Here is a 144,179-nt window from a genome sequence, read left to right as displayed (position 1 = left end):
TTTTTATGCGCGCCCGTATGATAAAGTTATCGTATATTGTTACCGCACAGTTGGTATCCAGTAAAAGTGTAACTGCGGTCACGGTCCACCGCTAGTACTCCTTGGTGGTGTTTTCAGTGTGTGTTTTGTTGACAATTTTTCGTGATTATAACAATTGTTGATAAATCTAATATGTAACTGTTAAAAAAGAAAATATCGCAGTCGTCTTAAACTTTCCCTCAACACATCCGACGGATACTTCGCCGCCGTCCGATGGCGTCATCGCAAGACGCTTGGTACCTGTCGCTGCTGGGGCTGGCAGAAAACTTCCGGACGTCAAATCGCATCAAGATGTGCATCCAGTGCTTACAGGCAGTGTTCAGTTTCAAACCTCCGCCAAGGGTCGAAGCCCGGACCCATCTGCAGCTGGGCAACATACTTCTCCAGTACACGAAGAACACGGACCTGGCTCGGACGCACCTCGAACAAGCGGTAATTCCGCTGCCGATCGGACATCGTCCCACCCCCCCACCCTTCGGGCCGACGACATACTTTATTCGATTTTTGCCTGTCTATAGTGGTTGCTGTCGCAGTCCATCAACGCGTTCGACGACGTCAAATTCGAGGCAGCCAGTGTCGTGGCCGAACTCTACCAGCAACAGAACCAATCGAATCTAGCCAAGCCCATTCTGCGGAAAGCCGTCGAACTGTCACAGCACAACATCTACTGGCACTGTAGACTTATATTTCAATTAGCCGTGAGTAAAAGCGCTCATGGCTGCCTCCGCAAATGCATATGAGACTTAACTGTTAACAGTTTTTTTATTGTTTATTTTTGTTATTGTTTTTTTAGCAAATACATGCAGTAGAAAAAGATTACGAATTGGCCAGCAGCTTACTTGGTGTTGGCGTCGATTATGCTCACATATCGTCAGCAGCTTATACCCGAGTACTTTTTCTACTTAGTAGATGCATGGTATGAGTTTTTTTTTGTTTAGCAGTTGTATATTGAAAATTGATGATCTGATTTTTAAAATTTTTTCTCCTTGTAACCAGTTACTGCTTATCGACAAAAAAATCACAGAAGTTTCTCCATTATTGACCCAAGCGGGATATTTAGTTGATAACTGGCAAGCTAGCCAATATCAAAAAGAATATTTAAAAGTTTTCTTTTTAGTGTTACAAGTAATGATTTTAATTTTATTAAACCTCTTTTGTGTAAGTACTTTTCATCTTAATCATTATTTTAAAGGTGTGTCATTATTTGATGGCTGGACAAGTAAAGAGTGTCAAACCATGTTTAAAACAATTACAACAAAGTATTCTGACAATCATGCAGCCTACTTGGCCCTCCGATGAAGGTTACTATTGACAATTTAATTAAATCCTTGTCTTTCTTCTTTAACTATTTACTCTTTTTTTTAAATTTATTTATTTTTAACTTAAAAATATTAAATTATAACAAAGTGTTTAATTACTTAAATAAATAAAGTTCTACTTATTTTATCTTGTTTAAAAGATAGCGTATGTTAAAAAACATGAAATTATTCAAATTTTATCCTATGGGACTAGTTTAAAATTTATCAGTAAAAACTAAATTCATCAAATTAAAAGCTTACTTTTTAAATGTTATAATAAATATAATACTTAAATCTACTTCATAATTCATTGTAATATACATCAGTGTATAATATATATTTGGTAATATAAGTAGTACATATATATATATTTAAATAAACTCCAATTTTTCTAATGTATAATATCTGTAGATAAAGTATAGCAATCACCCCTAGTTAATTTATTAATCTAAAAAAAGTTTACGAAGAATTAGTTAAGTTATTTTGCTTTAAAAACTATTTTATTAGTCAACTTTGTTCTTTTAAGTAGTTTTCTGTTCTCATTGTACTAAATTACAAACTCTAATCAAACTATATTAAACTCAAATAATACTTACATTCTTAAAAGTAAAATTCCAAATAAGATAACTTCATTCTTATATTGTAAAATAAAAATATTAATGTTGATTTTATAATTAAAAAAAAAAAAAAAATGTTGCAGTTGTTTGTGGATCTAACATGGGTGATATGTTCATATGGATGCCTAAAGAACAATTATATGTTGTAGTCTATTTAGTGACTGTAATGCATAGTATGCAGGCAGGGTACATGGACAAAGCACAAAAATACACTGATAAAGCTTTGGCTCAGATTGAAAAACTAAAAGGTAATTTTTGAGTTAAAAAAAATATATATTTATATTATTAATCAATAATTGTACTGCTTACATTCATAACAGCTGGTGACAACAAAACACCAATATTGTCAGTCTTCCAATTAATGTTACTTGAAAATATGGTTATGTGTCGACTAGTAACAGGAAATAAATCACAAGCATTACGTGAGATGTCTCAAGTCTGTAGTATTTGTCAGAGACATCCACGACTTTTAAACTCTCATCGTCCTCAACTTCATATGCTTATCGGCCTATATGCAATGAGTATGAATTGTATGGATGCTGCTGAAATGCAATTTACTACTTCTTTAAGGGTAGGTGTACTTTTTAGTAAAACATTTTATACAATACAATAATATAACATAATGAATGCAGTACATTTTTCTGCCACTGTCACAATATTTCACATGAAATAGTCGCATAAATTAAAATATCTAATATTTTTTTACTTAACATATTATATTCATAAAATTAAATTAATGATTATGAACAACAGATACTTCTTATCACCCATTCTCAATTTAATATTGTTTTTAAATATTTAAAATAAATATCTATTTTATTTTATATTTGTTCCAAAATGAGATTGAAAATTAAGCCAAAAGTAATTGGACTTTCATATAGTTGTACTCAAGATCCAATACAATCTAATATTAATTATTGAAACTTTAGTATTTAATGCTTATAAGTTTATAACAAGTCATTACAGTGGTTTTTTTCCAAGCATAAATTATATCCAATTTCAATAATTTTATTTTTCGTATCCAATGGTAACCCAATACAAACAAAAATATTTGTTTTTCGTGAGCTAACAAATGCGGCTACATATGAGTTGATTCTTAGGTCATTAAAAGGTATGTACGAGTTTATTCCCTGATCATGTTCTTTTTAGATTTTTCATATTTTGAAAATCATTCACTTTTTATTTATTGTAAAATTCTATATTTATTATTAATTAAAAAATTTAGTAGACAAAAATTATTAAAATTATTTAATGATTAGGTAAACAATTATTATTAAAAACATTTGGTAATTTGAAGTAAAAATGTATAACACATTTTTAAACATTGGTATCTGGTAATGAGATTTAGCAATATACCATGACATAACTTCTCTCAAAAATTTGTTTTCTTGGTTTTTCTTTGATTTTCTAGTCCCATTGCTAAAGCATTTTATATATGTTTCTAACTACACTTATAACAATAGGAAATCAACTCTTAATGACCTTTTAATCAACTCGTACATACCTAATAATGACTTGGGAATCAACTAATATATAAAATAGATCTTGGGAATCAACTCACATATTAGGAAAAATCCTTGTGTGATTCTTATTAAAAATGCAAAATAAAAAAAATTGGCTTCGAGGTAAATATCTTTGAATACAGAATAATGTACCAAATTCTGAACTTTTCCAGAATTTGTTATACACACACAAACATTACTTCTAATTAATAATATAGGCAAAACAAATAAAAGTAAAATAAAACATGTCTTGTATAAAAATATAATATAAATCTTATTTTACAGTTGTCACAAGAACGGGAATTGTGGACATTTGCAAACCTTAACTTAGCAATTGTATACTTAAGAGGTAAAAGAGATGTTGAACTAAATGCTCTTTTAGACCGTATAAATCCAGAAACTCTAACATCGCATTCGCATAGTCTCAGAGCTGCTGCATACTATGTTCAAGGTTTGCAATCATTTTTCCAAGCCCGCTATAATGAAGCAAAGTGAGTAAACCATTTAAACTCAAAACCAAATCTCCAAATATTATACTAGAAATAGCAATAGTTAACTAATATTTAATTTGAATTAAAATTTTAAAAATGTATTGTTCATATGAGTTATTAATGGCAAGCTTCTTTTTTTATCATATTCAATTAGTTACAATCTGTACTCATAACTCTTTGTTGATTAAAATCATTTTTAATTCCCATTCAAGAACTAAGTAATTAATGATTTCTTTTAAGTGTAAAATAATAATAATATAATATTGAATATCAATAAATATAAACAAGTGTTCAATAAAAATATTTATTAATTATTATTAACACTTTTTCTTAACTGATAAATGATAAATGTTATACATAAAACTCAATATGAAGTATTTCCTCTAATTTTCACTTTAATTCAAATGTTTGTGAATTGAAATGTATTAAAGCATGTATGTGTGTGTATATATGTATTCAAAATGTATTTAATATTTTATTGTTTAATATTGTTATCTAGGAGATACTTAAGAGAAACATTAAAAATGGCTAATGCAGAAGATTTAAACCGTCTGACGAGTTGTTCCTTAGTTTTGCTTGGCCATATATTTTTATCATTAGGCAATAGTAGAGAAAGTATGAATATGGTCACACCTGCTATGCAATTAGCTAGTAAAATTCCTGATGTCCACGTACAGCTATGGGCTTCAGCTATTCTTAAAGGTATTTTATCATTAAACATTTTTATATTTTAGTATTATTTTTATTTTTTTTTAATGTAATAATTTGAGTATTTCTAATTTTTTACAAATATGTTTAGATTTATATAGAATGTGCAATGATCCAGTTAGAGAAAATGAAGCACTGCAGATGCATTCAAACTTTTCACAAACATTACTTAAAGACCATTTTCAATCATCCGAAATGCCTGAACACGCCCTTATATCATGGACAGATGGACAATTTCCAATTCAATTGAAACCATTTGTATCACCACCTCAACATCATCATCATCTTCATTTACAACAACAACAACAACTACATATGCAACAACAAATGCATCTTCAACAGCAAAGTTTACATATGCAACAACAACACATGCAAATGCAATCTAAACAGCAAAATCCTGCAGCTCTTGGACTCCCTTCTTAGCACCTGCCATATACTATGCGATCAAAGCACAAACATTGTGCCATTGACATGTCTTCAAAAATGTCATTATAAAGGTATGTTAGTTAAATTTGTAATTATGCACACAAATGTTTTGTATTGTGTAAATAGCTTGAATGTGAAAATCTTATATAAAGGACCTTTATACTTAGAAATTATATTTTCGGTATATATGATTCATTAGTTTTAAGAATATTATATCAATGTATTTTTTTATTATTATTTATTAAATTAAAATGTTATACAGTAAGTGCACTGTACAGTATTCACGAGTACATTGAATAGAAAACAATTCCTTTCAAAATATTAATTCTAATAGTTAAACGAGTAACAGTATTTTTGTTTGATACCTATAATCCTTATATTACAAATAAAAACCGTGAAAGTTCATGCATCCTATAATTAATTTTTTTAATTATTTTTTTGTTTTGTGTAATTAGAGTTTTTTAATGTATTTTAAGGTTTTTAAAATAATTATTTGTGTATATATTATGTATATTTTTTTTTTTTTGGTAAAAGTGATTTTTGTCAAATGAATTTATATTGAAACCAAAATGTCGACAATGGTATTATACCCTATTATTTAAGTTTTAACTCAACTTCTGAGCTAAACTTTTAATAATCTTTCTTCCTGTAAGATAAACAGGTTGAAATATCTCATATTAATCACTGAGCAACGCTGGCTATACTAAATTATTAAGATGTCTGCTTACTATTACCATATATATATATATATATAATTTATAAATTTTAATACTTGTTATTATTATTTTTTATATTTATTATTCATTTAATTTCTTTTTTATTCAATGAACGTGTGTACATATATTATTTATTATAAAGTCAATAAAGCTTTAAGTTCATATAATTTGAAATCTAATGTTTGTATCTGTTTATGAAAATATTATGTATACATTAATTTTTTCACTGACAATACTAATGGAACCTATAAAACATCACCGTCAATACTTTTCAGCTATCATACAAATTTGTATGTTGATCGTACACTTTAACTCACCTAACTATTGCCTACTCTATTCGGAATATGAACAGGCTTCGGCGGCCTCCGGTTTACATCGGTGGCGGTCAGATGCTTCTTCCGCCAACGTTGGCGCACGAGGCAAAGTTTTGGAACAAAGCCACGTCCATGCACACAAGTCGGCCGCCGAAGCCTGTTCTTATTCCCGATAGTGTATAATAGTGACTATCATTGGACGTATAATAATATAATATTGAAACTTAGGTACTATAAAAATCAATTTCAAAACGTAGGTTCCTATATTTCCTATACGACTTATACGTACAAATATCACTGGTGTTTAATTTGAAAATGAATTAAAATTATTATATATGTATCGCATTATAGTTAATCACGAGTAGGTATAATATATTATATCATACGGTGACAGGAATTACAGGTTATAACACTAAACAACGGTGCATACGAGTTGCTTCCTTTATATAATTAAAATTTTGAGGATATATTAACACCTATTTTAATATACCTAACCGTGCATTATTTCAAAATGTTGATTTTAAAGCATTGAAATCGGTAAAAATAATTTTTTTTTTTATTACTGGTTACTATTGGTTTTTAATGAAAATTAGTTGTAATATTAAATAAGTGATGAATGTGCTAACACATAATAAGTCAGGTCATTATACCAACTATATAAAAACCACGAGATGACATAGGTACCTATTATATTGTATCTTATCCACCGTAGTAAAAAATAAAATTGATTTCACTTTGAAACTTAAGGGTTAGAAATTATCAACTTATGTACTGTATACAAATATAATATAAATTACGTATATAGTCAATAATATAACCTGACTGATAAACATATAGAGCCTGAATAATGATAGATCGAGGCTCGTAATTTACACGGTACGTACATTCGTACCACAAATTTAGTGTGCAATAGAAAGCATTTTACAAAAGTAGTGCTTGCACAATTTTTTTGAGATTCAAAATGGTCAATGAAAATGTCTAAAAGTTATGAACACCGTTAAACCGAATATTAAATAACAAATTGAACAAAGTTTGAATCATATTATAGAATTTTCATTTTTAACGGACAGCAAAGTGTACTACCTGACATATTATAATATATTAAAATAATTGTTTAAAGAGTATAGTTAAGCAATCGCCCACGACTCACCTTAGAATGTGTACATAGAATCGATGATGAATCACTACGTATATGAGTTGTGACAACGGTTCGGTGCTTTGGACAGTCCTGTGAGGTTTGAAGTATAGATCATTACTTTCGGACTATGACTGACGTAGTGACGTGCTTAATCTTAAGACTCGAGTAGTTAATATAGGTTAAAAGTCTAAAACACATCCAATAATATTAATAATAACCTATAGAAAATTCGTATAAAAGTCAGTGGCGCGCTTATTAGCTGTATGATGCGAAAACCCACAAAATGCCATGCCAATGTCGTTTAATAATCGTTCTTATTGTTATTTATTTAACGGTGTTATTATATTATTATATAATTTATTTCTCGGGTGTAAGAATAATAATATTAACGTGAGAAAAAAATCGTTTATTATCTGTAAGTATATTTATAAAAATTTATAAACACCTTAAATAATTATTATTTTGCGTAAGTAGGTATAAGGTAAAGGTATGTACACTTTATAGCATTTTATGATCGAAATAACTATAAGACAAAGAAACAGCCCCACAATTTGCAGACAATTGTCCATGGGGGTGGATTACACGGGTAACAGCAATAGTATAAATGTATAATATAATATTATGTATTAAATAATATTTTGTTATGTTATGAACCCAATTATTTTATATTTACCATTGTTAAAAATATCAGAAATAGGTAAGTATAGGTAATAGTATACGATATTAATACAAACTTACACGACTATAAAAGTAATAAAACAATAAGTCAAAAAAAATAGGAAGCAATATCTAGTAAATAAAACAAATATATGGTAATATAATGATAAAAAATTATTTAAGCTTATATTTTTTAGCCAATATTTTTTGTGGACATTCAATTTTTTTTTTTTGCTTTTTATTTGATTATCAATGAAAATTATTTTGTTTCTAATTTGGAATCGTCCATGTAGTTAGTATTAGAACTTTATAATATTAAAACTACAGTGTATTGGGCTCGTTCTTCAGATATCCTACTATAGGATGTGAATAATTAAGGTAACTATATATAAAATATTATAGGATTGCTTTTTATAACTATATAAACTATGATCAAACAATAACAATGAAAAAAAAAATAATGCTTTTCGAATTAATAATAAGTATTTACTTAAAGAATCGTCTTGTATAATCGAAAGGGCATGTCCTCAGTGGCACTGGACACAAACATCGAGAGAGCAAGACGCTTGCAGTAACAACACCAATAAACTGAGCTGATATGTCCAAGTTTATAGAAATATTCAAGTGTAATAGTTATAAATGATAATATTATAGTTATCATTCATGTCAGTAACAAAACTAAAATTTTTAAAAGGTCCATTATATTCCCTTTGATGTGGCAAACTTTACGCTATGTTCTTATAGGTACTAGAAGTCTCATTAGGTACTACAGAGTTACATGCCGAGTTACCTATCTTTTTTGCTATTGAATGCGAACATTGCGAATTATCAAAAAATAGTTTTAATCAATAATCTATTCATCTTATATTCGAGACTAAATAAAAATACTTTACAAATTATTTAATACGATCTTGGATAGACGAGGAACAGCATTCCCCCTCTTGGTTGCATAAATCGCTATCTGAGTTTGCATAATAGGTTTAGATGGGTACCTATACACATACATAATAATATATAGACTATAGATACTGCATGCCAGTGTAATCACTTCATCCGGACGATTCAATTGTGGTTTGAAAGTCAGTTGTTTTCGAGTTAGGTACCCAGTTGATATAATGAATAGGTATCCCATCCCAAGTCGCGAAACCACTTATATTTCCGTAACAAATTAAAATAATAATATTTTAAATCCGGTTTTGACAGTGATCTATAGTTACTATACCGATTTCATTAGGGAAAAATATTATTATGTCAATATAACTACTTCTCAGCTTTCGAAAATAAAAAAACCTGATTCTTTAATATATTCTTTACTAGATTTCTTACCCACCTATGGCTGCTTTGAAAATCTTTAATTCCTAATTAAATTTTTTTTTTTTATTTAAGTCAGATTAGTACCTATAGATAATCAGTATTTAGTACTGTAGGTGTTAGGTGCCCACCTCACGATTATAGTGTTATGATATAAAATCTGTAAGCCATACGCCCATACATAATGATAATTTCAAACATTCATAAAACTTTTTTCAGAGCAAACTGTAAATCCAATCGTTTATTATTAATGGAACTTTTAAATTCTCTTATATTCCGTACCTAATAAGTACGCTAATGGTCAATTTAGCATTCACACAAATAAACAAGCACAAAAAAAGATCAAGTTGGTATACAACTATAAAATAAAATATTTATCATGTATATCACGCTTCAGTTTATGAATTCATATTAAATTATTTATGAACAATTTTTTGAAATCTTTTATAATAATATAAAATACACAAAAGTATAAGTTCCCACGAACAACGTTTTTAAATTAAAACAAAATAATTAATACATCGTTAATTATCGTTTAAATAAGTAATTTTGTCCAAATTGGAATTTAAAATGTCTATAAAAAATAATTATCTTTATTCATTTTTTACATTTTATGGTTTCAGTAAGAACTACTTATAGTAAGAATCTTGTATTGTATTTTTAAAATGTTGATACAAAAATAAGTTTTTATGAAATTTAACTATAAAGTAGCTTGTATTTTTTTTAAAATTTTAATGAAATTCGTCAAAGTTAAAATTTTATTGTATATAAAAGGAATTCGAGTGCAGCTTAATATGTATTTTTAATATTTTTATGCTGATATAAAATAACTTTTATGAGATCTTTTGTATTAAAGTTTCAAGAATTTTGACCCAACAAATTAATTTTGACTTTTATCGATATTTATAGAAAAATAAAAACTAAAACAATCGAGAATTTCTCATTCCTATAAACTAATCCAAATTATAAAAATAATTTTAAATAAAATATCTCTTAAAAGTTAAAATACCAAAAAATTGGTTACATAATAAAAGAAATCTTAAGTCTGGAGTAGATATGCATTCCAGTATAAATATGGTATATTAAATACGTATAAATAATGGATACCTAATTCATAGTATTTTTACACAATTGACAATATACACACTTGAAGAATAAATTATAATTTAAACTCATAACATTATTAAACAAATTTCATGAATTAGTTATAAAATTAAATAGGAATGTCAAGTTATACGGATAGTATTTGTAATTAATGTCACCTAATATGGTATTTAAATAAGTATAAAACAAGAACAATATTCAATAGAAAGCCTTAAAGTATAAAAATTCGAAAAATATATTATATGGGTTATAAAAATAGTTTGAATCTGTGTTAAAATAAAAATCAAGTCTAAAAACGAAATAATTGAATTTTTATGACTTCGCGACGAATAGCAGCTAAATTCAATGTATAATTTTGAGTTTAAGACAATTTGATATTTCGTTCAAACGTTTAAAAAATAAGTATAAATGTATATTTTGTTTTATATCACTATAAAAAATACTTAGCCTTTAGTATTTTCCTGAAATGGTAGTTATAATTTTTGTAGTACTATTGGAATAGTAATATTTATAACTTATAAAGCTATAACCAACGGTAGAGGGAATACCTATTTTACCTTATACAGTAATACAATAAAATACGATATCAAGAAGCATAGAGTACGTTGAACACAATCATGTATAATCATGTATAATTTTTTATGTCGAATAATGACTCGTTGAAAATGCTTATAACGAACTGAACCTATAAATCTCTAAGCCATTATTAGGTACTTAATTTGACCAATTCTTAGTACTTTCCAAACACCAAATAATAGACGAATGTATAAATATTAGATAATTATATATAGTTATCTACCTATATAATATGTGTTACTTATTATTACACCTAAGTAGTCAGTTAAGATAGATATTTAAGAAACTAGAAAGTTATAAGGTTTTGCGAACCTAATACTGCACCTAATACTGCAATACAATAAAACATAATTACTTACATATCTAAGTTTAAGTATGATATAGTCAATATAGGGTATATGGGAATTTTGTTATACATGAAATAAGCCTTAACGGTACAAAACTGATATATCAGTTAGGTACTTCAAAATTTGTAGGACATAAGCACAAAACAAATAAAAAAGAAAAATTATTTGCACCAATAATAATATTTTGTATACGTATCTCAAAATGTTTTAAATTGTCAATAATCGATAAAATACAAAATTAATCATGGACGATAGTCACACGTGTAACTAAAATTTTGGCACTTTTTCTTCAACCAGGCCATGCGTTTGCGACTGCAAAAACGTGTGATTTTGACGAAGAAAATGACTACATATAATAATAGATGTCGATTAAATAGTTGCAGACGTTGCAGTATTTATGACTGTACATACAAATATAACTAATTAATACATTATAATACACGTAATATATCCGTGTTTATATAGCGATATGAATTTCGGTTAGCAGAGACTTTATCTAATACTCTAATAACATCATTATATTATAAATTATTGTGTTAAAATACTTTTTTGTTCAAATGTTTGAGTATAAAACAAATACGTTTTAAAAAACCTCATAATATGTGTAATATATAGGGCTCGGACTTAATAGCATAATAAGCAACAGAAGAGCACACACGGATGATTTAAAAATGCAAAAAAAGCATATTTACTTATTTATTTTTTGTTTTTTTTTTTAAAAAAAAAAAACAAAAACAAAAAAAAAAGCATGGCCAAAAATTAACATGAACTAGTTATATAAATGAATAATAAAATTCGAAAAATTAATTTAAATAAATAAAAAAAAATATTTACCATGTATTTCCATAGATTTGCAGTAGTGAAGCCTTATACTGTCCGACAGAATATTTGTATACATAGAAAACCAACTAGTGACTACATCCACTGAAGTTATCGGTGCATACTGCATACTGCATACGTACTAAAGATATATAATAACAACACTAAATCTTCATAATTCTGAAACGATCGATATCGATATTGTAGACATACTGACCGTATAGGTACTGAAGGCTATTATGTAGATCGATAATCTATATATTTAATCTATTTAATAAACAAGCTGATAACAAAAACAATAATAATTCAATATTCGTAATCTGGGTTTTTACATTAATTATTAATTTTTTTTTTTTTTATTACAATAGAATAATAAACATAAAAAATTCCACAGCTGGAATAATTTTTAAAAGAGCAAAAAAAGCATTTACATAAAAAATTTAATTTGGAACCAGAATGACGTGAAACGAATTTATGTATAAAAATTAGATCTCTATCTCGTATAAAAAAAAGAAGCATATGCTTTAAAATCCGAGCCCTAGTATAATGTAAAATAATATGTTTTCCTTAAAAAAACTTTCAGGCCGACTTTTCGTTCGCGTTTAGTCCGATGACCAATATAGACGATATAGTCATATAGGCGGCTAATTTTTTTTTTATAAATATCATAACTTTATAAAAATATGTTATTGACCTATTGACTATATTGTCTAAAAATGATATCTATGACATTTATTTATTATATAATAATCGTTTCTATTTATTGATATTATAACATTACGATATTGATCAAGAGCAAGTTTTTTAATTACCTATTCTTTAAAATTATGCACAACAATAATGGACTTAAAAAATAATTCGGTCCACATATCAAGGAAAACGCCATTGTTATTAATAATCGTATATATACGTATATAATATATAAGTTATATACATCGTCTCTATTTCGTCATTTCGCCAATAAGAATTATATTATAACACGCGTGCAATAATATTACTATTATACTGCAGGACCTGCTGCAGCTGATGTTATATAGATAGGTACGAACTGTATGGTGCGCACTATAAAAACAATTGTTATTTATTATATTGTTCATGTGCGGATGCGAAAACCAGCTGAATGGGTATATCAACCCGCATGGGACTTGGCCTCTGCAGAAACACTCCCATACCTATGTTTTCCATATACGTACTTAGAAGTTATAATATAGGTACTTCCCGGTGAACTAATCTCGAGCCGCCCATCTCGTACGAGTCGAGTTCAACAGACGTGAAACAAATGCAGAATTACATCACATTCATCGCGGGCATTGTGACGTGTGTACACATTTTGTATGTATCATTACGTACCTGCAGCAGCAGCAACGGCAGCACACACGTTAGGATATATTGTTATTCGGGTGTGCACTGTGGCAATGTGACCATTAGTCGGTTGTCTGGTGTAAGACATACCGCGACCGCGACGTTAAAGTCTCTATTCGTTCTATATATATATATATTTGTATATAATATGTACGGTACAATTTATCTGGAAGACGTACTCGTATACGTGCAGCGTATATAGTGTCTTGCTCAAACGCATTTCGTCACAATATTATTTAATTATCGTTCTCGAGCTCGTTTTGGATTGACAGTGTTTCGGCGCGGTATCTACCTGCGAAGTAAAATTCAATTATTATTATTATTATTATGAGCGATACGCGAGCTGCCGCTGTGATGTCTTTCCCGGGCTATTTAACGTCTTTGTTCTGCGTTTAGTATCACATAATATACACGGACAGTACTGCAGCGTATAATAATAATTAGCACCATTAAGAGGTAACAATAACCGCGATGTGTTATTATTGCATAAGAGAAGGTTGTGAATTTTTAATAATGCGTTGGCTCATTCTTTTTTTGTTTTTTGTTCGCTACTTGGTGTCTACATAAAAAGAAGCGATTGAATTTTATCAACATTTTGTTCTATGATGATACTATATTATATGTATAATAGAAACAGTCCAAAAACATTAATTAATTTACTCTTCGCACTTTGACAGATCCAAAATGTGTGTATATTTTATGCCTAGATGTTACTCCTTAATAAATTATTGTGTATATACTATATACACAATACACACGTTACAGCAGCTTTATATGGTATATTATGAACAGTGACCTGACAAAAGAGGTAATCGAGAAGCAGTGGCTTCTAAATTTATAAGAGTTGGTGAGTGGCCAATGTATAATAATCTAGTATTAGTAAGTATTTTAGTAATTATTATGATAGGTGGTTAAAAATACAGCAGTAAATGCCCGTATTGGGTTATTTACTCATATATAAATAAATTAGTAGAATAAATTAACCTCTGAACAATTTCAAGTTCATCATGCCACTTACGTGAAACAGTTCAGTAGTTGCAAATGTACCAAATACATTAGGTTTTATACCTACATTTATTAAACTAATCATAATAATACATATTATATTTAATACGATTAGTAAAAATGCATAAAAGTAGAATTTAATTTAATTATATTATATTTTATTAAAATTTTTGGACTGAAAAAAATATTCGTATAGTTCTTTTACTGACCCACATAATATAATATAAATAGTACCTGCAAGTGTATAAGTACAAATATATTTAGTCGAAACAAAATGTAATAAGGCACAGCATAAAGGAATGTAGCAAATCGCAAATTTAATGTGAACAAAAAATCGAAATTTCTAACTTGCACATTAACAGTGAACATTCATTATTATATCGTTTACTTAATCTATATTATACCTAATACAATATAAGAAAACACTATTCTGTCGTAGTTGACACGAATGCAATACAACGATCTGATGCGTCTGTGTAACAGACATAGTTCTACGGTTAAACGACCGTCTTCGTGTAGCTGTTATACTATTATGGCGAATTGTGAGGTTGCTTGTTTAATCGTAGACCACTAACGCGAACGAGTATTATGGTTGTAGGGCACTGAGAGGTCAGATAGGAAAATGAAAACCGCAGATAGTTTGTAGTATTTCAGGTGGAAAAAGTTGTAAACATTAAACATACTTTATTATTATTTACTACACATTTAAGTAGGTAGGTACAGGTAACTCTATAGTTTTGTAAGTTTTGTTGTAGATTTCTAAAATACATTTAAAAAAAAATAGTCATTATTTCATTAATGTCATGAGAAAATTTAATAATATATACATATATAATAATACTTCAAATTATTGATTTTTAAAAATGACGAATTTGTGTAAGCAACTGTGAGTCATAGAATTCATTTTATTGAAGTTTTATTTTTATGTTATGTTCAGCCTTTGTACATTTTTGAAACATTTACTGTTAATAATTGCAAGTCATATAATATACGATTGAAATTTAAACGTATGGTAAATTATTTCAAGTAATCATGTAATTGTTATTGTTTTATTTTCATGCTGTGTACAGACTTCGTGAGTTCTTTTTAAGATAGAATTTTTAACAATTTTATCATCTCGTAAAATATATATTTTCTTGGTTATTTTTATCCGTGATAATTTTTTACCAGTTTATTAACACCATACAAAATATTCGTTATTAATTACTAACAAATTATTTTCTCAATACAAAGTATCTGTGGTACCTATTCATATAAAATAATTCACATAATTCATAAAGTGTCCGTTTATCCAGTATATTATATGTGTTTATACGAGTACCTATAGTATGATTGTTTTCTTTATACTCGAGTTATTTTTCAATTATTAAATATTATATTAAAATATTATTACCAGTTGACCGGTTTTTGTGAAGGTTAAACAAGTAGGTAAGTGGGTGTTGTAATTTTTTAGTTATTTCAATTAGAAAATATAGAAACCTAACTTTATCATAACGAATGCATTACTAATGAAGAGGTACATTTATATTTATTATTTTCTATTATATTGCAGGTACTTACATACTATATTAACCTGAGCATTGATCATCATGGTGATAGTGATGATTTGTGATGATACATAGGCGATCGGTTATAGTATATAGGTACTTAATCATGCGTTCATAAATGATTAAAAATCAAAATATTATTCATTTATTAGTATAATAAATTAAATTGTTTTTTTTCGTGTTATATATTTTTGAGTGAAAGAATAAACGGAAAAACAAAATTATAGCAGTTTAATAAGCTGTCGACCTAAAACCTGATGCAGAACCTGCAATATCAACCTTATTATCTCTTAAGGATTTTTAAAAGACAACTTTCCTCAAGTAATTGCATTAAGATCGATTATTTATTAGTTTATATTGCAGGTATACTTATTTAGTTCGTACTATGTATAATTACTTCAAATTCAAAGTAAATTTATAAGTCCTGATTGAATCTAACTATAGCATCTTTAAAAAAAAACATATATTTGTAAAACGTATTAGATAATAATTATTCTATCACCTTGATTTTTCGAATGAAAAATAGAAATTACAAATATGACGTAATGTATATATCAATAGCTTAAATGCCGTTTAGTCTAGTAATTTTAATATTTATCTACGAGTATTATTATAAACGAGAAAAAATATAAGACTGATATTTAAATAAAACATTTATACCTACCTATTAACTTATTCAGATGTATTTCTTAAATTTGTTTCATTATAAGGTATAAACATAGAAAATAAAACACATAAAAATACATTATTTTTATACTTAATATAATCATATAAGGCATAACCAGAGCTCGATTACTGGTTTTTGGTATTTTTAATGCATTATAATTAATTATAATGCACTAAATATTTATGGCATATTTTTGATTATTGTGTCATTACGTGTTATTTTATTATATATTTATACGTTTATATTGCAAATTGAATCCATCCCGTTGTGAAAGCGCTTAAGACCAAAAACATACCATAATATTTGAATTTATCATCAGACAGCTGATGCGTTATGGTATTTAGTGAACGTACTTGTAAACATAATTATTTCACTTTCGCCGTACCCGTAGGTACTTAATTCCTAACCTAACTTTTATATTATACTCTCGTTCAAGGCGGCCAGTCGTGATGAACGAAATCGAATACATTGAACTTGACAGTTCATGATCACGAATTGTTTATATCGACCACAGTATATTAATCATATATGATGGTGCATTGTACCTATTTTTAATATCGTCGTCGTGGACCGCGATGGTAAAACCGCAATGATGTCCGTGTGAGACTGCTGAACACAACGACTTAATTTATTCGAATGTCTATTTAGTCTATTTGAAGCCGAAGTTAAATTATACATTAATGTTCAGCGATCTGTAGCCAAATTTGTTCCTATAATTTTTAATTTTATAGATAAATAAATATAATACATACCAACTGATGATTTTGTTTATGATGAACATTATTATTTTTTCTACAAAATTATAAATAATAAAACACAAAGACGTTCTAAAAATTACATTCGTTGTGATTATAATTTTTTTATTTTTACTTTTTCATACAGTAATATACATATTAATTTCATATTCTAAAGTAAAAAATTATTTGGATATAATGTATAAATCAAATTTTGGAAGAGTAGTTTAAGAATTATAGGTACCTATTTAAAATTATTTTATGATTTGTGTGGAGTGGCACAGGAGTATGCCCAAAATTTTGATCCACTATTCCATTGATTTATGATCAAAATCACTTTATTATATTTAATACAACATAGTAAATTTAGAAAATACTTACATTTAAATGTTTAAAAATATACATCCCAAATGTGTACCAATTAATCATGGATATTTTAATATATATTTTTTTTTTGTGTCGTTTGAAGTGAATATGATGTCTTTTGGTCTTTCAATTCGAATTTATCTGAAATTCGTAAGACTTTTTTTTAGATTAATTTCCGTTGTTATATTAATATCATTAGTCACTATGAAGAACCCGTGAAAAATATAATATAACTATTTAATTATATAGTTAATTATAATTTTGTTGTACATTAGGATATAGTAATGCCATGAGTTGCTATGGAGACACAATTCATTACTATTATGAACGTTTAAATAATATATAATTATTTCTTGTTAACTAATTATGTTTTTTGCAATCAAATAAATTGTCTTTGATTTTAATATTTTGTTTTAAACTCTTAAAATGTAAACATAATATATAAATCATAATTAGGTATATGATACATCATAAATTATTGATAAAGTTTAAATTTTATAAATAGTCAATTTATATTCTACTGTATTATATTGACCAATGTTTTGTTATAGGTTAATAAATAAGTTATTATGTATACTTATTTCATGAATACCTATGTATTGTGATCATCGGACACAAAAAATCGTTAAAACCAAGCGATAGTATGTACCTAGGTATCAAAATGAGAAAATTATGTTTAAAATAAATAACATAAAAATTAATACATATTTTTATAGAAAATTAATTTAATCATACATGTTTTACAGTGTACACAGTAAAAATATAATAATATTCGAATTACATATAAATTATAAAGCTAAGGCATTTCTCGACTGAAGAGTTCCTTTTTCCGATGTTTATTGATTTCAGAAAAAATTCTTATGTAGTTACGTTCCTATACATAATATACATAATATTATGCTTAACATTAATAATTATATAATCAAATTATATGATAATGATGTTACAATTAAATTCAATACACATACAATTTACAATGTCTTAATGCAAACATAATACATACATTATGTATTTTTATGACAGAGCAAACGGTTCACTTACCAAATAAATATTTAATAAGAAAAACATGTTTATATACAATTACAAAATAAAAATAATTAAATAAAATATGTTTTAAGTTGTATAAAATGAGTTTCATAAGTGAAACAGACAAAAGTAGACGCATTCGATAGGTTTATATAAATAAATGTTTGTTCAACGCATACACGTAACTAATAAATTATATAAATGTGACTAAAGTATAATAATATATATGTATAAAAATAATATGTACAAAATATTTTTTTCTAGACGTTGGCACAGATTTGTATCCCATTTGTATCTTTGGTTTTATGTGTAGACTCGGAGGCGAATGTAAGAGCAATAATTTTTTTATTATTATTTACTCTGTTCTTACTATACTCGATATTTACCGACGCCTGCTATAAGCAAGCATCTTCGTCTCACATATTCTTTTAATTATTATTATAACCTTAAGATACGCGTGTACATATTACATGATATTTAAAATGTATTTTATATTATTATAATATTCATGGCTCAGACACCAGATCGGTTATCTGTTTGTTCTTTTTGCTCTTCACGCACCTACCCTTATAGCATATTTCAGTCTCCATAGATACCTTGGTCGTGGTGGACGTGACCGGTGCGATAGGCAGTTCCGTGACCGCGGCTGCGGTGACGACGGTTGGATCCGTTGACTCTGTCTCAGCAACTAAATCAACTGTCGAATCTTCAGCTGCCGTAGACACCGTTGCGGTATCAGCCCGAGGTTCGTCACCACCACCACTGATGAATTTGGCCAGCATATCAGCCAAGTTCCGTTGGAATGCCTCGTCTTGTTCGTCGTCCGGATATTTGGCCACAGGTGGAGACGCTTCTGGAGTCTGAGTAGTTTCGGCCGGACGTTCTTCTTCCGTTGTCGTCATCACCACTTCTGCGTTATCAGAAACGGTAGTCATCGAAAATTGCTTTTGGCTATTGTCAGTTGTCACGGACGCGGTTATGGTTGTCGGTGCAACTGTGGTAGTAGTTGTGGTCGTAGATAGTTTTTCCGGAGCGGAAGTTGATGAGACTCCGAGCTCAGTGGTCGGTTTTGTCACTAAGTCATGAATGGCGTTCGCTGCAATGGGGCCTAAAGAGTTTTGTGACTCAGCTGTGTCCAGGTTGTCTTGTGGCTTCTTTACTCGTACCCTGACCCAATGGCCTCGACGGCCTGGTGTTTTCTTCTCAACGTTCGGGTCATGGGCTTTTTTGTCATTACTACTGTTGTGATAGTGTTTTTCCTTTGATAAGTCTTCGTCCGCTGGTGGTTCTCCACTACTAAACTTGCTGTCTGGACCGGAAGGCGCTTGCGTGTACCTTGTATCTAACTCGTAACCATGACTCTGCTGTACGGTTACTGGTTCATTCCAGAATGACGCGGCTTCTTCGATTTTCTTCTGTTCATCTTGTTGAACGGTCGGCTGTACTTCTTCTTGGAACTGTTGCACAGGAGCGGCTTCTGTAGTCGTCGTGGTTGTTGTAGTCGGTGTGGTGGTTGGTCTCCTGCTAGATCTCGATCGCACGAACTCTGATCTACTAGCTTGTGTCGTTCTAGACCTCAAAGGATTTCTCGTAGTTTCAATCGTTTCAGTAGTTGTCGTAGTTGTTACTGGGCGACGTCTTTTCAGAGGATTATACCTTTGGGTCGATGTTTCTGCTGTCTGCTCGGACACTTCTTCTGAAGCGCTTGAAGACTCGGTCGTGGGTCTTTTCGTCGTAGTTAATCTCTGCCTTGGCCTCAACTTCGTTCGTTCTTTGGGTTTTTCACTGGATTCAATGATATTTTGAGTACTTGGTACTTCAACTGGTACTTGGGTCGATGTCGACTGTAATTTATCGTAATACGACAAGCGCTGTCTAAGTTTTGGCGTGTCTGTGGGGGATAATGTCGCTACCGTCAGAGGTTCTTCAGATATGGTTTGTGGAGGATTGGATGCCGATTGAACTTGTTCCGTAGACGACTGTTGTTGATTTAAAAAGTTATTACCTACTTGGTACTGAGAAAGTGGTTGTACTTGTTGAAAGTTTTTATAAATCTGTTTTTCAGTAGAGCTAGAAATAAACTGTTGCTGATTTCTTTCTGGATTGTTTAGATCATTTAATGATTGAGGATTACTTGAAATTTGCTCTTGAGTAGTCTGAGTAGGATTATCTAAAAGTTGTTGATTATTTTCAAAGAACGGCTGTTGGCTTGGTTGTTGGTTATTGAAAAACTGTTGTTGTTCTTGCTGAGGCCACGAGTTGAGAGTGTCCAAATAGTTTTGTTGGTTTTGTGGAACTTGTTGATCTGCGAAAAATTGTTGTGACGGTATGTTATCAAACTGCTGCTGTTGCTGTGTATTGTCAAACTGCTGTTGCTGAATGTTATTAAACTGTTGTTGCTGTGAGCTTTCAAACTGTTGTTGCTGTGTGTTTTCAAACTGTTGTTTCTGTGTATTTTCAAACACAGGTGATTGTGTGGTTTCAAAAACTGTCTGTTGTTGTTCTACCGGTTTTCGTGAAAACTTCTGTCGAATGGACGTTGGTGTACTCTCCAAAAATTGTTGTTTATCGTTCACTGGAGTCGAAATTTCTGGCAACTTTTGTAATTCTGCAGGTGTTGTAAATTGATCTTTTTGCCGTTCGGTGATATCATTTAAGGGAGTAGTCGTGCTAAAACTAGTCAATGAACCCCTATGCAATGGTTTTCTTTGTCGATTTCGTTTTGGTGTAGTGGGTGTGACATCAGTGCTTGGTTGAGCTCTTTCGGTTCCTCGTTGAGTGGTGCTGGATACAGATGGTTGTAAAGAATTCACCTCAGTTGGCAATTGGGACGTGAGTTTGAATGGATTGAATTCAGTAGAAGAAGAAACAACTGGTGACTTGGAAGACACAACAACAGATCCTATATGTGGTGGTGGGAATGGGATTTTTGCGTAACCTGGTGGAGGTTTGAAATTAAGTGGAGCGACGAAAAATGGTAAACGATCGACCATTGAATCAATTTTAGTTATATCGAGAGACGACAAATAAGGCAATGCAAATTTAACATAACCTCTGGGTGCATCGAGATCGGATGGTCCGACGAACACTTTGGGTGAACGGTTACCAATTGTATCTAATACTGGTATAGTTTTTGCATCCTTAAGTATAGTTAGTACTTCGTTTATCTTGTTATCCAATCGTTTTTCCATATAAACAGAAAGTGGTGGTTGATGAGGTGGTGGATATGGCGTCGACGATGTTTGTATTACTTTTTCTGTCTGACTTGGTGAATTAAATGACAGTTGAGGTGCTAATGTCGAAGGTTGCGATAGTTGAACTTTTGGTTTTGATATTTGTTTTACTTCTTCAAATTTTGGTACAAAAGGTGCTTGTGGTTCTTGTTTAGGCCTCGTTTCTTGGAAATTAGGAACAACGTTTTGTTGAACTTCTGGTTTTGGCCTTAGAGACTCGAAATTAGGAGTGAATGTTTGTTGCGCTGTTACTTGCTGTGGAATTTCTTGGAAGTTTGGAACAAATTGCTGTTGAGGTTCTAATTTTGGTTCTTCAAACTTGGGTACGAATTGTGGCGGTGGTGGTAATTCTTGTCTTGGTCTATTTTCTTGGAAATTGGGAATAAATTGTGGTTGAGATTGTAATTTTGCTTCTTCAAATTTGGGAACGAACTGTGGCGGTGGTGGTAATTCTTGTCCCGGCCTAGTTTCTTGGAAATTAGGTACAAATTGTTGTTGTGGTTCTAATTTTGGTTCCTCAAATTTGGGAATGAATTGTGGTGGTGTTGATTGTTCTTGTCTCGGCCTTGTTGTTTCTTGAAAATTAGGAACAAACTGTTGTTGAGGTTCTAATTTTGGTTCTTCAAATTTGGGGACAAAATTGGTCGGTGGCAGTTCTTGCTTTAATCTTGTTTCTTGGAAATTAGGTTGGGCACCTTGTGGGCGTGGTTCTTGTCTAGGTCTTGTTTCTTCGAAATTTGATTGGAAATTTTGTGGTGGTGGCGGTGGTCCCTGTCTTGGACGATTTCCATCAAAGTTTGAAACGAAATTTTGGGTTGACTCTTGTCTAGATTCGTCACTATTGGGTGTAAACGTTTGTTGTCCTTGTGGTTTTACTTCTTTTGGTTTATCTTCGAAAGATGGCTTTTGGAATCTATTATCGTGAAATTGAAAAAAGTTGGAAGGTGGGTTTCTTGCATCTTCGACAAACTGAAATGATTGAGGACCGGCTGGCTGTTCGTTTTGAGGCAAAAACTCTGGACGTTGTTCCTTCAGTTGATTTTGGAAACTTGGTTTACCTTGTTCAAATAACTGTGATGGTGGTGGGAAACGGCCAGTATTCTGTTCAAATGACGGTGGTGGTGGAGGTGGTGCAAAACGATTGGATTGCTGTTCAAATTGTTGAGGAATTGGGAACTGTGGTTCAAACGGTTGCGGTGGTCTTTGGAATTTTAGTTTGCCAGTCTCGAACGGCGATTGCGTCTTAGTTTCAATTTGTGACTGTTGCGGTATCGGCCTATCGGCTTGCAACCTGGGTTTTTGCCTCTGTAGAGCTTCAATAGGAACGTACACGAGTTGAACTGACCCTTTGTTTTGTTGCTGAATGAATGGTGATTCAGGGAATGTCACTTTGTTTTCCTTTGGTACAGGTTGAATTTGTTGTTGGGGTAAGAACGTGAACTGTGGCTGGAAATTGGGTAGCCCTTGAAATCTACCTTGGAACGGGTTCTGTTGGCCAAAAAATGGTACCGGGAAGTGCACAGGTTGTGGTATTTTTGGTGGCTGTTGTTGGCTGAAGAACTGAGCTGACGTTGCCGCCGGTGTAGTGATTTCGTACGGTTCACCAGCCGGAGCTCGGTTGAAATTGTTTTGCTTAGTATTAAAATTAAATGCACGTCCGGATGGTGCGGCCGGTGGATTTAATAGACGTCCGACTTCATCAACACCACCTGCTTCGTCACTAGATTCCAAATTCTTTTGACACGACGGACATGCTGCCGTTATAGGTATCCAATCATCAACACGTTTTGCAGCAGTCTCAGGTCGACTCCATTTGTTTTGTGGTCGTACTGGTTCACTCAACAAGGCCGTGCAGAGAAGCACGACCAATCTCCACCCTTTCATGGTTTATTGGGACCTGTAAAAAATATTCATTATTTATTTTATTTGATTTAATAAATATTTAACATTATAATATCACTGCATTTAAATATGGTCCAAATAAATAAATATAAATAAAAATAATATTATCGAATCTGAGAATATCTGTATAATAGTTTGAAAATTACGTACACGCTAAACAAATTTTTTTAACTTCCTTTTTTAAAATAAGCAATAATTTAAATAATATAGAACAGATAAAAAAAATCTAATGGATTATGGCATTATCATCTAGATATATTCATTATTGATCACTTAGTTATCTATTACGCCACGGTGGTTGCGTAATAAATATTATATTATTAATGTCGATATATCACCTGAAACTGATCGTGCAGACATTTTATAATATGATAATTGTCACACCGGAACTATTTGGATTGCACTAATACGTATATCAGGTCACATTCAAATTAAATTATGAGTAAATTGTCCGAAACTTAAAATATAATATTATAAACATTTTTTCTGAGTTCTAGAAGGACACCGTCAAAGTCATTTTCAACACACATATTTCGAATCAATGACATGCTACAATGTACCTTTATGTATGACGTTTGCGTTATAAAACACGAGGTATGCGACGTTCAATATCTCGTAACAAAAACAAAACCAACACGCAGTTTACATCAATATTATTTTTTATTTATGACATAACACAGTTGAAAAATTGATTAATTTTTTTGTTCGGTGAAAAGTAAAAAAAAAAACTATTTCATTTTATAACATAAATCTACACGTTTAATCATGCGTACAATAAATAGCGTACCTGCTATGTATAAGTAGAGTAATAATTAATTTCACGGAGGATGTACTTATTATGGTTGTATCGTAAAAACATATATATATGTAGCATACGATTGTCATGCAAACAATTTAGGAAATACAACGAAAATCTTAAAGTTTTTGTCTTACTTGGGTTGTATACATTATATTATTATAAACGGTTATTCACTTTTAATTTTTTAAAAAAATATTCAACTGGTATATTGTACTTGTATAGTTGTATACACGTAGTCGTATGATGTTTCCAATCCGTCATAATCCCAAAATAAGTATAAGTAAGTTGGTTATTATCAAAGCTGGGAAAGTAAATATATTTTTGTAACTAGTAAAAATTAAATTATTCGATAAAGTAAATTAGTTCATTCAGATCAAAGTTAATTTTAAAATATAAATGAATTTGAGTAACTATAAGTTGAGTAACAAATGTTTAAAGTAATTATATTATAAGTTAAGTTAAAAATTACTTTTTCAGAAGTTATCCATTATCGGTAGGTATAATCTTGGTATAAGATAATAAATTAATAACGAACACTACTGCCACTTTTATGAATAGGTATTTTATTTTTAAACGGTTGTTCATCTTTAATTATCCAGAAATACATTCAACTGTACAATAGGTACACTCGTATGACGTTTCTAATTCGTTATAATTACAAAATAAGTGTCAGTCTGTCGGTTATTAATTGCAATATTATAAGATAAACGTATTTTAAACACGCGTGTATAGCACAGCACATAATTACGAGATACCTAATCCACGGTAGTCACTATCCCAGTACTTATACCTACATACCCGAGCAATGGTAACCAGCTGTAGTAGTAGTGTTAACTTAATGAACGCGAACCTAGTTTTATAATGAATTAATGAAAATAACTATTATCAAGAAATATTTCATACATGAGTGATGAGTGTCACAAGTACGAGTAAATTACATAAATTGTGCGTGATTTCGTACGTTATTTTTATAAAACAGTTGAATACATCGTTTATTGACTCACGATGGTCGATAAGAACTGTCGACTGTATAATAACATTAATGTGGTGCTTTTTATTTTGTTCGATTACGCGTATGCCCGTCCCAGGATAGAAAACGTCAGAAGTACGAGTGTTTGACATTGGATCACACCAATACATTATTTTGACATTAAAGCCATAGGTATAACGATTATGTCTGACCTCTGTGCACGCGTTTTTCTAGTTATTTGTTTTTCCACTTGAATTATATAATTATTTACTTGAGTAAGTACACCGAACGTTCGTATGGAATAAAGAAACGATGACACAAAAATGGTCGTAGCGTGCGTAGACGAAGAACAAATAACAGGCAATCATTTACAAATCCAAACTGGTAGGTTTTTACTGCAGTTTGAAAATCTCGATTAATATTTTTCCGTTCAACCACTTCTTTATGTTGTTTTTGTCGACCGATAGTTCTCGTATTAATCATTATTCATTAGTAATCACTACTTAAAGTTAGCTTAATGGACGGATTCGATAACTCGTTGGTGTAAATACATTTACGGTGACCGTGGCAAGTTATCCGGTAAAATATCTATTTATTTATATATATGTGTGTGTGTGTACAGAAAGAGAGAGAAAAAACGAAACTGTGCATAGACAAACGAACGTTTATCGCTTAATTTGAATATTAAATTTATATAATATACCTAAATGATGACAATCACTACAATTTTATATCGCAAATTTTCAAAGACGAAATGAACATAAAAACTCAATAATCACTAAAGTAATATATTATCTACTATGATATTATAATATTATATCGAAATGGTTCCTATAATTTAATAATTTATCTTTATATTCAGACGTTTTGCATTCAACGAACATTACTTTATAATAATTGATACGGACACTAGAAATGATTGGAAACTTTAAAATCTCAGAACGAAAAGAGAAATAAAAACGAAACCATTATAATACTATTATTATAGTCTTTGCAGGCAAAAGCGTGCATCGCGCGTACACGAATATTGTGCCGTTCTACATGTGCGCTGGAGTTGCAAAGACGATAATATGCAGTCGGGCAATTATATTATACACACCGTTTTTAATAATCGCTATTAAACGTAATTTTCAACTTTTTCAAAGTCAACAAACCGTATACCGCCGTCAGACGGTTCCTCATACTTCGTAAAATACCCGTCCCGGCGACGGCCACGCACTTGACCGCGCGCTCGTTCGCCAGGCGAAATCAGCATTTTATTATTATTATAATATTTTTACGGTCGGCGTGTGTGTCGCTCGTAGAAAGTGAACTTGTTGCGGCAGTCATATACGTACCGCCGACGGGGGGACGAGACGATATTTTAATTAAAATAATATATACGCCGTACGACAATAATATATTATAACGGTTGTAGAACGCACACGCGATACGTGATCGGCGGCCGCGGCTGCTTCCTGTCCGGCCGACTCTATTATGGCAACGCGTCGAGTTTTGTTGGCGAAAAAAAAAATTCGATTCGCGCGATTCGTTTACGACCGACCGGTCAAACGACGATATTCGCCGTGATACGGAGGAGAATGCGAACGAAAACGAAAGCGGTCTTCGTAGAATGGAATTCGAATAATAATAATAATAATAATGACATAGGTAGTAATGCGATCGCGCCTAACGCGCGTAGGTAGAGGCGTAGGTATATTGCGCAATCGACGATAGTTCCCGGATTTTGATCCGAGCCGGGTAAAACCGATACAGTAACGGGATCAGTCGTATAATTTCTTTTTTGGAAATCCGATCGTTCTTCTGTGGCTTTAACGCCGCGCACACATTTCCCCTATAAAATCGCGACATCCACTATATGTCCACGAGAATAATATTAATAATGACCATTGTCATCGTCATTACGCGTTAGGCTTAACGATTGTTTTTCGAAATATTATGCTTTAGTACTGTAATAATTATTAACGATTAGGTATGGGAGAAAATCGGCTGATCGAATACAAGGCATAGGTAATAATTCGTGTGTCCATTATTAGTGAACGCTAAGTTTAGGAATGTTGTTTGTTTAAACATCGCCGCTTAACTTTTGATAGTTATTATAATATTCTCTAAACGATTTCGAAACAATCATTGCGTTTAACGAATACGAGTCATTATAAATGTTGTTGAATCGTGAAAGAATTTACGTTTTAAAATAGTATTATAATTATCGCAATTATAATTTGGTTTGGAATGTTTGAACGATAAAATAATTTAATATAAAGTTTTTACTGGTTATAGTGTAAATATTTGCACTCGATGATTAAATTACATATTTAACGAAACGTAACAGTGAAATCTTTCGAATAAGTACTTGAAAAAGAATGGTTTGTTCTTTGGAACGCGGACACGATGTAAAGGCGTGGAAAGGAGTGTATGTGTATCACACTACGTAGGTAGTGTCTCAGTTTCCGAGTATTCAACGCGTTTTAAACTTTCTGACTTTAACGCCAGATTTCGATGGTTCAATGAGCAATTTATAATATTATATTTTATTCATCGCATAATGAAAGTTTGTTTTTATATACGCATCGTTAACCACAAAAGAAATCGAAACCAAATATTCAGGAAAACTATAAACATTAAAAATAACAAACATATCGTCTTACGATTGTTATATATAAATACATAATATACTTGAATGTACAACTTGAACTCACAATACAATAAGTATGTTCTATATTGGTTCAGCGTGTATACCTACAATAGCTAGTACAATGCAATGTTTATGTTCATATATAACGTTTTAAATATGTTTTTTTTTTAATATTTAAAAAACGTTTACAAAATCTTTGATCTTATTCGTTTCGGTTTTCACTAGACGGTAAAAAAAATCATTACAATAGTGTAGGTACCTACCTACTGAACAATAAATGGTCGAAATACGCTTATAAATTATAGGTATGTCTACTGCTCACTTCGTTGAATATTAAAAACATAAATTAGACCGCTCGTTACTGTGTATAAGCTTTAAATACATTTAAAATTTAAGAAAATGATTTTAATGCATAAGTCGAAACGCGATGACTACAATATATGATTATATCACACGCGCGTTTACATATATAGGAAAACTAATTTATCATAACAGAATATTCTCATCCGAACGGCGGCGTCCTTGTGCACCCATCGAGTGACAAATCACACTCATAATTTAGTGACACATAATCTGTATAATATAATATTATATAACTTTTCACGAGAAATTATATGGAAAATAAAATAATAGGTACGGCCTGATGCAGCTATTCCGCCGTGGGTACACTGTTGTAATTTCGCCTCCGCTCAAATGACTTAACGAAAAAACGGGCTGTATAGTGTATACATAAATCTACGTATTTATTCAGGAACAGAGTTTTTTCCTTTAAAACTATTTCCGGGACCAATATACCTTATATTATCTCGTTGACTCGAACAAATTAATTATTTATTTACGTTCTATATAATTAATTAATTAATTGGTATGCAGTACGCGATCGCATGATTATTGCATTATAAACTGTGCAGATATATTAGCAACAATAATGTTACCATTAAACGATGAGTCATTTCGTTTGAAAATTGTACACATTATTTTGCTTTAGTTGCAGTCATTTCAATGTATTTATGAATAAAATTTTGACAAGTTAGGTATTATTGTTGTTCACAGCTAATATCGTTTTAACATAAATAAATACTATCTATTAGTATATTTTGTATATTTCAACACCGCAGTCTATAGGAAAACTATTATTTCATTTATTGTGTATAAAATAAGCGATTGCAGGATAATATTTTAAATGTTAATTTTTAATTAAAAACTAAATAATAATATAATGTTTTCTCAGACCTCGATGTGTTGCAATGACAGATGATATTATCGATAGGTATATTCCTACAGTTTATTATTTTTTTTCACTAAAGAGATTTCTCGTCTACATGATCATGACAAAACCGATGAATAGAAATATTACTTTTATTTTTCCCAGCAAATCCTCGTTTATCATTTTATCAATTTTTGACATATCTAGTAGACGTTATAAAAGTATATCTATATATACACGGAAAAAAATAATAATCATTTCCGTCCAAATAGAATAGACGCGCGCTCGCGCACACCCGCTTTCATTATTATTGCTACTGCAGCAACAGCAGCAGCAGCAACTATATCCCGACGCAATGACTGGCCGTCCTCTAGAAATCTCGCCGACCTTCGAGTCAAAGCGAAAGTTTTCCATTTTCACGTTGACAGACGACGGTACCTAATGTATTTGTTTTCAATTAGGTGTTCATTTATTGTCGTGGTTTTTGGATATACTCAGCGTACCTATATTTATATAATGGTTATATGGATATATCGTCACAATGTAATTTTATACTCGCATTCAAATTTGTAGATAATATATATACCTACTGATCATTATCGTAAGTATCATTATCGCGGCCGACGTGAGTTTGGTACGAACGGCAATGCTCGAAAACTGATAGCTAATGCTACACAGGGCTGATATCGTGGCTTATACGTTTTATAATATAGTATAAAATATGTATTTTTGGTGCATTCGATGTACCTATATCTACGTATATAGTATAGTGAAAGCTGAGTGCGTTGAACCTGCAGCAGCATTTTACCTTCGTCCGATGAGAGCGATAATGAATAACTTGATGTTAATTCGTGTAATAAAATATATTACGGAATGCGCGTACGCCGTATGATTGTGTTTCTGACTATATTATTATGATCGCGCATCAGAAATTAGTGTCACGAAGACTAAAGGCGGTGACGATTATTCAGCGGCTGGGACATGACAAAAGTATTAAGTTATTAATTTTTTTTTCGAGTTTGTTTTCATGGTCATCGAAACTCATTCAATATTGAGTAAATATAGGTGTGCTGTATGAAATCGATATAGTTCTTTCAACTAATTCTGTACAATGCTTATTGATGCGCACAGCTACGTACCTACACTGCAATATGAAACGACATAACTTGTTGGTTTTTCTGTTTTTAGTTCATTCATCAATAATTAGTAAATAATTTATTCAAGAACACCACTATTGTTCGTAGTATTACACGTATGAGATGACGTAGTGACATAATATTATCAAACGTCACGTTAAAAATCGATGAGTTATATGATAATTAGATAAAAGTTTCAGTGTAAAATCATAGACCTAAGAAAATGTTGTACTATTTGTTTGAGTATTGAATCGAACAAATTTAGACAGAATTTAATTTATGATTATTGACAAATAATGAAATAAATATTAAATAATAAAATCATGCCTGTAAATACAAGTTCATTTAAGTCCAAAAATCTATCAGATAATGGTAACAGAAAATATACATTATTCAAACCCTGCAAACGTCTGAAATCCACGACAATTAGTGACGCCCACTATAGTAGGTACCTATGCTGACAAAGACTATCGGATTTTTATATATTTATATTGTATTTTCATTGATATGAATGTATCTAGTATAAGCAATGTGCCGTTAGTTAATGTATAAAAATTGAAATGAATTAATGATCCACAACGAATTTTCAGGGAAAAAAGGATCATGCGCGAGTTTGCAACATTGCAGTATCTATATTACATACATACACATTAAAATATAATAAACTATAAATCTACTTCTTATTAAATCGCCATGAAAAAAAAAGTATGAAATAAATCTAATGGAACAAATTAATTTTGAGTACAGGAATAATAATAGAATAGCTTATTTAATTTAATTACGGTTCATATAAACAGTAAATTATAGTATTACATATAGATAATATATTATTTGACCTTTAGATATATATTTTACATTTTACAGTCGATTTTGTTAGTATACAATTTTAGAAATTTCAGTACACTTTTAATACTTGATTTTTTGAAAGGTAATACCTATTCGTTATTCTTTTTTATGTATTATTATATTATAACTATGCATGTTGCACGTTTTGAAAATTTGTTTTATACTACGTAAATAGCAATTCATTGAAATAGTTAAATACAAAATTAACATTTATATTTGTGAGTTAAACAGCCATTATATGTAGGTATTTGTAGGGATATCTATTACATAATTATTATACTGTAACAATTCATACATTTGTACAAATATGTATAACTGCACGTGACCAAATGAAAATATTTTCATTCAAAATATTTATTATTTTAAAACAAATTAACTCTCAAACATAATATTCATACATATGTAAGCAATATACTTTATAATAAGAATCGTTATTGATACAAATATATTTCTTAGTAGTTGTAAAAGTCAAGCATAAATCTGAAGTCTAGACTACACGTGTCGAAATCGAGTAAAATGTAACAATATAATATATGTGTAATATGTATAAAACACTATAATATATAGTAACTTATGTCTCACTCTATATTGACTGATTTAAAAATTACGAAAATTTGTTCGATCAAGCTGAAGTTGATATATTATACAATAAATTATAAGTAGTATAGGCATTGATATAATAAGAATAATAGTGTTATATATTTATATATAATATATACAAAATAGTGTACCAAATTTAGTTCAAAGTAACTTTATTATTTTTAATCATTATTGTAAATCGTCAATTCATGTATTTTAAATTTTTGACACAATATAATAATATATTGACGTACTATAATCAATTAAAATTCTAAAATAGGTATAACTAATAACTATATTACATTAACATTAAACATAATATACTATAATAATATATATAATGATTCTGGTTATTTAATATTTTGTTATGTAAATATATAAAATATAATAGTTGGAATATTAGAGACGTCAAAATTAATTGAAAACGATTTAAAACTATTTTATTCGACAAGTGCACAGAACACGATCAACATAAAAAAAAACTCTATTATAAATAATAATAAAAATAATAATATTATAATCAATGGGCCTATAGTACAACACGATAGCGCCGGAACTTATAAACTGCGTGAAAGCAATAATGTTATTGACAAATGAAAATTTTCGATTAAAATACGCATCAAAGCGTTAATAAAAAATTGGAATTATGATTTCATATCCGTTGTTGGGCTCACCGATTATGAAATGATAAAGAAAAAATCATCTGCCGACCGAGTGATCGTATACGACTTGCGCAACATGCGAAGACATCGCAAATTTTTGTTTCCTTTTAAACGTCATTCGTCTCGGTCCTATCCGACTATCCAGTCCAGCGTATTGCGTTTATATATAGGAACATAATATATAGGTATACCTACAGTTTATGATTTCATTACAAAAACTACGTGTATCTACCTACGCGATATCAAAACACAATGTAAAAAACGTAGGTACATATGGATATGGTTATGTAAAGAAAAAAAAGTAATCCTGTCCCGCTGTGTGACCAAAACGTCAAAAACGGAAAAGGAATAAGAGAACACACGCATTGCAACAATGACCATAACTACGACGTGATATATCGCATAATCATGAACATACTTATTATTTCACACGTTAATTATATATATACATATATAATGTCCACTGATTATTGTTATATCATAACCATCGCTTTTAACGTCAAAGACGATAACTTACTATACGTAATCACATTCTTTGAATACTGTGAGTCGTAGACCGTAGTATATTATTTTTAAATAATGTGCGCATAATAGAGAAAAATAATAATATTATACTGTTATTTGTTCGATCTCAACAAGAGATTTTAACGCCCGCTTCGTTCTTAAAAATTATTTATCTGTAGTTGTTTTCGAATTAGTTCATTGCTACGAGTTTTCATGCATATATTTGGACTCTGCGAAAGGTCATGTGAATTTGTCTAATGTTTATATTATAAACTATAAGCTTCTGTATATTTAAGTATTAAACAAAACTACAATGGAAAACTATTTCACACGTTTTTAGGATTAAAGGCTGCACCCGGGTCAAGGTATAAGCGTGTTAAAAATAACAATGACAAAACCCCGGGGTCGTTATAAAAATTAAATATAATAAAATATAACCGTAAACAGTGTAAACTCACGTGACAAAAATGCGATCTTAAAAAGTGAGGTTAAATGAAATCAAACATTAAGTGATCTTTCACTATTTGAAATTATGAAAGATGCAAAACACATTATACAATAAAATAAAACACATTTTGAAAATTGTTGCATGTACATTGTGCAATGAACTTTATACAATAATTGTATAAATAAAAATATATAGTAATGTATATTATAATAGGGGTAGACTTACTAAGAAATCCAAGCAATATATAAAGTTTATATTAATATAGTTTCATATATAATAAGTTTAAAACTACTTTTAATTAGCTTTAAGTATACTTTGAATAAATTGTTATGAACCTAATAGACCTACTACAATAACATAAACATTTTCAAATATTTTAAACGCTTAAAAATACAGAATAAATGAAAATACATTATAGACAAAATCAAAATCTCCATGCATTCACATATATATAATAATATATAATGCTTTATAACCGAAATAATAAAATAAAATATTTCATTTGAGACACGTTATGAATACTAAGGGATGTAGGCGATATGGGTGTAATATACACAGGATGTAAAGAGTACACTTTAATATAGCGAATGTATAACGTATATAAGTATATAATTTATCCATCCTAAACATCTCTTAGCTGTGTTGTAGAAAATATACCTGTTCTCACTATATATTTAATTTTGAGGGTTGTAACAGCTGATTGTTGAAACATAAAACATTATGTACGAGTAGGTACGTAGTATTATATAAATATATATTATACTACAGTGAATACACAGCTACAAGTATACCTTTTTTTCTCGCTTTATAATAACAGAATCTGGGTTGTAGCAGAGAAAATAAATCGTCGGGGATCACTACATGCAATTGTTAACAGGTGGTAGGATGCATTATATAGATTAATATTTAATCCGGTCTGGCGGTCTGTAAGCGTTTCTATTATCATATAACTACTGAACCAGCCTGCTATAACATATACCGATATATACCTATATATAAAAACGTACCTACAACGAGAAAATAACAAAAATGTCGTTTCTTGTACGAGTGACCAACTTAAAACGTGTTCATATAGACATTTAAAATTGAGAAATGTATTCTATATAGTTGAGAAATAATCGTGCATTTTCAACCCCCTTCCCCAACATAACACCCTTACATGAAAAATTCAAGAATAGTGTATTTCCCGAAGCTTTATAGTATAGCATTTCAACTTTAATTAAGGTGATTATTTTATCATATAACATAAATTTATAAATTAACGTTCTTAAATGAAATTATATTTTTAACTATTTTGATCTCTATAATTTAATAAGTTATGTATAATAAAATACATTTTTAGTCTCATATATTCCGAAGCAAAATATATTTTTGAGTATTTTTACAAATAATTAATATAAAGTGTCGAAATAATATACGAGTAGTTAATAGTTAATTAGTTTGCAAGTATTTTTTTAAAGTTTAAATGACTAAAGTATGATCTAGAGAATATTTTTTTTCAAGACTTTATGTTGTTATGATGATTAATGAAAGAGAAAAAAAACAATATTTTTAAATACGTATGAATTTCAAGAGAAAATTACAGTTTTATGATACAAGATCGCACAATATTATTTGAACAAACTATACTATATATCGATGACTTTGAGTGTACAGTTTGCAGATTACTATCGATAGTCGAGTTAAATATTACGTCAAATCGCTCGTATATACGGTGTGCGTAGAAATAGTGAGATTTGTTCCGATGATGCATATTATAATATATAGATAATATTAATTATTTATCCTGTACAATTATACCTATGTATAGTTAAAATATAATCAAAATTACGAATACTCACGAAATACACTCGGGGCAGGTCTTCGATGACGGTCGTCGGGTGTATGTCTATACGCGGGCGCGTGCTTTGAAACGACAATATTATTATGACGTCGTTGTTTTTCGAATGGAAATTTTCTTATGCGGACGGATGACCGACGACGAACAACTCGCACGGCGGAAGTACGCGAGCGTATTGAGACGATTGCGCGCGGAATGACCGTCGCGGGACACGGGAGAACGCGTTTTGGAAGTGTTCGGCGGCAGTGGCGTCGGTGGTCGCGTCGCCCGTGTCGGTAGAGTCGGCGGGAAGAACGTCCGCCGGTGGGGTGGTGAGAGGTCCGCTCGGTGATCGGCCGCCGAAAGGAAAAGTGAAGAGACGCGACGGCTTCGGCGGCGGGTGTGAGCGCGCGTGTCGTTGGCATTGGTGGCACCAAGGTCGCGACGTCGTCGGCAGTAAACAACACGTTTTCCACCTGCTAAGGTATGGAAAAAAACCAGCCCTTTTTTCATGAAACACTATTTTAATACTTTTTTTTTTTTATAAATACTTACTCGATAACGCTGCCACCATCACTGCCATCGCCAGGAATTCTCGGCCAAGACGATTTAAATGTTATGTTGTTGTTGTTGTTGTTGAATAGTAGTTGAAATGTGGATGGCTAAATTTATGTACGCCTCAAGAGTTAAAAACGTTTCCACATGCTATAAATATCAATGACTCATATGATGGATTAAAGAAATAAATTGAAAATGTATACCAAATAATTAATAAATTCAAAATAAACACAGCATAAACACTAAAACGCGTATTGATATAATGATATATATATTTATAAGCTAAAATAACTAAATAAACATTGGATGTATTTCAAAAGTGCCTTATAAGTCCATAAAATTTTTTTAAAAACAATTAAAGTGTTATGTTCAAAATTCTCGAATATTTATAATAAATTTCTCAAAATATTTGAATTTAAATAGCAGCTAATTCCGAGTTAAACTCTATAATATTATGTATATTATCAAGTTAATATAAATTTGTTCACCTATTTCAAACAATAGTGATTTTATTGTTTCACAATTTTTTACAATACTTTACTGCAAAAAAAAAACTAGCCTAAAAACTTAAAAACGTCAAAATTGCATAAAAAAAATTCCGGCTGATTTAAACATTGTTTAAATCAAAATTGAGCTTATACGAGTCAACTAAATTTGGTATTTCCTATTGCTCAATTCGTGTTCCATACTGTTCGCTTGAAATAAAACCTGTGCTGTGTCTAGCGTCCTCTTCACTAAATTATGTAATAATGTCATACCATTTTTAAATTTATTACGATTTATTATTGTCATGGAATATGCATTGTCACTCACGATAACGTTTTTGGCAAGCTCTTCAGTGACGACGACGGTTTGAATATTTTTCATTCTCTATCACACTACCCTCCCCTCCCCTGCTATTATGTACTCACGTCCCCCGCAAAGTCATGTCGCACACGCTACATCGTGCGGCGTGGTGCCGATAACATTATTATTATATAGCATCGATTAAAATATAATAATATTACGAATAAAAATCAATACATATAGTGCACTTAATTCATCTGTACGACGACGATGGTGGTAACAACAATATTGTATTATTATAATGTCACGGCGGGCGCAACGTCCGCGATTGTCCCGCCTTCGAAAAAACATGATACTCGCGTGGGTCGTTTAATTATCGTGGGCAGGTGTATTGCATTGTATTATAGGACGGATCTATAATACGTCGTATTTTTATCGGCGGATTAGTCGGTTACGCCTTTATAATATAAAATCGCTAGGTATTGTATTTTGCGTTAGTATCGACATTAGGTATATTTTAATCACATTTTTATTGAAATTTCACTTTTTTTGCACCAGTAAATTTTGTTTTTTTTTTTTTTGGTCAACACGCGTAACATGAAGTATATAATATTATCATTCAAAACGTCGTCGTAATTCGTTGTTTTTTATTTATTACGAGCGAATTAATACGGAATGTATAATATAATTATTTTTATTATAACGTTACAATGTCTTACCGACAACAGTTACAGACACTTTTTCGACTAATAATTAATAGAAGGTCCTATATGTTGGTTTTTGATGACATTTTTTCGTAATTTCCTCCAAGCTTTAAATTTCAGCATATTTATATGCACCAAGTACACAACATCCGTTCGGTTTTAGATTTTTTTTATTTTACTTAACATATCAATGTCTCTAAAATAGATTGGTAAAAAATTATTAATATTATTGTTATTACAACTCATATTGAAGCGACCAATTTTCATTAAGTATAATAACATTGTTAAACCATACATTATGACTCTTTAAGATAAAGTATGTGCATAATGAGTGACACAAGTTTATTGTTTTAAACCATTTTCAGACTTGCAGTGATTTTCGAGTGGCCATGGGTATGAGTGTTGAAAGTGGGTAGTTGGTTTTTGGTTTTTATAATCAGTGTATCACCAACAATAAAACAAATATATGCCTCTTCAAGATTGAGTATGTTTTAAATCATTTTGACTATGAGTGGGCGCAGGGAGGTTAAAAGTTATGTTTATCCTGCACTTATTATAAAGATTAAATAGTAAGTGTTGTCCATATAACTACATAATATAAATAATTCTGTACCGCTATATATGTACTTTTCGTATGTGGTTTTGTTTCATACACGCAACAATCATTACAATCTGACTAAAACCGACAATTTTACGATCAAAACTAACAAGATTTATCATTAAAATAGTGTATAAAATCCAAAGATGGTACGATGAACTAGGTAAGCCATGTGTTATTTATTATACGTGTATACGAAATTATTACGAGAGGAAAAATATGTATAGGTACCTACTCTATAAATACATAATAACTACCAAGTAATATAATAATAGAGTCTATCAAATATCCAAAGTGTTGGTAATAATCCGACCTTGTAAACTGTTGCATATTATGAGAACTAATAATTTGAAGAAATCGATTTTTTTCGAAGTATAAGTACTCACGCCATGCCACGCTGCACCTGCAGTGACGTGATATAATGTAATACTGACTAATGTAAGTATAATAAATCGATAATATTATGGTAATATTAAAATTACCAATTATTTTATTATAATCGGTTGCAATTATGCAACTATTCAAGTAGGTATTTACGTTTTGTGCAGTGCATCTCAAACAAAATTATGTAAGTGTCGGGTTTTTATATTATATTATGAATTATGGATATTTTTACGTTTTTCTCATTAATATACATTTTAATAGTTCTCAGCTGATGGTTTAAATAAATTGTAAATACACTTAATTTCCATAGTTTTAATCAAACCCGTGTATCTTTAACCGTACACATACCACATACAAGTAATTACTACAATTATTAACTCCAGAAGAAGAGAAATCGAGATCTGTTACGTTGTGTAATGAAAAACCGGCGTCTTGGAAATGTTAACTCCATATAGAATGAAAAATTGTAATCAATATGGCGTTATAACATATTTAAATAAACTGTTGGATCTTTTAAAAAAATATTTTGTATACGTGCAACATCATGCACTGGCTTTCAAGACTATAATATTAGGGGAGAAAACAGGTTTAACCCTCGTCAAGACCAACCGGGAAAACTTGTATGGGGCATTTTTGTATTTAATATTTTAATCGACTGAAATGTGATTAGGTATATACCATAATATAAAAAAAGGTTAAATGATTTATTAACTGAACATAATTTAACAGAACATTTTCTACTTTTAAGTATCTAATAAATATATAAAAATATTTAGCTTGAAACTTATTTAAAAAAAAACATCTTAGAAATTTCGAGTAACTTCTAGAATAATTAACGTTTTAATAGTTACGATGTAAGTTAGTATCTTAAACTAAACTATAAAAATTGACTTATACAAATATAAGAATTAAACGATCATATTTTAGTAAAGTTAAGGACAATTGAAATAAATATTATATATTTATGTGACTACGTCATCACGATTGGTTTCATTAAATTATTATGACATATCCAGAACAAGGAGGGAGAGATGAATCGAAGAAAATGCAGACAGACTGCTAAGATATTATTAATGGATACATTATTACTTTTATAATAATTCATATTTATATAATCGACTATGAGCCGGATATACTTTGCAAGTGGTGGGATAACCTAACCTAACATATAATATTATAGTCATCGTTTCAACGTTTCAGAAGGCCACATTGTCGATGGACCGGTACGTTAAAACCATGTTATTATATTAAAATTTGAAAGCTGCAATTATGAATCATTGTATTATTTTACATTGAACTAATTTAGTGATAAATTTAGTTTTTGGTTTATATTTACTGAAAAATAAATTATAAGACCTAAACTATGTTAAAGATTGATTATGTACCTATTCATATTTTTAAAAAATCATTCACACTATATTATCTTTAAAGCATACTACAAATGTTTTACAATACATAGGTAATGGAAAGAAGTACATTTAGAATTTCCCACATTTCTATTAAATGAATTAAAAAAAAAAAATAATTTAAATCCAGATTAATTAAAATAATTTGTACCTAAAATTTATACGAGTATAATAAACAGATAAATAAATAAATAAATAATCAATTAAAATAAATATGCTACATTTATAATATTAATAGCTTATAATTTACTGTTTAAAACTATATTATCTGCATATATAATATGTGTACTAAAACTCGTTTTCTGACATTATGAAGAAAAACGTATTTTCAAATTCAACAAATCGTAAATTTTTATTTAAATATTTTAGATTTATTGGTATATTAATAATTATTTAAGTCCAATAAACAGAAAATTCTCTACGAAAGTGGTTCAACATCAACATTCTATACTCGATAAATTGTAGAACAACTTTTACATTCATATATTTTATATATTATGTACTGGAGAAATTATAAATAAATTAACAACATTACTTATCATCGTTATTATTTACGACGAAGTATAAAAATGACTAGGAGATTTAGGTAACCGAAGATCCTCATTACCCAGTCGATATCAGTATGAAATATTTTACGCACAGCTAAGTCCTAACGTAAGGGGATGATCTATGAGACATAAGAAGTAGTTTTTATTTTTTGCAGTTTACAGTATTTCCAGGACCATGATAATTGTTCCTGTTATACCGATAAACATAAAATGTTATTGTCAACAATGAAAAATAGTGAAGTTATTGTGACAAAGCTGAAAGCCTCTCTGATTCAAAGGTCGTAAATTACGTTCCTACTTGGTATTGTTTCAAAATACAATGGAAAAAATATATTATACGTGCGTGTCTAAAAAATTGCAATGGTAAAAAACGATTGAATTATATCGATAAAATCACGGTGTATTTACTCATATTTGGATGCATTTTTTAAAAAGTGCTTCAATATAAAACACACTATATGTATGTTTTATGATTTATATTTATGATTGTTCCCGTACATTTTTTTACGTATAACATACCTAGGATAAATTAATAAATCTTATATTAACGTATTTGTTTCTAGTAATACTACAGTTATATAATTATACATCGTAATACGATATTATCGCAGCTACAGTAGGTATGCGATGATTTTATCAATAACTAGATCATGATTTAGTACTAACAGACTAAAAAACAGTTTTCACATTCTAATTATTCTATTTTAGACTGTAATAAACGTGAATTTATTATTTAACACGTATTGATCAATTAATTAATGAGTAGGTACATTCAAATTTCTAACGGTACACACACTTTCCTCATAACCACCTCAGTTCGTGAACATACTTTCCATCTCGACTTCTTACAGATAAACAAACTACTATTTGACATTTACAAATAGAAAACATCGCAGTGGGATTATAATAATAATATATATGATCTTCTCGTTTAATGCGTTTTGGTAGCAAATTAAAAATTAAATATAAGAGAAAAATAAATTTCAATATTGTTTAACGATTTGCGTATTTATGATTCTGCTGTGTATATGACGTATGCATTCCATAGTTATGACTGTCGAGGTATCCCGAAATACAATTGAATTATTTAACACTTTTATAACTGATAAATTGTATTTGGTTATTTTTATACGGTAGGTATCACAATATAATACATAATATAAGGCATATCGATCGTTTTTTTTTCGAGTAAGCTGATAAAATTCTTAACTCGAATCATCTAACCAACGAGACAATTCGTCACTTTTGAATGCAAAATAAAAAAAAATAACACAATATACTCTTATTATTATTATTACTTATACGATCCGGCTTTGTGTAAAACCAATCGGATCTACAATAGTCGAGTGTTCAATACTTCTGTATAATATGATATTATTAATATTCCAATTTCTCAATGGAAAATTAATCAATTGTGGAAAATGATAAAGGTAGCTTATGAGGAGGACCCATGATTTATTTATTATTATTATTGTTAAAAATTGCTATTATTAAAATTATTCAATTGTATTTTTAACTACCCACAATTTGTATTATAATTTACTTCAGTTGAAGTTTTTCTGTAATTAGTTTTAACATGTTTTCGATTGGGTTCGATCCGTTAATATATCTTCTTCTTCGCCTTCGCATTCCCTCCAAATATTTGGGGTCGGCCATCTTTGTCCTAAACCTGTGAAAAAATGCTGGAGATTTTACTATTCATTTAAGAGGATGAAGACTCCGAAGAAGTGAAGACTCGCTTCTTAATGTTCACCTAAGGATATTCGCTGAACATATCGTATGCCAATATTATCGGTCTATAAGAATATCTTAAACTACACCTTAGTCATTATTAATTTTAATAAACATATTATAATATTATGCAATAATATATTATATGATTTATGTGAATGACATAAATACATTCAAGAATTCACTTTCGGAATTAACTATTACACCCTCATTGCGATCATTAACAAACAATAGTTCAAGAACCTGCAGCTGCGCTTTATGTATATGATCTTGGTGTTAATAGTTATTATAATTTATAAGCGCAGCATAAATATATACTTACGTATAGCTAATAGCTATTATTAATATATTTTGTTATCGCTGTACCTGTAAAATTATAATGATGAATATATTATAATCGATAATTTAACCAAAATCGAAAAACATTTAACATATTTTATTGAGAAATGAATAATTTTGCTATAGATATATTATCTAATATCTATCTAGCCCCTTTATATTTTATATGTATTATATTTATAGCGCGATAAGGATTATTAGTTCAACATTTAACACTGTAAATATCAAGCCAAAGGTATCAAATCTCATAGTCCACAATTTTTTTATTACATGATAAAGTTTTATGTTAAAATGTAAATCTTTTAAAATTTAATAATTTTATTATTTGTGTAATTATGATTAATATGTAGTTAAATGTTAATTATTGGTGTTTGAATACAAAAATTGTTATTAGCCAATAGGGTAGTTAAACTATTAATAATAGCCAAGTATTAGACATTACCTGTAACATAATAATAATATACCTTTTTATATACAATTATTAACCTAACCTGTATAACCTGCAATTATATATATATATATATAACGTCAGTTGAAAATGTGAAATAAAATGTATTGAAATTGTATGTATGTATAATATTACAATGTTTAATGCGTCTTTACCTTTATGGTCTTCGGACCACCCACAAATGTGTTTGAGAAATAAACATGAAGTACCTAATAATGTATAAGATTGCGCAATTTTGTTCGTTTAAAGTTTAAACTGATAAATACTCCGGATGCATCCTGTATGTATCATGTGGGTTTTTAGTAACCAAACGTATATTTACATGGTATTTTAAGTCCTATTATACATAATATGGAGTATAGACATTGGACATCAATGCATGTATGTGAATTTTACATTATCCTTGCAATACTATTGCGTTCTTGTATATATTATTTATTAACGTAGATCATTATAAGCACATTTGTGTTATAAATCTATGTCAATTGCTGTCTCCAACGCGAGTATAATATCTAATGTACATACGTGAATTAATTCATTTGTCACGTGGTTTGTAGTCTCATATGACATAAATTATTATTGTTATTTGTTATAATAATACTCGAAGGTATGTATATAAGTACACACGCCAACATACGCCATTTAACCATTACGTGTGATACATATGTACTAATATATATATATGTAAGTATTGACTATTAAGTACATTACAAGAGCAATGATTAATCATTTTTCTACTCGTGTTCTAATACAATAGAAGTGTTAAGTTTTTGATTTATTTCATAGCCAAAACAATATGATTTCTTTTTAAAATACGCTTATCATATTTATATAATAATATTATGAATATAATATTAAACTAGACTTAATTGAATTGTAAATGTTATGGTAAAAATAACCTAAGGGACCCATTAAAATTTCAATTTAAAAAAGTTAATATTTATTTTATTATATAGGTACTATTAGGTATCAATAATTCAACCTAATTTCCTTTTTTAGTTAATTTTAAAAGAAAAACTGTAGGTAATATTATTATTATTTTTATTTCTAAATAATTTGTTCAATTTGAAGTGGTATAGTTATTGTTATTTTATATATATTTTTTTAATATTTTAAAATATATTAAATGTTTTATTTACATTTTAATCAAAAATTGTTTTTATTAAAAATTAGACTATTTATTTTGAAAAATATTGAAATTTTGATCTCACCAAAGTACAAATTAGATCCAATTCACTATTTGAATCCACCTCTTGAGTTGAAAATAGAAGAATTTTTTTGACTAAATATAGTGTGCCTACCCACAAAAAAAAAAATACATAATTGTAAAATAAATACATTCAACACATCGTTCAGAATCTAAAATAGTTAGTTTAATAATCTGACAAAAAATTGAATTTTGTTATTTTATTACAATTCAAAAATATAATATATCCTATAACTATTTATAACTTGAGATTTGTAGAGAATTTTCTGACCCTGATCCTCCTCGGCTCCTCCCACAATCCCACCGGAAAACCTAACGGACTACAACCAACAAACGACTCCTACATGAGATATCTGTACGACGACAATTATTTATCTCTGCTGCAATTCATACATCATACGCACACGTAATAAAATAATGTTATAATGTTATAGACGATTGAAAACGTGACCGCACGCGGGTTATGTTTTCGTGGTCATCGTCAAATTATAAACATTAACATTAATTGAATGTCTCATCACGTGCATAAACGGCGTCGTCCACCACGATAAAATTGGGTTACGAATGGCGAACATTATAATATTATTATTATGTAGTAGGTACTAATTTCAATTCGCGATCTACTCTGCGCGAGTGGGGAGGGCACGCGAGTCGAAACGGTAATACATTTTCTGCAATAATATTGATTGTTGACCTTGCGCAGCTCCGATTATAAAAGTATAGTCGGGTCAAGTCCGTCCGAGTGTGCGAGCGCATAATTTACGAACAATTATAAAACTCGCGGATTGAGATGCGCGAACGTACGTATAAATTCCACAAACAGACAGCGCAATCGCCAACAAAAATATCATAAGGCTATATACAAAATCGTATTCACGTGTTGGTATTTTCTTTGTATTTACATTTATTACGTAATTGATAATATAACACTTTTTCGCTTTTAAGCCTTAATTTTACCCAGGAAATATTTTTTTATGATCTTGGACTATGACTGACAACAAAGCTCAAATCAATTTTAAAACCAATTTTTCGATAAAAAAAAAATTGAATTTTAAAAACACGATATTTTCTAAAACGCCAGTGATTAATATATATATCACAAAAATATAATTAAGTTATTAAGTTATTAATTATAGCCTGATAAAGTTTGAATAAATTTTTAGGAATAAATCTATCCCTGCATTCAACGCTAAATCCACGATTTCGCTTATTTCATAGCCAAATATCACATTCAAAAAAATTGGTAATGAGAACATGACGAAGACGTAGTTCGAAAAATAATTATCCATAACGTTACAGTTTTTTGTTTCTAAATTCTATAAAATGCATATACCACCCACAATATATTATACATTCTAATGTACACTAAAATATCGCTTTAATTATATAGCCAGTTACAAACATGATACATATATCCATCGTATTCGTATTCCAAAAACATGTGCAAACACGTAGAAACCGCGAGTTTGGCTGCGGCGATCATAATTATCAATTTTTTTTTTTTATCGTAAAACAGGCAAGCGCGTCGAATTAACAAGTCAAGCCTCGAGTGGCACGCTTCATGTACCATACGTCCACCACAGGGTGTCCGTTGCGTTCATTTTACGTGCACCAGAATAGTAAATTGGAATCATATAGACATAACAATTTATATACGTCTATGATTGAGATAATATGGAAGATCTATAAGGATATATTTTAATGTTTTTACCCGGTCAAATTACTAAAATTCGTAGAACATTACAATGAATAGGAATAGATTAAATTAAAAATTAAATTTGACTTAACATATTGTACAAGTAGGTATGTATATAATATATATATACATATATTTGTACTAAATAGTTCTAATTACATTTCTATCTACCTACTAAGTAATTTTCAATACCTTGTAAGCATTACACAATATTTAAATTTTCTTGCGAAAGAGAGTTTCTCAAACGTGCAGTTTTAATGATGTTTTGATTTTGAGTATACCTTTAACCTTTCCCAATATACTCAAACAAATGATAATGTAAGCTTACCTACCTATAGGAACTAATAAAGCAATATATATTATAAATTGGAGCATGTTGGTGAAAATTTATTTTATATAATATTTGAAAAGTTTGGGGTACGCAATTTATATATCTACCTTGTAATCGTTGTTGACAAATGCATTTTTAATAACTTGTCATCTTCATCGGCTAAATACTCAGGTTCTACTCGAAAATTTACATGTATGAATAATAATAATTATTATTAATATAATATATAAGTTTACGTATTTAAATATTTTTATTAATTCCATTATCATATAATAATATGTATTCATTTGAGTGTTTGTCTTTTAAAAAGTTTTCACGTTTACATAAATCGTTCAACTATCGACTGCGAACATTATAAGAAACGCAAAAACATAATTCTTAACAAATTTTTTAAGTTGCGGAAGACCGCATCACACAATAAGTATATAAATTAATACTTGCATAAAATTATAAAAGGTACCTCTAACCTAACCTCTGGTCGCGTCTCTCAAAATTATAAAAAAAAATTAATTATGAAAATACACCCTATACCTTATCTATACTTCGTGAATTATATTTATTTAGATTATACTAAAATATATTGTACGAATAATGTAAAACTCTCCAGTGAATGGTGCGCGGTCTACTTAGAAGCTGGAACGCGTTGGCGCGCACTCCGTAGAGTTATTTAATTTTTACGGTACTTAAACTACGTACAACGTGTACGCTTTATACCTATACCTGTCCGTAGTAAGTTACCCGCGCAAATTACCCGTTTACAATTCATTAATGAGTTAAAGTAGAATAGTATTCTATATTATACTAACGGGCGCGAGCGAATGACAAAACGACGTTCGCAAACCGCGACCGAACGGGTTAGCTAACTACACTGAAAACGAATTGTTTTGTTGTCATTCTATTTTAACGACTTGTAATAATAATAACCCTGTATTTAGTTCCCCGTCATTGCCCGTCTGCCATAGTTTTGTCGTCGTCTTAAACGCACGAGCGCAATGCAGTCGACGACGATATAATAATGATAATGATAATATACTTAACAGCATGTACACAAACATATACATTAAATATGGATAGCTGCTCGTAAGTCGTAATAATGATGAAACGTTCGAGTTGATGGTTCAAGTTTTTTTTACAACTCGTTACCTCCAGAAAATTTCATTTTCGCATCGTTTTTACGATGACAACTGGCTTTTATACTATATAGGTAATATAAAGAAATAAAAGTATTCTACTTGTGTCGTGGGTCACGACCCAATTTCGAATAGGTGATATAGGTAATTTCGATAACTAGTAGAATGAATAAAAACGTTTATCATAAAATGCGTAATACATAATTTGCACGGCAAACAAACCGAACAAAAAAATCAAAATTTGGTTAGACCGTACCTATATTTAGATTATACCCATTGTATAATATCATTGTTATGCCTTTTAAGTTTTAATGTTTTGTTTGCTTTTCGTTACAGTAATATAGTGGACTAGCTCAACGTTTTGTGCAACACAATTTTCTATATAAAATACAAATACATCACGTCATCTGCTGTGGTGTATCAAGAACCTATTTAAAATGGAAGCGATTTATAAAAAAAAAAAATCAAGTAAAACTCAATGATTATGTGTTATTGTGCTACAAACTTGGATAGGTTCAAATAACAATAATATTATGATGCCCAACTCTATACATATTAGATTTTGAGTGGAGCAACGAATGTATCGATTTTTCAATGATGAAAAATTTTTCAATGTGTTTTTTTTCTGTCCTTCGTCACCTTTTGAAGCAGTAAAAATGCGTCGGTTTTTAAAAACGAAAGGGTGGTTTCTGGTAGAAAATTGGATCTAGTTGATACTCTGAAAAGTAGTTGAAGATTAAATTTATAATAGAGAAAAACAAAAAAAAACTGGAAATTTTTACGTAAATCCAATATTTTTGAAAATCGATTTTTTTTCTTAACTCAAAAAACGAGTAATCGTAGATACTTGAAATTTTCACAAAATTTTTTAATTATCATTTTCTTTTTACGATAAACCAGAGAGAAATCCTGGAACTGATGAGACCATTGGAAAAAATTCCAAGTAGAAATAAATGAATATTCCAATTTAATTATCCCTCCATAAAATATACGTCACAGGTTAAGTATCGCGTACTACGTATTACTCACTCTGCAGAGCGTATACTCTAAAGTCATACACAATAGACTGTTATATAGTATTGGCGCTATATAGGCTTCACGGTATTTCCTTTTTTAGATTTTAGCTATAGATTAAGAAACAGTTGCGCACGTACATATACTGCAGTACCAATAATGTATCATTTATAGTTCTTTTGTCAGATTTAGAAAATCGAATTGTGCAAAGTTGTTTCCTTCAAATCAATAATAACCACGTTTGTCGATTTTTTCGTGACACTTGTTTAATTTTTAATCACGTCGCGAATTCCAGCAATTTATGCGCATACAATATATTATAGGTACAATAAATAATTACACATAACATTAATGCATATGATGTAAGTATAATAGAGGTATATATGTATATGAAATTGAATATATAATATTATATTGTTGTGCACGTATATACAAGTTTAAGGTTTTGTACGTCATGGACACACAACTGTTGACCAATCGTTCTGTTCGGAACGGCGTACAATTTATTAATATAATATAATGATCAAACGCCAAAGACTATTTATCAAAAAGATCCGGACGATCAATACAAATGTTGTCTCAATAGCGAGTAAAACAATCACACCTATACAGTTTATGAATACGTGTGATGTCGAGTGTAACGAACAATATACTATAACGTAACATGATAATTAATACCGAACACATTGTGTGTATAGGTATAAATAAAAATTACAATATTATATAAACGACTTGTGAATAATGACGATTGTTTGGTAGAAACAAATAACGAACGTGTGTGAGTATTTGTGTACTCGATCCTCTTAAAAAATCGCAATGCGTAATAGCTATATATTATGGATAATCTTACAATGTTAAATACAAATTTTATTTTATTTCATTCAAAAATTGACAATTGTAAATTGTTTTAATTAAAAAAAAAAAATAAAAACATCTAAGCTATCTATATCATATTAATAATTTTATCGGCAATATCTAATAGGAAATAATAAAACGTACTATTGTACATTTAATATATTATCAACATTTGCTATAAAAATTGAAAATGATATTTATTTCCTAAAATATGGACAGCCGTCGAAAGAATTTCCCTGTATGAGCCGAAATTTAAAAAATACGTGACAGTCCGTGCTACCACACCAATATACGATTTCAAAAAATTTATTCAGAAAAATAATATATAAGTACTACGCAGTATATTCACTATAGCGAGAAGGAACGCTCTATAAGACACTCAATGATGTGTTTACGATGTATATATACTTTATAACAATAATATAATACGATAAATTTTCGTTCTATCTGTCGTCGAGTCGACATATAGCGCATAATAATAAACGTGACCGATGACGATGATGTTCGAATACCAAAACATACGAAAACAATGGGATGAACCCGAAAGATCGTACATTATTATTCTAATGTTTTTTTTTTCTTCGGCGCTCCCTCTATATTTTATAATATGATATATTTATAAATTATTATTTTATTAAACACATATAGTATATAATACACGGGGTTATCCGTTTAAGCGGTCACGTCGATTTTCTTATTTGGTTTAATAAAGAAAAAAAACTTTTCACCAGACAGTTGATTTGTGTCCATATACTAAAGATACATTTGTACGAGTATTATGCACTAACTAAAAAAGCACTTATAGTTCAATTTTATAGCAACTATGTTAAGTAGCTATTTTTAAAGTTTTAACTCAACATATAATATTATATACTTCTTTGAACAAAAAAACTTATTTCTAGCACGTGTGATTTTTCAATGTTTATACTTCCTAAAACCAAGCGAAAATTTATAAAAAAAAAAATACATATATATATGTATACAGGCGCAAAGATTTTTAAACATAATAAACCGTTAAATAATTGATTGACAGCGGGAAGTCGAGATATTGAAAAATTATCGTGATCAAAAGTGGCTGATAATACGTAGTATGAAATATGTATTATACCTACTATATTGTATTCTCATCATCTGCAAGTACAATAGTATGCATCGTGCCGCATATAATATATTGTACTATTATTGCATTATATCTTAGAAGTTTTACTTAAAACACGCTAAAGTAACTTCAGCAGGAGGGAAAATATATTTTTATTTTATTATTATTATTATTATTTTTTTTTTTGTTATAAGAACTATACTTATACGAATAATTTATAAACAATTTTCGTTTGATGTATATGGTTTAATGAAAAAGCTTTAAAGTAAAAAAATATAAATACCTTAATTTTTTAGATACTTTAATGAGAAACATTTTAGTATACATTTTTGAATTAAAATTTAACTATATTTTCACCATCGTCTTACAGGTTTGACTAAGCATTGTAGCTCTGATAAAATGTTTTATTATTATTTTCCATCTATTATGAAATAACAATAAGAGGATGTCAGAGCACAGTTTGTTTTCTCTTTCTAGCCCACACGCTGCAACATATACAAAAATTTACATTCGTGTAAAATAATTTGTTTTTATGTTTCTGAGTAATTCTAGAGTAAAATCATATATCATAAAAATAATAGAAAAATATATTTTTAAGTGTATAATAAATTGATTTGTCTAAATATTTTCTTAAAATAATTTAATATCCATTTAAATTTACAAAATTTTTTTTCATTTTTTAAGTCTCATATAAAAACAAATAACAATAAAATACGAAATCGATATGTCAAACCTCTAAAAATATTATCTTTTATAATTATTTTAATAGGTGATTTTACTCAACAATTACTCAAAAATTATAAAACAACGATTTTATGTGAATAAATATTTATTTTACCTAAGTTGCACGTGCTGCAGGGTTTGATGTTAGAGAAAACAATTAATATTACGCTTAGGTATAATATACTTTTAAAAAGATTAATTGACTTTAAAAAAAGGTTAAGGTCAAATAATATTTTTTCATTACTTTTGTACCCGCATACTGCATTAAGTAGCTTAAAGTATGCTCCCAAAGTATGACATACCTAACTGATGTGTGATTAAAACTGTCAACACGGAAATTTTTGTATATTTTTATTTCCTAGTTTTATATTTATATATTTAAAAAAAAAATGGATTCATTAAAACCACAGCAGAGATATATATGTAATATGTATTTATTTTGAACAAACGATTTTTCTATGTTCTGCTTATCAATTCTCTATTTTTAATAGTATTTATACATTATAAATATATATATATATATATAAACACTTAAAAAAGTATTTAAGTTTGGAGTTGGACTAAAAATTTAAGCTAAAACTTTAAAATTGTATTTTTTCCAAATTTTTAAAGTTGTTTCTTATAGTTTAAGTTTCATAGGAAATAAAATACTATTGACAGGTAACAGAAAATCTGCATTATAGTTTTACCGATGCATCTCTAAAGTTTTGTCATGTACCTATAATAGTCTAATAGTGCTTTCACTGTGAGCCTGCTGTGGTGACAAAAATAATGATATTGTATCGATATTAAAATTGATATACCATCGAAAAATTTAATTTTAAATGTATTTATTAAATTGTAATACATTATTATCATATTTTTAAGAAAATATCTTTCCACGTACGTGCGTATAGTGTACATATAGTATGGTAGCCCGCGGTAGATACTTAAGTGTCGCACATAACGTGCGTGGTGAGCATCGTGTACGTACAAAAGTTCGGTGTGGTATGTGATATAAAAGTGAAACTGATTTGTATAAACTGTGCACGCCGACAACACGTTAATGCTTATTATTATTATTTCGTTTTCGTTTGAAGGGCGGGTTCGAGAAAGTGGTCCGGCCGGACGGACGAGTCTATACCACGGTTCGGCAGTGGCGGCGGAGGTGGAGGTATAGTGGTGGTAGTTGTAGTCAGTGGCGAACTAGCGATGTATAATATGATGTATACATATATTTACGGAGAGTGAATGCATCCTATTTATCCCCGCGGGGCCATACGAAAGCGGTCCTAGCTCATAGGTTGTTGTATCGTTTTCACTCCTTATTCTTAGCCCGTGGCGCCGGTCGGTCACTCGGTCTACTGCTGTAGAAGCAACAGCAACAGGTCCTCGCCGTCACATAGTCGATTATTTCCAATATATAAAGTTACAAACGTGTGAGTCATATCTGTACGTACATAAAAACATTTAATGTATAGCCACGTAGTCATGATCGGCTGTTTGTAGATCGAATGTCCGTCCATTAATGCGATTATATTAATTACAGATGACGAACTGTGTGCGAGAACTTTAAAGGCGTTTGTCACGTACTTAACGACAAAAATCGAAACGATATTTTATTCGATATACTTCGAAATATCGACGAATGTAGAAATTTAACGAAGTTAATTTATTCCATCGTTATCACCTTAATTTCGTCTGAGAATGTCGAAAATCGTCGGAACATACATCATGTTCCCCTCGATTGGCTCATAATAATATATCGTATACAAACTCCGAACTCGAAATAATATATCCTATACCACACGTTTACAGTACACGCTTTTGAACAACTTACCTGTAGAAGATTTTTTACGTGTCTATCAACATCTTCATCCGCTTGTGTTGTATCATGAACTCCACTCAAACTCCATTTGGTGTGTAGTGTTGTATAAAAACTTACGCGCTTTTATACCACTATAAGACCTATGTATAAATATAAAAAGTATTTTATTAGGTTTATGTCTCAATAATATAAAATAAAAAATTAACACAAATTATCTAATAAAAAGTAAATAGGTACCTATATAGTATGTTTTTGTAATACAATGGATTAATTTTTAACCATATCCGCCCCATTGATATGTATAAATACTGAAATGCATCTATTCAAACTCAGTTTTATTTTTAGTTTGCTGTAAGTTTATTAAAAGCTCTCATTTTAAAATGTTTAGATTTTGATTGGTATACATCAAAAACTTAAAGAAATCATTTACTTCGAGTACGCTGTAAATAAAGATTGCTAACTTGGCATGACGTACTTTTAACTTAATATTACATGGTTATTTTTTTTTTTTTATCAAGTATATAGGCTAAGAAAAGCGATGCAGAGAGTGATTGCATGCCCGCCTATCCTTAAAATTTACAAAGCCGTGGTGGTGTGCATAGATCACCAATGTCCTGTACAGTAAGTGGAAAAAATTATTCAAGGTATCTATTATATTAAACTATTTATAGGTAGGTATATAGCACATATTATATACGCTGCAGTACGTACTTCTACATATATCGATTCGTAAGCAGACGGAGCTTGCGGATGTTACGCAATTTTGGTGATGCCCTTGTTCGTACTTGTAAATTTACAATATATTATACACACCACACACATATATATATTTAGTATAGACTATAGTCAGTGCAATATTGTAGTGTATTAACATCTACACGTCACTCACGTAGTCACGTGTGTCCTGCAAACGTTCGTTTAATATTATAATAATAATATACTAATATACTTATACGCCTTTAACAACCTATTATAAAATACTGCCTATATTAATATTATAAACTTTTACAGTTCTTTAGTACTTATATAATATGTCATATTCACCAAAGTTCAAATTATTTAAGATAGTGCCAAAATCCGCGCGCGTGATTTAGTTTCCACTAAGATAATAATATGTTATTTTTGTTTTACACGTATTCTCAGTATTTATTAAAATGTTTTAAATAAATAATCAGAGAATTTTACAATATGATGCCCAACTGGATGCACTTGTCGACTTAGGAAATCTTCTATTATACCACCAAGACGTGAGAATTTTTAGTTATTATAAACATTTTAAACATTGTATTAATTTATAACGTAGGTTAAATAATATTTTATCTACAGTAAAACCAGATTATAAATATTTTTGAATCATTAGTTATGTTTTTATAATTATATTATGTAGGTATATTGAGAATTGATGTATATTTTCAAGCTATAAACAATATTGTCCACGAGTGAAAGTTCTGTACTCATAATCGCCTAAAAAGTAAAAACAAAAATCCACTTTTTCATAACAATATAACAACCGGTTATAACAGAAAACAAAAAAATATATTGATTTGTTACTAAAATATTTTTTTTATGAATTTCTTATTTAGTTTCTTTAATAACCATAATTTGTATACATTACTTAAATCGTGTAATCGATTTTAAGAATCTTTCTAGATAAATATATACAAGAAAATTGTTTTAAATGGAAGGCACGTGTTATAACTCATGTTTTGTATTTTTGAAACATCGGATAGTGCAACAAACTTAGGAGTGCGTCACTATATATAATTTACTACAATATTGTCTAAATTTTAAATTCTATAAAACAAATATTCAACCTTTATGGCATGATTGTAATACTAATTAAAATAATCTTTTTAACATAGAAAGAAACTAAGAACATAAGAATTTTGTATGAGTGTATGACTAACCAAAAAAAATAAATAAAGAAAAAAAATGTAATTTTATGCATAGGTAATAATACATTGACATAATAATTCTAATAGTAGTACAAATACATTATTTAATTTGTGTTCATTTTTTATAATTTGATTTCAATTATATCCTATTTTAAAGTTTGTTTTCAGAAAATAAATTACGATTATAGTAACTAATAGGTACGCATTACCCACCTGTAACCATGACACCTATATTACCTATACGAAAGCTCAAGGCTATACTTAGTCATGTAGGACATTTTAAATTCAATATTGGTGTCAGTTTACAGCAAAAAAGTTTCAAGAAGTTATTTGTGCGACAATTAATCGCATTATACTCCATGCTACACATAAAACAGGATTTAATATTTTAATATAACTAGACTGTACGTACCTACATGATACATTTCTGAGAGTATTATAAAACACAGTTTAAAATTCCTTATGTTATTTTTACTACCTGTGCATAATTACTTAAGCACAAATTATGATTTATATTTAAACTGAACTATAACTCTAAATATCTACATCAGTAGATACATATAGACCATAGATACATATTAAAGCTGTATCTATACCTATGTTACAATAACATAAATTATAATACACAGTAGATATAATAAAACCAATTAAAAGTTTAAACATGCATTTCATTATAAGATTAATATTTTTTCTGTTCCATATGCGTAAATTACTCGATTCACAGAATGACAGGTCACAGGTATTGATTGTAATAAAAGTGTTTACAAAAACATCTTCTGATCAAATAATAAAATAAAATTTCCATTTAAGTTAAAATTATATAAATTATTAAAGCACACATCATCAATGGGATTGTGGTCGGTGGGTTTCTGAGGTTAGAGATGATGGAAATCAATCTTTTAACGGAAGTAAAATCCTAGCTACATTCTTAATGCCTAATGGCACTGCTTCTAAATCTAAAAACAAAATAGATTCTATAAGATTCTATTAATGGTCTCCGACACGTGATTTCGATAATTTAGTTTTAATATTTCCGCCCAAGAATAACACCACACGTGTGTACATAGACCATATATCACGATTGTTGTCTTTTAATACGTTTATCTGTACAAAAATATGTATTTATTGTTACTGCAACTATACACACCTGTTGGCCGAGACATTAAATCGTTCCGGTACGGTGGCGCTGTACGAAAAAAAAATTGTAAAAAAATACTATCCATACGGACTTTTCCTAAACAAACATGCGCAGAATAAACACATACTATGCTTTAATATATATTATATTCTTATCTACATACGTGCACACAATACACGCACACTAATATATATACTATATAGGTACATATTATGATTGTATACGGCTACCCGTGAGCCTTTCCCCAATTATCCGAGATCGGATCGCGCGCACACCGCGACAGAAACACGTCATATATATTGTACTGCGCTGGGCGAGTAGCGTATTCCGTCTTTATTATTTCACAATTAGGTACCTAAACCGTATCGCGGAATACAAACAACTGTAATTTTATCATTATTAATCATATTACGATAAATATACCTATCGTTTATACTTTTATTTATATAGCGCGACTACGACGGCGCTAAACGCCACAGAGATCATTTTCTGCATAATATAATATAATATGCTGTGGATACAATTTAAAAATTATTAGACATTATAGTTAACAATGGTTATAGTGTTGTGAGTTATGGAACTGTGAACGATTGGAAAGCATATTTATTCTTCATAAAACACGTATCTACTGTCTGTCATAGAATAGATAGCGTTTTTGTATTTATAAAAAGAAGTATTGATATTTTACAGCTAAAAAAGCTGTCTCTAATAAGAATAACAATTATTTAACTGTATTGTGTGTACATACTTATCTATTATATACTATATATATTACTTAGCTTAAAAAATGCTACATGTAAATAACAGTACTCCATTCCACCTGAAAACAATAATTTTTCCAAGCACAACTTCAGGATGTTTTATGATTATATTCCAAAAATGTTTAGTGCTGATAATAAGCATTTATTGATAAGAAGATCTATCACCTTAAATTTATGTTATAAATTGATTTTCTATAAAAATATGAATTTACTTTGTACAAATTGTAAAAACATATTAAGAAAATAAATAACATTTTCCTACTGTATGATAACTTTATTATACGTATTTTAACCAATCATTTCTTTACCAATTCTTATTTGTTGTTCCAAAATATAATTTCCTTAAATTAAATAAAAAGTGCTTCAGTTTTAAAAGATCAGACATTTTTGTTGTCGTGTATTTAATATTTTAATGAACACACGTTATAATATTTAGGTTAAACAGACTGCGGAGGAACTATAATGTGTAATATAAACATAAACCTTGGTGTAACGTCCTCTCATTATAAGGCCGTTATGTATACACTTACAACAATAGTTATAATTTATAGTTAGGTATTTAATTATTATAATATTGTCAATTAAATGCTTGTGAAATTCACAAGTATAGCTAACATTGACTGACGGACAAATAACAAATAACAATTAAATCAATAATCGAAGGAAATATATTTTAATTGCGTTAGGTGTTCTTATTTTGGCTCTGGTTACAGTAGTGTCGACGGACTAGGACGTGATGACCGACCATCAATGGCATTTCGCTGGGTTTATGCACCAACATATAGTCACTGCATGCGTATATTATTACATATACACGACGCAGGATATTATATCGTACTGTGTCAAGGATTCGCAGTAATATTAGGATTTTTGCAGCGGTTATAAACCAGCTACATGAAATATCGTAATGCGTGATTCAATTTCTCACGTGTAATCCCACAAAACTAAAATTAGAATTAACCAAGGTTTGAAAACAACCACGTCATTTCTAACCGTTTTATTTAAGTTTTGAATTAAAAATGTATTTGTATACGCTCTGCGTTACGAAAATATATAATATGAACCATACCGTCCAATTATAGTATTAATATTGACACGTTACCTATTATAATGACACACGATCATTACCACAATATGCAACGCTCGTGCGATAACCACCGTAACTATAACTGCAACGAATATTAAGCTGCAGCAGCATGATTCAACATGAATATAAATTAAATAATAATAAAAGTAGATTAAAATGAATTAACTAAAAACATGATATTTATGTGGTTTACGACAGTGTTGCAGAGGATCATCAATTCAAATAAAGAAATATCAAACTATATAATATGTGCGTATAGGCGGAAATCCATTGAAATTTTTGGAGGAGCTTAATTACCCCAAAAAAACTTAACCTAGGTGGGCTATTTGCTATTACAATATTTTGGGAGTGGGTTAAGTCCTCAAGCCCCCCTCCATAATGAACGTACCTATGTATCATATTTGTCTGCAGGCCTTTAAATGTAAATCATTTGTGCGTTTAATTCAGCGTTATATAATACATAACATAATATCTATAATAGGTATGATTGACGCATAAAATACATTTAAAGAGTTCAATAGTATTTGCATAGGTATGTCAAAAAAAATCGACAACCAATTGATTATTATTTTATGGTAAGTAAAATCAATTATTAAACTTCTACTACGATAAAAATTGATTATATTATATTTATCGCTAACCTCTATAGTCTATACTTAAAAAATCAGTGTAAAAACAAGAATGCATTCCATGGAGCCTAAATATTTTAGAAATCAGATTTCCGTTTCACCGTTTGATGAGGCTGAAATAGAATAACAGTAGAATCCCTAATAACAGGTGGGATTTACATCGTATATAATATCACACGTTAATATGTTGTATTATGTTATAATTAATTACAAACCTTTTTGATACCTAGGTACCTACGTTCTAAATGTTAATTATTATAATTATAACTATAGGTACACAAACCTTGTGAACTTTCGGTTCGTTTATACGATTGAAATTTACAGTTTATTCTTTGAGTAATTTATTTCATTATGTATTATTACAAATTATAAACACACTGTCGTGTATCGAAAACGATTATTAATGACTAATGAGGTACCTATACTAAACACCGGTGACGTAACATGATGTTAGTGATATGTTACTATAATATCTTCGTACTGCAAGTAAATTTGTAATAAACTATAAGTAGTTTCGGGTAATTTCGAGAGATTTTTTTCTCCACCACTTGATGTAGGTTCCTTTACCTATAGTTCCATACATAATAATATATTATACCCCGACGTTGCGTGTCTAGTCTACTAAATCGGATAAAATAATAAAAATAATAAAAGTGTGTGAATATATACACGATACCCGTATTATATTATTACATTATTATTGTTAGTACATAATATTCCGTTTGCGGTCGAATGTACTAACCACAAACATAATATAATAACATATTTGCATAACATATAACCGCTTCCGGCAATGCGGATTGACACCGATTAACAATGGTGTGTATACTGCTGCAGAGTCTTCCACGGCGACGAATGAAAATCAAAACAATATTTAGTCTTTAGACTTTTGACATTCAGTCGCCAGCGGTATTAATTCGACATGGGTTGCCTGTATAAAAAGTACAATGAAAAAATATTATTAATTATTATATTGTATTATCGGTGTCGCCACCACGAATCGCAATCTGCGATCGCATAATAATATATTATTATATATACGTGCGCGGTCAGTGATCATTTCGAGGGATGACCGGGAGGGTGGCCGTGGGATGTGATATCCACGATTTCGAGCAACGATCAAAACTATTATAATAATATTAATTCAAATTATTTCTTATTAATATCATTATACTACCTTACCATCGAATAAAGTCTAAATCTAATTAAAATCACTGGAAATTAGTTTGCTACCTACACGTTATATTTTATTTATACTATTAATTGGATCCATTCCATGTAAAATACTACCTATCTGAAAATAATCGTTCGAATAAACCATCAACAAAAAAACTTGAGTATTAAAATAGGTACGTTTTTGACCGGAGGATTTAGCTGATGTAGGTAGGTATCTGCTATATATTGTTATTATTATTGCAAATACGATTCATAATTTAGATGTCGTAAAAAATTCAAAACTACTGTAACAAAAAAAAATAAGTAAATGCATTAAAACATATTTTATATGGCTTATATACATTTATAAAACTATACAATTAGAAATAATATAATATCAGAGATCGATTTCCAATTGTCTAAATAAAAGTAAAAAACAAAAATAACCTAACCATTTATTAAATATTAATTATATTTAAATTATTTAATTAATGAACTATAGACTATAACGTTGAAATACTCTTCAAATTAATCCAAAATGAATTAAATAATATTTGCAGATATTATCGCCGAAACGCATTTTGCACTTATGGGGATCAGGTCCTAGAGTTTTATTGTTATTTTACCTTTCCTGTATATCCTAACGACCTTAACCAACCTCCAATCAAAATTCCACAAATCACAGCTATGCACCACTAGCTATATATTTTCAATTACTCATAATTTTTAATCAAAACCTTCCAATGACGAACTCCATCCAGGAGATATAATATAATACACACAAGTACACAATACACCTTGCAGCCTACTGCTGCTCTACATAATATACTATAATAGATACTCGTTTGATGTACTAAAGTCAGATATTGGTCAATCAAGTATTATAAAATTATTACATCCACCAAAATACGAAAACATGCAGCGCTAATGAATAACACACGATTGGACTTCGGGGTCTGCCAAAATATTTAGGAAAACCAATAATAATAATAAATAAATACTTTTCTAGTTTACAACTATAAGAATGTGATGGTTTGTTTTAACTAAACCACCAAAATATTTTCCTCCTACGCATGGCACCAATATATTAGATAAGTAATGTTTAGTTAAGTATAAAAATATTTATATTTTTGTGCAGATAATATACTATGTTATGCGAATCGGGAAGACGGTCCCACACATCATACACGCCCATTATATTATGTAGCTATAAGCGTATTGTCATTGTCTCCCGAGCAGGTCCCTATTGTTGTGTCGAGCGCGATACAAGTCGATTGCCGCTCGTTGAACACATCGAAATGGAAAACATAAATATAATAATAAAATTATTTTAATCGTCGGTCGTCGTTGTCGGAGTGAAAACCAGCCGCACACACGATATATTATATTATGTATATAGGTAGTGGGTACATTCAGAGTCCGAAGACTGCATCGCACACGTCCGTCTTATTTTTACAGTGAAAGTCTATTATTCTAGTAGGTACATGATATTATATTATTATAGATGACCACCTCCACCTACAGCACCTCAATCATCAATGCCGCGGAAACACACGTGTGTCGTCCTATTACCGGTATACCAATATACAGGAGGTATATTATGTATAATATATAAATCGTTTTAATATAACTTAGGTACAAGTCTCCTCAATTTGTTTCATTACCTAGTTGTATACAGATTATTTATTGCATTAAAATTAAAATTCATGTTTCATTAAAAATAAATGGATTTTAAAATATTTTTATTTTCATTCTCCATTCCCCATAAAACCTATAATAAAATTATAGTGGGTACTTATAACATTTATAATTAAAGATATTAATATGATAATGCTTGGCTAAAATCAAAAGGCATTTAAATTAAGAAGAAAAATCAATCGAGGAAACGAATACGAGTATACGATTTATTAGAAATCACCACGTACATTTGATATTAGTGCATGTGTTATGTTGTTATTTATTATTGTTGTTGAAGTGGTCTAACTCGTCATTATGTCATTGTCATCGTTGTCACGGAGAGTTAGATGATAGGTACCTAGATATTTTAGTATGATACGTGTAATAATATTATGTGATGGTTCATGCCTCGTGGAAAGAGAAAATGTATGGTATTTCTTGACTTTCGGCTAACTTCTGATTTAAGAGCTATACTGCCTATATTTTATATTATTGGATATCGTGATAACTGCGACCTATAAGTACTTATATACCAAGGACGAGGCATCAATTATGATTTTGTTAATACAACAAGCATAATTCAGCTCAACATTAAGTATACGTCTATCTAGGTGTGTGCGCCGAAATTTATGACAACTATACGAGTATGTACTATTAGAATATGACATATTTATATTATATTACATATAATATTAACATGTATCATACTATATTATTATATAATATTAAACATCATATTACTACGAGTTTGTGCACAAAAGTGATATTTAGCACCTTTAAAAATATCACACGTGTTAGTATTGTGCCGAGTAACAGCAAAGACAAAGTGAAATTTGCGTGTAATTTCCCATTTGACTATATAAGTATATTTCGATTACCTGCTACTTATACCTATATATAATAATTATTTATTTTGTGGGGGCAAATAGTTGAAGATAACTGTACGATATATTATTATAATTTCTATGTTACAACTGCTGAGAGGACTTTGGGTTTCTTCAAATAAAATAAAACGGTTAACACTTACTACATATTATTAGATCAACATACAGGTGACAGTCGGCAGCTACTGTAGGCGGTATATACGGTTAGTACTATGTAATTGTATTTTATTGCATATGGTTCATGATTACAATGATGCAGTGGTAGATAGGACATTGCTCGGCGACATTTTATGGAAACTTGACTCAGACGAAATTATTTGCACTGCCGGTTCCTGTTGTAGCAGTCTGCGTATACGGTATGTAGAAACTACAAAGTAAAAATGTTTCATATAATGCTTCTATTATAATTTATTTTACTCTTTATGTAACACCAGTTTTAATATAAAAATAACAAATTTCAAATAAATAATTGTTTTTAGTAATTTCTGCATATAGAAACCACGTTTATGCAGTACGTACAACATATAACTGGGTAGGTTACCTGTATCCACTAATAATAATCAGCGTCGTATAGAGACAATTAATACAAACTAACTGTATAAGATAATCAATTATATGTCTTGAAATGCAAAACGCGAAATCGCAACGCAAATTACCGCTTCTATTTCGTACTGCTTGAACGCGGATGTGAAAATTAAACTTTCGTTGGATTATGTTAAAAAAGAAATTATCATAAATTTGATGACACGATCAATTATTATGATTATCAAAATAGTATTGGTGTGTGCTGTGGCATAATAACTAGGTAGGTAAGCTAAATCGGAAAAAATAATTCTTATTATTATTAAGTATTGATTGGTGCAAAATATTATAATCCTAATCCAATACGTTGGTATTTGGCAATAACTAATAATATACAATAATAATACACACACATTAGTATATTTATATGATACATTACAAAATATATATTATTGATACAATTATATAATATGTATGCCTAAGTAATTTATATGAATTATTATAATTAGTTTCCAGTTGCATTGCCTTAACATTGTGATGGGTAAATATAAAATAGTTAACTAGATACCAATTCATTAAATGATTCGGTGTAATCAACACGTATTGTACGTACATTAATATTGTTATTGAATTTCTCCGAGTTATTAATTTATGGAGAACAGTGTTACTGAGTGCAATAAGACGACAAAGTTGTCAAGCAACAAGCACCGTCACCGACTCAAACTTGGTACCGACTTAAAATGTTACAGAAGGCAACAGGAAATCTGTGCATTTACTCCTTCCAAGTGCATATAAATACGAGTACATAGCAGTCCAATTTCGAGAGAAATTGACTTAAGTGAAATCATACGTCATCATACATGATGGTTGTAAACAATATTATATTATATACTACCATTTGCACTACATTTATAATATTATCTCATATCAATTTTTATTAATGCGTAGATATAATCATAGATTAAAAATATATAATCAATGATATAATATTTGTATTAATAAATTCTGTAGTATATATACTTATTTAGTTTTGTTTGAGTTTAATTCCATAATCCATTGACTTGCATCATGTATGCGTTTTTTTTTTTTCAATAATTATTTTTAAAATTTTATATTCCACATAAAAATTGCAATTAAATACCTTATTAACGTTCCTTCTTGCGTATTATATAAATAATAAAAATTGTTTTTAATATTATCTGCAGTGTACATTATAATTTATTATATTATTTCCCCTAAACATAAACATTACGAAACATTAACATTTTTAATTATATACATATATATAATATATATTACATACGTACAACAATAAAATAATAATAATAATTTTAACTAAACTTATGCAAATCCCATCACAAGAAATATAGCGTTCGCTTTTAGGAATATGAATTAGTGACCGTGACATTTTTCACACGCGGCTTATACAGTATATATACTATGAGAATCGATTATTTAAATCGGTTAAAATACACTTTCTGACAGTATGAGTGTATGACTGTTGAATAAACACCAACTTTTATTAATTTTATTACCCAATCTCGCTAATTCGTCAAATGTAAAAACAAATATAGTACTGTAAAAATCTACATAGATATACATATTATAATACATACCTACGTATATAAAGCACAAATATTGGTATTATATGATATTACATAGATAGTATATTAACGAATATGATTATATTTAAAGTAATAATTATTTTAAAACCTCAGACAGACTATATAGACAATTTAAAAAAATGAAATATTTGTTTTATAATTATCGTCAATAAATCGAAATCTATATTAGTACTTATATAATATTATATGTGGTAATAATACAACTTGATTCACGGCCGTTATTGTTTCAAAATAACTATACGACAGTTTTTTTTAGTGTATATTAATGTGACACATACAAAAAAAAAATGATCCATACTCCAATATAGGTAAAGGTACTTTAATATAAATAATATGATACATTGCTGATACTTATATGGAAATATTTAAATATGTAATTATACCAAAATACATACTAATTTATATACAATCTAGATGGCTTTATTATATTTATACACTTAGATATGTTATATCATAAATAATAGTAAGAATTTGTTTTAACTAATCTATTAACAACTTTTGTACAGGAAAAATGTATTATTGATCAGTATTAAACTATTAAATAATGAAATTTATCAAATGTGATGTTACATTTACTGCAGTAAGTATTATATTGTGTTGTATAAAAAATAAAAATAATATTTGACAATTAATTTTTATCAGGCATACATCAAAGTATCAGTAACGAAATAATAAGGAAATTGTAAGTAGTACTTATTTTGAATGAAATAATATATATACTATAAAGACACTATACAGGTATCTTCTTCGACAAAAAAAATTTTTTTTTCTATTCGAAATTATAACTGTATGATATTTAGTACTATTTTACAGTTAATTAAGTAGAGCTTCTACTAATCTCTATGTTATATAATTTAGATTTAAGTTTAATATATTATAAACTGCAGTAAGTATTTCATGTAAGTATTACTACTGCGAGTATTGGGTAATTATTTTTATCATATCATGTTTAATAAATACTTCTATAACAAATATTCTTATTGTAAATACATCTTAAAGATATTATACAATATTATGTATATTATAATACACATTAAAAAGTTTTTTATTCATATTTATTTATGTTATTATAATGTATGTAGTTAATAATTAGTAAATTCCTAATGTTAAATATAATTATTATTTATTAATAATAGAGTCTTAAGCAATGTAAACTCATTTAATCGATCAACACCGTTTTTCAATTGCATGCTTTAATAATTAACTATTTTTCAATAATCAAATAACGCTGTATTTGTGTTTGACTTATAGAATATATTTTTTATTAAATCAAAAATGGATTATTATGATTTGGCGTTGCCACATTTTAATATTTTACCCATCAACAAAACCACGATTAAATATAGTATAATACTATCTTTCGTTCTGAATAAAACTAAATAAAAACTGTTGAATACCTAGTTTAGGAAACGACAACGGCATCTCTCAGCAACCGCAGTATACAAGTACTATTTTAATCGCTTATTTTTCCTACATATGACTGATTATCGCCCACATATTATTTTTAAAATCAAAAACTTTAAAATAGTGTAAATAATAATGAATAATGGAACGTCGTCGCACGTCACCCTCGACAATTTTAACAAGTACTTAATATATATAATATATATACATATATATGAGAAATATAAATTTATACACAGAATTTTCCTCGAACAAGGTTTAAAAAAAAAAACTGTGAGTCTAAAGCCTCTGAGAAGTTTCTTTATTTGCGCCACTGCAGTTATAACACTACTAAGTTACTAGGTACTGGTCATATTGCAAATTAGGCACTTATACTGCAGTAATAGTAGGATATATATATTATGATTTATGGTCATTTCAAGTAAAGAGAAAAAAACGTAAAAACAATTAATATTAATGCGCCTTGTGGTGGTGTTGTGATATCGACATCTGCTAAAAAAAAGTTTTCTACAGTATTAATTAGGTATATGATTAAAATCATAAATTAGAAGTAATGGCTTTTAATTAATTTTAACTAAATGTTCTAAAAAAACATAGAGATTTATTTTAATTTTGTGTCTATTTTTATTGAATAAATAAATTTATTTTTATTATTTTTTTTTTTTTTACGAATATAGTTCATTAACTATATGAATTGATAGAGTTTAAATATGCTTAGACTACTTGACATTAATTTACGGTGTACAATGGAATGTACATTTTAAAATATAACAAACAGTTGCCTACTTAATGGAAATCTCGAATAACAGATATAAGTGATTATATAACAATTATCTATTATTAACTTTGTATCATTAATTATTATAAAACTTTTACTTAAATGTAGGTTATTGGTTGTAATTGAATTTTTATGTATTTCATACATCATTTTAAGTGCTTAGGTTTTTTAAATTTTTATAAAACTCTATTATTACTTTTCGAAATATTTTTATAGAACTATGTTTTTTGGAACTCAGTCCAAATTATTCACTGTTTGTAGCAAATAATTTTAATATGAAGACAATTCTTAATAATCCATGTTCCCTCTACCTTAATAGCAGATTTTGATATCACAATACATTTTGGTTCGGGACAAATGAACCGATATGTAGCCGTTTGAAAGTGACCTTTTAAACATGGGGACATTTTAGACGTCAAAAAAAAAAAATTAAAAGTCAATCAAAAAAATATTAATTGAAATTAAGTGCAACATTTCGAGTGGTTTTAAAAATTATGTTTTATAAACTTATAGTTCTGGTTTACCTATAATTTTTTTTTTTTTTGACGTACTGTAATAAATATAATTAGTTTAAATAATTATTTTTGATATTGTATTTAAATTATTGGCGTACCAATTACATATTAAAAAATTGTTTTTGATTTGTATTTTTAATTTTACTATTTTATGTAATAAATAATTTGTTTAGATATTTTATATCGGTACATTATTGATGTATCATAATAAATATTTATAATTTAATTATTTTATTGATTGGTTTATAATTTTTTTTTTTTATGTCTAATTGTTCCCTCGTTCAAATGATTAAGTCTATTATATTTTGTTCTAGATCTTAGACATTTGGACTACTGCAAACAATTTATAATCTAGTCTGTTCACATGTTTTCCGTAAATTGAGTACGTATTATATAATTTTATTGAGCGCTTATTTGACCATATAGTATATTTATTTTTTATTTATATAAATATAGTATTTACTAAGTGAAAATGAAGTTAAATAAGTTTATTATATTAGTTTATATAAAGTACGTACCTATATATTATAATTTATAATAACAACCATAATTTAACCAAGCAGTCTGCAAAAGGACTACAAACACATTTTACTCGCTCTACTCATACAATTTCTTAGTGGTCATATATAATATATAGTACCTATATTATCAACGAGATAATTCGATTCGCTTTCGATAACGAATGATTATGATTTTACAAGGTTTAAAAATAATATATGGGAGTTGGGTAGGTACTTACTAGTTACTATATGGGTTACACACATACATATTCATTAATGGTATCCATGAAATCTAAACATTAAATTACATTTTTTTAATGTGTTTGCATTTGCTCCAGCAACATGATATATTTGCTCTATCGAAAACATGACATTCGAAACACAATAGTCTTAGATTCAGAGCTAAACAATAAATGTACCTACTTGTTATAGTTATTGGTGGTTGTACAATAATAAATAGTATTGGAGTGTGTTTTTTTATGTTTCATCTCAATTATAAGTAGTAAAAAAGCTTCAATCTTACTTTTAGAGTGGTCTCTATTAGCATATTAGATTGAGCTTGATAAGATAAAAGTGAAAAATTCTCAAGTATAACAGAAGACAAACGAAATTATTTATATCAACACCAGTTTTCGATAAATTCGATTTTTTGTACTTCAAAAATAAATTAAGATTTATAACTTTATAACTTAAATAGTTGACGCATTCTTGGATAACTTTGTAAAATAAATGTACTCTTGAATTTTTATTTATATAATTTACATTAATATATTTACCTATAATATATTATAGATTTAAAATATGACTGTTCTTTTGGCTTTTCCCGAGAACGTTTTTATATCCATCACTAGACGAGGACTCCAAATCGGCTTTCAAAGATATCACTTTTAAAATTCCTGAAAATAAATATTATTAGTTTTGATAAAAATTCAATCAGATAATTTCTTACACAATAGATATCCTGTTTTTACATTACATACATTGCACATATTATAGAAATTATTTCAACGGATATAGGTGCTGGATAAATAGAATCCTATAACCTTATAAATTATAATAGAAATAATATTATAATTTATAATAATCATTATACAATAGTTAAGTACCTATATTATAAAAGCGCTACAGTATAATAATTATAATATTATAATAATGTAATATTAATTAAAACATAATTATAAAACTGTAATTTTTAACGAAACTTTCGAGTAAAAGGAACCTACACACGCGTGAATGCGTGGGAGTATAGTCAACTTCTTTAAACATATTTTATTATTAATGATTACAAATAATATACCGAACAAACGGGATTTTTTTTCTTCAAACTACGTACCATTTCATACTTTGAAGACTCAAAAATAATACTTATATTTAAATAATTAAAATAGAAACAAAAACAAAAAAACCTTAGAATATCACCATAGGTATAAACAATTAATCAACAATTGGAAATATCTAACTATGAAAAAAAAAACTAAGTTAAGTTCTTAGTTATATATATAGTTCAATGATTAAACTCATAATCACTTTTTGTAATAAATTTAATTCAGTTCATTATTATAAAATATACCTACCTATTTTAGATTCTGAGCGAAAATAAACAAATTCTGCGATTTTCAAATTTTCAATTTAAGAGTGGTTTTTAATAGCATGCATCGTGTTAAATAAGTTTTAAGAGGATAAAATACCTAATATTTTTCAACATAGGTAACCGGTAGAAAAAAAGGTATAGGTTAAGTTAAGTTATTAGGAGGATACTGGATACCGTTTTGCTGTACATTATGTGTCGAGTGGGTCACTATTATACATGTGTTAAATATGAATTCGATGATACCTATATTATTATTCATTATAATTAGGGCTCGGATTTTAATGCTTAATGCTAATTAAACCTAAAAACTTAAAAAGCACACGATTGTTTTAAAAAAGCAAAAAAAGCATGACCAAAAATATTTATGAACTAGTTATAAAAATGAATAAAAAAATTTGAAATATTAATTTAAATTTAAAAAAATTAACTACCATGTATTTCCCTAGATTTTCAGTAGTGAAACAAGCTCTATTGTTCGACAAAAACTTTTTATACGTATAGTAAACGAACTCTACAATCTACATCCACTGAAGTAATCGGTGCATACTTCATATAAGAAATTTCAAATTACAACATTAAATCTTAAATTTTGAAATGGTCGATATCGATTTTATAGGAATGCTGACCGTATAGGTACTGCAGGCTAGATGTAGATCGATAATCAATAAGTTTCATACATTTAATAAAAAAGCTGATAACAAAAACAATAATACCTAATCTAATCTCCGTATTCTGGGTTTTTACATTAATTATTAATTTGTTTTTTTAATTATTACAATAGCATTATAAATAAATAAAAAATCCACAGCTGGAATCATTGAAAAAAGCAAAAAAAAAACATAAAAAGCATTTACATGAAAAAATCAAAAATAAATTGATTAATCTTGAATTAGAATGACGTGAAACAAATGTATGTATAAAAATTAGATTTTTATCACATAAATAAAAAAAAACATACCTATGCTTTAAAATCAGAGATCTACATATAATATATACCAAAAATCAATTCTGAATGTAGACAGCCTGTCAGTCTGTCTTCACTAAGTATATTTTATGATATACATTACCTATCAACTATCAAGTAACTTCTCAAGTAATTTATTTTACTTTTAGAGTAGGTTGATAATTTAATATTAATATTTCATTATTGAATTATTGTAACAGGTAATTTATGTATTTTATACCAGATTATATTAACTTCAATAAATCAGCGCTTAATATTTTTCTGTCAAACTTACTCAATACTATAAAATTGTAAAAATAAATTCATAGTAAGTATATAAATAGATAAAATCTTAAGATAAATCAATAATGTCTTTGCTTACAGTAAAATTCATAATAATAATTTAATATAAACCTACAGTTTTTATCTACAAAAATAATTGTCTTTATATTATATTTTTTAGATTTTATGATTTCAGTATGAATTATATATATATATCAAGAATTTCACATTAAATTTTCAAACCTTAAATGAAAAAAGAAGTTTTTAAAAATACTTATTATAGCCGATTTGCTAATTAAACCACCCCTATTATTGAAAATCGATTGTTAAAAATTTATAAAATATAATACAAGATTTACCGTAAGTTTTTATACTTTAATGAGTTTAAATAAAAAAAAATTTACCGAAAAGTCGTATTAATAGTTATGACTTTATAAGTTTTAAAGTTTAAAATTGTAAAGCATTAGATACTTAGATTAAATTAATTTTTAGTAGGAACCTATATCATAAATACGTAACAACACAGATCTCACCTTCTGGCTTCTTACTGATGCAAGATCATCGGATACTCAGCCACTCTGGTAATATAAGGTAATTATTTTATACGGGTTGATGGTGGATAAACAAGTACGAAGTACCTTATTTTGTTATGATTTAAAAACATTATTATTTGTATGCATTTATAATTTTCACATATTATATTATGAATATTTTAGTATACGCGATGAAATTTTCAAAGCATGTTAATACGCATACCTAAGATATTACGTGGAAAATCTTACTTTTTTAGCTTATTTTTATGCCTAGATATTCACTTAATTTTACAAAGGGTACTAGGGTGGTATTGACTCAAAAGTTTAAAATACTATAAATATGGTGTGAATATAGATTATACCTATAATTGAATTCAAATTTAACACATCCATTACAGTGACTCTCACTTGACATCTAATGTATACCTACCTACAACAGAGCGACTGTATTAATGTACCTATTAATAATTTCTCTAATCGACTTTGATGTTTATTTATTTTTCAATTCTTTACTTTACCTATATAGTTATATACTTAAAAAATTTCTAGTCTGTAGGTATCTCTAAATTACCTATATTCTTTGTTTTCTTATAATAATATCATGTTGCACTTTAAATATTGCTTTACTCTGTACTCCTATCACAGTCTTGAAGCGTTGAAAGCTTAAATATATATAAATTAGATTAGATATTATACATTATTCAGAATATAAAAGTTAGGTAATAAGTTATTTTAAAAATATATGTAGGTATTTTATTGGAATAATAAATTATATTTTATAATTCTTATAATCGAAGTTATTGCTCAACACGATCAGTAGGTATCAAGTAGATACTGACAATTGACGTCTAGTCAATACTCAATAAACTTAAAATAAACTTTAAGTATAACAAAAAGATTAGGTTAGTTGTGATTGAATTAGATATAGCACATACAGTATATTTTATTTTTAAATATTATAAAATGTAGGAATTATTTATATTTTATTATTTTAAGCAATAATCTAGTCAACCAACCATAAACTATCCGGAACATCGACAGAAAAATATAATATATTGAGTCAACCACGTTATGACAATAAGGACAGCTCTATCTATCATTGGAGGTTTGAACTTTCACATCAACAAATAACATTCTATTATAGTCTTAGCACAGAACAATATTCAAAAAATGTATAGTGTATATTGTATAATATATTTATATTATGTAATTAAGGTCTTAAATATTTATAATAAAAAAAAATATACATGTATTATATATATTTTTTTTTTTATGTAGAATTTAATTTTTATTCTATTTTATAATTATTATTTATCTTTTTAATCACAACAATAATTATAGATTTCTTTATTATTTAACAGGAAATACTAGAGATCCATTTTTAATAATAAACTTGGGTAATACTTAACTCATCAAAGTTTAATCTTTACACTTAAAGCCAGACAATGTTTGCACTTTCCTTCATGTTTTACTAATATTGGACAGTATATAACAACCGATTTCACACCTATAATATAATATTATACTATAAAATATTATTTATTAACCACAGACTTGTATTAGTTCTTTGATTAAAACGTTAATCATTCAATATTATTCATATCAATAACAAATAGTACCTACTGTAAATGGCAATATATCAAATATTTCTTTTATAATTTTATTTAATATGAGATGTATTTAACAATTTTTAAAAATAAATAATATGTAACCGTTAAATTTGAAATTAATTTTTAATATACTTACATAATAAGCAGTTTAGTTTTGTTATTTGTTTATAAAAGGTAATTAAATAACCTACATAATTATTATTTTAATACTCTAATGGACAAGTTGTATGGTTTATACAAAAATTAAGTCTTAAAAACATGTATGAAATAAATATGAAAATATGATAGCAGGCAGATTTCCTAATAGATAAAAGAGTAGGCAGCTGCCTAGTGCAACAAAACTTAGGGGTGATAAATTTTGTTATTTTAAATTACATAATTGGTATAAAAAATTAAAATAGAAAAATACTTATTTTATATTTTCAAAATATAGTTGTATAATAATGTATACATCTATTTTGATTCACTATAATTTAGTCATAATAAATTCCTGAAAATAATCCACAATTATTAGAGCATTGTATAAAATATTTTTGATAATACTAAATATAATAATGGATTATAATATGAATCACTACACGAAGATACTAGAAGTCAACTATGTTGGGTATAATATTTAAGAATAAATTCATGCTTGAATTTAATTCAACAATTCTATTGATATAGTTGTTATACTAAACTATCTTTTCAAAGTAGGACAGTTCTAACAATTGAATCAAGTCTTCTATTTTTATTATAATATGAAAATATTATAAAATCATTCACTAATCAAAAAGCAAAATGTCAATTTCTAAAATTAAAATGATTAAGTTAAAAATTGTTATACAAAAATATTTAGTATAATATCTCTTTTAAATTCTTACTATTATAAAATTAATGTATTACCTATTTAATTTTCCATAAATGGCTTTAATTTAATTTTAATAAAGATAGTTTATACAAATTATCATTGTAAGTTTTCATTAAAATTTGGTGGATATCTATTGACATTATTTTAAAGTAGGCTAAATAACCAAAAATAAGATAAAAATTAAAATTTTAAATGCATTTGATCATACAAATTTAATAATTAATTATTAAGTATATAAATGCCTATAACCATAAAAAAGTTTAAATCCATCTTTCTATGATAGGCAGATAAATCTTCTATTTATTGAGTTTTTATCTTAATAAAAGGATAAGTAACTAAGGACAGTATAGGTGAAAATGTATAAGTAAAAAACCAGGTATTTCTAAATAACCATAAAAAAGATAATATTAAAATTTTTCGTAAAAACGAGTAACAAAAAAAAAAAAAGAATTGTATAATATAAATGTAATATTTATGAATGTTTATGAATTAATAAAATATAAAACTAAAAAGGTTACATATATAAACTTAATAAATAATTATTTCACCCATTATTTAGTTTGAATTATTATTTAATAATACAATTTTTGATATATTATATAAATATATTAATTTTAATGTTATATTGAGTAAATGTTAAAGGTGAAGTATTTTACTTTATATAAAAGACAAAATTAAACTTCATCCTTTTCTTTCGCACCGTGTTTCAAAATACGTGTAAATTCTATATAGTTGAACATCCCTTTGGAAATTGGAGCTTCACGATACATTTCATCAACCTACAAAAAAAAATCTATAATTTATCATAAATCATTTTAAAATGTACATTTTTTTAATGTTAAAATATCGGAGTGCAACTAATAAGTAATTTTCAAGCTTGAACAGCATATTAGCTACATTAAATCAAAATGAGATAAGACTTAAATTTTGGAATAAATTTAGAATTATTAATCAATAGTAAACATTTATTGAATATAATATTTAAATCTAATAGATTATAGGGAAAGAATAAGATAAATAGAACCCTGAATATTAATATACACAACCAAAATTAAGCTAGATATTACACAAATAACTTTCCTAATTTTAAAGCAGCCAAATGGTTCAATTTTCTTTGATGTTTTAGTCATTTATCTAAATCAGGGGTTTATTACAGAGGGCATCAAATTTGAAATAAGTTTTATCATTGTGGACCAACATTTTTTAAGAAATAAGCCATAAGGAGATATAGATAATAAGAGAATAGGTAATATAAACTAATATAATATGTACCATTACATAAATTATCTTGGAAGGTCAGTTCAAAAACATTAGCAGACCAAATAGGTTTAAGACCCCTGATCTAAACAATCAAGTATTAACAAAACACAAACCAGATAATGATAAGATAAAAAAGATCAAAATACCACTGGCAAGCAATAATTCTTTAGGAACATAACTAGTCCTTAATTACTAAATATTTTTTAATATCCAAAATGTCAGTAGTTTTTTAATATTCTATAAATAGTATATTTCAATTTTTGTTATAAGCTGTAATAATAAATTTAAATAATAATACATACGTCTTCATCTGTAAATCTATCTCCCATAGTAACTAAAAGCTCTCTCAGACGCTCTTCATTAATTACGCCTTCATTGTTTTCGTCAAAACAACCAAAGGCGTTTTTTATTACGTCTTCAGGATCTGTACCTTGAAGTCTTTCACCAAATAATGTTAGAAACATAGTGAAATTGATTGGGCCAGGCGCATCATTCATCATACCTTCTAAGTAATCATCGGTTGGATCTTTGCCTAAATAATAATTATTATTAATATTAATATAAATTATATTTTGTTTAATATTTAAAATAAGATTAATTAATATACCTAAAGAAGCTAGCATATCATGCAAATCTTCTTTATCGATGAATCCGTCACGATTTTGATCTATCAAATTAAATGCTTCCTTAAATTCTTGTATTTGTGCTTGCCCAAACATGGCAAACACATTTGACGTAGCGCGCTGCGCTCGTTTTTTTGTGGTTGCCCTCCTCACTGCCGTTTTCCGTGACATGCTTGATTCGCTCTATAAAAATAATACATTTTTAAATTAATACACTCAAGAAAAGTATGTAAATCAAATTACTGAATTGATCAAGTGTTCCATTGCTTATTCCAATATAATTATTTTACAATATATGTATATTTAAATTTTACACAATATTATAATTTAGTTTTCTATTCTAAATTATTCATACTCGTTTCATAACTAAACATTTCACTACTCCTATAATTTTTCTCAAAAATACTTACTTACTAATCAAATGAGTCATAAATAGGTATTTCAGATAAATAAAATGAATGATTCATTTAAATTCTTACGAGTACTATTATGTAAGATAATTAGAAAACATATAAGAAATTTATTTTATTTTTCAAATACAACTTCTGTTTATGGTTATAACTAAACAGCAACGATTAATTTTGACCTCTTTATTAGGTATCCATTATAATGATATAAAAACTTCACTATAAAAGGATTTAGGTGCCAAGCGTCATATTTTATTGGTTCCCACTCTCTCTGCACCAGATTTGAATTCAAGGATATGAATTAAATCGCATAAGAACTTATTCATTTCTAAATACCTTTTAATAATCAATTTACTAAAATAAAAAATTGAAAAATAGAATATTTTTAGTAATTTAAAAGTAAGGATTTATTATAATTGCTATACAAAGAATACAACCTTAGTCAACGACAAAAAATACCCAATTAATAATCACTTCTTATTTCTATCATTTTAATGACTAGATAAAAAAATCATTATTAAATTAAAATAAAGAATATTACCTAGAATATTATAATAGTACAATGTTTAAAAACGTATTGTTTTCTATTAACAATACGAGAATATATAGTTTATAAATAAGTTACAATACATATTATCATTAATTCTTTTTTTTTTAAATTTTTTAAAAACATTAATGCTGTTATCAGAAAAAATAGCAAAAATATTTTGACGACCTATAATAAATTATAATCAGTAAAATAGAATGTAGGATACGATGATAAACGTAAAAGGAAATGTCAACACGGTTGAAAAGATTAATCTATTACGTCATTAAATTATTGTAATCTTTCAGATATTTGACCGTTTTTATAATTATTATGGTTCAGAATGTTCAGATAGGTAGTAAGTAGAAGAGTACGTCAGAGTAAACAGACTTTTCAAGGACGAAACACGTTTGAATTGTTTTGATTGTCACATACGACACTACTACACGTCGTCTTACTGTCGTGGAACCGACATTGGAAGGACTCGTCGAAGAGAAACCGTCCGGAACAATGAACGATTAAACGATATTGTAAAACGATAACAAAACAGTTTTATATAGGCCAACAATAACAGTTAAAAAATGGCATTACTATCGCGCCGAGGGTAGTCAGCACACATGGCTTAAAAGCGTAGTCGCGCGGCATACTCACAATTTTGAAGTCTAAAAAGAAACGGATTGAAGGAAAAAATGGTTTTTCGTTGGGCGGTTGGTCGGCGAGGGACTCGACGTAGCAGAGTTGTTGACGTTTGAGTGTACGGAATGCGAATGACTCCGTGGACAGACGGCCGTGGAGCGAGGGAATGGAAGCGGCGGCGGCGATGAGTCACGGTTACGGCAAACGGGTGGTGGTCGGTTTCTCGATGATGATATTATTGTTTTTTATGCACACTACAACCATAGAGTATTACTCTATGCACTACACACACACAACGGTGACGATGCGATAAGAGGACGCGAGACATTATCGTGCGCGGCGGAGACCGATCCAGGCCGACCGAGGCCGACTACACCGCTGGTCGGTTTCACTCCTAATGTGGACGCACTGAATACAGAATTCATTGGTTTTTTTTTCTCGTTTTCCATAATTCCGTCTGTTTCGCCGATATTCTCGGTCTCTCTAGTATCTCATACTATATTTTAGTTCCATATTCCATAAACCTCTCTCACGTGCAGTCACGTACTATCAATTTCGTCAAAATTTGTTCATTGCTAGTCCGGACCGGGAGTTCGATTCGTTTCCAAGGGTCGGCTCATTGATTCGAGTTGTTTATGAGCTACACATCTCTAGGATTTGGACTTGGACGATCATTCAGGGAGGTTCGCCATGATAACGGTGAGTGTAAATCCATGATTCGTCGATCTAATAAAGATTGTTAAACGCTATTTGGGCGGGGAAAAAATGAACTCACGTGGATAAAATCGTACGAAAAAATCTCGTCTGCCGCCGTCGCCGGTACAGCACGATTAACACGTATTTTACCATGTATGGAAACAGTGTAGTGAAAGTTCGTAACGGGTCATAAATGATACTTAATATGGTCATGTTTCGATACTTCGATACCGCGTTGGGCTCCGACGCCGCCGGGTCCACTTGAGCCACCGCCACTACCCTTCCCATCCTCGTCATTAGCTTAGAAACCCAGAAATTTTTGGAGCCTAGTGTTATTGATTTTTTTTCGTCCCGGAGTCCAAATAACGTGGTATCGTGTAACATTGACCTTGACCCTCCCGACTCCCGCAATCAAAAGCTGCTGCTGCTGCACAAAGCCTCTTTTCCCCTGGAATATTTATATTGTTGTTCTTAACCTAAACACACTGACGCCTGATGTTTTATATACAAGGCTACAATTCAATTAACTTTTAAATTAATTATTATGGAAGGATTATAATTAATAGCAGTTTAATGAGACGCACCTACCAACATTAAATTTAAAATTAAAAGAAAAAAAATCCGCTTACCTACCTTTTATTTTACTCATATTTTTCATACCGGGTCATTTTATAATAAATATATGTTGAAATATAAAATAAAATAAGTTGGCATAGCCGCATAGGTAGCTTTATTTTTATTTATTTATTTAATTGTTTTTATTGATTTATTATTAAATAATTATTGAAATTTAATAATTTGTTATTAAAATCTCATTTAACACCCACAAAAAAAAAAAATAATAAAAGGTATAGTCAGTTAATTTAGTTATCTTGTATTAAAATCATAAAAGTACATATTTCTTTTTAAAAGTTGTATTAAACAGTGGTGCAACCAGGAATTTTTCATGGGAGGGGTCTAACAATATATTTTTTAATTAGTATTATTATTTTAAATATTAAATAAGTGCTAATATAGACATTTCTCAAAGAAAAACCAAAGTGGCGTTTTATTTATTAATTTGTAATATAATAATTAATAATACGAGCAAGAGGAGGGTCCGGACCCGAGTCCACCCTCCTGGTTGCGCCACTGGTATTAAATACTACCTATCTATAATTATTATCTGTTATTATTTTGTTATTAAAAAATATTAAATTCTATTAGTCAATATTAAAGTAAAACTTTGTTTAGCATAAGAATAAGTACCTACCTATATATTTTTCAGTATTTTTATACCTACATGATGGTTAATATAAGAGCGAATAAATCTTTTAGCAAAGATTAGCTTTGTTGTTTATTATACCTACAGTTATAGACTTGTAGGCCTTGTAATTTTTTTCAATATTACTAAATTATCAACGTGTATTTTATATTCCAATAGAATTATTTTTTCTACCCTAAGAATTATAAAAAAATTCTGCAATTTTTTATTCAATCTTTAATTACCTATGGCCTAAATCGATAAAAACAAAACTTGTATTTATCTACATGTATTAAACAATGTAAGCTCTAGGTATATTTATATTTTGGGATGCACTGACTGGATTGTTATTTATCACTTAAAATGTTAAAATTCTAAAAATAGATGAAAATGTGGTTAATTTCTAATGGTCGCCACAACTTAGTATAGACTCATCAGTCTAGAATTCAAGTGATTAATACTACTTTGGTCTCACACCTAATATTTTACTGTAGAAATTATACATATAGCTATCATAATAATGTTTTACAAGTCGTCGAATTATTCCCTTGTCCTTTTCAAATCCCTCCTTTACCATAAGCTAAAATAATTTCTTATATATTAATATATTATACTTATCAAAGTATCAAATGGACTTCTATAACACAATATATAATATATTTTATAATTTATAACTATGTTATATCCATAAAATGTAATAAATTCTTATTTATTTATTATGATTGTATTATGTAAGATAATATCTTCGGTATGGTACACAAGTAAACATAATAAATTATTTAGTGAAATTAATAAGTGGGGCTAAAAGTGAATGCCATGTAATGTATTCTCAGCAAATATAAAATAATATATGTGAAGAGTACTTTATACTTGTTTATTTAACCTATATACTAGTAAGTAGTAAGTTTACATTATTAACTGCCATATACATACCTCGCTAATTGTTAAATGCTGTGATTTCTTACAACTATTATTAAAATTGATTAGTAATTTGTCCTAAGATTATAACAGTTAAAATATTAATACCAATAATTCTTCAGAATGAAATAGATTTTTTAAATTTCTTTTATTAATCTATTATCCATGAACTAAAGAATAAATAAAACTTTTACTTAACTAATATTTAGTATTAAGAAAAACATTTTAATTTGTTTTATATCGAAATCAAGAGTAGCTAAACCTGCATCAGATAAGCAAAAACTTATGTGATTTGAGATTTCAACAGGTTTATTAATTTTTTTTATGTGATAAACAGTAGCCTGTTTAAACAATAAAGGAAATAAACTATTGTGAGTCCTTGAGCCTAATATAACACTAGTCACTAACTAAATGCTCTAAATATGGACTCATGATCAACCTTTCCTTTTTTTTTTTATACATTTTAAATGATGAACGTTAACACGAAAAGTTTAAATAGTGAGGTTATCTAAACCATAGTTTTATTTTAAAAAATACATTTGGTATTAGGATAATGAAAAATAAATTGCGAATTGTATCTATACTTACATAATGATTCAAAACTTAACATTTTTTAATTCTAAAAATATCTATTTTGTTTTAAAAAAAAAAAATTATATACAGTGTTCTATAGGTATCGATATTTTTATTGTCTTTATTTTAACAACCCAGTTTGATAAAAAAACCCCATCAACCCTTCTTTTATTAGTGACAAATTAATACTATTGTATTCATTACTGGAAGTATAATATTTTTTTTTCAAATTCCAATGTTTAAGTATTAAAGTAATTGTCATTTTATTTGTATGTAGAAATTTAACTTAAAATAAGTAGTTATGTTATGTATTTTTTCCCCTACCAGTTAATTATAGAAAGAGAAAAATTAATATAAATTTATTTACTATAAAAATAATATTATTTATGTTATGTTTTTTTATTACTCAACTAGTGTTTATTATAAATTTATAAAAAGTTATACCTATGTCCTTAATGTAGTGTGAATTTGTATTATAATGTGTAACTAATTACTGCTTACTTTTATTGATTTGCTTTTAATTTAAAATTAATAACACTAAAAGTAGGTACACTTTTTACATAGTTTGTTTTTTGAAAAAAATACAAAGTAGTTATTTTTATGCTAATTTTCTTTAACCAACACACGGTACATATATGAATCAATTCTACCCTAGTAAATAGGTAAAGTTAGTTAGAAAAAAGTTTTTACTCTAAGAAATACTTAAAATATAAATGTACAATGATATATTCAACAACAATCCATCATAGTTTTTGAACTCTGACATCTCCTTTTCTTATATAATATGCATAAAATGTGCTATACAATAAAAAAATAACAGTATCTCTTCTTGCTCCAAAATGTTTATGATTACAAATGTTTTGAAAAAATTATGATCCTTTGATTTTTTTTAAATATTTCTATTTTCTGGGCGTCATTTGTTGTTGAGTATTTTCAGTCCTATGTTTCATTTTTATTTTTGTAATTAACAGATTTAATAGTGCATTTAACATCTCCTTAAATTCATAGAATTCTATTTTAAGTCATTATGTTTCGATATTGATCTCATTAAATATTGATAATTAAAAAAATTCACTCATTTTTATTTCGTTTTACATATTTTATTGAATTTTAATAACTTAATAATTCAAAAATATATGAAATAACAACTTTATTTAAATTATTTTCTATTATTTTCTTCATTGTACATTAAAATTCTCAACTTGGTAGGTAGATATCTACTATTTATTATTATACATTTCTGACAAATATTTAAGTTTTATTTAATTCCATTAACCATAATTATGATATACAAGTAGTTATACTTGAAATTTAAACCAATCAAAAATTTATCACAAGACTACAAAAAATACTTCATATACTTATATTAATTATGACTTATTTAAACGACTCACAGCTCACTTTTTTTTTTTACAAATTAAATAATAATTACAAATTTTTATAAACAATATAATTTAAGTTTATTCATATAATATTTGATCAACTTAAACTTATACATAGGTACAAAAACGACCTGAAATTCTTTTACTCTACAATTTTTTAAATGTATTACACATATTTTTCCGTTTCAATAATATTACTAACTTTGTACATTAAATATAAATTTATATTTACAATCATAAAATATTTTACAATTATTATCTTATGCCATTAATTTGGAACATTATCGAATCGCTACACCATTAATCGTTACAGTGGCACCAGAATGATCTGATTTTGCTTTAGAGACTGGTGATGGCTCATAGTAGCTGTTTGGTTCGTCATATGTGTAGTCTGTTACCGAATCATAGATATGATTCTGTACGTCACTTAATGAAGCGTACGACATGACTGCTGTATTTTGTTCTTCTTTGCGTACGGCTCCTTCAACATTTTCTGTATTTTTTACCGGAGTCGGCCGTTTTCTAATAAAAACAATAACATAGTGTTACGGATGTTATATCTAATTTGTTGATTTTGAAATACTTACAGTCTTAAATAAATTAAGGCAAGAAGTATGACTAGGAATAAAACAAAACCGCCTCCAACAGTAACAGCTAAACCTAAGGTTCTGGTGTCGCTTATAACCGCACTTATCGCTACAAAAGAAAAATGTTCTTATTAATTCTTTATTATTATACGAGTATATGGTTAGTGTTAACTTACGTTGGCAATATGGTTGTTCTCCTGACCATTGAGCGTCGTCCAAACATTTTCTCATGTAAGGACCTACTCTTTGGAAATGAGGTACACAGTGGTATTCCGCAGCACTATTGTATGTCGTCGTATCGTTCATTATTATGACTCTACCATTTTCAATTGGACCTGGATGCTTACAGTCTACCACTAGATTTTAAAAATAATATCGTAATTATTATTGAATAGATTATTTTTATAATTTATTATAATTATTTACTTTGACACGTTGGTGGTCTCCCGCTCCACGATCCTTTTGGCAAACAATATCTCGTAGTGTTGTCTATCGTGAAATATCCTCGTGGACACGTGTATTCCGCTAATCCTCCGACAGTTCTCGACGCCACCCTGACCGTTAGACTGTTTTCGCTCTTGAGCTCGTCACAATTTATTTCTTCATAAATACGATCGAAATGGTTTAATTTGGTGTTTTAGATTTGATAATTTATATTATAATTCATATCTTACCTTGACATTTGGGCGTTTCTGAACTCCACGTACCGTTTTCAAGACAAAGTCTTCTGCCGTGTCCGTCGAGTTGGAAGTGATCGTCGCACTCATACAGAACTGCCGAACCGTAGTATGTAACGTTGGATACTAAATTGAATTTTCCGTTGTCTATACTCTCAGGAGTTCCACAATCAACGTCTAAAAAAAAAAATTGAATTAACAATTTTTACTTAATACGCCTATTATTATTATTTATTATTATTGATAAATTATCAGTAATATAAATATATTTAAAACTTACAAACGCATTGCGGTATTACACCTGTCCACGAACCGGTATCGTCGCAATTGCTTATCGGCTCACCAACGACTTTGTATCCTCGTTCGCAGCGGTATTTGACTAGAGCGCCGATCTTGTACGTAGATGTAGATACAGCATCAGACGAAGTCCTTATTAAAGTTCGCCCGTACAAACGATCGTTGCCCGTTACTGATAGTATACTGTGTTCTGGTAAAATTGGTTCCGGGCATCTTATTTCTATAAAACCAAAAAGCAAATTTCAAACTAAACACCTATAGTTGGTTTTTTAATCACCGTAATTTATTTTTAGTATTCCCCCTCGACTTTTGACAAAATAATAATTATATTGGGTCTGTGTTACCTTCGCATTTCGGTGCAGCCCCACTCCACGCTTGATTTTCAAGACAACGTCTTATCGCTGTTCCGGTCAATCTATAGTTATTGCTGCAACTATATTTGACCTCACTGTCGAGATGTGTGGAGTCATTAGAATAGTGTAGCGTACCGTAAACTGGCGGTGTGAGTTTACCACAATCAATGTCTGTGTACAAAAACAATATATTTTATTATGATTATAACATATATATTATACTTAATATATAAGGTACATGTCACGGATAATATGCTTAATATTGTTTATCCATATGTAATGCAGTGAATTTTGCTTAATATAACCACCGCGGTTAATAAAATTCTTCATTTATTGGGAACCATTGATTAATAAAATAAAATCAAACCACTTAAACCTTGACCTGTACATTCTGAACCACTGTAATCGACTAATCACTGATCACATTAAATGAAACTCACTGTTGTCAATAGGGACAAGATTTTTCGCATATAGCGTGTATACATGTACTTGAGTTTAAACTCACATTGACATTCAGGCGGTGTCGTACTCCATTCGCCGTTGTTGTTGCACTGCAACGTAGTCGTGCCGATCAATTTGTGACCCGCGTCGCAGTGGTATTCGATGCTTGAATGGATATTGAAATCGTAACCAACCACGTAACCTCCGGTAGGCACTTCGGGCTCTTGACATGTGATCACTATCGATCCAGAAAGACCGCAAAGGTTTTTTTTTTAATTAATAATTTTTTTAATAAAAATTACACCGGTAATCAATTTTAATTTTATAATCTTTTTACTCACGTTGGCACGTGGGTGGGTCAGCGGACCACTTGGCTTCTTTAGTACAAATCTGTCGGCGGCTGGTGTGGGGTTGGAGCCAGTAGTCTTGTTCACACGTGTACTCTACAATACTGCCGTGCGTTGTGGTACCATTTACTAGAGAAGCCAGTCCATTTTCGATTATTTGTGGTGGTCCGCAGTCCACGAACCGACACACCAACGGTTTGCCCGACCATTCACCTCCTAGTCCACATTTCAATTCCTGCATAGATAAATATATTTTAAAATTTTGGTAAAAACGGTATAACATGTAACATAATTGACAATATACTGACCTGCTGTCCACCGACGGCTACGAATCCTTGATGGCAAGAATAGATGGCAACGGATCCAGCTTTACGACCCGTTACTGTTACAGCAGCTCCTTGCACTTCGGGTGGATCTCCGCACCAGTCGACTATAATCAATATTTTAATATCAAATGAAATATAATTAACTAAAATAATTGTGTGTATTTATTTAAATAACCAAAATTATTTTAATTTTTTTTATTAAAACTAATTCGATTAAAAAAATAAAGTTGAGTTAATTGATAAAAATAACTGCATTAAATAAATAAATTAAAATCAATCTAATTATAATTTGTTACTTAATGTCTTGCCTTGTGGCATCGCCCACCATATATAATTATTTGTACGTACATAGACATTGTGGAGTGCGTCCGCTCCATTTTCCATCTTCAGCACATGTCCTTTTGGCGTCGCCATTTGACAGACTGTAATTCTGGTTGCAAGTATATCTGGCCGTCGATTTGAACGTCGTCATGCCGTTGTCTTCCAAGGTTATCGTGCCATTTTCTATACCGTTCAATGGTCCACAATCGACGTCTATATTTATATACATTTTATATGTTTACTGTTGTTAAATCGTGGTATAGAATGGTTATATTTTCATCAGAATTTTCAGATATTTTGTGTAATGGGTCACACTATTTTTATACTTACATTTGCATGATGGTGCTGACCCAGTCCAAAACCCGTTGGAGCCACACGTCCTTTTGGCCGAACCCTGCGTGGCGTGTCCTTCTGGACAAACGTACTCAATTACCGATGACACCTTAAACGTATACGGGCTCGCGATCGTACTGTTCACCTTGATGTCAGGACTCCCACATGTTGTCGGTGCTATATGTAAAAACGCGTGAAAATTAATTTTTTTAAACTGTCAGTATAATAAATTCTCTACGAATTGAATTAAGTTACACGTTATATGGACAAACTCACTATATTGACAAATCCAATGTAAATAATCCAAATTGCATCCCACGTCATTCCATAGCCATTCGCGGCCTCCGTCGAGCACCACGCAATTCTGTTCACCGTTATAGTTATTTGGTTGATCTTTTCCCCACGTTGGTTTCGTTATCACGTCACCTGCAGCAAGTAAATCGATAAAAATATTATTGGTATATTTACTTTCTGTTTTGATCATAAAAATATTCCTATTATAATCTACAATATGATATATTTTTACCGTTGACCCATTTCCACGTCCTGGACGTAAGGCCAGGTTCTTTTTGTGCTCCGATCCAGATCAATTGGGTCTTGAGTCGTGATTTCCGTCGCTCAAGCTCTGCGGCCAAAAATGTGGACGATGACCCCCGGAATCCGTACACGATATCGCCGCCAGTAGCCTGACATTTTTGCCGGGCGTCAGCGAAAGACGCTCCCCGATTCACGTTAAACTCGTAACACTTATTGTCAAAAACAGCCACATCAGTTTTCGCTGACGAACTGCCCGGTGCGCAGCGGTCGATGGAAAATTCTATAAACAGGTCCAACATCGTAATAAAATACAGTTTTGTTTAAAAACATCTGATATAACATGAGGCTATGTCACCTTTAAAAGTTATTTATTCAATTTACCCTTTTGTTCATTAACACTATATACTCATAAACTAACCTTCAGTAGAATAAACTTCGACTTCGCACAGGGACAGCGATCCTTCAACGCCTACCAATTGCAAAAATACGTGCTGTCCGACAATCTGTCGCGCGCAGCTGAGAATTTTCGTTGTGCCTTCCTCTGCAAAAGTTGTACAGTTAAATCATTAGATCGAATAGGTAGTTGGTTTTTATAGTTGTTGAATTCAGAAAAACTTACCGATAGTTCCTGGAAACCAAGAACACAATGGGTTTCTCTGCAATTCCGCACTGCTATTCCCGACCCTGATCTCTATGTCCTGCAAAGGCTGATGACCTGTATAAACAATATATATTTTGTTACTAAATTTTTTAAATAAATATAATAGTTATATTTTACCAGTATATCTAATAACAGATAAATACTACATATTATATTTAATTTCTGAATCGCTATCGATTGTCCGTGCTAAATATAAATTGGATTAGGGAGAGGGTGAAATAAATTACAATTATTGTGAATTTCGAGGTTAAATAAATAAATAAAAATTCTAGTAAGTACTCAACTTCATCGGTTTCAAAAAAAACTTTATATGTGTTATATTATATATTTTTTACCGAGAATTATTGATAATATCAAGGTTCAATGTATTAGTTAAGTAGAGTTGAATGTGTATTTTTCCCCATTATAATTATTATATTATGTTGTACCTATATATAAAGAGCACATAAAAAAAATAATAATTAAATTGGGTGTGGTGTGCAAATGATCCACATAGTCATGTTCTTCTACTATACTGCAGTCTGGTGAAGGGCAAATATGTCCTTCGCTAGTTATATTCTGCTGGTCAGAATAGCGAACAAAAACATTTAACGTATGAAATGTATAAAAAAAAGGTCGTGGGCGATACAGCAGCAGCACGACGGCGTCAGGTTCATTATCATCACTACTCGAAACTAGTTTGTGTATAATAATATGAGGTACCATTTCAACGTCCCCATAACTATATACGCAGTCTCCTACACAGATTTATTTTTATTGTTATTATATGTCGTTGTATATTATTCTTTTGACAACGTCACACGTCGCATTCGTATAACAACTATGAATATTATACACACCACGTAGGTAACGACTGCAACCTTCCGACGCGCGCGGTCAAAAGATCGTATCTGTACGTTGTTTCGGATTTAAACCGCAATTAGGTCTTGGGTACGCGCCGTCGAAACTCGGACCCGGGTCCTTGGGTTTTTGACATGCGTATAGATCGAAATCTGCCGACACATTTCGTTTATCGTGTCTATTGAATTTCGCGTTTGAATGAATGACATATAATACGTATATTTTAAACGATAGTAATAAATAATAATAGTCGTAATGAATTTTGCGTGTGTTTCATATCATTTTTATTATGTCCGCAGACCGAAGTCTCGAAGACTGCCATTAGCGCTGCCGCGGCCGGCATCGCGGGCTTATGCTTTGTCGGATACTGCATATACTTCGACCGGAAGCGCCGCAGCGATCCGCACTTTAAGTCGAATCTACGCAAGAAGCGGCTGCTGGCAAAGGAACACGAGCTCGCAGCGCGAGCAGCCAAGTCGGCGTTCCCAGACTTTACTGACCAACAGGCTGTCCAGCGGTTCTTCTTGCAGGAGGTGCAAATGGGTGAATCGTACTTGGAACAAGGTGACGCAGTCCGAGGTGTTGAGCACTTGGCCAACGCGGTAGTGGTGTGCGGCCAGCCCACCGAGCTGCTCAACGTTCTGCAGCGCACGCTGCCCGACCCCGTGTTCGAAATGCTCATTAAGAAGCTGCCGGAATTGGGCAAGAACCTGATGCGCCGACAGCCGCCACAGCAGCCTGCCAAACAACCGTCGTCGTCTTTCGGTGGCCCGGTCATCAGCGAGTTGGACGTGTCCGACGTCGAATAGTTTTTTTTTTTTTGTCGATTATTATTTACTAATGTCGTTTCGTCGTTACGATGATAATATTATAATATTATTATACTGTAATGCGCGTGTGCAGTGTACAATAATATTGTATAGAGATCGCCACCACACTGCCTCCCTACACCATCACAACTCCACCCTGCGCGTTTTCGTGTAATATTGTAATATAATTATTTTTTTTTCAATAAGTAATAAATTTTTTAGACACTTTAAAAGTATAGACTGTCGCTGTAGAAAAAATATTTTATTTATAAATGACGACGACGACGACGACGACGACGACGACGACGACTGTTCAGCGGTATTATATACGATAAATAATAATAGTAATAATAATAATAATGTAAGTCTTTTTAGGCCGACATCAATCGGTCGCTTGTCGTGAATAGTTTCATCGTCTTCCGGGGCGATGACGGTAGCGATTTAAGCACTATTTTAGGGGGGACGGGTTTCGGGTAATCGTATTTTTATTATTCATAACGTACAAATTAAAATTAAAATAATGTATAAAATCGTACGTCGTCGTTTACTAATTACTGACCCTAAAATTATTATCATACACGATGTCCCGTTACAAACATATATTATATCAAATAAAAATATACACGATAAACAGCGTCTTATTGTTATTACACTGTTATAATGTTATTATTATTATTATTATTATTAATTTTTTTTTATTAAGAATACGTGGCTAACCTAGAAGTTAAAACGTTTTACCGTATATATATAGGTAAAAAAAAATTAAATAAAAATATATATTATATTATAGCTATAGCCCGTGCACGGGGTAGGTAGTATAGATGTGAAATGAATTCGGACGGTTATTTTTTTATTAGATTCGCTCGTCCACGAGCTGTTGTTTATATTTTGATTGAAACATATTAAAAGCAATAATAATATTATATTATACGCCATTTTTTTGTAATTTAAATAAAAATTTACATGAAATCACATTGTTTTTTTTCTAATCTTGTCCGAAAATTCATTTGGAATATAAATTATTCGTCGGATTATATTATAGGTCTAAGGCTGGTGATATATTTCAAATTTAGAGGTAAGTACTAGCGTGGTATTTCTGCCAGTATTAACAATAATGCTAATTATATAATAGTAGTTTGGTAATAACGGTAAGTACCGATAATAACTCTTAAGTATAATATATTATAGTAACTGATCTAATCTGTGAAATAATCTACAACTGATTTCTTTTTATTTGAATTGGTCCTTTTAAAAAAAAATTGATAATTGTTAAAAATCCTATATTCTATCTATACTATGATGTAATATTTGTATAAAAATTACATTTACGAACATAATTTTTACAAATTATAAGTAATATTAATCTAATACATTCAATAAAAACTCAAAAATCTTGATAAATGTAATATAAAAAAACACCCTATAAATCTCGAAAAATGTTCTACAAATTAAGTATAAAATTTCACTGTTAAAATAACTAAAAAAATATAAGAAATTATCATGTGTAAAGTATTCAGAATAAAAAAAAGAAAAAATGACATCATCAATCAAAATGGATAAAATTGCTAAAAAAACTTTCCAAATCGTATTTATTGATGTCTAATTGAAACCGTGTTTCAGAAATTATGTTATACGTAGTAAACTAAAAGTAATGCAATTTTATAGCTTTATAATAATAATATATACCTACCTACATATACTTGTTTATAGTATTTATTATTGGAAATGTAAAAATCAAATTATTAATATATTCTTGCTTAAATTTTTTATACTGATTTCTTTTCTTTTCTTTTTTTTTTTGAGTTGGAGGGTGGAGGTTGCTAACCCAACAACAATCACCTATAACGTAGTATCGAAATATTGAATCTTCAAAAAATTCAACAATGTGTAAAAATGCTAATTGCGCAGCTCTCATTGTTATATGTGTGGTTGAAATTTAAAAAGTGCATTTAGAATCTTCAACGGGGTTAATAATTTACAAAAAGTGTTCTTTACTTCTCCCGATGTGTAATAAGAATTATATATATTATGTAGTTACTCACCGCAACATCCTCTGGTCGTGATGGATACCGCCCGGACCGGGTACGGTTGCAGCAAGTCGACCGACCACCACGGTGACGGTTCCTTGAGTGTTTCTGTACACCTTCGGCCATCGTGCACCGTTGTTGGGTCGCCGTCGTTGGCGTTTCCTGAACTTCCGCCCCTGGCCGTTGTCGACTGGTTAGTTGGTTTGTGCACAGCCACGTTTGTTCCTGTGTATTCGAAAACAGACGTATTGTATATGTATAAAAATAATAATAATTATATATATAATAGGACGGGTGTCGGGCCATATGTATCAACGATTTTTCCAATTATTATTATTTTTTTTTTTTAATACGATTCCGGATTCATATATGAATTGTTGCATCCACTACAATCATTGACTTATATTACTATTAGTTGTAAACAACATTTAAACTGTCATTGTTTTCGAGATTTTTAATAAATTGAAGACAGTGATCAATTTATAGAGATATCTTAAAAGTCGAATTATTAAGCTTCAGTAAATTGTATTGTAAGGCAAAATGTCGGGGAAACAATATTTGCACACTACACATACATAGCTAAACGATGGTCGAAAAGTTCATTCGTCTGTTAGAACCCTCGTCGGTTCCTCCTACAAACTGTTACGAAATACAAAAACAAAAAAATATCGACCTAGTTAAATATGTAACTACTAACTATACAGTCGATATTATTATACCGTGGTTATGTAAACTATTATAACTGTTATTTACTGCGGGCTTTACAATTAAAACGTAATAATTTATACTTCTCACGAGACGTAATTGTTATTATAAATTAAAACGTTTGCTTAATCTGCGCTATATAGACTATTAGACAAATAATTAATATTTAACAGTTGAGTGCATTTATTTTCTATATAAAAAAAAAAATATGAATATGATGTAATTTGGACAATATTGTTGGCTGTTATTTAAATAGGTAGGTAAAAAATTTATTAATAAATATTTTTTACGTTACATAAACTTAATAAATTGATCACTGTTCACGATGAGAAAAAATTTAAATTAAATTATTGAGTTTTACTGCTTTCTTAGTTTGTAATCCTACTAAGTTAGATTGAAATTGTATTTTTAGAAATTCTAAGAAAATTGAGACCAATAAGCGGTGACTACTGTAGTTTAGTAATGCCTATATACTGCAGAGTACCTATAATTCGTACAATGAAATTATTCTTGGAATTTAATCGTCACGAAACGGACAAACCAAAAAAGCATTTTTTATATGTGTTGAACAATATTTTTAAGTTTTGTCCTGATCTACGAATATAGTGCAAATATCTGTTTTAGTTTCACATAATATAATATTATGTAGATACGTTTAACATAATCTTAATATTACTACATAGAATTATAGAAATCTGTAGAAAAAATAGTTTACCTATCGTATTTAATAAGTGGGCACCTAATGTGAAAATTGAACGTAAAATATAAGTACACCAATAAACTTAACATTCTTTGAAAAAAATTCTAAATTAGAGCTTAGTTGGCAGAAGATGTATGTTTGCAGTATATATTGCGCCTACTACATAATAATAATATGTATCATAATGTTTAGCGAATTAATATGACGTACCTATATGATAATAATACACGCATATTGCGTACGATATACATAATCGTTTCGTAATAGAGAGAATACGTGTATCTATGAATGTGAATGTTTGATAGATATTATATTGTGCACTGAGATTGTATGTATTATAATAAAACTTTTTTTTGGGAAAAAAACATTTCCCGGTCGATTTTTGTACCGCTCGCCGTACACGCGGGCGGCTATACGTATCAGGAAGAAAAAATCTAATAACATTTAATTAATACGATATACATACAAACGCCGAGTAGGTCAGTGTAGGTATAAAGTATTTGTTGTACAAGTTATAGTACATAAAAACGGGAGACGTCCAGGAAGCGGCGAGTCCGAATCCAATTAGTGTAACAGAGTAAAGTAGAATGATCTATTCCCAACACTCACTTTCAATAATATAAATATTAAAATATTATATCATATTATTATAGCTATATAATAATCTAACTTCGCTCGGGAAAAAATGAAAAAATAGGACATATATGTGTATAGGAAAAACTAAAATATGTCCAGAATTTTTGCTCGCCCTTGTATTAGATTATTGTGCTTAACAAATTCATAAAAAAAAATTAGCGTTATACTTGCTACGTTAAAACATCAAGTTAACAATTATTTTATTATTAAAGATAAAACCATAATATGTAGATATTGGAGCTTTATGATAATAATTACTTCTACAAGTTCTACTTTAAGTATAAGTCTATAATCTTTATGAATTTGTGGATTTCAAATTTGAATTACGACAAGGACTTCTGATATATGTCCAAATTACAGATGAATAGATACTATTATTATTATTCATTTCTACTCAAACTAAACTTACCACAAAACGGTAGATCTCCAGTCCAGGCGCCATTTGAGGAACAAGTTATCGATTCGGACCTGTAAAATTATAGAGAATTAAAACTTGGAAGTACAATAGTTCTACATTTGTGTATATGACATTGTTACCTGCTATAATTTTAGGGTCTAGTCTCAATTTTTGAATGATTGTACAACATAATATTATCATTTTGACATTGTGCTAGTCATCAAATGTTGAATATTTTTGCAAAATAAATTTTATTTATTGAGAAATTACGGTTTTTGATTTAATTTTTGTAAACAAAAATAAAAGATAAGTCGCGTTATTTAACCAGCATGATACACATGTTTTAATTAAAAATAAAAATTGCGGCTTATTTTCTTGCCTGACAGTTGTTCGCTATTATTTTTTATATTTTAAAATATCCATAAAAATATTTTACGTTTCTTAATATAAAATTTAAATAGTTGTTAAAAATTATATAGTGTTGTCGTATATTTTAACTTAAAAACACAACCTTTTTTATTTAAAAAAATCACCTTGCGATTCGACATACAATATGCATTATGTTGTGTTAATAAAAAAAAAAAATATGTGTCAATAATATTTACCCGAAGAGTCTGTAACCATCGTCACAAACGAACGTGGCCTTAGCACCGTCCCGGACCAGTTTGGCGTTGACGGGCACGGGAGGATGACCGCAAATATTATCTGAACAAAACAAAAGACAAAAAAATTAGAAAATAAAGACTTTGTTAATTTTCATACTGTTATATACGCTTGTAAAGATATATTGTTCACAGGTAATAATGACATGATATACTTAATATAAAATATATATTATATAGGTACGTATAGTTGCAGCAGATATTTGGTACACTTAATCTACTTTATTCTACTTTCTCGTGGCGATGACCGTCGCAGTAATTATTAAATTTTTATGTGTATGTGTGTGTGCGGTTTAATCCTGAGCGTGTTTTTTTGTTGTTTTTTTGGAATTTCATACGAGAAAAAAAATTTCTCGTCGCGAGAGAACACAAATAGCATTATAATACACATAGTAGAAACACTGTGGATCGACGAGCGAATGTGTATTATATTATACATATCGTATTGTATACTGTGCGTGTGAAATTGTTATGATATTTTTATAATCCCGTAATTGCATATGTGTACGGTTTTCATATTAAATTATTATTATTGTATTAAATACGTATCGCGTTGCAACCCACATTTTCCGATCGGCGCACATCACGATATTAATTCAATGTAATATATTATGATCGAATATACTCGTGTCTGTACGCGCAAAAGCAAATAACATTATACCTACGAAATCATTGAAACCTCACATAGCGATATTTTATTATATTTTATTAAAATTGACACGGAAAAATAATATTCATATGCATAATATTATATATAGTATATATAGGTGATCGAATTTCGCAATGAGCCGATATACGATAGCGATGATTATAGAATAACGTGCGTGTACTTATACTGTACTTATGGTAAACTCAATATTGCCGCACGATCTTAACGGTACATTTTTTCATCGTCAGGGTACCTGTGTCGTGTGTACCTATATAGGTACACTTGTATACGACCTACTCACTCACGTACTTCAATATAATATATAATCGTGACAGTATAATATTCATGTAAATGTATTCCGAAAACAACGGATTTTCAATTCACTAAAAACACTGGTATTTCAAGAAATAATACTATATTTATAGGCATTAGGCACCTAACTACTCGATATTATATTATTATTATTTATCTCAAACCATAAGCATATTCTTAAATATTCTTTTGAAAATTTATAAGGGTGGTAAGGTAATTTTTTTTGTAACGATATTGTGTGTAAACGGCTACCTGATACACGGCAGAATTTCACTAATACCATACGACACCGCGAAAATTCGCTCAGGAACGATATAAAATATGACTCTTCTGTTTTCACACAGATATTAATTACTTCATACTTCCTTCTGTATCATATAAAATATTAATTATCTAAGCGTGCAAAATAATGTCTAAAAAATTTAGAAAAAAAATTTTTATTTACCAAATAATCAATGTTACAGGTCAAGTATTTGTACATATATACGCCTATATAGCTAATTAAATGATTTTTAATAAAATTTATAAAAACTTAGTGTCTCTTGCTAAGCGGCTGGGCTTTTGAAGTACCAGATTATACTAAATGTTTATAAAGAAAATCCCTGTGTTTTGGGGATTTTGTTTTTTTTTTTTTTTAATAATATTAAAAAAAACGATTTTTTACAGTTTGAATAGGTGTTTTGGTGTTTTCTAATAATAATTTGAGGCCACTAGTCCAGATTAGTTTTAGCCGAGATTTGGACATGATAATGGTATGATGCGATAAAGTTACCAAAGGGTTAATTGACAAGTTAGCATTTAAATTTGTCAAATAATTCAGATTTTCAATACTCATAAGTCCCGCTGTGCGTGGAGGTCACTAATCGTCAGTACCACGCTTAACGCCGCGTCGCCACCGGGTACTTTCATATTATAATATATCTATTGTACGTTGCATAAACAATACGACATTATATCGAATGATAATAGACTATATTGTTGCGTCTGATAATCTTGAATACAAAGATTTAATTTTTTTAAGTTGGACGGAACTCGCGACAGCCATAAAGCGTTTAAATCTGAAGCACGTTTTGTATAGTAAAAATACATAATCTACGACAATTAACCACACGCTGTACCATAATAGTATAGGTAGGTAGGCACCTATAATACTTCATATTATATGATTAGATGATGTTGTACGTACGTTGTCACGTCTTTATATGATATTATAATGTACACTGTCGCGGAGTCTGCCATTGTACACTTGTATCTCTATACATATAACAATTTCATGCATATAATAATAACATAATCGTCGACGTTAGTGTATAGCGTATATTATAATAAGTACCTATTTATTATATTTTTCGGTAGTAATTATATTGTCGTACGAACGGGTTTCAACTTGTACAGAATTTGTGACGTTACCGCTGTATGCAATTTCATAGATTTAATTTTGAATTATATTATGATTATAAACTACGATCGACGATAACATTTCACTTTTCTAAGATCGATTTTTGAAATCGGCCATTAGAAAACAATATGGTACTTTCTATAAATTGTATAGGTCGTATTTTTTAAGAGTGCGTAGGATTTATTTGTTTATCTAATACAGCGCGTAATAATCGCATCAATCGTAAAATCCCCTCGCCTTAACTTATGATAGACGATTAATAATATTGGTATGGTACCATAATACCATATAATATATCAGGTAGATAATTTTGACGGTTATCACTCGTATAATAGTTTATAAATATTTATAAAAAATATAAAATTAATAATAATAAAAATTCAATTATTGGAGCAATAATTAATTTATATTGTACTATCGTTTTTAATCATTTTTGTACAAAAACTACCGATACAATACGACAATATGTATTGTTATTCTGGTACATTATGAATTATATGTCCGTCTCATTGCCGACCGTATAACCGACGTCGAGCGTTGAAAATAATGAATTTCAATTGTTTCTGTATACTATGTATGTAAAATAATAATAATATACGAAAAAATATAAGAAAAGTGAAAATTTTCGTCCTTATTTTTAATCGGATTTAAGCGGATAAAACGTATTTAACCTAACCGTCGCTCGACTTATTAATATTGACCCACCACGTCCGTCGAATAACGAACCATGCAGAGTACCTACGCATACAACAAATTGCATGATATTATGTGTATGCATATATACCTGTAAACGTTTATATTTTATGGTTGTCGCGCGGGCGTAAAAAATACGTATAATATGTATACGAATATTATAATTATTAAACCTGCAATATATAAGAATATTTATAAAGGTGTACCTATATTCGGTTGCGCATACGTCACCGTCTTGGTACACGCTTTGACGATTTCAATATTTCAAATATATTTTAATGTACCTACACTGCAATTCTCAAAATGTCCTTAAGATTTCAAAGGATGAAAAATATTTTTAAAAAAAATTATGATTTTTATAAAGGATTAACGCTCTAGCCGTTTCGTGAAAATTTGAAATGGTTTTGACTATCTAATAATATATTATTTGTACTAATATGGTATTTTTCGTTTTGATACTAAAATAGACAAGGTTATATAAAAAAAAGTCGAATGATTTCGACGGAAAAATATATTAATAGGTACATATTATAATTTGATAATATCATAATATTATATTATGATAAGTTTCGTTAGACTTTTCACAATTATTATATTATTACCTATTTAAATAAATATATTATAATAAATAATAGTAACACATACTTTAATTGTGTGCATTTGAGTCAAAAGATATTATTCCACATTTTTCGATACTTTTTACGTGAAAACAAACACTGAAAACTGGAGGGAATCTTGTATAAATGTATGATTAACCGATATTATGCATACTTATGAACTCGATCATTATTTCACGTAAGTTAGTATAATGTTAGTATACACCTAGCTCACGACTAGTGTTCGGGCATTCTTATCGCGATCGCCTATTTTCGCATCGATCGCTTATATAGTCGTGCGCATATAAGATACGTCCAACGTATAATTTAATAATAATAATTGAATTACGGAAATAAATCCAATTTACGAGATAATATTATATAGGTACATTAAACATTTACACGCAAGCATATAATTAAAATAATGGTACCTAATACAATTTTTGAATAAAAATCATTAATAGGTAGGTATATTAGATGTTGTAGGCCAAGACTGTGCGCAGGGTTTCTTTGTGGATGGGGCTATGAAAAAAATATTATTATACTCAAATTAATTTTTAAGTATATTATGAACAGTGTTTGTTAATTATATAGTTTTTCGATTATACCATTGATTATTATACATTATACCTACTTCAGAAGTCTTACAGAAGTAAATTTCTTTTTAATTTGATAAAAATAATATCTTTTAATGACATGCATACAAAAAATAATTGGAGGGGAGTTAAACATCTTACAACCATCCCCTTTGAATACGGACCTGTTTTAAGTAAGTACTACGGTTATCAATACACTCAAGTAGATAACTGTAGAAGGTACAACTGTCGTATTGACATTCATTTATGGAGTGTACACTACATCAAATCAAGTGCGCGTGAAACGGGTGCTCGAACCAGTTGTATTGGCACCTATAGTACATAGTATAATAATACGATCATATAAATTATTCGAAACGGTCATCAACGTCGCGATTAGTTTTATATCGAAATATTTATTCTGTAGTTTTATAGTTATTTAATTACTAAATAAATAACGATAGTATTTATAAGTATATATATTACATTTTTATTATATAAAATATTACTAATAGAACTACGCCTCGTGTGGGATCTCTCGATTATATTCTATACAGTAAACGATCGAGAAAAGTAATTGATACATAATATATTATTAAACATCATAATGCATAAACGGAATTTTAATCTGTCACAGTATATTTTTTCGTTGGTTTTTCGAGAAAACAGGAATAAACAGTATATATAAAAATGCATACAATGCAGTTTTAATTTATATGTTCCATATTTATGTACATGGAAATTTTAGAAAAATATTCTTTTCTAGAGTATTAGAGCTGAGTGATTATATAATTTAAAATAAATAAAAATTCTTATAAAAACAGAATTCCTGTGAAAATAAAAATACACTAAATTTATGCATTCGTATATCTTTTCGTGAATCGTGGTTAGTTTTTGGTATATTATATTTTTCTACTAACCACATGGTATAGTAAATAAATAAAACAAGAATTCGATGATATTAGATATTATGAAATATATAAACTACCTATTTTGTAGTTATATAGCGACCGTTATATTACACGTATAAGCACTTAAAATTTTCATGCGTGCAATATAATATACCGTCTGCTGCGTCTTGTTATTTCGCGTTACACAAAAGTATTTAATTTAATAATGTAATCCTATAATATCCCTGAACGATCGCCTACAGCGATAAGTACAACAGCTAAAACTGTTCAATTCGAACATTGTGTTATTACCTATACAATAACTCAATTACATACCTGTATGTATGGCTGTAGATTGATACAACAATTGTTTAATCGTCAATAAAAATAGACGATAGATTTTGACATTGATATATTATGTATATCCTAATCAAGCAAATAAATTGATTAAGCACACGTGTTTGATATGGCTGTATGTAATTTCAAAATAAAAAACGGTCAAGATTATGAATCCAAAATTTGGTAAAACTTTATCGGGCGTTTCCGCCTTAAAAACGTTTTCTGAGTTATAATCTATAAAATATACGATTTAAATATTCTAAGTGCTTAGAGTAGGTATGTTATACACGTGTACGACTGTTTTGTAATCGAGTACCTATATGGTGTGACGAAAATGCGTATATGCCGCACTAATGCATTGCGCACAATGACGTGTATAAACGTAGTTTTTTTTCTCAAAGTTCCACTGCACTGGTCACCGTATAACGAAATCGGATATTTTAGGAAAATCTTCGATTACAATCAAGTGTAATTATATTAATGAATAATGATATAAGTAATAACATATTATACGTTCAAATGGTGGCAAGTAAACGCCCTATACATAAATGATGAAACAAAAAAAAAAAATTATAACGATTTATAATATTGCAGTATAGAAGTTGCATATAAATATTATATTCTCACATTCGATCGCGTAAAATGTTACAGTTCGCTATTCCAAACTCCTACCTCAGTTACTCGAACTTTGTCTGAGACCCCTCGTATACCTACTTTAGATTATTCACACACACACACACACACGTACTCACGGAAAAAGTAGCTTTGTAATGTTCTTTGCGAGGACTGCTTTCCCTTAAGTCTATTCCGCGAGTTCTGACTCTGCGCAGGCGCACGATGGCGTCGCTGCGACGAGAAACGGTCGACGAAAGTCTGTACACATCGTCGAAACGTATATAAATACACCGGAGATATCGTTTTGATACATTTCGTAATGCCTATACGATATCGAACAAAATTTTCTATCGAAATGCTGTCGAGCGGGTTTTATAGTGTTAGAAAAATTACTTTCTTCGTAGTCATTGGACAAAGATATAAACGACTGATTGTTAAAACTATTACCTATTTCACTACATTTATCAATACTTATGATACCACTGTATTATTAATTAGTAAACAGTCCAGTACTCGGAACTGTATGCAATTACATATTCGATTATGAAATAATAAAAAAAATAAAAAATAATTTGATTCGATATAGATTTATTTAAAATCTTTTGGTTTTAAATTTTAATTATTTTAGTACCTACATGTTTATTTTTGTATATTTGTGCATTTTTTTCCAGTCAATGTTTATTTCTTCAACATAATATAACGGTTAATTCTACATATTTTAATTTTTTCTTTTTTTTAATAAATAATTAATGAAAAATTAATTTTTAAAATAAAATTAATGAATAATTTTTGAGAAAATCACCATATCATTTAAAATAAAATAGTGTATACCTACAGAAGCTATTAAAATATTACTTACACAGTTATATCCACGGATATTAAATCACTTATTTTAGTCTTAATTTTTTTTATCTTCAGTCTTAATTAGAAAATCGTCATTTACGACGTTAACTACACGAGCGATATAATTGTCGATAATATACATGTTTTTTAAGTTTATGATAATTACTAATTACATAAATAAAATATGTTACTTCGTAAGTAGGTACTGAGTTTTTCATCAGATGAATATATAAATGATTTAGGTACCTCATATAATTATCGTCATTTTTGTATAATCATAAACAAATATGTGTTTTACACTGCAGAAACATGTTTCGCAATAATTCCTCATGCGAACTGCTGCAAATTGTTAATTGTTACTTTATACTTAAAACATAACAGTATGTAATACATTATTTCTATTGTTCTTACAATCTCACTGCAAGTATATTATATTACTATGAATATGTGTACCAGTACCAATATATATACACATACACTATTTTTTATGCGTGCCGCGATATTCCAAAACTTCACAAACTGCCGCGCTTTGAACAACAATAACTACAATGTGGCATTGAAAATCAAACGGTGTTTTTTTCATGTAATAATTAAAACAGATAATTTCAGTGTTTGTTTTAAATTTTAACAACCATATTATACATATAGTATGCAGTGACCTATAAATACAATAATATTATGCGCCAAGACCAACATGCCACATACATAGTTTACACATGCATTACAATTTTGACTTCGTTGTGTCTAAATTTGTATTTCACATATTTTCGTCCAACACCCACCACGTTATGATTCTATTTAAAAAGCCCATTGTATAATATGAATTCTCTAAATTATAAAATATTATTAAAATATTACATAAATATATTATTATGATCAATGTATTATAAATTATAATGCTAGAGAAATATTATAAAATCATACTGGTAACTTAAAAATTTCAATAATTTGTTTAACCCCTATTAGAAATTAGCTCATTATATCGGTTAATTAGGTTCAGTGGTTTATGCTAATAATATATAACTGCAGTAGTCGCAGTAATAAAAAAAGGCCTGTCATACACCCTCATTGGCCTCATTAAAAAAATCCTGTATAATGTTCCACTCAAAAACTCAAAGCGCTATTTTAAAGTTTTATCATTAATATATACTATATAATATACATGTATACGTTTTTGCGATAAACGTGTCCATTTTACCCTTATATTTGAATGTCATATTGTTTTCGTTTCAATGTTATTATCCATCACGACATCATTTATATATTCAATGATAATTTGTATTTTATTATATCCCGCATTCGAATACAACGGTTCGCGCAAGGCCACCTAGAGCAGGCTTTGTGTTCCTCCTAAAAAAAGAACATTTTACCACTCTAAACCGTTCTAAATTTGTTTTAAATATAGCTACATACAAGCTCATGGTGACGGTATAGATACTCTCGCTTGTATACCAGTAACGTTATATTATTATTATCTCCATAAACGTAGTTATAATATCCAACGTTTGCGCTTAAAATCGGACCATATATATACTTAAAAAAGCAATATAGTTAAAAAACAATATATTATGTCGTTTTTTTCGTCTACAGTAAAATGTTATAGGTCGTTAAGCGTCATATATTACTGTCTATGAAACGGCGACAAACCGGACAATATAGAAATTCGCCGAAAAAAAAAAGAAAAACCGAGAAAGCAAAACATATTAGAAACAGGACCTATGCGACACCTTGGACAGACGATCATGACCTCGTTACTTTATTATATTATTATAAGTACCTCAGTATTTTAAATAAAATGATTTTCAAATTATTATCAACTATACACACACACACACACACACACACACACACATATGCACCTACGATATACAGTTAAACAATCGATTCGAAGGTCTAATAAATAGCAATGAATTAATAACGGTTCAATGTAATGCAATAAGAAGTGTATCTGGAAGATTTATTTTCACTTAAATCGTTATATAAAGTTGTAAAACTGTATAGATACACCCCGCAGTGCATGTCATAGTAGGTAATAACAATTTTGAAATAATTTACGATATACCTATATGTTTGTGTGTATTAACTGTTAAGCAATCATTTAGATAAAAGAAACTTCCCTACATTTAATGTATTGTATTCCACATGTTATACAAATAATAATAAACGTATATCTATTATAGGTACCGAACGACGCAACCGTTGTGTCGAGATTCACCGATCAAAATGACTTTAACGCCCGGAAACTAGTTTTTCGCACGACAAATTTTCAGTATCGGATACTATTAAAATACAAAGATCGTTCTAATGGCTAGTCTTTCTATGCATCTTGAACCAGTCAGTATTATATGTACCTATATACTGTATATAGTTGTGGTATTGTAAATCCACAATGGAATAAACAGTTATAGGTATATGATTACCATATTATAAAAACGCGGTTATAGTGACATTATTATTATTATTATTTATTATTGTTGTTTTTGTTATTATATACAGACATGGTTTACTGTTATATCGTTCAATACTAGATAACAATATATCCTATATTAACTAACCAAACTGTGATAAGTCATTATTTATTACGTAGTGTAATAATGTCTTTGTACCGCAATTTTGTGATCATTATCGTTATTCGTTAAATCGATATTTAACCAAGAATTCGTATTAGGGGTTTTTCATATATTTTTATAATCTAAAATATTTAAATTGGACGATAATTTACTATTCACCTAATATCGAAACTATGTACATATATATCGTATACATAATGTATAGGAAAATATGCAATTCAACAGTGATACTCTTACAGGTTAAGTATATAGGTATGCGACTTATAGATAATGAATGATGCATTTAATTATGTTTTAATTTATAAATTTAAGTTTTTCTAAAAAACGATAACTGTTTAAAACCTTATTTAGTACCTACTTTTAAATGCAAAAGTACTACCTACGTCACTAATCGTCGATATTTACGAATACAATATTCACACTGCAGCGCCGGTGTACATTATAATAAATTTATAACTTATGTCTTATAACATAAAAATACTATAATTTTTATTGCTAATTTTTCGAGTAACCTAATACCTAACCCTATGGTTAATTATTTTCATTTCCAAGTTAATTGTTTTCTGCCTATATAAAATATTTAAACATTTTTTACAATAGCATATTAAATAGCTGTAGGTATATAAACTGGGTCCTGCTGTAGAGTATATAGTATATATATTATATACCGCATACTAAAACCTACAGCATGATTGCCGGTGCGTAACTGCACTTCCTACGTGCTGTTTTTTTTTTATATTATTTAAAACCAAACAACCCAACCGGTTATTATTTCACTATGCAGCTGCAACTTCATTTTTAAATTCATTTTCCCTATCACCGTACTCCATATTTTAAAATTATCATTTTACTTAAAAAAAAAAAAAAATGCAAAATTTCATTATACTCATAACACTAAAATCCACAGTAATTTTCAGAAATTAAATAACTGTAATTATGTATCCAATGTATAGTTGCAGGTCGTTATACTGCATTATACTTGTTATATAATAAACAAATAAGAGGGAAAATAAATTTACTTACAAGTAGGTAGGGTAAGTACCTATGTGCCAAATAAATTACATAAATACATACCTGCAGCTATACTATACATCACTTCACTGACGCCACTGTCACAGAACCGTCAAATATATAAGGTTAAATTTATAAGATTTATTGTTATTTTTATTTAGCCACGGTAAACAGTACAATTTTGTAAGACTGGCAAACCGCTAATTGTATATTAATTATATATTTATTAATTTATTTAAAAATAAAACAAGGACGTTTTTAATAATATTCTTCGACTTGGTATAAAAATATTACATTATACGATGCATTTGATACAATGGTATATGCAAAGTTTTTCACGCATCAAACCGTGGCGGGTTCGCACGGTGGCCGACTGAGAACAATATGTAAACATAATATAATAATATGCAATCGTATATTATAATACGAGTATTGCACATTATTGACTTGGAGACAATAAATCGTAAATTGTCTTCGCGCGTAATTATGTCACGATGTTATTTATTGTTTTAACGATAACAAAAATAAATCATTAGTCGTATATTATTTATATTCTTAACTGCAAACTCAATAAAAAAAATTCTATTTTCTTTTCGACATAACGGTCTTTTTAGAACTCGAGCTGCTATAAGCAATCCTCTCCAACGTTCCCATGTCCAATGCTAATTCAACCGTTGCGTTCCTGTATCAACCGCACGTATACTGATAGTTGATACCTATCTTTATATACTGCATCTCCTCAGTCCTCACGGTATTTTTCATGGCCTATACCTAGCTGTGATTATTTTTTATTTATTCACTTAGTGTATTATCATATTTTCGAGTATATATCTTACTCACTTACTCGACCCTAAATGTACCTAAACTGTTTCAGTGTTTGTTCTTATAAATACGAGTACACGTTGGGATACTATTGGGTTTCTGCGTATAACACAAAAGTATACTATTTGTTCTTTATTTATAACTTTATTTACTTATTCTTTATTTATGTAATAATGTTCCGTTTAAGACTTAAATAATTTTGTATACTGGACAAATAACGTTTCTTAAGATCTCCCTTAGAAGTACCGGCATGTTTTTTATTATCTTTTTTTACCATAGAAAATATTATGTATATTGACAATAAATCTCACACGCCTCATACACAACGATAATAATATTAGTATAACGTAATAATAACATTAATCCCCAAATTATACATAATATATAGACCACGTATACGTTATAAAAATCGATTATAAATTTCCAGAAAACGTGTGTACCACATATACAGATGAATTTCTCACTAAACTTAAAATATTTTTTAATAGTAATAAAAAATATATATATAATAATAATATAAACTATCTATACAGAAATATAATAGAGGTTATAATAACAATACAAATAATTAAATTGCCAAAAAACGCGAAAGTGGACTTATCTACAGTGTGATACGTACCTATATGATAATATATTAATATACCTACCTACAAGTGGGTTCAGAAATTTAAAGTGGCTGAATTACGGTACATTATATTATTATATTATAATATATCATAATGGCACGTTTTTTTTTCTCTCCTCGCAATTAAAATGGCTGCAAATACTTAGACGCCATATGCATACGACTAAAAGCCAGCTGTTAAAGTCGACTCGGCGTCTTGCAACCCAGTGAATATACGCGTATATACATAAAAAAAAAATTACACGATATCGCAATGGTGGTGTTGTTTTCTCTTTTCGTGGCCCATCCGGTTTGCATGCGTAATTCAATGGTTATAAACTTATAACTTATAATATAATAAATAATTGCCGTAGTCCATACTCTAACACCGGCTATTTACCAGACACCAATTTAAACAATAAATGATGCGTTTTAAAAAATATTTTTTATATGATGTAATAATATTATTTATAATAAAAAAATAAGTGTGTTTTTTAGATTTTTTTTTAATGAAAAATTGAAACATTTAAACGAAATAGTTAATTTATTTAAGTTAACAAAGTATATTGCATATTTTATACACATACAATTTCGCCTGCACTTCTATCGTATATAACTATAGCTAGATAACTCAACATGCTCAGATTCATATGAAATTTAATAAATAATAATAACGTATAACTGCATCACATAACAAACGAATACTTTTAATATTTCGAAAAGACATTGGCATGATTAACCTATAAAAACATGATGTTATTAATTAATACAAATTATAGTAAACCTACATAAATGATAAAATTCAAAAAAATTCTCCCATATATCTAATATATATTATATTTGTATAATGATCCACATCTGAATCACAATGCGGTTTTTTATTGTGTAAATAACACATAATAATATTACACGATTACGTGTGCGATTAAATGCACAAAACCAATAAATTTTCTAATTTATTGACTTAACTATCATTGGTATATTATAACGTAACTCGTAAGTACAGAAAGTAGTATACGATGTGAATATGAAAGTTTTATTATACGACTACGTTTAAAAAATACTAATATGAAAAATGCATATGTGCAATTTATATACTCATATTGAATCGTATCTTTATGACGTTTAGATATATATAGCAGGAGTTAATTAAACATTTTCACGACTCACTGTTGTTTTTTCTCCTCTCGTACATGTCAATAGTTGTCAATCAAAATTAATTTTTATATATTTAATAATAATAAAAAAAATTGTATGCTTTTTAAAGAAAATAAAAAAAAAAGTTCAACAAGGAAAAAACTAGATATTTTACATAACGGTGTCATAACTCTTAACTCTTCTGTGTGATCCAATTCTTGAAACATCATCTTTAACTCTTAAGTCATCTAAACCAGTTAGGTATCTGGTATATACTTAGTGTTCTTATAATGAAAAATACAAATTAATGAGTTCAAATAATGTAATGTAGAAACATAACTTTTAACTCTCTTTGGCCATTTCTAGGATGAGGATCCAATTTTTGAGAGCATTCAAAAACTCAAAACTAAAAATTATACAACTTTCCAATCAATACCCTTCAAGAAAACAATTAATGTTCCTTGGTATGTTAGTAATCAAACCTCCATAACGATAATCACCGATTAAGTATCTAAATTCTACAAACGAACGATTCTATAATAAAAAAACTACAGAATATAATCATTCAAATCCTTTAACATGAAATTTATCCCCTTAAGATCCAATCGATAACTTACTCATATAGAACTGAAACTAAAATAGTCCAATGACCTTTTAACCTAATTATTATTCATGGTTGCGTGTCAAATATCGAAAAATCTGTGATAATAGCTTTTATCGAAATGTAAAAAAAAATTACCGCAAATATTTGGAAATAAACTAAAGTACAAAAATAATACAGCGCGTTGATACTCGATGCTCGTTATACTAGCAACTCATTAGGATTAAGTACCTACCTATATTGATTATTATATTGCTAGTATACCTAAGCAATCATTTAGGTATATTAGAATATATGTATACTTGCTGGAGCCCTGGAGGCTACTTATATATTTATAAAAATCATTTTTATGGTTTACATACATTGAGAGATTTTACTATTATTCTAACGCACGTTACGTTATAACGACTTACGTACTTTACGCACGAATAGCAACGATAATAATAATTATTTTTTCTAAATCTATACATATATGACATGATAATAATCTGATCTGCTTATAAATATTACAAATAAATCTATTTCATTGTGGTAGCGAATTTGGGCTATAAATTATGCGTCGTATACGTGCATAAACCTAAATTAAGATAATGTATAATATAATATTACCTAAATAAATCGTGCGGAAGTAAGCGATAAAAATAAATTGGGTGCAGGCGTACGGTACCTATAATTCTTTTAAATGATCATAATTCCAAAAAGTGTTTAATTTTCACAATAAACAGAGGAGAACTTTATTGTGTAATATCGTTTCCATTTTTAAAATATCTGCACGAGTACGAAAAAACTTATTGTTGTTTTAAAATAATATATTATTTCGTGTATACACGGTTTCTTATATCCGAATTTTTAGCGTGAAACTATTATCCCGTATAATTTCATAATTATTATGCAATAATCAATTCTTACTAGTGAGTAGGGGCCACTTATAAGTTATTTTAAATTCGTTTTTAAATATATTACAATAATTATTAAATATTATTTAGATTAGAAAAATGTCATTGTGATTACCAATCATACCATAATCAAAATCTAGCGTGCGGCGTTCTCTATATTAACAATTTAATAATTTTGATGTTGGATGTGTAGGCGTACCCACGTCTCACCGTGTACATACAACGCTAGACCTACTGATAAAAAATATAAAATAAAATTACGAAATATTTTATAAAAACACAACTCTGGGGAATGTTATTAAAGAATATTATGCGGGCATTGCCGTTTACAGAAAAGTAAAACACACCGAGCAACCATACGCCCGGTTTCATCAGTGTTTATACATAATGATATATAAATATAGATTATTGTGCGAGTATGCACCGCAAACATCACGATTCACGATATACTTACGACCGATGACCGTAAAGATACGCCTACGATACAATTTAGTACAGTAGTTACGATACGTACGTTTTACACACAGTCCTACATGTAGGTAGGTGCCAGTGTGACATATATATAACAATAATAGCGGTATTATGTACTTACATACGGATCCGAACGAAAGTGAAACACAAATTGAAGCTAACCGAGCGCGGTGTTGCTACAGTTGTTTTACGACCGAGTACCTATATAATATTATAATATGGTTGCGCAACGAGGCGGGAGACGCGTGATAAAACACGATCTCTTCTGTGGACCGCGTCGATGAAAAAGCGAAATAATATTTTTATTTACGTACCTATATATATTATAAGCTTACTTCAAATTTTATTGCGCGAGGATCTTATTGCAATAGAACGTCGTGAGATACGCGCGTGTACGGTTGTAAACTTTTGTGTTCGTCCGATTTCAAATATATATTTATACATATTTGTGGTGTGTTTGTGTGTGTGACCGATGCATTATATTCAATAACAATGCTAGAGATCATTCGATGTTCTTTAACTTTTCGACTCAAAACCAAATATCTAACTTGTGCAATAAATAATGTGCCTTTACACCTTTAGAGTGGCATGGATAATTATTTATATGTCGCGTTACTATAAAATTGAAAAATATTCAACTGGTCATCATCTGGTTTCAGTGAACTGAATAATAATCTTGTTATCAATTATTACTACTTATAAAAGTTACACTGGTTACATACCAACCTCTAACCAGATTTTAAATGTGCGTACCAAAATAATGTGATCAAATAAACTTTAAAAAATAAAAAAAAATAATAGACGACAAGTCTGTGGACTGTAAAGCCACTTATTAATTACAAATTTACAAGTGTGTATGCAACTTACGATAATATAAACATAATGATATGATACAAATTATTATTATTGATCAGGTAATGTAATATTAGTAGATTTTAGCTCAAAAGCGTAGGAAACGCGGTCAGTGACTAAGGCCTTAGTTTTTGGTAAAAAACTAACATTCCATTCACATAATATAAAAACATCTTGTTATTAGGCGCAATAAAAATTCTGGGGGTTTTTTTGTTTGGACATGTCTGTGCCCAGTATAAATTAGTAGTGCCGATTAAGTCTATTTATACATAGTGGTCTAGTATGCTCTGTTTTAGAATATGCGGACCTGACTGTGAGATTCACATACCATTGTCCATTTTAGACCATGTACAACGTGAGTCCTAAACATTTGCTGGCTGTTTATTTAATACAAATCACTTTCAACGAGATCATTCCTATAGACTCTACATATCTCTTTCATAATATTCATTTTCAGGTTCTTTTTTTTCATTGTTTATTTTTTTTTGTTCCAATATGCACCACAAATTATGCCGCTAACCGGCTAATCAACCTATTGTGAGAATGATATATGAATTTACAATGTAGAACTATTTTCTCTTCTTCTTAACGTTATACTTATATATAGTAATTATATATATATATATTATCTGAATTTTTCTATTGTTATTTGTATTAATACTATACTTACATAAGTTTGTTTTTCATTGTCGTATGTAACTGTAACCATTAGGTAGCCTTATTCCAGTCCGTAATTTTTATAAATAGGTAAATAAATGAATTCAATAGTTTGCTTTTTTATACTGGGCCAAGAAAATGTAGTAACTATTACGATATTAGGTTAAATTGTACAAGCCGGCTATTAATAATATCGTTTTATCGTCGTGTCCTTGCAAAGTGCAGTTGAAAAAATTTCAAAACCCTATACTTTATGTTAATTTCTTGTACACGCATATTGTACAGACTAATTACAGGAGCAAATACAGTAAATGTGAAACAAGTTTTCACGCTATTTTAAAAATTATTTATTGCCAATAAATGTTTATAGTCAATACCTACACATACATTATATACATGCTTAAGCGTATTTTAACCAAATGCCATTTAATATAATAATAATTGGTTTATCACGGTATGTGTAACTTACAGTAGGTAGATACCCTTTATTAATACATAAGACCATAATAAGAGACTAACGAAAGTTATTTCGTTTCTTGGCCATATAAGTAGCATAAAACGATAATTGTAATAATTTATCAATGTCCTGTCAATTCTAATGACGACTGTTCTAGGCGAGTTTTTAATTTAATGAAATATTGGTGTATCATTATTTTTAACACAAAAATTTGTTTTTCTTCTATTGATTGGATGACGTAATAGTAAGCGTAAATAAATTTATTTATAACTTATAAAGTACCTACTGGTTTAACGTGTACTAGCAATACTAAACTGAGTATACAGTAATAATTGTATAATAAATATTGTTATTAGTAGGTATACAATTTAAATAAAAAATGTTCATTTTTAAGTTGAGGAATATGATTTTAATATTTTAAATCAAGGTCTAGACAAGAGATTTATTGAAAGAAATGTATAGTAATGCGTAACATGGACAATTTTACATTCGTAAAAATTAATTTTTATTTCTTATTTTTAAAATTGGTTGATTTAACTTATTATAAAATTTAAAAATAAGAATATTACACCTATCTCCACTTAACTTTTATGATATTTTAATTTTGAAACAAGTTTAGATCAATTTAAAATTGTAAATTTTGAAATTACTACTCATAACTTAATCAACATACCTATATGTAGGTACGACATATTATTTAAAAAAAATCAAATTTGTATAATTTTATACCTCGGTAAGCAATATTAAGTGGATATCGATAAATCATATATCATAATAAATGGTGTACTATGACTTTAGATCAAAATTCTAAAAATATAATGTGTATGTATAAAAATAGTTTTATTTCATTATAAACAATTATTTGTAATATATTAATAATAAATTCTGCAAATTATAACCTATTAAACAACTTTGGAGTATGGTATAACAAACTATTAACCTTGTTAAAATGTAATAAAAGTTAATGACTAAGTTGATATACAAGTTAAGTCAAATACTTTTAAAATATAATTTAAAAAAAAAATAAAATGTTTTTCAACCCCAATTGGTTATTATTATAGACTGGTTTACAAATTAGTTTCGTTTTAGCTAGGTAACGAAAATCAAAAAATATTTTTTCTATTTAAAGTTTGAATGACTTTAAAAAATACAAAAAATGCCATATCTAATATACCACCGGTGGATTTTATAACCTATCTTTGTAAAACCAAAATGATTTTTCATGAACTGAGGTAAACTAAAACTGAGATACATCGATATAACGCTGTATTTTATGTTTTTTCATTTTTTTTCCGGGCAAAATCAGGTTATACAACTAGTTTATATAATATATATATATTATATGTTTTTGGATGAGTACTCAGACCACTGCATTACCACTAACATACAAGCAATTAATAAAATATTCGCCATTTACATCTTAACGACGCGATTTTAATGCTTTTAACTCGTTATTATAATATTGTATACGGTAAAAAGAACCTTTCTTGATTCTATTAATTTATTTATGTACAAATTACGCGTTCGTGATGTAAGCTTTAATTTCATGAGACTCTCAAGGACTATAAAATCATAGTACCTATACAGTAACGACGAGGTATATCAAATGTGCACGTTAAAATACTTTATACAAATAACTATAATAGCTCTAAATACGCGTGTATGTATATTAAAAATATATATTTATGGTCGATACTTCGGGGCATCTATCCGGGAAAGTGGACGAATGAAAACAAAAAAAAAAAAGCCAGCGCTAAAAGCCGCACAGCTGTAGCGTTACAATAATAAACGGCGACGTTTTACATAATAATTGGTAAAAAAAAAAAAACAATCTGTACAACAATAATATTTAATAATAGTAATAATATACGACAAGATAGGTGTACGAATATATACGAAAAACGTGCGGACTGGTTGCGTTTAAGTTGATTTAACTCCCAAGGCGAACGACTCGTCATGGACGGCAGCGGACTATACGCGTTGTGTTTTCACCATTCACCTGTGCAAGATAGTCTCTATACACACTATATTATTATTTTGTGTGTATAAAATGCGTTTACTCACACACACTAGCGCGTACACGATAATTAATACAGAGCGATCGTTTCGTCATTGGTCAGTGACTGTTTGCGATGATGGTTTGCGTGATTTCGCGGTTTTTATTCCCTCCTCTTCCACCAAAAGCAAAGCAAATTCCTCCAGGCTTTTTCCTTTACGGATATCGGTCTCAATGATCACGTATATCACTGTGATTGGTTTTTTTTTTTTTTTGTTTGTTCTATAGTGATATGATTTTTTTTTAATTTTTCGTTGAACGATGAACACGTCCGTTTCAAATGGCATACATAATATTACATATATTATAATATATAGGTCAAAGCAGAATATATCTTTTTGTACATATTTTTTTGAAATTTTGCATATACTGTTATATTATTATATATACTGAATAATTAGTAATATAATATAAAGTAATCTTTTAGTTATATAGTTAATACCCAATATAATATGTGTAAAGAGTATGGTATTTACGAGGGACTTCCCGTGTATATAGAGCTGGCTTACTCATACTATATATTTTACAGTGTGAAGAAGTGACGATGATTCTTTTCTATTAGAACACGACTAAATGACAACAGCGAAAAATAGCTACCTGTCTCCTTAGTATTATATGTGCGGTCGACTATTATATATGATAATCACTCTGTATATAAACATATGCTCATAATAATATGTATTATAATATTATTCGCATCAGCCAAACGCCGCCTCGTGGACTTTCATAATATTGTTATCGCGTCGTCGTCATCTCGCCGGCCATCGCGCGTGTTACTCGTGCAACGAGTATAATATTACAATAAAATAATTCTATCATAGTGTATAATATATTATGTAGGTTTATTGTTGTATATATTATATACGAAAACGCCTAAATAATATTTCCAGAATCCTCCAACCGCCGCCGTCTTGCGTATACGACTGTGTTATTGCTGAACATTATATAATTATATTATATGTTTAGCGTTAACCTAGTCCTGAGTTATGACGTATATAAATTGTATGGGCTTAATCTAAATAGAAATTAGAGGACCGTCTCAACCCTAATAATTTAAAACCACATATTACATTATAGCAGGGGTGGCCACAACGAGGCTCGCGAGCCGCATGCGGCTCTTAAATCAATTTTATGCGGCTCTCGAACCAAACTTAGATAAAAATTAAATGTAAATAAATATTCCTTCATTTGATTTAAAATAAAAAATGTATCTTTATTTTATAAACTTTGCTTTACAATGTGGTTCACCTCGGATTAACTTTATAAATTTGCGGCTCCCAAAGTTAAGGTTAGTGGCCACCCATGCATTATAGGAACCGCAACTTTTCAGAGATACTCATAGTTATTATTCAAATGTATAAGTAAAAATTGTTTTTTGTTTCTTTTATACTTACACTTAGTCGGAAGTATGGGTCTGTCATAAGGTTCACGCAGTTCCCATTAACAAAATTAAAAAAAACCTGTATATAGGTAATGTCACAAATATTGCCTCGAATTATTTTTTGAATTAGTTAAATATGGATTCATAAACAATGCCTCGCATCAAATAAAAATTTACCAAGTACGCACAAAGTATTACTGATATTATAATTATTTTTATTTTACTATTATTAGTACCTATATTATTACTATTGTTATTCGTTACGTCGTGCATAAATAAATCAGCGAGTCGCAGATCCTTGTTGATCGCTGTCAAGGATTCATGAAATCGAAACGACCCTACTGGTACCTATATTATATGTAATGATAACGATTGTACCTCATCCGCCCACGCCTTATAATTATTTCCGGAAGTATATGACGCGATTGTCCGTTTCGTTTCGTTCATCTTTCCGGATAAAAATAATAATAATTTTCCAGCTTATTGTCTTTGTACATTAAAAATGTATATTGACTGAGTGTATAGGACAATCCAAGGATAGATTATTATAAATTACGCGGTACTGCTGCACATAACATTTATAAAAGAGACCTTCAATTGCGTACTTGTAGGAAAAGACTTAAGTCGAGACATTAACGTGCGTGATGGAGATTTATCGTTTTGTGCAATTCGAATAACCGCCGCGGCATTTAACGCCCATAAGAGGGGTGAGTGAGGTGAAGGAGTTTGCACTAGGCTTCACTATTATTAACGTGTCTGAAAAATAATTCCCAGGTGTTTTTGGAAACCATATAGGGGGAGGATGAATAATAAGTTCAAAAATGGTTATTATATTACCATTGTACCTAACACGAATGAAGCTTGGAGAGGTATTTGTTTCTCGGATTTTCGGGATAGGTAGCCCACCTACAGCGAGCGATGTGACCGGTTAGCAGGTTATAGCTTGTAGCAAAATTTGACCGAGAGTAGAAAAACGTGTGACGTCGACAAAATATGCCTGCAGCACTGCACACCGGTTATCTGCAGTGCAGGGTTTACACGCGCTCATCGTCGCACTCGGCTGCAGTTGATATAGTTTTATTTAGATTTTAACGATTTTATTTAAACGGACTGACAATTCGGATAATAAATCGTATCACGTATTATAATACATACGTCCTACTCATGTTATTCATTCATTTTTTTCTCGTCTATATACGATAGTAACTATTATATTATGCGTACGATTGACCGATGGAATAAGAATAAAACTCGATACGCATATATTATATATCGTACGTGTCTATTATGCTCGAATCGTATGCGTATTACGTACGACATATTATACATATTATGATGGAAATAAACGGAGGTTCATGTCTGTGGATATATAATTTCATCCGTACCACCTATAATAATATGATAAATCGTGTAACAGCCGGTTCGTGCCCGCACTCAAAACTCCACCCGCAATCGCCCGACCGCGAATTTTCGCAGACTGTAACGCGTATAGTATAACAACATTATATTATATAGTGTTATTATTATCATTATAGCATCGTTTCACTGTCCGTTTTATAATATATAATACACGCACGCGCGCCGACTAAACGCGGTGAAAAAAAAATCGAATTCATAATATATTGTTAACGCACCACTGAAGCTTGCACGCGGTACCTACCTATAATATAATATGTTATATTATACACTATTTATAATATTATTATACATGTTTGAACCTATGACTATATACATTCTATTGACAGCCAGCCGCCGCCGCCGACGTCTAAGCAGGAAATCGTGGCGTAATGATATACATCAATACACGTAGGTATTAGAAACAACGTATTAGATATTATTATACTATAATATATGGTCAATACCAACGAAATGTAATACTTATTCCTTTTATACATGTATACCATTATTTAAGTTTTAAAAAAATTATAAATTCCATTGCAATCGTGTAAATCGTTTACTCTATAAGTTTCATACGCTTGCAGGGTTAGGTTAGCTTAGGTTGGGTTATCGCAATAATAGAGCTGCGACCTAACCGAATATACAAGCGGACAGAATCCAGATTTTCCGAGCGACCGCACTCATTTTAAAGTTTTGTTCTGGATAAAGAGAAATTCAAAATATTGCCGATAGAATAACGAAATATTGTTAATTTTATTGAGTCACGCTTATGGAACCAAAAACAAGTCGTCGATTTTTTTATTCTGTCGGATCTCCCAGAAAGCCGATCATTCAGAACGCTCAAGAACTATGATTTATGAAATTTAAAAATCATATTACTTGTAAATTAAGTCAGTAATTACAACTCTAAATTGGATAGAAGGGAGGCAAATAAAAGCCTCAATTGTTCGAGTTTTCGTTCATAATACCTATCACAATATTGTAAATCGTATTAAATTATAATATTACTCAAATTTTAAAATATGATATCTTTTTGTATACTTAATACATCATGATAATATAATGTATAACACATTATATCTATTTCCTTCTGGCTACTATTACTACTACTATATTTTATAATACCTATATATATTATAACGTAATATATGAGTGGAAAGGAATTTAATCCGAATCACGGACCTATATATCTGCGTACAAAAGACAAAAGAAAACGTTTCGCTTCGATGCATCGACAAGTAATACTTAGACTCCGTAAAATTTCAATTACGCAACTAGGAGATTAATTAGAGTAACGACAAACTGATGAAAAATTAATTAATTTTTCATTAATCTGGATTACAAATTTGGGTCATCGGCGAACAGCGATAGCACGTGTTTACATTATTGTGGCAATGCATCAGTAAAGAAAATGCCATTATAATATTATAAAAATATGATAAATCAATCGCATCTCACGTTGTATGAATTACTCATAAGCATTACATTGTAATAATTACATTATTATAATATTAGTTATTACCTAACAAATTGATTATGATCTTATGTTATAGTTGCGATCAAATTAGCTTTTAGCTTAAATTCTATTCGGACAAACAGCGTACCTTAATATTTTAATAATAAATTAAATATTCAATTAAATTCACTAAGAAAACGTATACTCATCTTCGACTATATAAACGTCGATGACATCATTAATCTCATGTATCACGACGTTCAAATTTTTTTAATAAAATAATATGTTCAATAACAGATTTTTTTTTCTTCAACGAATATCCATAGGAAATATAAAACTAATTGAAAACGACAATAACGACCTATAAGTTTGTAAAACTATAGTCGCGATTTATAGGTACTACTATTACCACTCATAATAATTAACTTGACGGACGAAATTTCGTTTTATAAGTATTTTATTTTATTTATGTAGTATACCTAATTCAATATCATTTATCAACGTGTAACGCGAAAAAATTACAGATAGAGTTAGGTACCTAATTGGATAACACTTTTAATTATTTCCTATATTTACTCGTATACTATATAGCATAACAATTTACAGTGTATATAGGTACAATATAATAATGATATACATCTAATAAAAATTAAACATCGATATTCGATAATATTATATTTTAGTTTTAAATATTTTAAGATAGACGATAATCATTTTTATGACTATGGTTTAAATTCCAAAACATTCACGAGGAAACATTTTTATGATTTCAAGTTCATTGTACACATCCGTGTACAGTTTGGTTAATTTGAGTCTGCAATTCTATACATGCATATAGATTCTATCATCGTTCACGCATTTACATAAAATCAGTAACGCCAAATACGTAGGAAAAAAAGTTTGTAGTAAGTGGGTTTTCAAATACGGAGTAGGTGTTTTGGAATTTATACGTGCAAAAAAAAAGTTCAAACAATATACAGTTATAGTCACGCTATAAACTCGAGAACGACAAAATGAAGAACTGCAAATATTATTACTTATTTTTCAATTAAATTAAACCACATTTACTATCCAAAAAAGTTGTATAAAATTCAATTTATCGGTAAAATAATATTACATTTTAGAATTCGTTTCATCGATAAAAATGTTTTGTAGTAACACCTTCGCGTTACCATAGCTAAAGCAAGTTGTAACGAATCAGTAGGCGATGTCATACATAGTGATTCACTTCATACCAAACGCTTAAAAAACTCGTCATCTCAATACGTTTTTAAGTTTAAAAAAAATTATTAATACAATTTCTATAGGGTACTTTTTGTAATAATTATAATAATACTATTTTTAACATTGCGATTTTGAAGCTGTTATATTTAACGATTACCCGTGAATGTAATTTCTTTTTTTAAAGAAATATATGTTTTTAAAAATTGTATAACTTTTAACATGGGTATTCCATTTGAAGCAATTATGCTCTATTTATAAGCAAAAGTTTAGATAAAAATAAAAATTATAAAAATAAAAGATTTGTACATAAGTTGTAGACACTTAAAAATATAATATTTTATTTTTTTTAACATAATAAATTAACGAAGTATAAAGAGTGTTTTGTTTAGAAAAAAATAATTCCAAATACATAATACCAGCTGTATAATAGTGAAATGTATTCTTTACATAATGCTCATATAGCACGCTCGGCACACCTCCATAAGTACACGTCTTCTACACGTATGAAATAAGTGTACAACCGATTGCGTGTGTCGAATATAAGTATAATTACATTTCATTTTATTCGTGGTCAATGACACACAAATACCATATAGCGCTATACGATATTATATTTACGACCCAAAATGCGTGGGATGATCGACCGAACGACACGCCAAATAAAAGGAAATTGTACTTGCTCATTTATTGATATAAATAAATAATATACAGAGTGAGTTACTGATTTATAAAGTATGTTCACCCTTAATTTTTCTTTTAATAATAAATTTATTAAAATTCTGTCTTTTAACATTGTTAATATACTTAAAAGATAACAAATACATATTTTCAATTTGAGATATTTTTATTTACTATTTAAGAAATGTAAGGGAGGCAATACAAATTTCTGTTTTTAAAAGCGAAAACTCTTTTCCATTTATCATTGTATACATTATTTAGTGGATACATTTTTGAACATTATAACGTACCTACCTAATTAAAAAATTGAACATAATTTTTCATGTTACCATATAACATGGTCTTTAAGTAGGTATACCTATTTAAAAATAAGATTTTGAAAATCTACATTATTTAAGAAAAAAGAGGAGTGAGTATGCTTTGAGAATCGTCCTGTATAAGTATTGTGCATAGTTTACATTATATTACAAGTAGATACTAAGATATGGTACCTACAGGTTAGGTTTTATTTATTTTATCGCATATTTCGATCGTGTTCGAATTCGATATATTTTTTTTAGGTGCAACACAATTATTACACTTACATATTAGTATAGACTGCTTTCGAAATTCTGTTTTTGAATACAGGGTGATTTTTTTCAATACAAAACATTAGTTTTCCCCCTTCAGACTATGATATAATAAATGTTACGTTAATATATTATACTCAGCGTAGTATTATCTCACCGAGTTTGTCTACGTCAATATTTCTTTTATATCCGTTTTAATTAGTCAACGAACACGATTTACTTATACATTTATTATTACGATATTTATTATTTTTCATATTTTGGTAATTGTATTAAATTCTGGTTAAAAGGATAGTTATAATAGGCCATATATGCTTTTATATAGTAAAGTAATTCGTTTGTATAATCGAACATTCGAACCTTTCACTTATGAATTAATATACTCATAATATAAACACGAATATAGAAAACGAACGTCGTTATATTAATTTTATTCGTATAATACACAAAAACGAGGGAAAAACGTACAATTATCCACTGCCATAAATATGCAATTACATTTTGGTTTACAAAACGTCGGCCGTGGTACGCACAACGAATATTTAAATTCTACAATTCCGATTGAAAATACGAAATATAGACGGGTATATTTAAAATTAAATAATACCTATCCGTATACGTAATTCATTTAACTTTTTGCGAAATGTCTGAGAACAAAACGATGAGATTATATTCCGTTTGTGACGTAAAACAATAATTTATTTCATAATATCTATACTTACCACAAATATTTTCCGCGGAACTGATCGAATTACTATGGAGTTAAAAAACTAGAAATAATATTACGAACGAGCAGACAAGAAATAAATAATAATAATTATATTGCGCTGTATATAATATATGTGTGTATATTATTTTATAATATACCGATTTTCGATATTAATAAATTATCCCGAGTATAGTATTTATCCATTAGTTTATTATAAAGATATTACTAATATTTAGTACCTATGTATTTTTTTTTTAATTATAGGTGTATAAGAAAAATAGTAAGATAATGTACTATAATAATTATGTTATATTGTTAGTTGTTACACCGCTAAAAACTATTACTAGCTATGATATTATAAAGATAATCAGAAAATTAATTGCATTTATGACCTAAATATGTATAACTTATATAATTGAATACGTACGTATTTAAAATCGTAATAGTCTGTTAATATCTTATTTGTATAACTACTATAACTATTCCACGGATGCTGCTGCTCTCACTTACTCACGTCATATATTTTCTGTTTCTTATTAGGAGTTATAATTTATAACAGTATAATGTGTTAAGGATTTTGAAAACATTTTTAATTTTCGTCGATATTACAGAGTAGATTTTAAGTCGAACTAAATTCTATCTTTAGAACCCTCGAATAATCGCATTATTTTTATTTTGTAGCTAATTGACCAAATCGAATAATTTACTGTGAACATCGCTGATTGAGTATCTACTGCCTACTTCACTGAAGCTAACCACTAATTTAACGAAAAATATGATGAACGAATTTTCTGTAGGTAGCTTAAACGAGCAAGGAGATATTCAAAATCCACATCAGAACACGTCACAAATCACTAAACCGCGGCTTGTCGATCTCTGTACTTAATATAACATAATATATAGGACACGTTGGAAAATATGGTTACATCACGGGTTTTAATAATTTTATTATTAAGAGAATATCTTACCAGACTTTCTGGTCCCGCAACCTTGGTTTCCTTCAGTGACCCGTACGAACAGACGAAGTTATATATATACAATTATATACCTACAACACTCTATGTATATAGGTACAATATAAATAATATTTTATTTTTATATTATAATATGGTAGAGCAACCACAATTGAATTCATTTCGTGGAGCAACAATAGTCGGTCGCAGCCACACAGACGCGTCTAGCTGCTGGATTTGAATACGATAGGAACTAATAATAAAACCACGGAATAACTCACGTGCTCAGTGTCCGTCATTGTCTCTCTCGACTCTTAACTATATGAGTGTATAGAAAGCGACTTCGAGTGGTTACTGGTTTGAGGTTTTTATTTTTTGTCTTTATACGTTAAGACAAACGGAATTAAATTTTGGATCGGCCAACACGCATCAAATCACGCGTGGTGTATAATAATGGTTATAATATATCGGCGACTACCCACACGTCGAATGTACCGATACCGCAGCTAGAAAGTTATCCAGCAAGACATACCCATGGTTCGTGCTTACAATTTTCGGGCTGACGGTGACTGCTCGGTTTATCTTATACAATTTAATTTAACTACCAAATTGTTACCGTACATTTCAACTGTGAAAACTAAAAAACTGTTGTGAAATACTACAATATCCACAACTTGGCTATTTCTAATTATTGTGCTATAAGGTTACAAAAATCACCAACTAATATTTTTGAAGGGCTATATTATGAACTCGGGAAGTTTTCAAAGACCGTAAAAATTTGATTCATACACGTCATGATTATGTAAATAAAGTACCTATAGTTAAAATTAAAAAATTAAAATCGATGATAACTTGTAGTTGAATTAAATGAACAAAAATGTATTTTTTTTGTCTGTGGGCCAAATAAAAATTGTCCACAGACCGACATTTGTTTATTATTTCTATAAAATATAGTCTTTATTTCACGGTCAACATTTTCCTCTAAATGTTTATTATGAAAATTGTATCATTGGGTAATAACACGTTTATCCAGTATCTACTATTATTGTACGTATACGTTTAGATTTATGAGCGTACATAGATATATCTATAACAATAAATTAATGACTTTTCCACATTTTAAGAAAATCCGGGCTTTAAAATGAGCCAAAGCTAGAAATTTTGAATCACCATAAAAACGAAAAACTTTACCATCTTCGAATTATTAGGGACGCGGACGTGCGCGTTGAGGCACTCTGTATACTCGCGTGTGTGTATACATCGGCTCCGAATGCACCTCTCCTGCACGTGCAGTTAATATAGGCTACGAGCGGACACGACAGAAACGTGTTTTGTATTCCGGTAAGGTACACTCACGCACGCAGATATTTAAGTATTATATACCTACTTACCGGCGGCATGACCTAACCACTATAACGCCGTTATGTGTGTCGCGCAAGTTGGAAAGAGATCAAACAACAAACGAATACACAACGAAAACTGGACATCGAGTGTTTCATACATATATCTGTATACGATATACGTGTACGATGCGTGTTGTTACACGGCAGACGTTCGCACGGAATACGAAACCATGTAAAACTGAGTGCCTAAAAATGTGTCCTAAAAAAAAAAATCACTGCGCGGTATTATACACTACAGTAACGTCGCGTATAATCGAGTAAACTACACATACACAAGGGAGTTTCTATTCATGCGTTATTAAATCGTTTTTTCAAAATATAATCGTCGAGTATCGTTCTATTAATTATCGATATCCATAATCCCATTATTATAATGATGTATAGTACCTATTTTATTGATACCACTTTAACACGGAGATACCTACTACTACACGTCCCGAAGACCAAGTGCAGTTAATAGTGAACCATTAATTTGTACGAAATTTACACGAAACACGCTATACTTAAATTATATAGCACTCAAAATATCGACTGATTAGTAAATGATGTATAAGTTATTATAAATTATACATCATTACATCATACAAACGTCAATTTGAAAACCCTATGGGTTTTTACACATATCTAAATTTATAAGCTCGCAAAGTTTATAAATTCGAACACATGGTAAGTTAATTTTGCACTTGAAAATTATAAACGAATATGTCATAGGTAATACTAGATAGATAATATACAACTATATAATTCTGTATCACGAATCATGATTAACTTTTACTCAGGTACATATGGCTTTTACGCGCAAAATTAATTTCTATATCATATAGGTTATATTATATGCTATGAGATTTTCAAAATATATTATAATCAATCCTCCCTCTCACCCCTCCCCCTAAAACTAGTAATGAAAAATATTTGACAACGAATTCGACCTACATATACTATTTGGAAGAATATAAAACGATCTATAGATATGACTGTACGAATATACCTGTATTGTAGTATTATAGTACTATAGTATATTACAGTATAATACCGATCTATATGAGTTTCTTCAGTTACATTTCGTTGGTATTTTATTTTAAAAAATCGACACTTTGTTTAACGAGTAAAATGCAATAACTTTGATATATTTATTTGTTTTTCGTAGTTTAGAAAAAATTGTATTTTGTCTCGATTTGTGTTTTGTACAATTTATTAAATGTTCACGGTTTTATACATAGTTCAATAAAATGCTTGTGAGAGATTTTGATTATTGAAACCTTTATAAAGTTCACTCTATTTTTTTATGAGTATACTATAACTATAAAATATATAATATGGTAAATACAGAGGCGGATTGTCCCACCTGGACGCCGAGAGATTTCCAAATGAGCCAGTGCCTAATGTGTGATGGTTCGTATTTTTTGTTAAAGTTTAACAATGATGAAATTATTAATAATTTAGTTTTAACAAGTGAACGTTAAAAAAAAAAAAACTTTTGTTTTAACTTAAAGATGTATATAATAGGAAAAATGTGTTTTAAATAACCTAACTAAAAATACCACAATACTTCACATAAGTTATTTTTAAAATATGTAGGATGTAAAAAAATAATTATTTTAGTATATTTATTTCATTTATGAACAATATATAAATGTGGTCACTCTTATCTAAGTCCTGGTGATCTTTTTAGTACTATTACTCCCTGTTGTAATGTTGTAAAACAAAGTTATAAGTTACTATTCATATACAAATTACTACAATGAGTGTGCCATATTATTTCACGATCGTTTTTAAACGAGCAGTTTTATTGCCATGACCGCTGTGTATCGTTGTATTCATATATCGTTAAAACAAGGTCATATAAATAGTTTTGAACTTTGAGTGTCCACCATACAAATAAACGAGTAGAATATGTTTTTTTTTTTTTTAGGGGTTATTAAAAAACCTTTTGACAGTTTTGGGGTTCTGCTATAATGGAACAATATCTCAAAAATCTTACGACGATTACGTGTTTTACAGACCAGGTATTCAGAACAAAGAAGATCATTATTAGATATGAGAGTTATTTCTACGCTTATAATATGAATATCATAAATTTAAGAAACCATTTAAACTCTATATAAATACTCGTAACATAGCATGTCAATCCGGATTTACGGTTTTAAATATTTGCATTTACAATTGAAAATAATATATCTAAAATTTTACGGAAAATTTCAAACAAGTATACCTACATTATATTAATCATGGTTATATGTATATGTTTTTATTTTATTTATTATTCATGGTTTCGAAATATATTTATATCGGCATAATTATATATGTAATTTCACATAAATACTGAAAACTGTATAAAATAACAAAAATATAAAATTCAGCATTTGGTAATTACGAGACATATAAATTGAATGTAAAAATGCTCTATATTATTTTAAATATTTATATTATATTCTATATAATTTATACCAAGATTTTTTGAACTATTAATCCAACACTGTATCTATGCATAAAAAAATAATAATGTTTGTACGTTATACATACTTAAATTACAATGAAAATACTACAATGCATTCAATAATGGAATAATGGTTAAAAACCGTAAAATTAAATAATAAATCTGATACAAATATTATCCTTTTACATTGTCACGACATTCGTTAATAAAATAATATTATTCTCATTAAATATTTAAATATAATAAATATCTATACATTATACACGCATAATATATATTATGTATGCATCTTATTATATTATATATTGTATAGGAACGGTCGAACGGACACCATTATTGGCAGGTACTAAGTGTACAATTTAAATTTTAACTATTTCACTAGGTTTAAATTTTTATACATCTATATGATATAAAAGTAACCCATCATCATACACAACCATAGACCTATACCTCGCCAAGTTTGTTGTTCTACGTTAACCTAGGATGAAATTTCAAAATATATTTTTAAATCTATCTTTTTATTTTTTACATGATAAAAAAAACCATTGCTAATGTATATATATTTATATTTTATATAAATAATGCAAGAGTGCATTATGCGAATGTAAAACACTATACGATATTATGTTATGCGAAATCATATTAAATGATGCGTTGCTAAAGTGGTTAACGAAAAATTGATCGTAAAAAATATTTAAATACATACTATACTTAAAAATTCATATGGGATTCTTTGACCATTATTATGCCTATAGAGTACAAGTATTAATATAATATAAGAACATACATAGCTGACTTTACTTGCAGATATAGAACAGTCAGAACACGTGTATCGAAAAAATAATTGGGTTCGATGATAAAATAATTTTAAATTATCTTATACATAATACAACGGAATTACATTAAATGACTATACAACGAAATGGCCGGCGACATCCTTGATGAATAATTTAGTGGTGAAAGTATACACAATGCATAATATCAAATTCGCAGTATAAAACAATAGTTATAAAACGGGTCGCGTTCTATAGAAACGGTTAGTACTTTTTTATAGATATCTTTAATATATGCGCGATGTTATAATATCATTATAAATTGGCTTTAAACCATCGGTGGAGAAATTATCGATCATGAACGACTTATAATATTATGGAAACGTCATACACAGATTATTATATAATTATATACGTTATTACGTGCTAAAATATTATTTTTTCTATCTCAACGTTGGATACAATTCGTTGCCAAATATCTACATAACATAGTTATAATTACTACTAAAATATTCGAGTTCATTTTTGTAAAATGAAAATTTGGATACATATAATATTTTTACTAATATCCTGCACGGTTCCGCCATGCTTCGATTGGATATCAAAGTAAGAGTTTATAAGTAGTACTATCATACGTATTACAAAATAAATATACTAGTAACTGTTGAAAAATATAAAATTTAATAGATCACTAACTACAACTCTTGCAACTAAAATGTAGACCACGAGCTACACAATGCCTAAAACCGTATAGAAATTATTCATAATTATAGCATAATATTATTCAAAAATTAGTATAATTATTTTTTACAATACCTAAATTTTAATAACAACATCATAATTTTATGTTAGTGCATAAAATATGATCATTAGTCAGGTCTTTGAAATATTTATAGAGATAAACATTATGTCCATGTAATTTTTGGAAATTCTCATGTTTGTAAATTTATAAGTACGTATAATCAAAAATCATAACACTTCTACTGCAGTAGGCGCGTATACGTAGCAGGTATTATTATATATAAATATCATAAATTATAATATGCTATTCTATGTTGTAAATAATTGGTGAAATGTCAAGGATGATTATACATTTTGAATTAGTAACAAAGAATAAAAAATGCAAACCTATTTTGTCATAAAATATATAATAATGACTGGCGGTGTTCCGTGCAGATTTTCACATTTTCGGTACCTACCCAGCATGACATTTATTCCTTTGTGTACGATGTCTTATATAATGATGGTTCTACTTTAAACATTTTCTGAAAAACTTGCACTAAACATTTTCTGTAATATTACTGCATTACTATTCATTGCACATCGGAGTACCATATGTTCTCAAAATTTTTCCAAAAAATAGGTATATTTGGTATACCACCATATGCAAATCAGAAGCAAACATATAAGCAGCACGAGCTTTTTGATGGAAACAAATTTTCATATATTTGCGATTGTATAATATATTTTATTTACATTTCAAAAGCGTCGTCACTAATCGCACAATACCTAGATATTTTTTTACGCATAGTACTGTCGTACAGAATATATGGATATCTTCTTTAAATTTAAACTATAATTTTTTATTATTTATATCTAGATTTTGATAAGTATATAGTTGTAGAAGTACTTAAAATGTTTTTATCAGATAGCCGATTATTAGTTAATCACGATGTTGCGAGTAAAGGACGCGACATAATATGTTACTATACTGTCATGAAACCTTCTGCACGAATGACGACAAGACCAATTTTGGACGACACCGAGTAAAAAAAATACCTAGTCACATGGATTCCATTTCTGAGTTAGCCAATTTCATGTAATTTTTTTTCTCTTACGTGGTTATCGTTTAACCTAACCTATCTTAGGACATAGTTTAATAATTCTAATACATTGCCATACGTACGCTTTATCGTTAGGTAGGTACCTGAAAAGCGCTCTTCGGCTCGCCCATGCGACGTTATGACGTATGTATTTCGTACTTGAACAATAATTACTTTTGTTTTTTTAATTTCATCTACTAATAAGTATCTAGTGGGATGAGCTAATATTCATTTCAATAACGCAAATTGGATTTTGTTTTATTACGATGACCTCAGCCTACAGGCAACTATTTTATTCTCATCACGTTCATCATTTTACATTCGTACATCCATCTTATATTCGAAATCGTAATTATTTGCTGCTAGTTCATAATTATATTATACACTAAATATGTTTATTCGATCTTGCAATAGTCATTAACATCATACTCGTATACATAAATATTATCATTGAGTATAAATTGTAAGATCTATAAAAAGAGAATAATAATAATATTATATATTATTATACTCGTAACTTTTAAGTTCTCAATTATGTTAAATATTTGTTTTGTTCTTGTACAGTTACTATACGTTATGTTTTCTCCGTTTCGTTAATTGGGCATCGTGTATTATACTTGATGACTTGTCTTAATGTAATAGAATAAAATATATTATGTATTATATTGTACATGGTATATTCATCAGTTTTTAATAGTGTTTATTATTGTACAATAACTGAATGAGTTTGTTTATGTATTTATTTGATACTTAAATAATAAAGAATTTCACATAAAGTTTTCACAATAAATGTACTTCGTATATTTTTAATTATTATTTAGTAAAGTTATATTTCTATACAAGTCTGTAATTTCATGTATATATTTTTAATTTAAATTGATTTCTATACGTATAAGTACAATGAAACCAAATATCCAATGAATGGTTACCGAAGCCAAGAAAAACTTTGGGCTTTCACTTTTTGAAACTTAACCCTTTACAAGTTTCACCTATAACATTAATTACTCAAACAATACTTCTCACACTAATTAACGTTTAACTTATATGGCGATTCGCGTTGTAACTCTAGTTTTGAAATGGGTGCTCCAACTACAGTCTTATAGTAGTCTTACACAGTGTTTCACATTTTCTTTTACCGTAAAACTTTACATTTTTAAGGTAGTCTGTTTAAATAAGGAAACTTCAGGATCTTCCTAATTGAGTGTTAACAAATCAGTAGCGAGATCGCATACTTATAACAGTGTATAATATCAATGATTTTTTTATAGTATAAAGAATTATTATTTAATATAAAGATTTCAATAATATTGACATAATTTTCTTAAATAACCGCAAATTAAAGTTACATGTGAGTTATAGACATAATAGAATAATCTTTTAAATCCAATAACTGGATACGAATTCATATCATATATTGGTGTATGATTTCAGGTTTAATATTGTTCCAATTTCTTTTTTATCAACTCTAATCACGCATAATTATGTATAATTTAGTTTCCAAAACCTTAAGTCGATGCATTATTAGCTTGGTCAAACTACCTGACATCAAAATACTAATATAGAAACCGCATTAAATTCAGAGTACGTTAGATCCACTCGATTGGGAATAAAAAATGTAAATAAATCGTTATAACCACACGATTTTTCACTTCATATATTATATTAAATCGAAGGAGCATTTGCATTTATACCGTCAATAATGACTATTGACTATTTATACGTGAAAGTTAATTCATTTCTCCTTTTTTTCATATTTGGTGTGAACGTGGCGACGTGCTGATGTACATATTCGTGATATGGTATATTTATACCAACACATATTGTAAGGTCATGTTTTTAAATAGGTACTTAACTACTATAGACTAATAAGATACCAGTATATACATGAATATTCGCATACAGCTCCTCGAAATGACAGTTAGTATATTTTAATGTATTCATTAAATTATGTTTAAAGTGTTGCACGTATATGTGAATGTATGTATGAATGGCTTTTTCTTTAGTTAGTACACCTCCGTGTACATGAAATACCTAATAGTATACTCTATAGAGTATTTACGGTACACACAGCGTAGTCGTTCGTGCCACAAATTCAAAAAATATACATTTTTTTTTTTTTTTAGCATAACGTTATAACGTTGTGCCTATAATATTTCTTGCAAAATATTTTTCTTAAATTTTTTTAACAAACGTAAGAAAATCATACTATTTATAATATTTCAGTTCGATTGATTAAATAAAAAAAACCCTGTTTTGATAAATTTAGTCAAGTCATGCAAATGTTATATTGTTTTCGTGTGAAATATGTTCAACCAATGAAGCGAAAAGAAAGTAGACGATAGACCGCGTTTCCTCTAACATAATCGATAAGATCTTCAACGACAAGACACTACTGCAAATATACCTAACTATTAAGTACCTATATCCCGCGCAATTACATTTATATACCTACCTACAGAAATGTATGCCACGAGTTGGGTTCATATTTATATACCAGCAATAATGTATCCTACGTATGTATATTGTGCCTATATATAAATGCGTCTCCGTCAAATGGCGAAAACTTTCTCGGGACATAATATTAAGTATAGTATATATATATATATCTTTCATGATTTTGTAGAAAAGAAATAAAAACCGTCCAGATCCTTCGCCGTAGAGCGCGTGAATGTGAAACTTTACACTTAAAACGTGTGTGTGCGTAACTGTATAAAACTATACCTCATTTTATAATAAATATAACCGTGTAGACCTTCATATTTAGCATAGTATACAGAGTGATTATTTTGACAGTCATAAATACTCGAAAAATACATCAAACTTTTGTTCAGACATTAAGCGTTCAATAAAAATGATAACAACGCCCCTAATGATTACAGGCATTTTTTTAAATCCAAACAATTCAATATTTATTTATAACAAAGTATGCAGTTCAAAAAAATATTCTTGTATGAAAGAAATCAAATACACTCAACTGTCATTATGAAATTACAATATTTTTATAAAATAACTAATGGTTTTTACCACAGTTACAATAGTTTCGGCCTGTATATACGAGGAATACATGATAATACGTAAGTGGTCTTAATTACGTACATAACTACAGAAAACAAACTCACTAAGAAAATATTCACCGACGCGGTCTGTTTTCGTGGATTTGTTTATTTTTTTTTTCACCGTAGACGAATTTTGTTTCTCATCACACGTGACAATGCGTAATACGCAGAGAAAATGCGCACACAAACACAAATAATATATTATACAGTATACACTTGAAACTATTCCCATCGTCACTACTTATGCCTATGGTTATATGTACTGTAGTGCGCAATGTGCGTGTTTAAGGACTGCGCCGAACGCCTAGATGCAGAAAAAAAATAATTGGTTTCAATATTATCATAAAACGAATTCGAGCGCGGCTTGGAATGTAGTCCTTTCGTGAGCACGTCACAATTACCGTTGTAAAGCTTCTTCTTCTACTTCGTCATCGTCGTATAATTATAATAGATATTATATATATTATATGAATACATATATTTAGCCATAGAGGCAGCCACAGGTTCGGTGTTAACAAAATTATTGCTAGTCTTAATTTTTCTGTTTTTCTGTATAGTTATTACAGAAAGGTAATAGAGGTAATGCATCACGTTTCTTGTGGCTAATGACTTTCTATAATATGCATTAGGTATATCGTTGCATATGTATAATCGTAAAGTAAATATGTCACGAAAAAAAATAAAACTACGATTATCGATCGAAAACCGATGCTGCAGGGATCGTGTGAACTTCTTCAAGTATATTGCGCACAAAATGTACGTCGAGTTTGATTTATTTTATATTTTTACTGACCGCAAAGTCCTATATATTATTACGATGCGCAAAACTTGATTTTTTTCTCCCCTTAAAACTGTCTGTCGTTTTTTTATTATATACATCATTGTTGTGTATATTAAATGTAATAGCACGCACATACCTACATTGCACTACAACAACGACGCAGCGCATTTAAATGATAATAGACGCGAGAACACAAGAAAAAGTATAGACGATTTTTAAACAATCGATTCAGTATTTCCGTACTTCACTATGAAAGACGTGATTTACGCCAATTATTACTATTTTGTAGTCAATGACTGTTGAAATCTGCAAACGTTTTCATTCCTAAACGAAACAATTTTATTTTTTCTTAACGTTTCTTTCCGATTGTGTATCTTTGTTATCAAAATATTATGTTTATTCGGATAAAATTATAAAAAACCGACCGTTTACCTACTAATTTGTACTCGTTTTGAAAACGTTATAGAAATATGATTTTAATTGCAATCAAGTTAACGATATTATTGTTTTGACGTATGACACTAACATAAAATACAGCCATATAATAGCTATATACATAATAGCTAACAGGCAATAACATTATACAGTGTATTGTCTATTATGATAGTATAAAACAAATAATTCCAGTAGCTAAATAACACAAGGATGATAAAAAAAGCGTACGGTTCTATTGAAACATTGGTATAGTATTTCAATATTATTGTTTCATCTTTCACTTTTTTTCTTGTTATAATAAAACAGTTTTGTCCATGTTTAGATCTTCTTAATTACTGTTTAACCGCAGACATTTTACTAAATATCTATTGTATATATACGTATACAAGTAAACAGTTTATAGAATCCATCACAAACATAATATTACACTTCTAATATACGCATCGTCGTGTAATATTTGCTTTCAGTTTTTTATGCCTACACAAATAATATTTTCGAATTTCACGAGTATAGGTATATTTACTTATTCATATATCATACTGTGTACAATATACATAGCCACATGTTTCTTTTACATTCATACATTTGTATATATAATAACGGGTGAAGCGACAGCTTTTCTCTGATTTGACTTCACTTTACTAGAGTCTATTTCGATTTTCACCCACTGTATCATGTATATTATATATATGATATTAATTGTTCATTTAGTTTTCAGTCTTAAATGTATCTACTAATTCATTACCACATTCAATTTCATAAACGTTAATTTGCTTTTGATATTTTTTCTTTCTCTTCATGTTTGCTGTATAAGATAATACACGATATATCATAATATAGTATTTCAATTGTATACGAGTACATATAGATATTAAATATACTTCGCTGTACAATATACAATATACATCATTCACAGTTACCTCTATAGTTTTGATTCTATATGATTTTGTTTTGTTATACTATTATCATAATATGTGTTTACTATTTTGTATTACCATAATAACTATTTTTAATTTTAAATTACATAAAACGATACATTACGAACAAAAGAATATATTATAATAACTTGTTGTATACAAGCTTTACCATTATAATATTGATTACCTAAATCAAGTAATTCTCGCTGATAAACGATGATAAACTGCAGTTGTTTCTTTATTCGATTAGAAAAAAACATCGAAACCTTTCTCTAAAACATTTGTAATATTTGATCTCTTGAAACGACATTCTTGATATGATTCAAATGATGTTATTATAATTTATTTTCCTGTTTATCAAAGATCAATTCCCAATAATACAACGATATTTTAAAATGTTTAATCACGATATTATAATAGATATATAGGCCAAGAAAACACACGACAACGACCCCGGTGCATGTAAATCTATATTGTTATATTTAAAATATAAAAGTACATATTATTATCATTATCTAAGGATAATTGAAGGCCTACCTACATACGTGTGCCTAGATATTATAGACTATAGTTATATTATATTGTCCTCGATACGGTCTCCTTTTTTATCGGTCAAACATTTGTCAACTTGTGTATTGTTTTCTCCGTGTCGCATAGTGCAGCCCATTGTTAATTATCCGGGAGACACTTGTCACTTCTAGTCCGCAGGCTTTAACTTTGCGAAATATATATTAATATAACGTTAACCCGAATCAATACGTTATGTATTTTTATTTACTAAATATATTATTTATATTACGCGAATGATATATATATTAAAATAATTTGGTTTGTTTCCGAGATAATTCCATAATTTTGCATAGGACTACATAAGTACAATAGTCAGCTGTGCTACAATTTATATTTACTAGAATATTATTATATCCAAATAATAATTTACAAGTCGTAATAAAAATATGTCTATTCTATACAACGATTGTATATTATGTACCTATGTATAATATATACAACTCATGGTCTCACCTCACGGAAAAAAATATGTAGTTGATGTTACTAGAATTGTAATAATTTTAACTATATTTTATAGTAATATATAGGACAACTATTATATTAGTTAATAATACTACATTATTACAGTAAAGCAATTGTTATGTTAAGTTCTGTATTGTTTCTGCTTGATTACGAAATACTATTCGACAAAAAATGTAGTAACATTTTATATTAGTTTTATTTTGGCAATAAAAATTAAAAGTGTTTGATTTTTGATCATCTAAAAAAATAATGAACTAATTGTAAGTAATAAACATACATTATTAAACGAATTTCTGCACCTATATAATATAATTAACTAACGTACAATATACAAGATAAAACAAACTACAAATACGTATAGTTACGTGTGTAGTTTCGAGTATATAAAATATAATCATTAAGATGTAAAGTTTTTAATAGTTTTTATACTTTGGTATACAATACATTAAATACATTCAGTATGACTTGGTAAATTGTTGTATTATTATTCATTATTGCTTTATGCAAAAATAATATTTTAAATATATATTGACAAGAATCTAACGGCGTTAGTATTATTTCCTATTTAAAAATAAAGGTACTATATATATACTTGTGAGATTCACTGCCAAAACGAACCACTATTGTATATAAAACTAAATCGATAACAACGATTTTCAACTACAAAATTTCTCCGATTGTGTAATTTTCCTAGACATCCGCTTACACTATTTTCTGGTGCATTGTTAATTTATTGTTTGCAGGAGGAATTATAAATAATGACGAGCAGAAATACAGAATGATCTATTGAAATTTGACAACGAAAAGTAATATTAATGCAACAAGTACAATAATTTAATAATGTATCTAGTATATTATAGGTATATACTATAATACATACAAAATATCCAAATCTATTTATCTATTCCAAAAACACTAAAAAAATAGATTTGTCTGTGATAGAAGAACATGATGTGTAATTATTATAAAAATAAAGTACAAAATCGATTATAGTACACTTTCGTTTTGCTCTTTCTCGAAATCCAACAGCACGTGTATAGGGCATTGGCTACCATGTGCAGCGAGTATTCTTATAATATTAGTGTAAAACTTGTCTAACGAGCCGAGTTTGAAATTAGCTGTCAAAAATCCTTTTGTACATTTGCAGATGATTGAACGGTTTCTTGACCTTATATACAAATAACGACGCACGCAGGACACAATTTGAAATCCTCGAATTATTTATATCGATATATATATTTTATAAATGTGCATTGTATAGCATACACCTTTACGCATGTCTATTGGATTAAAAAATACTTTCGTAAATATGTCGCATTCAACAATTGTACATTAATAATTTCAGTGCCAATACTTTTTCTTCGGACTGCAGCTATAGCCATGGAAAATTAGATTTTCATTGTGGTTGATTCCTCTCATGTTATATATTTATATATAATATATATATATAGGCAAGAATATTTTGTTTAAAGTTATAGAAATCACAAGTGGTTATACTTTAGTTTGAATTACTCTTCGATTAGATAAATTTTCATGTTGTGATTTGTACGGCAAAAGGAACAGACAAAACCACAAAAAGATAACAAAATAAAATTGTGTTCATTTCCCAAAGACTTTAACGCACTATAACTAACATAGGTACAAACTCAATAATGATATAGGTAGTACCTATCTACATGACTATAGAACCTATTATTATTTGTAGACAGGTCCTGCAGATTATTCAAAATTTCAAATTTACGAATTTATTTATCATAATATATTTTAATTTCTCAATGAAGATTACATAGATACGTACATATATAATTATATTATACATTTAATTATTCTCCAAAACAAATGAAATTCAATCCGTCAAACTATTATAACGGTCCGGCGAATGTGAAAGTTTCATTTTTCTGTAATGAACCACATATATGATATTATAGTCGTTTTTACTAGTTTTGTCGTCAAAAGGTTTTTTTCATTGTCTCGTTTACGCGTAAAAACATAAAACAACTTCACATGGTATGTAAAGTTCGAATTGAATTATATGAATTATATGCAGATAAATTGAAAGTCAAACGGAAGAACTCGAATAAATAAATAATAAAGGTATAAAACCATGTACCTAGTTTATAATAGCTGAATTACATGGGGAATTTAAAATCAAAGTTTTGAAGGATATTACTCATGATTTTAATATTTATTTAAGTAAAAAACAAATATAATGAAATCAGTATAATCATGTATAGTAATAAAGTCATAAATAAATTATAAGTATATAATATTATATATTTTTTTATAAACAAATAAATAATGTTTTGTTAATTTTCAATACAATTACATATTTACAGGCTATTATAGTAATTGTATGTATTATTTGCTATATTATAGTATTATTATAACAAAAAGTATCTCTACTCATAATTTATATGCATAAACATTATACTGGGGTACAACACTGAGTCGTAATTCGTAAGATTATAATACAACTATCTATACATTAATAAATACCTGTTAACATAATATTATAATTATATAACAATGAAGGACGAAGGTCATCGTCCACAATTACCAATATATAATATTTTTATTTGCATAAATATCATACGTAATTGACTATTTCATTTTAAAATAATCTTTTTTATTTTTACATCTTATTCTTATAAGTTATTGAAGTACCTACTATAATAAAACAAAAATGCATTTTTTTTTAAATTTAGTCCGACAAAATCCAATATTATAATAAACTGAATTAGATAAATATATTACTTATGACTATCTAGAGTGTATACTTTAATACAAAGTAAATAAATCTATATATTCAGTATTTCCAACAATCATAATATTAGGTATATCTTTGTATAAATAAACATACATATACATAAACAATTTAAAAATCAAAAACGTTATTTTCTATCTCCTTTTGAAAATTATTAATTTTACTCGCCAATAACACTAATTAACGTATACTCCCATACATTTTTAGTCTATAAACCATAACTGAGCTCGAAAGATTAAAATCTTTACAGCTTGACGCAACAAGTGGAACCAATTTTTAAATATAAAAAAAAGGATGTGGTATAATAGGTACCTATTGTTTTGGGTCCATGAAATATAACCTACGGACTACGAGTAACAACGGTTTGAGTTTCGAGAAATTGTACAAAAATAGTACAAATTGAAAACAATTCAGAAAATCGGTTTCCTGTACACATCATGATTTCGATGAAAGCAATTGATGCAGATGTTAGCCTACTAACAATTATTGACATTTTTTTAAATATCCAATGATCGATCACGAATGGATTAACATCGATGTCAGTGGTAGGGAACAACTATAGTAAGTAGTGAAGCTTGACAAGATTTATAATTTATAATTTATAACATATATTTAGCAATATTTTATAATCCAAATATTAAATTTTTGCTATAATATTGACACGAATAAAATTTCAGCTTTACAATTTTGATAAAATAAGCTCAACAATTATCATTTATGGCACAATCAGCGTTTTAAATTAAATAATTTTGTTTTAATCAATATTTATCACACTGAAAATATAACAAATATTTAATATAACTTATTACACTGCCATTAATAATTAATCTTATATCCCATACTGTATATCTTATACGCTGTGCTTAAATCAGTTAAATCTTTGATAACTTATAATAAATCGAATTATGTGGGCAAGAATATTATTTATATGTATTCAAGGCCAGCATAATCGTACTAGAAGAATGCGTTTTGCAAAATGATTCAGTCTGATCATAATATCATGCTGATAGATGACAAGCAATATTATTAATAGCACTATAATATATTACTATATATTATTATATTTTAAAATATTGCACACTAATTTTAAAGATTGTCTTAGTTATACTATATACAATACACATAATACATATTATAATATATTTTATACCACAGTTTTTTTGAAACATTAAATTGTATTTTACTTTAGATAATGGTTGTACAAATTAACTATGTTAAAAAAACTGTTTTTCTTTTTCTTAATATATTTATTATGTATACACATTTTTAGGTATGAATTGATGTAGGAATTGTGTTCCAAAATGTATTCTTAATTAAGTTTAATCTTTTGTCATTTTTATAAAAACCGGACGAAATTTAAATTAAGAAAATTTAAATAAGACATTTTTGGAACTATTCCAAATAATTAGTACTTTTAAGCTTAGTCGATAAATACATACAAACTATTGAAAAATCACGGTTAAAATATGATATATATTTGTGTTTGCGAAAACTATTTTATAAGCAACGACCTACCATTTTTAAAGAATTTGTTTTGGGTTTTCTTTATTTTAATTAAAAAGTATAGGTAATATCAATAAAATTACCATATATAGTACGTACCTATGATATTATTGTCATTTTGTGTCTTAAGGCATTCATCACTGATTACTTATATTAGGTTAATAATATTCAACTTAGCATAATTATACAAATGTAATATAATTTTCTGATAAATATTTTTACATAATGTACCAAACTTCCCAAACCTCGAATAACCTAACCTAACTGATTTGAATGCGTATTATTATCGCACTGATAAATGTACCTACACTCGATTCAATCATATGTATTTAATGTACTGTAGTGTAAGCTTTAAAATCGATAAGAATTATGGTAACGAGGTAAACTCGAGACATCCTATATAGACTTTAACCGACTTCGTACCTGTATTTTGACCGTCCGCGGAGAGCGCTAAGACGACGGCCGCCAAGATCGCGGACATCGCTAGCCCGGGACACCACCGCCGACGCCGCCCGTCCGGCTCGCGGGACATTTTCGATTTCGTCGCACTTTCGGGGGTTATCCGTCGACCGCTGCTACTGCCGGCACCACAAAGTCCGGCAAAGAGTATTATTTTTAATATAGGAAACAGTACGCGAGACGAACGAGTTTATTATTTACTATTACCGAAACCACGAAAAGATAAGAATATTATATAATTTTATATCGCGTGGTCTAAAACAAAGATTTTTTCGTAATATATTTCGGACACTTCACTATAGCGTACGTGTACGCGGGCCTTACTGTTTGAGCGGTTAACCCGTTCGCGATCACATGGCGTTTGTTTCACGTTCGATTCGATTACATTCACCGCGCGCGACGGCGTGCAAACCACAACTAACAACGGACAGAACGACGGTCGAGCCGGCACCGTTGCCGCCACCACTACTGGTTCGTGACCGGTCTTTAACGGAGGTCCGTGCCACAAAATAGATTGTGCGGACAACGATAACCGTCACATACTAGCCGTAGGGTTTCGCGCCCCGCAACGACTTAAAATTAATCATAAAATTTACAACTGGAAAATTTCTTAAAATCCACAACAATATTCTGTGATAATATTATGTACAAAACGGAACCAATGTGAATTGAATTACCGGAAAAATTTCGAGCATAAGCTGCAGGGACATCTAGAGATGACAGTAAAAACCATTATAAAATCACGTATTAAAAAAAATAACACGATTTATTTTAAAAATAATAAAAGTATGCAGAGTTGAGTTGATTATAATATATGGCGCTTCACTAACTCACAACTTTGCGTATTGTGATATTTTTAGTTTTTCCTGTGTTTTTAACTTGTTAATGATAACCCCAAGATTTCAACGTAAAACGTAAAGGATCAGTAAAAAATCATGCTGTAATGCGTGATTAAGTCCTTTGTAATTTATAGAGACAATCGTCAAACACTTAATTTTAAATTAATTGATTCATAGGTAATGTAAATAAAAATATTGGGAAATTGAGCATAAAATATAGATTTTATCATATTTTCTAACCTAATATATTCTTTTATAATTATATATTATACTTTGAACTGTTTGGAGTGTAAATGTTTATTTATTTATATTTTAAACGAATTCACGTCATTTAAAATAATAGGTATACTTAAATTATTTCACCTATTTAATTTAAATCCACCGTGCAATAACTGCGAACTGTCAAGTAAAACTTAATCTCGAAAATATGTATACATACAAAAAAACAATCCGTTATAAAATAATATAACGTATTCTTATAAAAGAACATGCATCTATTACATGATTACGATATTATATCCGTATTCCGTAGAACTATAGTTAGGTTGTAAAAACGTTTTATTTTTAAGGATACACCATTCGGAAAACTCGGTGTTTGTAACAACATATAGCTTGATAGTTAATCTAATTAATCCACGGATATGGTCAGCGATTTTCTATCTCTGTTGGTCTACAATCTGATTCGCAATAGATCAATGATTAGGTAACGAATGTCCGGTGTTTGCATGAAAACGTATAGAGCCCTTACAATTATTATCACGACTATAGCGTGTACGCCATGCATGAATGTTATCCGACCTTGCGCCAATAATTAAATATATATAATTTTGTCGCAATCAACACTAGAATTTGTATGCTATTACTTAAAATTTACCCGCGATGTGGGTCGAACATTCGTGCTTGTCGCATAATATTCCTATAAGACTCCTCGACGCGTCAGAAGTATATTTATATATTATGTGACTTGTGTTATAACTTATAATAAAAATCGTAGTACCGGTGTCTAGTGAGTATCACAACTATATCTTATTGCTAAAGTTTTACTCCGATTTTACAAATAATTATCATTTAACCAACATACGTTGTGTGATATTACACATTACACATAGGTAACTAAAATAACCAATAAATACTTAATACAATACTCGTGAGGACGTGAGGTATAAACTGCCTATAGATAGGTTTTAGGTATATAATATATATGTAATGTTCTTTAGTCCTTACCAAGAATTTCCGAATAACATAATATAGGTATCTGGTATTAATATTAATATAGTCTATACTCTATAATCTATATAATATATACTACATAGAAATTTGCGTCTTACCTTATTATTGTCTTATTGACGTACTCGTTGCACGTGGAATCCTTAAAAAACGGAAATGTCTGGCGAGTGTCGTGAGTGCCGATAATGAACAAATACAATACCCATACAAGACGCATTACTCGTGGGAATGAAATATGTAATCACATTGGTGCACACCACTATCTCTAAAAACAATTATAATATTGGAATATGATAATTAATAGATCAACATTCAAACATGAATAACTTAACTAAAATATGAGTAAGTAAGTTGATACATATAATTTTACATGTATTATTGCATATATAAAGTCAGTGATGGTGAATCATTGAATATACTTATATAATTATAAACATTAATACATAACAATAATCAAAAAGTTATAACTTGTAATATTTTTTTGCTATCTATTAAAAAGTTATTAAAATTTGAATTTTAATGACATAAAGTAAGGTGTTCACTATAATAGGTTATAGTTATTACTTATTACGTATTATAATTTATAACATATACATCTGTATTGTAGTACATAACGCTACTAACTTTGAATACATTTTTGTGGGAGACATAGAAAATATTTTTACCTTCATTAATTCTAAAAAATAAAGTAGGAGAGAAAATTACGCCATTCTATCCCTTAAATAATATTAGTAAAAACATTGAGGAAGTATACTATATCACTACTACCGATATCCCATAGATTATATTATTATTATGGATATAGGTATATTATTTTAAATGTACGTACCTATACAATATGAACATTTTTTTTTAATGACTTATTAGTAATTAGTAATTGCATAAACACATATATATTATATATAATTCAAGTTCAATTCTTTTCAAAAACAAAATAAATGTAATATTGTAATAAGCAATTAATTATAACTTAAAACAATAACACTATTGCAGCCCCTTTACCCTCCAATCACCATCAAATTTACTATTATAGAAGTTTGGACTTCAATTATTAAAAATATTGTAATAATTTACTCACAGTATTAATCAATATGTATATGTAGATATACTTATACTTATATTATAAAGAATTTACAAAATTAACTATGCACTAGTATTATATAAAACACGAGTCATTATTTACACGCATAACCTAAATTCTTTTGAAATAGGTATCCAATTATTTAACAAAAACGGAAAAAACTTGAATAGTTTTTATAAACGCATTTATTTTATTTAATGAACTGAATCAAATAAAATTGTACTTTCAATAAACTCAATGTGTTATTTTACATTTTTGTAGTTGATTTCACTTTACCTAGTTTGAATTAACGTATATACTTAGTATTTATAGTTTGTATGGCCATTTATAAATTGTACTGTATTTCAAATTTAGTTTATATAACGTGTAAACTGAAACATACAGAAGCATTAGAATACACACATATCATATCTTCGAGTGGGGGGGGGGATTGTATTAATAATATATGTTTTATAAAGACATTTTCTCGTTTTTATACACTAATATTATTATATTATTATTTTATTTTATGCACACATTTCCATCATTCAGTGTACACTGTACACCACTACGTTTATATTTCCCTCCCCTATCCTTAGTTAGTTTTTATACGTAAGTAAGTGGTTTTCCCTCTAAAAGGATTAATTTCCACTAATATAGTAGGATAGAAAAAGAATCGAGATTTCAAGTTAAACGATCTTGAAGGACGTATAGATTAGTATGTTTTAAATCCATAATGGCATAATCAATACTATCGTCTATTAATACTTATTACAAATTTGTAATTTTATTATTTAATAATAATCCATTTAAAGTTTTGATTCACTCCCCCCCTCTTTAAAAAAATATAAATATACCAATTTGCTTACATTATTATAAACATTGAAAAAATGTTAACAAAATGTTATTACTTAGTAGATATCTACAATAATGTGTCCAAGCATAATAATATATAATATTGTAAAGCGTTCAAAACCCAATGCGATTTATTCGATTGTACATAATCATTAACCATTAAGCCATAGAGTGACCACGTACCTATATATTTGAACATTTCGTTTTAACAACTTATACTTAAATCGAAAAGAAAAATATTAATAATAACATGTAGGTATATAAATATATACATCTACCGCTAAATCGCAATAAGAATGACACGCAAAATCGTGAGAAGTGCTTTACTTTATATTCAACCAATATTATTTACTGCCATAGCTCACAATTGCGTTACATGTACCTACTTATATGTATATATTATTGTATACATAAGTAGTAAACATTTTTGAGTTCGCGTGAATACCTTCACGATTCTTTATACTAAAATAGTCTAAACATTTTTAACTAACTTATACATGGTATAATAGTTAAAATTTTCTCCGATAACCTAATAGATCATTTATCAAAAATATATGATGTAATTACTAATAAGAAAGTAAATCTTAAAATATTTATAAATACAATATCAAGTGATTAAAAAAAATAACTAAATAGATTTATTGTAGGTACGTGCAATAAATAGGTATCTTTGGTATTACCAAATATTTAATATTACTAATAAAATATTAGTAATTAACTAGTAACTGAGTACTACCTATAGTTATATGTTAATTCGTATTTATATCGATTAATTCTTAGGTACCATAAAAACATTCGAATTTATTATATTTTTCTTAATTATTATAATACTACCTACTAGTGTACATTTAGATCATAAATAATTATGATTAGCTTTTTTAAAAATATTTTTCGATAATAAGTAAGCACTAAATTTGTGGGTTCATATTCAATGATTATATTTTAATTTATAACAAACAAAATTTAAGACTGAAAGGTATATATAGTACCATTGATTATAAAAACTATTTTTATAATCAATGATAGTACATACATACATTTTTATTTCTATTAACACACATGCATTATTATTCATAGCTATACACGATTTTCACGATAGTTGGTTTTATTCGAAGGTCAAATTTAAAAAATTCCCAGTACTTTTCAAAATAAATCATAATAAATAAATAAATCAAATTTTTTTTTAGTTTTATTCTATAAATGTTTGTAAAAGTTATTCAACTGAGTGAAAAAACTTTAAAATGTTATTCAAAATTGCTTATAACTTATTCATTTAACAATTAAAAAAAATTTATGAATAAATATCAACATTAATAGTCATAGTATATTTTTCAAAGCATTTAATTGAGCATTTAAAACTAGAATTTTAACAAAATCTATTGTATTACTAATAGTAAAATAAATTACTTTAATAGCAGTATAAATAAATCGTAAAAAATACTTAATAATATAAGACAGACTGTTTTCGTTCAGAATCGTTTTTCGTTTGCAATGATTTGTCGTTGAATTTAAATTTATCACATAAGTAGTGTCGATACTCGATACCCACTGTACAACAAAGCGGTTACCTACTTTCCTCCTTTTTTAATTTTCGTTTAGGTTTATAATTAATAATAATTAATTTACATATAATATTACTATATTTTTAGGATAAAAAAACTTGACAGTATAATATATAGAATTAGTTACACATGTTACGCGGTTATAACGTTTTTTCACGGTTTATGAAGTATCACGGTAATTTATTTTAGGTACCTACCTATACTATAAAATTAAAATAATAAATATAAAAAAGGTATCTATGTTATAATTTTTTTTAATTTTTTCCGTTATATTGACATTTTTAATGGAATTATAAAGAAGGCCATTCGCAGTTATGAATATAATTAGGTAGTATATATAAATTAATTTGATTTTTTGTAAAATACATTCTTTATTGCACCTAGACTCTAGAGTCACCAATGGCCACTTATATTAAATATATACTAACCAGACGCAGTCGATTACACTTATTCCTATCAAATATAAAATGATCGTAAAATGTCTTTATGTCTAACATTTTTACTTTATGTTCAATTTTAAATAACCTAACCAACTATACGTGATTTCATACTTTGAATGGTTCTCAGAGTTAATTATAATTTTAAAATATATGATATATTATTATAGTTTATTAATGTATACCTAGTCGTTAATACATTTATAGTTAGTATAAAAATAATGGTTAAT

At 28.9% G+C, this 144,179-nt stretch overlaps 5 protein-coding genes and 1 long non-coding RNA gene across 7 annotated transcripts; 2 read left to right on the top strand and 4 right to left on the bottom strand.

Moving 5' to 3' along the window:
- Positions 1-150: 150 nt before the first annotated feature.
- LOC114130953 (MAU2 chromatid cohesion factor homolog) lies at positions 151-5,971 on the top strand. Its single transcript, XM_027996055.2, has 10 exons — positions 151-471; positions 558-737; positions 833-955; positions 1,036-1,164; positions 1,232-1,340; positions 2,038-2,202; positions 2,275-2,525; positions 3,742-3,947; positions 4,447-4,649; positions 4,747-5,971. The coding sequence occupies exons 1-10, from the start codon at positions 253-255 to the stop codon at positions 5,076-5,078; spliced, it is 1,917 nt and encodes a 638-aa protein (XP_027851856.2). The 5' UTR covers positions 151-252; the 3' UTR covers positions 5,079-5,971.
- A 12,478-nt stretch (positions 5,972-18,449) lies between these two features.
- Positions 18,450-35,795, bottom strand: LOC114130954 (protein piccolo-like). The gene is made up of 2 exons (XM_027996056.2): positions 35,533-35,795; positions 18,450-23,900 (listed from the first exon to the last, which is right to left on the bottom strand). Exon 2 carries the CDS (start codon positions 23,885-23,887, stop codon positions 19,277-19,279), a length of 4,611 nt encoding a protein of 1,536 aa, XP_027851857.2. The 5' UTR covers positions 23,888-23,900; positions 35,533-35,795; the 3' UTR covers positions 18,450-19,276.
- Positions 35,796-58,771: 22,976 nt separating this feature from the next.
- LOC126550404 (uncharacterized) lies at positions 58,772-72,317 on the bottom strand. The gene is made up of 4 exons (XR_007604483.1): positions 72,203-72,317; positions 68,221-68,340; positions 62,244-62,467; positions 58,772-59,315 (listed from the first exon to the last, which is right to left on the bottom strand). It is a non-coding gene; the product is annotated as an uncharacterized LOC126550404 (long non-coding RNA).
- A 1,386-nt stretch (positions 72,318-73,703) lies between these two features.
- On the bottom strand, positions 73,704-76,961 carry LOC114131711 (myosin regulatory light chain sqh). Of its 2 annotated transcripts, none has more exons than XM_027997006.2 (4): positions 76,721-76,961; positions 75,121-75,319; positions 74,816-75,045; positions 73,704-74,032 (listed from the first exon to the last, which is right to left on the bottom strand). In XM_027997006.2, exons 2-4 carry the CDS (start codon positions 75,305-75,307, stop codon positions 73,928-73,930), a joined length of 522 nt encoding a protein of 173 aa, XP_027852807.1. In that variant the 5' UTR covers positions 75,308-75,319; positions 76,721-76,961; the 3' UTR covers positions 73,704-73,927. The 2 variants fall into 2 exon arrangements, with proteins under 2 accessions (XP_027852807.1, XP_050058150.1); XM_050202193.1 differs by lacking the exon at positions 76,721-76,961 and adding an exon at positions 75,380-75,502.
- Positions 76,962-77,118: 157 nt separating this feature from the next.
- LOC126550493 (mitochondrial import receptor subunit TOM20 homolog) lies at positions 77,119-89,018 on the top strand. Its single transcript, XM_050202194.1, has 2 exons — positions 77,119-77,404; positions 87,537-89,018. Exons 1-2 carry the CDS (start codon positions 77,396-77,398, stop codon positions 88,044-88,046), a joined length of 519 nt encoding a protein of 172 aa, XP_050058151.1. The 5' UTR covers positions 77,119-77,395; the 3' UTR covers positions 88,047-89,018.
- Positions 81,344-138,428, bottom strand: LOC114131710 (sushi, von Willebrand factor type A, EGF and pentraxin domain-containing protein 1). Its single transcript, XM_050202192.1, has 20 exons — positions 137,934-138,428; positions 93,117-93,216; positions 92,524-92,582; positions 90,089-90,298; positions 86,356-86,451; positions 86,155-86,277; positions 85,726-86,016; positions 85,476-85,625; positions 85,197-85,376; positions 84,894-85,079; positions 84,528-84,649; positions 84,214-84,454; positions 83,937-84,110; positions 83,423-83,602; positions 83,062-83,298; positions 82,779-82,958; positions 82,531-82,704; positions 82,281-82,460; positions 82,105-82,213; positions 81,344-82,039 (listed from the first exon to the last, which is right to left on the bottom strand). The coding sequence occupies exons 1-20, from the start codon at positions 138,040-138,042 to the stop codon at positions 81,799-81,801; spliced, it is 3,342 nt and encodes a 1,113-aa protein (XP_050058149.1). The 5' UTR covers positions 138,043-138,428; the 3' UTR covers positions 81,344-81,798.
- Between the last annotated feature and the right edge of the window lie 5,751 nt (positions 138,429-144,179).

The sequence above is a fragment of the Aphis gossypii genome, chromosome 2, assembly GCF_020184175.1.
Source record: "Aphis gossypii isolate Hap1 chromosome 2, ASM2018417v2, whole genome shotgun sequence".
In the NCBI taxonomy this organism is placed as follows: Eukaryota; Metazoa; Arthropoda; class Insecta; order Hemiptera; family Aphididae; genus Aphis; species Aphis gossypii.
Note: the sequence above shows the minus strand (reverse complement) of the source record. Positions and strands in the feature narration are given on the sequence as shown.

Coding starts and splice junctions, on each gene's coding strand:
- LOC114130953 (XM_027996055.2), top strand. CDS start 253: ATGGCGTCATCGCAAGACGCTTGGTACCTGTCGCTGCTGGGGCTGGCA. Junction 1,165..1,231: donor TTTTCTTTTTAGTGTTACAA/GTAATGATTTTA, acceptor ATTATTTTAAAG/GTGTGTCATTATTTGATGGC. Junction 2,203..2,274: donor TCAGATTGAAAAACTAAAAG/GTAATTTTTGAG, acceptor CATTCATAACAG/CTGGTGACAACAAAACACCA.
- LOC114130954 (XM_027996056.2), bottom strand. CDS start 23,887: ATGAAAGGGTGGAGATTGGTCGTGCTTCTCTGCACGGCCTTGTTGAGT.
- LOC114131711 (XM_050202193.1), bottom strand. CDS start 75,400: ATGGAACACTTGATCAATTCA. Junction 75,046..75,120: donor TGATATGCTAGCTTCTTTAG/GTATATTAATTA, acceptor ATTATTATTTAG/GCAAAGATCCAACCGATGAT. Junction 74,033..74,815: donor ATAGATTTACAGATGAAGAC/GTATGTATTATT, acceptor TTTTTTTTGTAG/GTTGATGAAATGTATCGTGA.
- LOC114131710 (XM_050202192.1), bottom strand. CDS start 138,042: ATGTCCCGCGAGCCGGACGGGCGGCGTCGGCGGTGGTGTCCCGGGCTA. Junction 86,017..86,154: donor CGAAGTTTATTCTACTGAAG/GTTAGTTTATGA, acceptor ACCTGTTTATAG/AATTTTCCATCGACCGCTGC. Junction 82,461..82,530: donor GAGACCACCAACGTGTCAAA/GTAAATAATTAT, acceptor TTTAAAATCTAG/TGGTAGACTGTAAGCATCCA.